The sequence below is a fragment of the Alosa pseudoharengus genome, unplaced genomic scaffold, assembly GCF_046254945.1.
Source record: "Alosa pseudoharengus isolate Yale_2024_CS ecotype anadromous, Long Island Sound unplaced genomic scaffold, YU_APseudo_1.1 YU_APseudo_1.1_scf_15, whole genome shotgun sequence".
Taxonomy (NCBI): Eukaryota; Metazoa; Chordata; class Actinopteri; order Clupeiformes; family Clupeidae; genus Alosa; species Alosa pseudoharengus.
Window position 1 is genome coordinate 11,274,494 of NW_027468620.1, and position 129,785 is coordinate 11,404,278.

Here is a 129,785-nt window from a genome sequence, read left to right on the forward strand (position 1 = left end):
CCTAAATGTTGACACAGGCTTAACTCTGGTCAAATGCCTTTACTTTGTCAAATGCTTTTAATTGCTGACTGCTGAGCTCTTGACACATTTCTCGCTCATAAAATGTGGACACAAACACTGTATTTGTGACAGTCTCTCTTTCTCTCTGTCTTTGTGTGTGCATGTGTGTGTGTTTGTTTTGTGTGCGTGTGTGTGTTTGTTTTGTGTGTGTGTGTCTGTGTGTGTGTGTGTGTGTGTGTGTGTGTGTGTGCACCAGGATGTTTTTTTTCCGACTGGTTGCATCATTACTCACGTTTGGAGATCTGTAACCTGACTCCTGATGCCCTCTCTGATGATGAGGTGGAGAAATGGTCCCTGTCCAAATTTGAAGGAAGTTGGAGGAAAGGCTCAACTGCTGGAGGCTGCAGGAATTTTCCAAGTACTGATTATAAATATTATATAATAGTATTGTATATGTCTGTTGAGTTATTGCTGTTAATATCCTGATGAGATAATAAATGTTACTGCGTGGCATTTCGATTCATTTTTATTATTTTCTTTCAGATAAGTGCTTCACTTGTTGAAAGTCAAAATCAAGTTATGTTTAAGTTCTTTTGTCACATTAAAATGGTATATGTGTTCCTGAAAATAGCTGTAATAGAACAGATTTATTTTCAGAAGATGCATTTGAGCTCTGTTTAAAACATAGACGTTTGCATGATTAAATTCATCTACTGGCTACAAGGTTATCTTTCAGATTTTCACACTAATTTCCAGTAAGAAGTGATGTGTTATGTTATGTTTCCCTCCAGACTCCTTTTGGCAGAATCCTCAGTTTGTGATCAAGTTGGACGAGGAGGATGATGACCCTGATGATAACGAGGTTGGCTGCACCTTCATCGTGGGTCTGATCCAGAAGAACCGTAGGAGGATGAGGAAGATGGGCCAGGACATGCACACCATCGGCTTCGCCATCTACGAGGTAGGTCTTACGGATCCACCGTATCCACCGATACAATGTTTGAATTTGATTGGTCACGTACAATTTAATGCAGGCAATGAAAAACACTTCCTTAACATGTCTTTCTTAGAAAGATGGGTCTGGCAAATTGGGCCTGGTAGAATTCAAGATCCTGTGGACAAAAATCCAGAAGTATCTGGTAGGTGTCTTATCTTATGACTTAACAAACATGTGGTCTGGTTGTTGTACTACCTACTACCACCACCAGCTTAATAGAGGCCCCATTATATTATAACTTACTGAAATATTGACATATTTTGCAGTCTCTTAGGACCTCAGGGTGTGAAACAAGAATGATTTACTGTATGTGTGTGGTGTGTCATCATGATGTTTTCAAATGATGATTAATTGTGTGATGTGAATTAAATGTTCTGGCTCAAAGGACTACTACCATGAGCGAGATGCAGACAAAACTGGTTGCATGAGTTCAGCTGAAATGAGGATGGCTGTCGAGGATGCACGTACATAGTATGTAACAAGTATTTAGATATAACCATAATCAGACACCTGGATCTAATACAGCAGAGCTTGATTATCTAACAGGGACGTGTTAGATAATCAAGCTCCCCCAACCAATACACACGTAACATCTCTGTCTCTTTCTTTCTCTCTCTCTTACTCTCCCCTCCTCTCTAATTCAGTCTTTAGCTGTACTAATAGTAATACTTTTTCTGTATTCATGATTTATTTTGCTTTTATTACACAGCTCTTCACAAGGCAAGTAGAACGTGATAGCAATAAATTTATGGTTAAAATGGATAATAATTTAACTTCAAGACTACTTTTAGTTAGCCATGTAACCATTCATGGTTTTAAACAAAGACCCCATCCCCTCCCCCAATGGAATGCTAATGTGCTGGTTTAAGGCCTATCACTTACACAAGACAAAGGATGCTACCTTGATATAATGTATCCATGTATCATGAAATGTAAATGTATTCATGTCTGGTATCATTTTGATAGTCTCATTACAAGGATTGTAATGATGTGATTGTGAGAATGTTTGGAACATTCTATAAGTGATATTTCTGATATATAAGATATCTCTCCTCATGCTATTCATATAGGTGTGAAGTGGGTGTGAGTAGGTGTGTCTGATGCCAACTGGAGAACCAATCAAGTGGGCTTGTTCTTGGCGCCATTTTGTTCTTTGTTTAAAACATTTAAAAGTAACTAAACTGAAATGAGATCAGATTTTCAAGATTAGAGCATGGAGAACTGAGAGAGAGAGGGTGATCCTACAGAGGCCATGGGCTAGGCCTACATAGACCTTTTTTTTGTACTCTCTCTGCTTGTAACAGAATAAACCTGATTCCTGAGTTTTTCCTGAAGTTCGCCAGTCTAAGATTAATATTAAGTAATTATTCACCACAATTACTTTCATGGAGGTTCCAACCGCAGAGATAATATACTTTTGTCGCTGATTCTAAGATGCCGCAGTTTTTTTTTTTTCTTTTTTCTTTTTCTCATCGCTCTGGTGACAGCTCCCAAGTAAGGACGCTTTTTATCTGCATTTCTTCTTTGGTGATGAACGAAGGTGGATCTGTAAACCCGGGCGGTTCCTGCTAACCACAGTTTGGGACGGCGTTAAGATATCGGAAAAGGCATTCTGAGTGAGTAGACATTTTGGCAAAACCGTAACTTAATAGTGGACACAAAATTGTGCTTCCCCGATTTTGGCAATATTTTGGCAAAACCGTAATTTAATAGTGGACATAAATTTGTGATTCCCCGATTTTGGCAAAATGTCGCACAAGACGAATTAATCCATATTTTGTAAATGGCCCTATTTGTGCTGGATTACAATAGCTTCTATGAAGCCCAATCCAGAAGAGAGCCTCTTTATTGGATATAAAGAGTAAATAGATTAGAGAGTTTGCTAGGCAGCTCAGTATTAAACACGGTGGTTCGTGGGCTATCTTTTTTTCGCGGTTTTAGGGTCGACAGGTCCTAAGAAGTTACGTAGCTTATGCCCCTCTTTGTTTACAGAACATTGTTATTCCTTCACTACCAAAACAGAATATTAGACAGAACTTGGCGCTGCTGTTTTTTTGTTTTTGTTTTTATCACCAAGAGCGTATGAGCGGCTAGAATCCAAAGTGTTAAGCTAACACTAGTCTTGTTTTGTTTTTGAATAGATGTGGTGTTTTGTTTTACATCTGAATCCAGGATTTTTGTCGTAATCTTTTTCAAGTGTGCAAACAGCATAAGCTCAAACAGCATAAGCTCAAGAGAGCATGGTTAGGCCTCTTTTAAGTACGCCTGAGCTAACTAGCTGCAGCTAGGGGCGTCTAGATGTCTTTGTGAGCTAATATGAGCTAACTGAAAAGGCTTGACTAAACTTCTTTTGTTCTTTTAAGCAGGAAATTCTTCCTGCAGCCCGTTTAAAGTTGTCCTCCAGCTCCATGGAGCTGTGTGTGTCTGTGTGTCCAGTATGAATGAATGCGCGTGTGGACCAGGCCATGCCACTGGACGAGATTGATGGACCAGACAACTCTGCCCTGGGCTCAGGTACAGCCAGCAGCAGCGGTGGGGGCCAGGCCAGTCATGAGACGAGACTGGACGAGACTCAGGAACCACAGGTCCAACGGAACCTGTGGCAGAAGCAACTGCCATGACTCTGGAAGCAACAAAACTGGACTGACTGAAAGCAACAAAAGGGGGTGCCGAAAGCAGCCTTTCACTCCCGCATCATCAAAGACACTCATGGCACATTGTTCACTGCCCGCAATACATGTGGACATATTTGGACTGACACAAGGGTGCACGCCGAACGCGGCCTGCATGCACACCCTTTGCACTCGCATACACTTACACTGAAACAATGCAGACACATTCAAGTTTCATAAGAGGACCCTTCTTCAACGGAAGAGAAACGCAAGAAGGGATGTATGCTGAACGCTGCTTTCCTTGCTCACGCACACACTTACATTGATTATGGACTGATTATGGACTTTATAAAAAAAAAAAAAACAACAAAAAAAATTTGTAAAATTGTTCAAGAAGGCTCATGTTATGGAATCTTATTTTAAAATTCAAGTCATTCAGACTTGAAAAGGGGGAATTGATAGCAATAAATGTATGGTTAAAATGGATAATAATTTAACTTCAAGACTACTTTTAGTTAGCCATGTAACCCTTCATGGTTTTAAACAAAGACCCCATCCCCTCCCCCAATGGAATGCTAATGTGCTGGTTTAAGGCCTATCACTTACACAAGACAAAGGATGCTACCTTGATATAATGTATCCATGTATCATGAAATGTAAATGTATTCATGTCTGGTATCATTTTGATAGTCTCATTACAAGGATTGTAATGATGTGATTGTGAGAATGTTTGGAACATTCTATAAGTGATATTTCTGATATATAAGATATCTCTCCTCATGCTATTCATATAGGTGTGAAGTGGGTGTGAGTAGGTGTGTCTGATGCCAACTGGAGAACCAATCAAGTGGGCTTGTTCTTGGCGCCATTTTGTTCTTTGTTTAAAACATTTAAAAGTAACTAAACTGAAATGAGATCAGATTTTCAAGATTAGAGCATGGAGAACTGAGAGAGAGAGGGTGATCCTACAGAGGCCCTGGGCTAGGCCTACATAGACCTTTTTTTTGTACTCTCTCTGCTTGTAACAGAATAAACCTGATTCCTGAGTTTTTCCTGAAGTTCGCCAGTCTAAGATTAATATTAAGTAATTATTCACCACAATTACTTTCAAACGCTCCATTGGCTTGAATGGGATTTCCCAAAGTTCTACGGTAAAATATTTTCATGTAATTACCGCTGCAAACATATAATTACCGATGTCAATTGCAATGGGTTTTGTGCTTCTGATACGTCTTTCATATCACTACGCAAGGACTGGAACTTCATAGGGAGGGAAAGTGAAAACCAGCGCCCCAAGTGGTTGCGTTCCTATGAAGAGCAGCTCCAATGTTAAGTCCCATAGACCTATTTTAAAAAAAATACTGTGAAGCCAAATCAGCGATCTTATCCACTAAAAATATTGTTCAGTGTCTATACAGTCTTAATCTTCTAACTGTGAAAATGTCAGACCCCTATTTTGCCTTATTTAAAAAAAATCGAAATTGCTCCTTTTGTTTCATAAACGAACTACAAAAAAGCCACGTGACTTTACCCTTCGACGTTACTCACGGTAGCATGGTTTGTTTATTAGCCTGGTTAGCATTGCCACATAACACTTACTGCCAGCTCTTCATGTGAGTAGAAGCACAACACCAGTTATCCAGACATAAAGGTTATCACCACACGGTTTACATCACCTTCCGTTATTACAAAAATATGTAAGCCAGTTAAGCAAATTGCCGTATTGATCAGTTAGAGATTAAGCGCCCAAACCTGTGACGTCACATGCAACTGTAGTTTGTTATCACCATGTTACGACAAAAACTCAAAACAATTCAACTGATCCTAAAAATAAGGTATAACCACTTGAAGCAATAGAGGTGACCCCAGTGCCTAACATATGGAAGGCATTAAATTAAGATCCCAATGTGCACCAAGATATATTTTTTCTAAAAAAAAATCCCATCCCCTCCGCTAAACTCTAGGAACGCAACCACTAGATGGCGATGAGATTACTTTCCCTCCCTATTCAAAAGTGAAAGCAGACGGTTGATAAGCTGTGTTCTAAAGAATGTTTGATTTAAGTTCAGAGTGTGTTCAGCGAACTATTTGTTTCTCAGCAAATGCCATGATGAACGGTAACAAATAGGCTAGGCTATGTAGGCTAAAGTCATATCGTGGGGAGTTTATTATTTCGTTTTGGCAAGTAGCCGTGTAATAAGCGGGATACTGTATAGAACGCCGGTCATTATTGGGAAAATAAGTCCCTTCAGGGCGAAACAAGACCCGGTTCCCGGTTTCAAGTCCGGTTCGCCCTGTCGGCGTTCTATACATTATCCCTTACTTGTCACCACATGGTTTCGTCTCGTCTGTGTCTTTCCCAGGATTCTCCCTCAATAACTCTATGCATCAGGTTCATGTGGCACGCTACAGTGATACCGATCTCTCCATTGACTTTGACAACTTTGTCTGCTGCTTAGTTCGCCTGGACAGGGGCACCTGCAGGAATTAATGCTATGGTACGCACACCCATCCCCCCGCAAAAACAAATCACTTGTGAACAATATTTGTCCGTTTTAGGTCCGTGCATTGGTCAGCAAAAAGGTAGCCTACATAGCATAACAACATCCACATGCAATATTACAACGACAATGTCTACAATGACCTATTAATTTGGACAACTTGATACAGCCCTATACAGGCTAAAGTTTTGTTCTAGCGTAACGTGACGTCTGGCTTTAGCGCAGTCTAACGTTCTGACAAGCACACCAATTGCCTACCTTGCCGATCTGGAATAACTCCTAGCTTTGCTGCCTCCATCCTTTCTGTTTTCGTTGTTTAAACATGTGATATCCATGATGAGTACTGAGTTAGTGAATTAGCTCAACATTGTGTGCTGATAACCATATATAGATAGCCGAGTAAAAGAAAACAACAAGTAGCCTATTGCGTGCGTATTCTCTCTCCTGCTCAAACAAAATGCGTGCAAGTTAATTTTGATAACGTGTTCACTAACTTTAGTAATAGATGGTAAATAGCCCAATGGCATGCAGCTAAAGCGATACTGTGCATATTTGGGAAGGTATGGTAGGCCAATTTGGTGTGAATACACACACACAAGGGAAATGTTCTGTTGTTGAGTAGCTTGATGGTACGCACAGTGCGTACGGACGTACACCTGCAGGCGCGCAATGTTATTTTGATTTCAACATTTCTCTGGGTTGATTTAATAGTGGGCCAGTTGTTTGCTAATAGGATTCTCATAGATTGTGTGTATGGGTGTGAAATGTACATTTTAATGTGTGTAATTAATGTAATTAATGTATACACTCTTGATTGTTGTGGTGTCATCACGATTGTGTGCTGTGTTTACCTGGTCATGGACGTATCAATCAAAGGCACCTGCTCCTAATGGCCTCATTCCCTAACCCAATGACATTTGCGATCCTATTCGTCCATCATGGACCAGTCTCCCAATAAATAGGACTCTCATGAGCTTGTCAGGGTGAACCCTGGAACGACTGAAGGCTACCGCGGCGCTGATCTCCTCACGGCTGTTGTCCCCGTCTCCTGGCTCGGACCAAAGTGACCGCTCGTCTGGCACTGGATGACTCAACGCTCGCCATTTCTCTACACAAAGGGAAGTGCTTTCTCTTTTACTTGTTGCGTGACCTTACTCCTTGTTTCCGTGGTACGTGATCAGCTGGCCTGAGGTCCGTTGCTTGTGTGTTTCCAGGTCCTTCCCCATCCAGAAAGATGGACCGAGCATAAATGAGTGTGGATGCATCGTTTGTGAGCTGCGTCCAGATATCCAACTAAAGGGAAGTAGCCATACTGTAGCTGTTGTTTGGATTTGCCGGCGCTGGGCAGGTCGCGCACTGATTGTTGTTTACCTCATCAGCTGATCACTCCGTCGCTGGTTTCCCGGAAGTGACTCGCGCTAGATGAACTCTCTCCCCCTGCTGGCGTGGCGGATGTAACGGTAGACTGACTGACAAGTGGATTATTGAAGTGGACGTTCTCTCTGCTATTGGACACTGACGCTCTGCTATGGGACACTGATGTATGGATTGAAGGTGTTTGGATTTTGTAAATATTATCTGTGCAAAATAGCCATTTTAAGACATGAATATTTTTATTGAAAGAACATTAGTAATAAAGACAACCATTAATACATCTGCCTCCGAAATTCTCATTGTGCTGGTGTAAAGGGGAATACAAATCAAATCTAGACTGTAAGTCTGGTTCCACACGCACACGCACACGCACACACATACACACACACACACGTACGCAAACACGCATGCATGCACACGCACACACACATACACACACACACACACACTCATACACATGCACACACACACACTCACACACACATATGCAAACATGCATGCATGCATACCAGTGTTGTAGTCAAGTCACTAGTCAAGTCACTATGCCCCGAGTCCAGGTTCGAGTCCTCAGTGTTCAAGTCCGAGTCAAGTCCAAGTCATTAAAAAAAAATTCCAAGCCAAGTCCGAGTCGAGTCCACTACTCATCCGAGTCAAGTCCGAGTCGAGTCACTATTGATCCACGTCAATATGTCACTGTGATCAGCAGCGCCGGATTGCCACAGGGAACTGTGCTCTCTCCAGTCCTGTTCACCCTGTACACATTCTGCTACAACACCGAGTCATGCCACATGCAGAAGTTTTCTGATGATACTGCAATTGTGGGGAACGGGCAGGAGGAGGAGTACAGGAGCCAGGTGGAGGACTTTGTGCAATGGTGTTAACTCAATCATCTTCAACACAACACTTCAAAGACCAAGGAGATGGTGGTGGATTTCCGCAGGTCTAAGCCCATTCTGCTACCAGTCCACATTGATGGGGTCAATGTGGAGGTGGTTAGCACCTACAAGTATCTGGGTCTCCACCTGGACAATAAACTGGACTGGTCAGCCAACATTGATGCACTCTACAAGAAAGGGCAGAGCAGGCTGTACTTCCTGAGGAGGCTGCGGTCCTTCAATGTGTGCAGCAAGCTCCTCAGGATGTTCTACCAGTCTGTTGTTGCCAGCGTCCTATTCTATGCAGTAGTATGTTGGGGAGGAAGCACAAGAAAGAAGGATGCGGGGCGACTTGACAGGCTGGTAAGGAAAGCTGGCTCTGTAGTGGGAGCTGAACTGGAGTGCATCACTTCACTATCTGACAAAAGGACCCTGAACAAACTGATCAACATCTTGGACAATGAGTGTCACCCACTCCACAGCACTATTGTTAAGCAGAAGAGCCTGATCAGCTGGAGACTTCGCTCACTGCCTTGCACAACAGACAGACTGAGGAAGTCATTTGTCCCCAGGGCCATTGAACTGTTCAATGCTTCACTTAAGGGAAGAGATAGACTTCTCTGCATAGTCTGTCTGCCTCTTCACCCCCTCCATGTTTGGATACTGTCTGTCCACTAGCCACTTTTACCACTGTCTTTCTGCCTCACTTTGCACATTAGCACATATGCATAACCCCTCCCTCCATGCCACAGCTGAACTGTGGCCACACTTATACCTTTCTTAAAATAGTTAAATATATAGATATATAGACTTTATTTCTGCATTGTTGCACTGTTGGACTTACTCATTTGCACTATCACCATGACCACTATCACCATGACACTCATTCACACAGAGCACCTTACCTTACCTTAGAGAATCACAGGCTCAGTCCCTGCCTCAGTCATTGCAAGCGCCTCTGATTGATTAATCACCACTATGTGGATACTGTTTTTAGAATTGATTTAGATTAAGTGTTAGTTAGTATAATTTGTATTTTAGTATATTTAGTATATACTTTATCTTCTACTGTCCTTATTGCTTAGTTGTGTTTTTATATTATATAGGCCTACTTTAATTACTTGTTCTGCTGTTAAATAATGTGTTGTCTGTATGCTGCTGAGACCTTGAATTTCCCCTGGGGATCAATAAAGTATCTATCTATCTATCTATCTAGCAATGACAAACCAGCTGGAACCTGCAGCTCTCTCTCCCTCTCGTAAGTGCAGACGCGTTCCCAATCAGAGCCATATAAAGGTATTTATTTGGCTCTGTTCCCAATTAAATGGATCGCATAATGTTCACGTTAGATCTGCTGCAAAGGAGATAACTAAGAGTTAACTTAGTTTAACATGATGTTATCTCTATTTAACATGATGTTTTGACATTGACATTGCAACCGTTCTCTAAGGACAGTGAAAAGCGGTTTGCAGTAAGGCTAACCAACGTCGTCTCTATCGCAGGAAAAAAATAGTGAGCAGCCTGATAACCAAATGAAATGCTCGGCGGGCCGGATGAAAATGCTCAGCGGGCCACAGTTTGCCCACCCCTGGTCTATGACCTGTGCACAGCTAAACAAACTGTGGATGTGTTAACTAGCCAACCAATTCACTATATTATTTGATTCAAATAAAATGAAATGCATAAAAATGGTATAGGCCTAGTAGCCTACAGCTAAGTAGGCATATTTAGCTTAATCAGGCTTACAAGAGAACTTACTAAAAATGAATCTATTGCACCATATCGTGTCCAATGTTTAGGTCCCTTCATATTTCAAGAAATGTAAAATATGTCACGTTATCATTTGAAAAATGTACTAGCGCTACTTTCAAATAGGGCCTAGACTAAAATAATCATTACGCAGGAATGGACGGCTTGTAGGCAGAATGAATAGATCTCTACAGGAGCCAATGGGCTACATGGATTTCTAGTATCCGGAAGTTAATTTCTCCCGCTGGAACGTCATAGGAGAGTTAAAGCCAAGTACAGCTCGCTGCAGCCTGCGGGAAGGCGAGGCTTGACATCAAGCCCCGCCCACATCCAATTCAGCCATGTTTTCTTTGCCTACGTCACTCCCCATACGCTTTGGCTTTAGGCCTACTGCCGACAGCCCGGTAGCGAATTATATAGTATTGTAATGATCTGAGCCTAGCTGTTATCACTGTACTCCCATAATGCTGTGCGTGTGTGTGTGTGTGTGTAATGTTGATGTTGGTTTTAGTATGAGTAATGGCGTTTACCTTGTCATGTATGTGTTAGCTGGTATAGTCTTTCTTTATGTTGTACCTCATGTGTTTACCCCGTGTATTGTATGTGACTACCCTGTTTGTGTATCGTGCTTGTTTAATTGACCTCCCTTGTGTTGCTTGTTTAATGACATTCGTGTGTTTTGGTGCATAACCAATAAAACCTTTCCTTTCTGAGACAACTTCGCAGTTTGTTACATTGGTGTCACAAGTTGCTCAGCTCACGCCCACTAGAGAGGAGCCAGGAGCGCGGGTTGAGCAATCACCACTCTCCGCTCAGAGAGCGCGGCCCTCTGTAGAGACAAGGCAGGCCGTAAATGAACTCTACACTCGTAGCTGTGAGGGGCTGAGTGAAGCACAGGGTAGCCAGGTGCGGAGGCTACTAGCAGCCTACACCGACATCTTCGCAGCAAGAGATGAGGACTGCACCCGAACGAGCCTGGTCCAACACGATATCGACACCGGAAATGCCCGGCCCATCCGACTTCAACCTCACCGCTTACCGTTCGCCAAACGACAAGCAGCTGAAGAAAAGATCAAGGAAATGGCCGCGGCAGGAGTAATAGAGCCAAGCAGTAGTCCATGGGCTGCGCCGGCTGTACTCGTCCGGAAGAAGGACGGCTCGTGGCGGTTCTGTGTTGACTACAGGCGCCTCAACCAGGTAACCCGGAAAGACTCCTACCTGCTCCCCCGCATTGACGATGCGCTGGACAGCATTGCCGGCTCCTGTTGGTTTAGCTCGCTGGACTTGCGTAGTGGCTACTGGCAGATTGAGCTAGCCCCGGAAGCTCGCCCGAAGACGGCGTTCACCATCGGGCAAGGGCTGTGGCAGTTCCGGGTACTTCCGTTCGGCCCATGCAACGGGCCAGCGAACTTCGAGCGACTGATGGAGCGTGTCCTGGCAGGCATTCCACGAACATGCTGCGTAGTTTACCTGGACGACATCCTGTGTCATGCAACGGACTTCACCGGTGCCATAGGACATCTGGAAAAGGTGTTCGACGCAATACGAGGTGCTGGGCTCAAACTGCAGCTGAAAAAGTGCCACCTGTTCCGGAGGCAAACCGGGTTCTTGGGCCATGTCGTGGGGGCCGCCGGAGTGGCCACCGACCCAGCTAAGGTGGAGACGGTGAGGCGTTGGCCTGTTCCACGCGACGGTGCTGAGCTGCGGAGCTTCCTGGGCCTGGCGTCATATTACCGGCGTTTCATTCGGGACTTTGCTACAGTCGCCAGCCCGCTGCATCGATTGACGCACAAAGGCCAGCTCTTCGAGTGGACACGAGAGTGCGACGCGGCATTCCGGCGGCTGCGGAGGGCGCTATGCGAGGCCCCAGTGCTCGCCTTCTCTGACCCTCGACTGCCGTTTATCCTGGACACCGACGCCAGCGACGTGGGCGTCGGCGCCGTCCTCTCACAAGCAGGCGAGCAGGGCGAGCAAGTGGTCGCATACTTCAGCCGCTCACTGGACCGAGCGGAGAAGAATTACTGCGTGACACGCAGAGAACTGTTGGCTGTGGTGGTGGCAGTGTGCCATTTCCAAACCTACCTCTACGGCAAACGGTTCCTGCTGAGAACGGACCACGCGTCACTCACCTGGCTGCTGAACTTCAAAGAACCGGAGGGCCAGCTGGCTCGCTGGCTGGAGGCGCTCCAGGACTACGACATGGAGATTCGACACCGGGCGGGTCGCCTTCACGGCGTCCGTATGCAGCAGACCAGTGCCAACACTGCCACCGGAGGGAGGAGAGGAGAGGAGCCTGGCCGCGGCTCAATCGGAGCCCGCTCGTCGGCTACAGGCTGCATCACCGCTGGCAGAGAGAGAGAGAGTCGCTGTTTTCAACGCTCACCAGCGTCGCGCCAATGAGAGGGTCAACGCTCGCCAACAGCACGCCAGCGAGAGACTTAACGCTCGCCAGCGCCGCGCCATCAAGAGAGCCACCGCTCGCCGGCTTCACGCCAGCGAGAGAGACAACGCACCGCAGCCCAACGCCACAACACAGCACTGCAGAGCGGCAGCTGAGGCCATGGACGCGCAGTCGCCGGTGGACGTGATGTCGAGGGAGGAGATCCGGAAGGCGCAATCGGAGGACGCCACGCTTGGCCGAGTGTGGTCATGGATCGAAGCCGGTCAGCGACCGCCATGGACTGACGTATCAGCACTCGATCCAGAGACCAAAGCGATTTATTCACAGTGGCCGGGAATAGTAGCAGGTCAAGGACTGTTGTATAGACACTGGCGAGCCCCCGATCGACAATCTGACATTTTCCAGTTGCTGGTTCCTGCTGGATTACGAGCCCGTGTATGGACGTATGCAGTGCCAGATCAGAGCGCCCACACGACAGCGGACAGACTGGTCACTGAGATGTTCTGCCGGTTCGGGGCACCGGAAGAGCTCCACAGCGACCAAGGGCGGAATTTCGAGGCGGAGGTGTTTGCTGAGGTTTGCCAGCGCATGGGCATCCGGAAAACGAGAACGACACCTCTGCATCCACAAAGCGACGGGCTGGTCGAACGGTTTAACCGGACGCTAGCAGTGCAGCTGGCCATATTGGCCGACCGCCGACAAAAGGACTGGGACTTACACTTGCCCCTGGTGCTCTGGGCATATCGCACAGCGGTGCAAGAGTCAACGAAATGCACACCGGCAGCTCTGATGTTCGGGCGAGAGCTACGCACGCCGGTGGACTTGGTGTTCGGTTCGCCTCCGGAAGCGGAGATTGGAGGTAAGCCAGGGCTGGAATACTACAAGCAGCTACGCGAGAGACTGAAGGGAGTACACGAGTTGGCCCGGCAGGCTGAGTGAAGCTGGAATACGTCAAAAGCGAGCTTACGATACGCGCTGTCGCGGCCAGGAGTTCCAGAATGGCGATAAAGTGTGGGTGTACTGCCCGGAGAGAAAGAAAGGCATTTCCCCGAAACTCACTAGCCAGTGGGTCGGGCCGTGCGATGTCTTAGAGAAGCTGTCTGATGTGGTCTATCGTGTGAGACTGATTAAGCGTCGGAGAGTTGTGGCTCTCCACCGTGATTGACTGGCCCCGTATCGACCCCTGGCCTCAGCTGAGGGTCGTGGAGACTTTGACACTGACTCTGTGGAACTTGGTGACAATGGAGCTGTGGCTCTAACACCGATCACCGTGCAGCCTTCACCGGAAGTCACCGCCGCGACAGCGGGGCGCCCACAACGCCAGCGTCGCGTCCCAGCCAGGCTCATGGACTGACGTAGGGTAAGACTTGAGTCAAGGGGACATGGACTAAGTCTCGGGGGGCTGTGTAATGATCTGAGCCTAGCTGTTATCACTGTACTCCCATAATGCTGTGCATGTGTGTGTGTGTGTGTAATGTTGATGTTGGTTTTAGTATGAGTAATGGCGTTTACCTTGTCATGTATGTGTTAGCTGGTATAGTCTTTCTTTATGTTGTACCTCATGTGTTTACCCCGTGTATTGTATGTGACTACCCTGTTTGTGTATCGTGCTTGTTTAATTGACCTCCCTTGTGTTGCTTGTTTAATGACGTTCGTGTGTTTTGGTGCATAACCAATATAAAACCTTTCTGAGACAACTTCGCAGTTTGTTACAGTATATTGTTTCATATTAGATGATAGAAACTAAAGGCTAAACACAAATTACATTTCATGGAACAACAGTGAATTTTTCATGTAGGCGTAGGCTAGTTACTGTAATTGGGTTCGTGTAGGCCTACTTTTTCGTTCATTTGATTTCCGGTTTTGAAACAATAACCATGCACATTCACAAAAATTGGTCATTTTAAATATTGATGACAATGTGTTCAAACGGAAAACGAGCCATATTTCATTTAATTTAGCCCTCAAAAGTAGAATGGTGTGTTGTTTCATTATCATGGACTATCAGTTTAACAGCAAGAATTCTCAATTACAACCAAATAGCCTAGCCTACAAAGGGGCGATTTTGCTTTATTAACAACAGGTGAACCAGAAACATGCATTGTGTAACGTTAACCGGTTAGATCAAGCTCGACATCCTCATCTGAAATATAGGCTACTGCCCAGATAGCAAGCAGCTATCGGTAGATAGGCTAGCAGCTACTTGTCAGCAAACCGCGATGGTAACGTTAGGCCACCGGCAGTCCGCCGTATGAATGAATAAAGAAAAGGTTGTCAAATCTGAGGCTCGTTAGCCCAGCGGACCGCGGTAGAACCGATGTGCAAAAACTCAGCGGTCTGCCGGCGACAGTGAAACCGGTGGGCCGCCGCCAGCCTCTTGCCATCTGGGTGGTTAACTTTGCTGGCTAGCTAGTTCCTATCTGACGAACGAGTAGTAGCCTAGTCCAGGCATTCTGTGAGAAAAAAACACCCAACCCAAAACTAATTGCAACAGAATTTTTTGTTGTTGTATTCAGTTCTTGAAACCTTGCCATATCACATAGTAAAAGTCCATGAAAATCCAAGTGGTGGAACATTGTCAAAAACGGCATACTCTGTGCATAGGTCAAATGCCAAAAACTGTACTTTTGGCAGTTTTCATGAACTTTCATAGTACAGGTGATATGTGATAATTAAGTCCACGTTTTTCATAAAAGCATGAAACTTAGTACAATTGTACAGTTTGAAGCCCTGAACATTTTCAGATTAAAACTGGTATAAAAAAAAACCTAATAGTTGCCATGGCAACCATTACACATTTCACTACAAATGAATTAGACCTATATTTTCATCATATTTCCTGAACCAAACATGGTATATCAGAACAAGTGATGTATTGATGGTCCAGGATTTTCATGACACCACATACGACATCACACCGTATGGCATTTATAACAATATTTGAAAAATTAAACATTTTGTCTATCATATGAATCGTAACATTTCCTGTCAGATTTCCGCCATAGAACAGGAGTTGTATCCACAGCTCATCAGCTGTCAGAAAACTGTCATCAGCTGTCTGGTGCTTTATGCCTTAGAGATTTCCTAAAAGTAGTAAGTGAAAGTAGGCCTATGGCAATGACAAAGATTCTAGAGCATTACACTCTTTGGCCTAATGGTAGTTGGTAAATTTGTATTTATAAGGTTCTAACTTAGAATTCCAATTCGGTTGAAATTTGTTCATCCAAATCACATTTGGACATTTGGTGAAATCTTGTAAGATTTTGTGCAATTTTGGTGAAAAGTTGGCCAACTTAAGCAGGTACGTTTGTCATCCAGTGTGTTACACATAGAGTTATCTAGAAATGTAAACTACTTTAGTATTTTGTATGCAGTGGATTAAACAAAGAGGTAGGCTTACCTAAGTTTAAAAACACATTCATTTTAGCTTTACAGAGCCTATCTCACTCGATAATTAAATGGTGGTGGCATATCTGTCTTCATTTCAGGGCAACAGCATGGAAACATGTGTATTCTGTGATCACCCTGTGTCAGACGATGATCAAGCTACGTCTGCCCTTGGGGAAAAGGGGTGTGAAGGTATTTTCAAAGCGGCAGAGGCTCGTGGAGATACGATACTTGTTCAAAGTGGACAGAGGGTTCATAAGAAATGCAGAAAAGACTACTGCAACCCAATCAGAATTTCAGGCCATAAAAGGCATTCTGGAGCTATTGAGTCTTTACATCCTGCCCAACCTGTACTACGTTCCATGGAACAAAAATTCTCATTTGATGTAAACTGTCTATTTTGTGGACAGCCGGCAAACGGAAAGAAAAGAGGATATGAGATGTTCCCTGTGAGAACAAAAGATTTTCAGGATTCTGTGCGTGAGCTATGCTTTGAGCGCAATGATAGCTGGGCTTTAAAAGTTCTGGCAAGAATAGAATTTGTTCAAGATCTTCACGCTGCAGTTGCAGTCTACCACCAACAGTGCAGTGTGAATTTTCGAACAAAAAAACAAATACCTCACCCTTATGATGAGACTCTGTATTGTCCAAAGAAAAAGGGCAGGCCTCATGATCTTGCCAGAACAGAAGCATTCCTGAAGGTAGTCAAATATTTAGAGCAGAATGATGATGAACAGATCACACTAGGAGAACTTGAAAATGAAGTACCATCTGAAGGAGGACAGTGATGACATCTGTGAGCCATACACAGCAATGCACTTGAAAAACAAATTACTAGAAACATTTGGTGATCAAATAATAATAACAAATATAAATGGAAAACCTAACGTGGTTACATTCAAGCCTAAGGCATCAAATGTATTGAGTGCATATTTGCATGAATTCAGGAAGGACAAGAGTGATATGGATGAAGAAAAGGTGCGTCTAATAAAAACTGCTGCCAGACTCTTCAAGGCTGACATAAAAGATGTAAAGATTTCAAGAGACACATTTCCATCATGTGAAGATATATCATCAGACAAAGCAAACCTGGAATTCCTTCCAGAGATCCTTCAGCTATTCCTGCAAGAACTATTTGCTGGGAAAAACTGTGAATTAAAGATAGCTGCAATAGGACAGGCCATAATGCAGGCAACAAGGCCAAGAGTTCTTCTAACACCTTTGCAGATAGGACTTGGCATACAAATGCATCACCAGTTTGGATCCAGGTTTTTGGTGGAAACTCTTAATAACCTTGGATTCTGTTCATCTTACCAGGAGGTGAAAAGGTTTGAGTCATGTGCAGCTGTTTGTCAAGGAACAGACATCCCTGGGAATATTGAAGGCTGTTTCATCCAATATATTGCTGACAATGTTGACCATAACATCAGAACAATTGATGGCCACAACACATTCCATGGTATGGGCATCATAGCAGGAGTTACACCACAGACCAAAGGGCCCAAACCAATACCTCTGATAACCGTGACATCACATGATATAGCAGCAGTTGGATGTGTCAATATCCACATTTGGAAGTCAAAGACCCCTAGCCTCTCATCCATGTCTTATGGAAAGATTGAGAATGCCACATACGTGGATAATGACTCTAACCTGCAGCTACTCTGTAAAGTCTCTCGGGCCCTAAAACCTAAACTGCCTGGGTGGTCAGGACTAATGCAACAAATCCACAAAGGAAATCACCCTGGGAAGTCATCAGTTGTTTTCATGCCTATGATAGACATGAGTCCTACAGATATGCCTTGTGTGTATTCCACCCTGAAGTTTGTTTGTGAACAAGCAAAGAAATATAGTGTTACTCCCATCATCACCTTTGATCAGCCACTTTGGTGGAAAGCTATGACCATCATTGAGAGTGAACCACAAGACAGTGATCTTTGGCAGATAGTGCTCCGTCTTGGAGGTTTCCATACAATGATGAGTTTCCTGGGATGTACTGGCCACCTGATGGCAGCATCAGGCCTACAGGAGCTACTAGAGACTATTTATGCAAAGAATGCTGTTGTGCATATGCTGTCTGGAAAGGCAACATCTCGTGCTATCAGAGGACACTTCTTGGTGGATGCAGCATTGAATACACTAATTTTGTCAGAGGTATACAACCATGTCCTCCCCCAAACCACCCAATAGCATGCAGGTGTTGCTGAAATATGTGGAAACTCTGCAATCCAGTCAAATGAACATCTGGAACAGCCACCCCAGACAACACAGAGATGCACTGTGGATAATGATGATCTGCTTCTGGCCACTAAGTTACTAGAGAGAATGATGAAAAATGACATCAGCTTCATGGAGATTGAAGATTCATCAGTCTTGAAAAGAATGGAGGGAAAGATGGATGAAGCAAAAGAGAAAATGAAAAACTCACGGACTGCTACCCTATGGCTTCAATATATGGACATGATAGACATACTGAGGCAGTTCATTTTGGCAGAGCGTCTGGGAAACTGGAAACTTCACATCAACACACTTTCTGACATGCTGCCATACCTAGCTGCATCTGGACATAATTTCTATCTCAAGTCAGCTAATCTGTACCTGCAAAAAATGTCCAAACTTGAACATGAACAACCTGCCACTTTTCAACACTTTGAGGGTGGTCTCCATGTCATCAGGAGAAGTGATCGCCTTTGGGCTGGCCTCACCACAGACTTAGTCATTGAGCAGGTACTGATGAGAAGCATGAAGACGAATGGTGGTCTGACAAGAGGTAGAGGCATGACAGAGTTGCAGCGGGTGACCTGGTTGCTGTCAATGCCTGCATGTGCTGAGGTCAACAATGCCATGCAAGAAGTCACCCGAACAGCATTCACAACAAGTGAACAGCATAAGGACAGCATGCAAGCAAGAATTGAAAAGGATCAAAAAGACATCCAAGAGCTTGAGAATTTCCTACAACATCGGAACCCTTTCACATCAGACCCTTCCCTCCGCAACATCACTAGTGGAGTCACAGCTGACAGCTCTGCTAATGTAGATAAGGCCAAAGATGTTGGTCTGCATATCTTACATAAAATGGAGGGAAAGAATGTTGCAGAGTATACTTTTAGGAAAAATGATAGAGCAGTGACACTAGCAGCCAAACATGCCATCAAAGCTGATGGTGAATTTGTGCAGGTTGCTCCTGAGCTTTTGTTCCAGCGCTACATTGCTGCATCAGAATACATGGAGAATCCTGATGAAATCTTCCGGTATGAATTATGCGGACATCCTCCTGCATTGTTTGATAACATGGGGATGATGAGGAAGGCTAACAAACCAGCACTCACAGATGCTGTATTAGTTCTACATACGCCTGATGAACATGACCCCTCATGTAATGTCCATTTTGTACTTGATGGAGGCTCTCTCTTGCAAAAGTTACCTTGGCCACGTGGGCTTACCTATGGTGCCATTGCAGATTTATACATAAACCACGTAAGGAAGAAATACGGCCAATCAACTGTGATTGTATTTGATGGATATGACAGTGGACTATCTACCAAGGACAGCACACATCAGCGTCGCAGAAAAGGATATATGGAGCCAACAATTACCTTCACAGAAGATATGGTCTGTAACTCCCAAAAAGAGAATTTCCTGTCAAACAAGCAAATAAACAACAGATGTTAAATCTCATGGTAAGAAAGTTTCAAGATGAGAGTTTCAGAGTCTTCCATAGTGATGGAGACGCTGACCTGCTGATTGTGCAGACAGCAGTACAGGAGGCTATAACTGAAAAAACGGTCGTTGTCGAAGAAGACACAGACTTGCTGGCTTTGCTGTGTCATCATGTAAACCTGGACAGTCACACAGTCTTCCTTACACAGGATGGAAAGAGAACACGAATTTGGAACATTACCAACCAGTGTTGGGAACGTTACTTTAAAAAAGTAATTAGTTATAGTTACTCACTACTTGTTCCAAAAAGTAACTGAGTTAGTAACTGAATTACTCTATGATAAGAGTAACTCGTTACCAGGGAAAGTAACTATTTGCATTACTGTTAAAAAAAAAGTTGCTATATGTCAAAGAATTTGGATTTTTTGAGCAGTTTTGAAAAGCCAGTTGAAATTAGTAGAACAGACAGGTGTTTGTAGGCTACATAACTTTCGATATTTATTAGATAGATAGATAGATAGATACTTTATTGATCCCCAAGGGGAAATTGTACATCGACAGACCTACGGTTGACTTCAGCCTGTGTCATAGGTTTTTGTTGTGAGGCAGAAAGATCTAGCTTTTGCTGCTTGGAGGACATTGCTCCGAGTCCTTCTTTGCTAGTGGATGGCGAGCTATCATCTCTGGTGGAGGGGGGCTATCGGTGTTTTTGGCCACTAGCGTGCGAGATGCCTCATTAAATTAGAGTTGCTTACAACGGATGTCGACAAAGTCTTCGCTCCTGGACATAATGTACACATTACATGTGATAGCAATAAAATGTATGGTTAAAATGGATAATAATTTAACTTCAAGACTACTTTTAGTTAGCCATGTAACCCATCTTGGTTTTAAACAAAGACACTATCCCCTCCCCCAATGGAATGCTAATGTGCTGGTTTAAGGCCTATCACTTACACAAGACAAAGGATGCTTCCTTGATATAATGTATCCATGTATCATGAAATGTAAATGTATTCATGTCTGGTATCATTTTGATAGTCTCATTACAAGGATTGTAATGATGTGATTGTGAGAATGTTTGGAACATTCTATAAGTGATATTTCTGATATATAAGATATCTCTCCTCATGCTATTCTGACAAGAATTCATAGGTGTGAAGTGGGTGTGAGTAGGTGTGTCTGATACCAACTGTAGAACCAATCAAGTGGGCTTGTTCTTGGCGCCATTTTGTTCTTTGTTTAAACCATTTAAAAGTAACTAAACTGCAATGTTTGTGAGATTCGGATTTTGGATTGTCAGACTAAGGATGTAGAGCGGAAGAGAGTAGTTGGCTCTAGGCCAACCTAGGCCTTTTAGGCCTGGGCTAGGCCTACATAGACCTTTTTTTGTACCCTCTTTGCCTGTAATAGAATAAACTTGATTCCTGAGTTTTTCCTGAAGTTCGCCAGTCTAAGATTAATTTTAAGTAATTATTCACCTACAATTACTTTCACATGCACGTTCTTGCCTTTGACCACAATGAATTTGAAGTAGTGCTAATATCTCCACCTTGAAAATGCCAACTTTTCATCGGATTGCTCCTGACCTCTGCTGTTTCATCGAATCTCTACTTCAAAGTCAAAGTCAAAGTCAAAGTCAGCTTTATTGTCAATTTCTTCACATGTTCCAGACATACAAAGAGATCGAAATTACGTTTCTCACTATCCCACGGTGGAGACAAGACATATTTTACCAATTTTAAGTCCACAGACAAACATAACATTCAAGTAAACAAAAAGTAAGTAAATAAGTAAATAAGAGGGCACATATAATGAAAAAATAAGAGCAGCAAAAAATGGTTGAAATTGTGCATAGACAGTCAATAAAATAAAATACTAGTGCAAAGTCAGGCCAATAAGAGGCTGAGGTAGTTCTGTTTGACCTAAGTAAGAAATAAAGTGGCATAGTGGTGCAAGTTATGTAAGAGCAGCAGAAGTGTTGTGTTTTCAGGACAACAACAAGTTGCAAAGTGTACAAGTGTGCAAGTGGAGTGGTGCAGGCGGCCATTGTGGGTCCAATGTCCAGGATGTTATGTAGCTGAGGGTGGAGGGGGGAGAGGAGGGAGAGAGTTCAGCATCCTAACAGCTTGGTGTATGAAGCTGTTGGTGAGTCTGGTAGTGCGGGAGCGCAGGCTTCTGTACCTCTTCCCAGAGGGCAGTAGATCAAACAGATTGTGAGCGGGGTTTGATCTACTGCCCTCTGGGAAGAGGTACAGAAGCCTGCGCTCCCGCACTACCAGACTCACCAACAGCTTCATACATTCATACATTCTACTTTAGCTGTTGCGTGTGTGTGGCGCGTGTGCTGGCAAGTGTGTAAAAACACTGATTGGCTATCATGAAACATGACTCTGCCTTAGCCAATCCTAATCGCTTACGTCGTTATTAACCCACCTCCTCACTAGCTGTGAGCCAGGGGTGCGTTCGGATTACACAGTTTATTCAATCAATGCAAAGTAAGTAACGCACCGCATTTAACGTCCAGTAACGTTAACGGCGTTGTAACGTTGTAAAAAGTAATTAATTAGATTACTCCGTTATTGACAAATGAACGCCGTTAGTAACGCCGTTATACTTAAACGCCGTTACTCCCAACACTGTTACCAACTTTAAAAAAGACTTGGGTGAAGTTTGTAAATATATCCTCTTTGGGCATGCAGCATTAGGCTGTGATACAACATCAAGCCTCTTTAGGGTTGGAAAAGGCACCGCCTTAAAACTGATAGTAAAAAATGAACACTTTAGGAAACAAGCAGCTGTGTTCTATAATCAACCAAAAAAGAAATTGAACAGGCCGGACAAGCACTGCTTCTGATTGTTTATGGTGCAAAACATGTGAATATTGACAGACTTTGACATGAAATATTCAGTAAAAAAGTTGCGACGAGTTCGACCTTTGTCCATCCACAAGTGCTGCCTCAGCCACAAAATACCACAGTTTCCGTGTGTATTTGCAAGTACAAGAATGGTTAGGTAGAGCAGACCTGAATCCAACTGATTGGGGCTGGCATCTGGTAGATGGAAAACTCATCCCTAAAGAAACAGACCTTCCCCCAGCACCACCAGCTCTCCTGAAAGTAATTAGGTGCAACTGCAAAACAGATTGTACTAGAGCAACCTGCAGTTGCAGAAAGCATGGGCTCCAGTGCTCTCCAGCCTGTGGGGATTGTAGGGGTGTAAATTGCACAAATGCTCCTCATCCAGAAATTTTAGGCCCCTTTGATGAAGACGACATGTAAATAAATTTGTTTGTGTAAGTGAAGCAGTGTGTCTGATCAATTCGATTTACTGAGAGAAAAATCATATTCATTAATTATGTACAGCTTTAACATTGTAGAACAATTTAGCAACAAATCTGTTTGAAGTAAATTGAACAACTGTTTGAAAATATAAAAGAATTTTACTCAACAATGCAAGATTCTAAAATTCCATGTTAGTTTAAATGGGGTCCAATATTCTTTAGAATGCTTATTCTAAAACATTCTAATCACTGTTTTGTCAGAATTTCCTGAAGGATAATGTATAAAAACAACCCTCATTTTAACATATTTCCACCAACTGGATTTTCATGGACTTTTACTATGGTGTTTAGATCACCAATTGAAATATAAAAATGGAAAAATAAATTCTGTTGCAATTAGTTTTGGGTCAGACCTTACTTTGCCTGGACTATAGTGTGACAACAGCGTTCTTATGGAAACGTTGGTGCTGTTGCGAGTTGCTGCACTGGTTTGAATCCACAGTTTATGTGTTGAATTACACAATAAAACGTGTTTTGCAGTAAGTTGCTGGTTTGTAGAATGTAGCACTAGCAGCTCGCCCAGTCTCGTTGCGAGTCCTGGCTCTCTCTGCCGACTGCCTCCCTCCCTCTCGCCGCCAAACTGCGTGACGTAATACAAAAAAACATGGCTGACTTGGATGTGGGCTGGGCTTGATGTCAAGCCCCGCCTTCCCGCAGGCTGCAGCGAGAGGCTCCTCAGTTAAAGCGGGGAGGGCCTGCGCATAAACCTACTCTCATCTTTCCAGTGGCTCAGCCGACCTCTCTGAGAACGTACAGTCAACATGGTAAGTCAGTTTCATTCTTAATGTCCATGTTATATACATTTTCCGGCGCAGACTGAAATAACTTACGGGGATTATTGTCCATTCATGTGGATTCATTTTTGGTGTATTGGAAAGGTGTAGTGATGGCGAACTGAAGCTTTCTGAACCAGTGAAGCTTTTAATCCAATTGTATCGAAAAAAGGTTCAGTACTCGAAGCTTCAGAACTCTATGAGGACCTCTGCTGGTGAAAGTTAAGGATAGCATTGTGTCACGAAGTGTTTCAGACATTAGCCATGAATGTCTTTGAGTCCAAGATGAATAAATGTTGAGCATGAATTAATGTATAAATAAATAATGTCATAAATAGGCCTAACTAAGCCTATTTTGTACCCTGTATAAATACAAATGTAATTGTCTAATCTACAAACACAATAAAGGTAGTATTTTGGCTGTGAACATTTATTGTATTTGTAAACAAATACATCAATTTAGGAGGGAGATGAATAAAGAATGGGCATGCACATTTCTGTGATTATATTGAGTACGTAGCCTAGACCCTAGACCAATTGTAATGTGGGTTGTGTTGTAACTGCGATTCAGTCCTGCACACGCCTGGACTCGAACCCGCGAAACAGACGCACCCTAGAACGGGAGTCGAGCGTGCTAACAATGGAGCTATAAGCCCGGGCTATAAGCTTTCGTGTCAGCAGCACTATTGACCCTGTTGGCTCTCCTTTTTCAACAACCCACAACGGCGCGCCCCGTGTCGCGCAACTTTAATGCTTTGAATTAAATTTCGAAGCAGTCACGTGGGTGTGTGGGAAACGAAGCTTCGGACGTATGGTATAAAATTCTCGCCAAAAGTTTTCTGTACCTGTACCAACGTTTTGTGCTTGTAAGAATATTTTGTGCTCGTAAAAAATATTTGTGTACATGTAAAAATACTTTGTATCCGTAAAAATATTTTGTGCATGTAAAAATGGTTTGTACATCTTCAAATCCGTTTTGTCACTGTGTCGAAAAAAGTTTTGTGAATTTGCGAACGATTTTTGCACGCACGGATTTTCCATTTGCAAGTGCGCATCTGTTTTCTACAGACATGAAACAGATCTACGGGTACGAAACGAATTTACAAGTACAAAACTTTTTTACAAATTTTCCCAAAAAAGCCAATCACAGCACTGCTTACTGAACGGCCAGTCAGCCGATCAGCTCTCTTCTTTAATTCTGAAACGCTGGACATACCGCTCTGGGTACATCCATGTAAACACCACAGTCAGAAGAGGTGAAACAAAGATTGTTAACAATCTTTGGGTGAAACACTTAAAAAAGAAGAGCTAACTTAGCTAACAAGCAAACAGCTCAACTTAACTCTATTCCTTCCCTACTATGAATCTAATACTATTAACTAGAACTAATAAAAATGTGATCATTAGTATTATTATTAATGATAATTGTTGTGTTTTCCGACTAGTCATTCCTCCCTTTGTATTTCCCACGTTATATGTGCAGTGCATTCACGTAACGTTAGCAGAGACGGTTAGCTGCCCAGTTAGCTGCCATTACCTATTGTTACCTACTAATTACCTATCCAGTGCTCGCGTTTTAAACTATACTGTTTATTAGTTCTAGTTAATGATATTAGATTCATAGTAGGGAAGGAATAGAGTTAAGTTGAGCTGTTTGCTTGTTAGCTTGTTACCTAAGCTAGCTAGAACATAACAGTTACATGACCAAAAAAGTTCAGGTTGGCTTAGGCTGACTAAAGACCCATTCATTCTGGACATAAAAGACGGACTTCATACGCCCTATTGTACTTTTACACGAAATTGGGTAGATTACCATTATGGAAGAAAATGAAGCGTGTCTCATTAAGTTATTGTTCCCACAGGGTTAGTATTATTATTAATGATAATTGTTCTGTATAATTGTGTTATAATGTTTCCGACTAGTCATTCCTCCCTTTGTATTTCCCACGTTATATGTGCGTGCTTTCACGTAACGTTAGCAGAGACGGTTGATAAAAGCAGTATCTTTGAAGTTAGCTTAGCCCAGCCAATACTTGTTTCACCTCTTCTTCTTTTTTAAGTGTTTCACCTCTTCTGACTGTGGTGTTGGTATGGATGTACCCAGAGCGGTATGTCCAGCGTTTCAGAATTAAAGAAGCGAGCTGATCGGCTGACTGGCCGTTCAGTAAGCAGTGCTGTGATTGGCTGTTTTGGGAAAATTTGTAAAAAAGTTTTGTACTTGTAAATTCGTTTCGTACCCGTAGATCTGTTTCATGTCTGTAGAAAACAGATGCGCACTTGCAAATGGAAAATCCGTGCGTGCAAAAATCGTTCGCAAATTCACAAAACTTTTTTCGACACAGTGACAAAACGGATTTGAAGATGTACAAACCATTTTTACATGCACAAAATATTTTTACGGATACAAAGTATTTTTACATGTACACAAATATTTTTTACGAGCACAAAATATTCTTACAAGCACAAAACTTTGGTACAGGTACAGAAAACTTTTGGCGAGAATTTTATACCATACGGACGTCACTGATCACGTGATTATCACAAAACGAATCAAGCTCCGATACAAAGCTTCACTCCAAATTGGTTCCTTTGATACACACTTCGAAGTAGGCCTGTTAAACTCGATTCCTTTTAAGGATCCGGGTTATTCTGAGTCACTCACTAAACTGATCCGGGTTGAACGAGTCACTTGAGTCACTTGAGTCAGTATTGCTAAATCGCAAAGAAATTCAGTCCTACGTTCAAGCAGTGCAGTGGGGTGCTTCATTTCGTTAAGTGCCTTCTCATGTTGGATGTGGATCCTCCATGATTTGAAACCAGGTTTTTGCAGTACTTGCATTTAGCCTAAGAGTTTTGGTCTCCTGGTCAAAGTGCATCCACACATTGTTCATCTTTTTGGTGCTCATGTTCAGAAACTTTGATCTTATTGACAGGGAGGGTAGCCTATATTATAATAATTAATTATTTGTTGTTGTTTTGTTAACAATAGAACATTTGCCTAGGTCTAATGCTACTCTGCTACAATGTTTATTACCACTACTATATACTAATAGTAGGCTACTATGAATCTATTCTAATAGGTATTATAAAAGCAGCTAATACTAGGCAACTAATATTATTAGCCTATTAATCATAGCTATATATATATATATATATATCATGTTAGGTAGACTAATATAATATCATATATAATATAATATAATAAAACATAATATAATATAATATAAAATAGCCTAATATAATAGCATCAAAACCTCCACCCACTCATGGGAAAGAAAGCAGTTTGAGCCAGACTGTTTATTTATTGTCTTAGCCTAAGCAATTGACTTTCAATGTAGACATAGAAACAGGAACATAGAAATGCCCTGCAGTGACTAAATTATTATTATTATTATTATTATTATTATTACTACTACTACTACTACTACTACTACTATTCTCATTAGGCCTATTATTATTATCACCTTGACACGAGTAGAAACTAGGCTACTTGCTCGTCTACAGATCCACTCATGACAACTAGCCGGCTGATTCGGCTGACTCGCACTCATAACAACAACGTAACCGGCCCGCTTGGCTGATCCGACTGGCTAGCCTACTCTCCATACAGAGCTTGCAATGTTTCAGACTGTCTTCGCGACCTAATTGCATTTTAAAGTAGGCTATGCGTGCAGAATATATGTTATTTCAGAAGTGAACGCATGGCTTTTGTTGTGGATTTTCTTTTAACCTTGACGAGGAGTTACTCGCTCCTCTAAAGATCCACTCATGACAACGTAGCCGGCTGATTCGGCTGACTCGCACTCATAACAACGTAACCGGCCCGCCCTGCAGATCCAACTGACCCGGCTAGCCTGAGCAGCTCCATACAGAGCTTGCAATGTTTCGGACTGTCTTCGCGACCTAATTGCATTTAAAAGTAGGCTATGCCTACGTGTAGAACACTGTATGCTATTTCAGAAGTGAAAGAATGGCTTTTGTTGTGGATTTGCTTTTCACCTTGACGAGGAGTTACTCGCTCGTCTACAGATCCACTCATGACAACGTAGCCGGCTGATTCGGCTGACTCGCACTCATAACAATGTAACCGGCCCGCCCTGCAGATCCAACTGACCCGGCTAGCCTGAGCAGCTCCATACAGAGCTTGCAATGTTTCGTACTGTCTTCGCGACCTAATTGCATTTAAAAGTAGGCTATGCCTACGTTTAGAACATTGTATGTTATTTCAGAAGTGAAAGAATGGCTTTTGTTGTGGATTTGCTTTTCACCTTGACGAGGAGTTACTCGCTCGTCTACTGATCCACTCATGACAACGCCGGCTGATTCGGCTGACTCGCACTCATAACGTAACCGCCCGGCCCAGCGATCCGACTAACCCGGGTATACAAAGCAGCTCCATTAAGAGCGTGCAATGTTTCGGACTGTCTGCGCGACCTAATTGCATTTTAATATGCTACACATCTATACACCAAATCTAAAGTATGCCTAGGCTACATGCAGAACATTGAATGTTATTTTAGAGGTGAAGAATGGCTTTTGTTGTGGAATTGCTTTTCACTTTGAGGAGGAGCTACTCGCTCGTCTACAGCCACTCATGACAACGTAGCCGTAGCCGACTCGTACTCATGTAGCCTAACCGGCCGGCTGATCCGACTAACCCGGCTCTGCGGGAAGTTAACCAGTTATCTCAGACTGCCTGCTCACTCAGTCGCTTGAGTTGATTTGTGGAGTTGTGGTTATCCTACTTACGAAATGGTTACATTTTTGGCAGATATGATGGCTAGTAGGCTAGCTAATGTTGCAAGAGGTTTGTGTGTGGCGCTGTTTATCGTTTTAGATTGAATTGTAGTAGGACTCAACTGATCCGAGTTAATGATACTAGAGACTCGCGACTCGTGGGTTAATTTAAAGATACGGGTGAAAGATCCGAGTGAATCACGACTCAAACAGGCGTACTTCGAAGCAGGGGGTTCACAGGTAACATCACTAGAAAGGTGTGTGCCTCATGTTAAAAAAAACGCCACCATTAGCCTAGCGATAGTAACCTCAGATCTAACACTAACGTTACTATTTTCGAAAGCACGTTTTATTCGAAAGCTATGTAATGTGAGCATCGTGACAAGCCATAGATTTGCACATAATGTTGCTAATTACGTGGATTGAGGGTTTGTCGTTACATCATGATCTGGTTTCAGGGCGCTGACTTGCAACAGATTTAGTCGAGTTTTCTCGTTAAAATCTCCCCAATACATCTGCGCAGCAATCATTATAACATTGGAATTCAGATTGTGTTGAGACGCACAGATACAGCGTCGCATGAATGGGGAAAAACCATAAAACCCGACACATCTTTTGCGTGTCTTCAGGTGTGCTTACAAGTGTGGACTTGTTCTGCTAGCGCAGGAATGTGGAAGGCCTGGAAAAAAGTGAAATCTGCAGTAGCCTATCATTATCAGAAGAATAACAACTTGTCATATTGCCTTTTCCATTCACTTTAATATTGCATTTAAACAAGTGAATGTGCGAATAAGTCATTGTAAGGATTGTATTGTAGGCCTATTATTTGATGACTGCATCGACAGACATCACCTCGAAAGTTGAATCGAGCAAAGCTGTCTTCCCTGACACTCCCTACCTGAAGACGAGCTGGAAAAGAAGTCATATTGTTGACTTAATGCCTAAAATGGCGGTGTGTCTATCACTTATTGACTGCTGAGCGTAAGCTAGCAACTTTCAGGCATGTACACCAGCAAATCTTAGTCGAATTCTGCTCGTGAAAGTGTTTGTTTTAAAGGTTACCTCAAAAGTTTTAAGAAATTTAAGGTCAGTGTCAGTACAATGAGTGTAGAGGGAGGAGCTGCAATTTAAAGCTTGTATAACTAGTTCTGAAGTTATGTGCTGTGTGTGTTGAGTTGCCAACTCAATTAATGGTATCAGTAACTGCATGGGTTCAGCCCATGACTTAGTGATCATTGATGGTGCAGATGGTCCCTGAAGTTAGCAGTTTGTCTGCCACTGCCTCTTATGTGGGAATCCCAGTCCCCTATAGTCTTCTGTAATGTCTGACCGTTTGGGTAATAAACCATGACAACAGTGACCCTTTTCAAGGTTTCAGATGAGTAATTTGGAGTGAGGGCCTGCTTGGAGTTCAGCCAGGTGTTTTTTACAGGATTGTCATTACATAGGAATGTGACATTACGTTTCGCTCTAGGAACAAAAGCCATACTTTAACCATAAAACTATTAAAATCCTGATCATGCTGGTGTCTAATAATTTTTTTTTGTGTGCGTCTCCTCTCTTGTGTGTTGGTTGTCAGGCCTCTGGAGTAGTGGTTGATTATGGCGTGGTTAAGGCGTACATGGATATCAGGCTGGACCACGGGGGTGAGGTGCAGTGTGATCGGCACAAGCTACTCATGTTGCGCCTGAGTAACAAGAGCATCATAGTGGATGAGGAGAACTCCCTCAAGATGAAAGATGTTGCGGATGTGGATGACGTCTTCTCAAAGCTTGTCAGCATGTTCCCAAGAAACGACTGTCGCTACGCACTGTATGACTGCTGCTACAGAACCGATCAGACTGAAAGAGAGGACCTGGTCTTCATTATATGGTCAGTATAAATGTGATTTCTTTTAAAGAGAATGGAGGATGGGCATACTTGCACCTGGTTGTCAGCGCTCGAGCAAATGTATCTCTTGTGATCATCACTGTTACGGGGAAGAGGTTACCAGGGTGTGGGCTGAAAACGTTCACTTCTAACGTGACAAGCTAATCCACCATCACCTACATGTTTGAACTCCATGTTGAATTGTATTTGGACTAACAGTACAAAATGGTTGCCTGGCCTGGCCTGTCCCGTCCCATCTGTGAAGGGTCTAACATTATAGCCGCAGCTATTCAGCAGTCAGGCAGTGACTCCACTAATTCAATCACCTGATCACGGCCTCCACTCCATTGATTAGCTGCATCAGGCAACATAGCCCAAGCAGTACGTAGACCCTGAGCAGCAACAACAGCCCCTTTATAGCGAAGGCCGTCCACCCCTACCCGAACAATTCATTTCCATGGTTATACGCCAAACCAAAATACAGAACTGTATTGTGTTTTCAGGCATGTTGATTGGTCAGACCGTGTGTGTCTGTCTGTCTCTGTCTGTGTCATGTTGTAGTTCCTCTGTGCTTGGTAGATGTGGTGTGCCACCCTGAACTCTTGCTGTGTTTTGTGAAGGCTCCCTTACGAGGCCCCAATGAGGAAGAAGATGCTGTACGCAGGCTCAAAGAGTGTCCTGAGGGACACACTGACAGGTGGGTCCTTTTCCCCTCTTTATTCAGAACGGTAAAATGAGGTACTGAAGTTGTTGAACAGTCAGCAACATCTACAATGAAACAGGATTAAGGCCATATGGTGCCCATCACATGAGCAAATCTGACTCAGTCCGTCTCCAAGAGAAGTAATTTATCGAAGGGAACTGCGGAGTGTAATGTCTCCTGTTGGCATGTCCCTATCCAGTAACCATTCGTTCTCCTCGTGATCAGGCTGGTTCATAATCTGCAGAGACCCCTGCTGGGCATTATTATTACAGCTGCTACTGTATGTTCCTCTGCCAGGCTGTCAGAATAACTGGCTCTACTTGTAGAACCTATTTTGTGTTTCTCTTAACAATACTGTCAGTGACCAGGTAAACAATAACATAACATGTAAACAATAACATGTAAGATGACGGTCACTGAAACTTATACCAGGGTTCCTCCCTTAGGCCTCAGTGGAGAGCAATTGCATAACAGTATCAAAGACGTTTTATTATTTTGTGAGTGACCGTGCAGATTGAGTAGCCTGAGAACGGGGCCAGTTAAACCTGTCAAACCTTGTTGATGTAGGCCCCAGCCGTGGCGCGGCTGGCTGGGGCACCTGCACCGTACGCCGGCGACCCGGGTTCGATTCCCGCCCCGTGGTCCTTTCCGGATCCCATCCCGACTCCCACTCGCTTCCTGTCATTCTCTACTGTCCTGTAAATCAGCGGTCCCCAACCACCGGGCCGGGCCACGGGACATTCCTAACCGGGCCGTAGCCTACGACAAGAGTTTAACAATAAAAATGCATGCAAAATAAATAAACTCGCAATAATGTCACTAAATTCGCAAAAATGTCACTAAATTCGCAATAATGTCACATTCGCAATAATACCCACTGACGATGGTGAGCCAGATACCTCAAAGAAAAAGAAGGGGTCATTCAATATGAAATATGATGAGTCATATTTCAAATAAGGTTTCGCAGAGACCGGTGACTCGCATGCACCAAGTCCTTTATGTGTATTTTGGCGATAAGTTGTCAAACGAAGCAATGAAACCATCAAAGCTAATTCGACATCTAGAGTCCAAGCATCCTACACTTAAAGACAAACCCCTTGAGTTCTTTGAGCGTAAGAAACGCAAGCAAGAAGGACAAAAAACTAGTGCGTAAGCAACCACATCGGTGAACGTGGCTGCGCTTAAAGCCATAGTGGCTAGTCGGATTGCTAAATCTAAGAAGCCCTTTACTATTGGGGAAGAGTTAATTCTGCCTGCTGGTAAAGGCATGTGCAATGAACTCCTTGGGGAGGCTGCAGCTAATAAAAATAGCTCAGGTACCGCTTTCTGCAAGCACTGTCCATAGGCGAATTGATGATATGTCAGAGGATATTGAGGCACAGTTGTTAGAGAGGGTGAATGGGTCACCGTGGTACGCTATCCAAGTTGGTTGGTTGCAGGTCACTGGACAGAGTATTTGAGTTGCAAGAGCTGCTGCAGAGATTTCTTACAGAAAAAAAAGTCACCGTTAGCTGCATATTTTAGTGATGAGGGCTGGGTGTCAAAACTCGCTTACCTGTGTGACGTATTCGGGTTGCTTAATGACCTCAACCTGTCACTGCAGGGGAGAATGACGACTGTCTTTAAACTGGCAGATAAAGTCGCTGCATTTAAAACCAAGCTTGATTTGTGGGTACGACGAGTGGATCGGGGTGTATTTGATATGTTCCAAACAGTAGTGGGTGTTTTGGGAGAGACTGAGGCAGGGCCCTTTCTCTCGCAACTGGTGCGCGATCACCTTGTTGCGCTTTCAAATGAGTTTGAGCGTTACTTCCCATCCTCCAAAGATCCACGGCAAACCAATGAGTGGGTCCGCAACCCATTTGTCAATATCCCGAATAGTCCTAACTTGTCAGCGCAGGAGGAAGAGCAGTTGATCGAAATTGCACGGTGGTCTTAAGAGTGTGTAGGCTATGAGGAAACCTCTCTGGTGGGTTTTTGGATGAAAACCAAAGCAGAATATCCCAAAATAGCCGTAAAAGCACTGAAAACGTTGCTACCATTTCCCACCACGTATCTATGCGAGGCCAGGTTTTCGGCAATGACTGCAACTAAGACCAAATTGCGCAATCGACTGGACATTTCAAACACACTGAGGGTGTCACTGTCTTCCATCACCCCCAGATGGAACCTTCTTGTTGCAGGGAAACAAGCACAGGGCTCCCACTGATTATATTCGTAATGCACGTTTAGTTCCCATGTTTTGTTACCATATTTTGTTATGTTCACACATGATAGATGTAGCTTCAAGTTGTTCAATTTTCATAGTTCATATTGTTCAATTTTCACTTCTTCAAGTTCCGTGTCCGTGAAAAAAAATTGGGAATCAAACCGGTCCATGGTACAAGGTTGGGGACCCCTGCTGTAAATTAAAGGCATAAAAGGCCAAAAAAATATACTTAATTTTTTTTAAAAAAATGTGTGTTTTGTTTTCCCATGACAGGGCTTACGATTGAGTGGCAGGTGGACGATCCTATAGATGCCAATGACTCCTCAGTGCTAATAGAGAAGCTGGGAAACAGGGGAATAATCAAGGAGCTGGAGGGCAAGCAATTGTAAATGCCACATTCTCACGTGCACCATCAGAATGGTCCCAACAACAGTGCAGACGAATTGCCTAAGTGTTTTGTTTTTTATTTTTAGTTTATTTTTTGTTAACCTCATGTCTGCCTTGGAGAGAGACTTCAAGGGAGAAGTCATTCCAAACTGATGAATTCCCAAAAAGGAACAAACCTCCTGATCATTCCTTAAGACGGATCAGTTTTGTGGGTTTTTTTTTATTTTTTATTTTTTTTATTTTTAAATAGTTTTGTTTTATTTTGAAATATGTTCATTGTTCCTTATGCTTTGCTCTTTAGTGCCCCCTTTCTGGTTCATTCCATTTGAATGGGGCTTTTTATTATTCTCCAGAAGTGCATATCAAAGCTGCTGGTCCCCCCAGTGGAAGCCCTGTCTGAAAGACTAGGCTCTAGGCTACATTAACAGACCTGATTCTCCCCATTAGGTCCAAGTCAGGACCGATTTGCTGAATCAGTCAGGTCTGTTTTTGTCAGGTGGTGGGGGAGCAGGCAGTATCTCTGTTACTCCAGTATTCACATGGGCGTTCAGCCCTCGAATCAGGCTCTTTGCTGTACTCTTCTGTTCTACCAGCTGTGATTGTTACATTCCATTAAGCTAACTAACATACTCTGTATAAGCGTTGTTCATTCTTTGCCACAATAGGAAGAGATATAAATAATAAAAAAAGATTATCTGAACCATACTGTGTGTTAAATTATTGTTAAGCATTTGTTGAATCCTTCTGCCCTTGACTTCATGAACAACAGCAAACAAAACAGGCCTTTAAAGCTACATTGTAGTTTATTCTTTATCAAATTCATACATTTTTGTTACCAGCCAGCTACAGAAAGTAGCAGGCAAACAATGTAATACATCATTGTACCTTAACATGTTCTGACTTGTCTCAACCTTTGACAATACAAACGATAAAGTCATTGCACTAGTTGATGTACATTTAACGTACATGCGGTTTCCCTTAACACTATTTTCTGACATGGTCAGAAGTTCATTAATGGAATGTTTGTGTCAACATAAAAAAAAAAAAAAAGGTTTGTATCACATTTGTCTACATTTAACAATGAGAAGTTTGTCTTTTTACTATTTTCCTTGAGTATTAATTAAACTACAGTACAACAAAAATCAACTTGCAGGAATGCATAACTCTGCTCATCTTAAGGCATTTTGGCAACTTGTATAATGTTTGTCTAACTCAGACAGACGTCCCTTCTTTCACCTCCCCACTCTCTACCTGAAAGACATTTATTTTTTAATTGTTACATCATATGTGGAGTACATCAGTTTGAACAAAAGCAGCAAATATCTAAAATGTATTTTAAATATATATATATATATATATATATATATATATGCCTTAAAATAAAGACAAGTCTGAGGAAGTATTTTTTATATTAATGTTTTATTTATTTTATATACATTTTATTTTAAGTGTGTTACCTTCGCTAGAAGTTGGTCACTGAGGGCCTTGACTGTGTCCTTCTCTTTGGCGAGTTGCTCATGACTGACTTTGAGGAGCTGCTGGAGTTTGGTGGCTGCCTGGCCCAGGTCCTTGGACAACTTATTTTCCTTCTCCAGACGATCCTGTAGGAGTTCGAACCGGCAACCCTCAGGTTACAAGTCCGAAGCACTAACCAGTAGGCCACGGCTCCGACTGGCTGTGGTGTGGAGTTCAGAGGGGACCAGCATCAGGGAATAAGAAGCTCTGGTACGCCTGCCAGATGGGAGGAAAGTAAAGTCTTTCAGTAAAGGTCAGTAAAAAGTCTTTCTTAACAATATTAAGGTGAAAGAAAGAAACCCATTGGTGAATGCATGACTGTCAGGACTCAACATTACATCTTATCAAAATGAGAGGATATAAAGGGTAGGAAAGCAGTCTGTATTTTAGAAAAGGATGGATGTTTATTAACAGCGTTAGGCATTGAACTGACTGTGTTTGTGACACGAGACATACAAAACACAGAGACGTCGTTTAGTCACTTCAGGAGAAACAGCAGGAGCTCAATCACCCAGAGTCCCACACACTCCTTGGAACCTTGGCATTTCAACCTTGGCACATTTTTGATGCACGTGTTTAACAAACAACCCAGAGTCCTGTCCAGGAATCAGCAGCCCTTTACTAAACAACAAGGAAACATGGACAATATAACTCACATACAGTACACGCCTTCATTTATGAGTGTAAGACTATGGCATTTAATCTTGTGATCCTTTGATCTTCGTAAAACTATGATTGTGTTTGTTTTCTTAATATCTGCATGTCCCAAGGAAACCACTTGGTAATATGAAACCAGGTATACAGTACAGCACAGTATATATGTTTGAGAGGAAGAGCAATCAGAATCAGTACACAAGAAGCAGAAAGCAGAATTGTCTAGTTTCATCATGAAGACTTGTGAAGCTCTACTGATGCTGCTGTGCTGCTGTTTGACTGAGACGCAGCTTAGAGGAGAAACCATCAATGATAATGACATCACTCACCAGGGCCACCATGGTGAAGTGGAGGACCTGAGGAGGGAGATAGAGGAGAGGAGGGTATCTTTCTCTGCATCATTGCTAGCATCTGGTAGTGGACATACAGGACCATTTTCAACTGAAATGCCCCTGACATTCAGACACATCTTTGTCAACATTGGAAACTGCTCAACACAGGTACTGGAGAGTGCCTGCTTGGTTTCTCTTTTTATGTATGTTCACCATATTTCCTGCAGATATATCAAACATATAGATTAATTAATTAATTATCACTGAAAATAAATAATGACTTTTTCTCGAAGGCACACATGACATTAGATCAGATTAGTGAACATTACAAAATTACAGTATTGAAATATAAAAAGTCTTTCTTTCTTTCTCTGTGTGTCTCTCTCTTACACTTTGTGTCTGCCAAAGGGGTTATCACAGCTCCAGTCAGAGGGGTCTACCACTTTGTTGTATTTATTTATGGTGATGGTCATGCATCTACAACTACTGCAATCAATCTTTGCAAAAATGGAGAGCATGTTGTCAGTGCATAGCCATCAGCCAATTGGAGGGGTAAAAGCCTCAAATGGAGCTTCTCTGCTACTGGAGGTGGGAGATGTGGTCTATGTGAAATTGAGAGCTAGTGCGTGGGAGTTCGATAGTCAGTACCATCACACCACCTTCTCTGGCCACCTGCTTTTCCCCATGTGATGAGTCAGTCCGGACGCGTATCACATCAGGAATATTCCATTGTTCTTGACAGGACCAGGAGAGTTATTGCCAGATCTGTGCACAATTGTGTGCTACCCTATAGGCCGCTTATGATCATCCCCTTGAACATGTCAGAAAGTTTAAAATTGTTTTTAAAAGTAACTTTAGGAGCTTAAAGGGGAAAATCCGGTGTAAAATGGATTTTGGATATGCTTAGCAAGATAACAAGTTTGACGTCGTTGGGGAGCAAAAAAACGCCAATCCAATGCATTGGAACTAGCCTGTTTTTAGCCGATGCTTTCAAAATGCTAACACTAGGGCATTTCTCATGGTAAAAAGATCACTAATTTTAAACCATTTACAAGGCTCAAAGTATAGCCTTTGGGTTTCCGGTTCCGGCGCCGACGAGAGAGGCAGCCTGTCGAGGTAGCTCTGTGTCTTTGTGTATTTTTTACCGTCTTTTCTTGAATTTCCCCTTGGGGATCAATAAAGTATCTATCTACAGTATCTATCTCTATCTATCTAGCCCGACACTTCTTTGGTAGTATTATGAGGGTCCTAACAAAAAAAAGAGGCTTTAACAACTTTGTAAATGTACAGATAGTTTAATAAAAAGGACTGTACAGACAATACCTTGAGTCGTTTGCCGGTCGGCCCCATCTAGAAACAACACAGATCTCGCATGTTTTTGATGGAAGTGCTTTAAAGTAAGTATTTCTGTCAAAAACACGCAAGATCTGTGTTGTAGTGACTTAATGTCAAGATGGCGCCAGTATTGGTCAAGGCATTGTCTGTATACAGTCCTTTTTAATAAACTATCTGTACATTTATAAAGTTGTCAATGCCTTGTTTTGTCATTTGTTGCAACTGAGATGCAATTCTGCTCCATATCAGCTGTGATAGACAGCCTTGATGTGTGGCATAGGCGACGCTTTACCCTTGAGTGTCAAAGTTGTATCTTCTCTGAGAATATTCTAATCCTTTCTGTAAGAAATTTTATTGGTGGACTCAAATAAAGAATTAAAAAATGTGTGTGTGTATGTTTCTTTAAGTGTGAGATAATAAGTCCCTCCCAGAAATGTATATACCTCAAGCATACATGTTGCTATTATTCAACTGACCTCACTGCTTGACAGCATACACAGCTGTGAGCACACACACTTCCTTACACACAGAGCACAGTAGCACACATACCTTAATATGCCTGCTAATCTGGAAATAAGTGGTTAAGACTGAACACAAAGCCTTGTGTTAGTGTGGGTGAGGGAGAGAGAGAGAGAGACAGAGAGAGAGAGAGTTTCTGGTAAACACAAGGCGTGAGTTGTGTGGGTTTCAGGTGACTTACATTTTCTGACTGCGGAGTCAACATTTCAGCGTTTCTCAAATTATGAGCCCACCTCAACTCTAAATAACAACGTCAACAGTTCAGATTAATTTGTGTGTGTGCAAGTGTTCGACTTTGTGTGTGTGTGTGTGTGTGTAAATGGACTGCCTTTATAGTGCTTTTTCACTCCTCCAAGCACTCAAAGTGCTTCACAATGTCATGCCTTACATTCACACACACTCACACACCAATGGCGTAGGCTGCCATCAGGAGGAGTTGGGTTTGAACCGGCAACCTTTCAGGTGCTGGCTGACTCCTCTACCTGCCGCATCACAGCCACTGCTGCACTACGTTGTTTTAGTGAGTCTACACAGTTCTCGACGAGGACAAGAATGGCCAGTGGTCCGCAATAGCTCCCTTTCCTCAGTCAGTCTCCACTACAGTACACACCAGACTCCGATATTGCACCCATCACTACGACACACTCATACAACATGTGCACAAACAAAAGAGAAGGCCGGCAGTATCTGCACCGTAGTATGTCACAGCAAACAAAGAACAGCAAACATGCAGGAATGATTAAAATACAAAAAATAAAATAAACCAAGATATGGCTTAAAGGGTAGATGCCTAAGTAACCTATCACCTGAGGTCTATCTGTGCACACACCTGTGTTTATGTGTGTGTGTTTACGTATATGTGTGAGTGTGTGTGTACCTGTGTATGTGTTTGTGTGTGTGACTGAATGAGTGTGTGTGTGTGTGTGTGTGTCATGCTTATGCTAGGCAGATTAAGCTGGTATAGCCAGCATGCGCCTCCCTTTCCCCCTTAGCCATACTTCTCCTCCACCCTCGCGGTTCTCCTTCCTCTCCTCTATTTCTCTATTTATTCTCTATCCATTTCTCTCTCTCTCTGTCTTTCTCCTCACTTTTCCTACCCTTTTACTTCAATGCTCGGAACCTTCCACTATAGTCTCTATGGACCTTAATCTATCGGATCTTAACCTGGTTGGTTCTCTACAGATGTCGGAATCTTAACCTGGCTGGTTTTCTACGGATATCAGAACCTTAACCTACAGATATCTGTAGAGTGGTGAAGACTCTGAAGACTCTGAACTTCCATTGTCACCACTGTTGCCATGGAGATGGAAGGGTTGTGGGTTGTAGTGGAGTGTGCCTGTCGGATCATGGGCATCTCTACAGCTGCAGGTAGACACACACACACACACAGAAATAGAGAGAGACAGATAGAGAGAGAGAAAGAGGGAGAGAGAGAGATAATGCTACTGGTATTTTTCACACATGCAAACACATTCAATACACAACAGATACATAAGCACACACACTCACATAAACAAACATTTAGTCACAGTCTGATTCTCCTTTATTGCAGTGGCCCTGGGTAGGTATTTCTGCTAACTCCTTAATTTGTAGATATCTTAATACTAACTTCCATGTGTGTGTATATCTCCATGCTAACTCCGCCAATAGATATCTTTATGATAACTCCTGTGTGTGTTAATATTCCCATGCCAATTCATCTGTGTGTTGATATTTCTATGCTAGCTCCTCAATGCGTCTATGCAAACTCCTCTGTGTGTAAGATATTCCAATGCTAATTGTGTGTGTGTGTGTGTGTGTGTGTCTGTCTTTGCAGTAAGTGTTTATGTGTGTGTCCAGGCCTTGTCTGTGTGTCAGAAGGGTCAAATGAAATACATTAAATAGAATAATGGCTGCTATTGAACTGGGCCAGATCTGATTTCAGTCTTACCCTGAATCAGCTGCTGTCTCTCTCTCATTCTTTGTGTGTGTGTGAGTGTGTGTGTGTGTGTGTGTGTGTGTGTGTGTGTGTGTGTATGAGTGTTTCCTCTCTAATTCCCTAGAAAATGTGTAAAACCGACCTAATTCCCTCGGCCTCAAATTCTTTCCTCACTCATGAACCTGCCTATAAAACTCCTTGCGTGCGCACACACACATACAGTAAACACACACACACAAACACACTCTATCAATGTCCAGACTCACACACACACACACACACACACACACACACACATACAGACACAGACCAGCTGAGTTATTTCATTTTTCCCTAAAACTAACTCCCCCAGTCCCCCTGGTGCTGATGTGTACTCTGACTTTATGGAATCAAAACAACAGCATAAATATTTTGTACCCATGAAAAGATATTCACATGTGTAATAGAGTTTTGCAGCTGTATAAAACAATCTGTACTTGTGCACGGAAACTTTGTACTTCTTTAAATATTTTATGAAATATTTTGTGCATGTGCGAAAACAAATTATCTTCGAGGATATGATTTGCACATGTGTAGAACGGTGACTTATCCATTAACAGATTCCTTAGGGTTGCTCCCTCTATGGCTGTGTGTGTGTGTGTGTTGTGCCTGATTTGATGTCAAGGTGTGTGGCTGTGTGTGTGTGTGTCATGTGGTGTGTGAGTGTTCCTAAGTTCCTATATGCCATAGGTTTTCATTGTGTAACTGCCTATGGGTTAACGTCTGTGTGTGTGTGTGTGTGTGTGTTTGTGTGTGAGTGATTTTAGTGCTCTGTGGAGTTGGTGTAGAGACCCTCAGACAGGGAGAGTACCACAGCCTAGCCGTTTACCTGCTGTAAGTACCCTGCAGACACACCCTCACACACACACACACACACACAAACACACACACACAAACACACACCCTCACACACACACACACACACACACACACACACACACACACACACACACACACACACTGTTATCCCTGTTATCATCTCTTTGTCCTCTGGAGGGCCTGAGGAGTGGACAGTAAGAGACACATGTGGAATGGGGAATCGGTTGATGAGAGAGTGAGACAGGGAGGGGAGATGGAAGGAGTAGGGACATAGTGAGAAAGAGAGAAGGAGGAACTGGAGATCAGTGAGAGAGATTTCTACCATTGTGTTCAGAAACAACCCAATCTGAATTTAAAATGAAGGTATAAAGTGTAACTGCTAGCGAGTTCGCCCATTGACTCCCATTGTGTGATGTTAGCATGCTTTCTACGTTCTGTTTATGTTTATGTAGCCTATAGGACATTTTCAATTATTGGAAGAGGGGAATTAATTTGGCGGACCCCCTGCAGTACCTCCGCAGACCGACCCCCTAGGGACCGAAGACCCCCGTTTGAATATCACTGCTCTATCGTAATGCTTGTTTTTACCAAACTTTTAAACAACCAGATATCCAAATAATAACAAAGAATCTTTCCATCTTTGAACTTGCAATTTTAAAACAGAGCGATAGAGGGAGACAGAGAGAGATAGCATAGAGTGACAGAGAGAGGAGAAAGAGAGAGTAGAGGGAGAGCAAGAGAGAGAGAGAGAGAGAGAAAAGGAATCTGGGAGGGAAGCTGTTTAGTTCTGAGACTAGGCTTGGCTGAGAGGCAGTTGCTGTGAAACAGAACAGTACATGTGTGTGTTAATGCAGGGCTGCCAACTTTTCAAAAAACCTTGGAGTGAGATTTGGTGGGGCCAACCAAAATATTGCTGCGGAAATTTTTGGCTCATTCAGCATTATACCGTACAGTAAAAAGTACAGTAAACAAAGTAAACAAAACGTACATCAGTGGTTCTCAGGTGTAGGGACCAGGCATGGCCCCTGGCCCACATGTATTAAGGGCTCCCCACTAATTGTCGCATATGTGGAAGGGGGGTTTGGGGGTCCTCCCCCAGAATTTTTTTTTATTTGTTTGATGTGATTTCCTGTATTCTAGTGCATTTTGGTAGCTTAAAAATCTAGACACACCCTAGCGGCAGCAAATTACATTTGCTTCCAGGGCTAGTCTAGCAACTCTCCATTGGCTTGTGAGCTCGAAAAATTAAACTTCTATCAGGCCAATCAAATCGTCTATAGAGTCGTTAGGGGGGCATAACATAATGATTGATGGCATAGTTGCAACGGTTTGGCTTGAATTCCCTGCTACTTGAAAACAAAGAAGATGGATTTTGCTGTTAGCCAGCAGTGTGACACGAGTTAAGCTTGTTTTGAGATATATACTAAATTCAATCAGATTCATATAGCCTACATCCTGATGTGTTGATATTGAGGCAATGATTCCATGCAAAGGCTTGGGCTTCAGGGCCCCCTGACACCTTGGGCCCCTGGGTCTGGGCCCGGAAGGCCCGTGCAGTAATCCATCCCTGGGACCAGGGTCCCAGAGTTAAATGAACATTGGTATCAAAGGGATCTAGCCTACTACTAGGACCATGGGCGTCGGAGGCATTGTGAAAGTGGGTGGGACATTTCAGAGAGGGGGGGGGGTATGTGGGTCCTCCCCCAGAAAATATTTTTTTGGACTAGATGCAATTTCCTGAATTCTGGTACATTTTAACAGGTTATTTAGATACTTCTATATAACAAAATAAAGCCAGCCTACGAAATTAATAAAAAGTAAATCATGCATAATTTAAAAATAACTCAATAGGCTACTTGGCTACGCAATAAGGTTTCCATTACAGCACCGCAGACGTTCAATGAACGCATGAAAGCGGATGGTTTGTTTGAAATCCCGACACTCTTTCAACTACATGAAACGTAATAGTGATCATCAAATACCTCCCCAGATTTCAGTGCCCATCAGTCCCAACATTTAACAATATAATCAAACAGTCCAAAAGTAAATTAAATATCAAACTAAACCGAAAATGTCATGCTTTTGAAGGCCTACCAGTATGCCGCTCCAAGAAATGTCTCAAAATAAAAGAAATAAAGGGCTGTCTCGAATACAATCCTGCCCCTATAGGGCTGTACTTTGTCTTAAGACCCCGGCAATAATTTGAGGATTTACTGTATCTAAGTAGACAAACTGGCTTCAGATATCCAACAGAGTGAATAGAGATTGTGCAGTCTTAGCTGTGGTTAGTGACGTGATGCTGTTAATGGGGAGTTTTACATAGCCTAGCGTAAACCTATAGGTTATTATTTATTTGGCATACCTATAAGGCTTTTTACCTTATCAAAAGTGAGGGGGATGACTGATCTCTTCAACACTGCAGGGAATTTGGCGCTTGTAACTGTGTGTGTGAAAGAAGAGGAATGGGAGAATGCGTGTAACAAAAAAAAAAAAGTTTATGAGCAATTTTACGCGCAAATGGGAGAATCCAATGAAAATGACAATGAAGCACTAGATGCTGAAAACAGCACCGGTATTTCGCACGGCAAAAGTGGGGGGGGGGGGGGGTCAAAACTAACAATTTTAAAAAGTGGGTGTGTGTTTTGTAAGAATTTAAGAAATGTTTGTATATTTTAACTTTTAAATACATCAATCAGGTGCACTTTCAAAATAAATTCAGAGGTCAGACTTGCTTATTTTTATGGAAATATTTGTGCTGTAGCCATGCACACACAGGTGGAATAGTTATGGTGATATTGCAATAAGTTCACAACCAGAAAAACATATGCTACATTTCACAGTTCAGAAATGTTCAAAAATGTGTGTACATTTCAGCACTCCATGAAATTATGCAGAAGTGGTCACCTGTGTTATTCAGCTAGTTTATTTAAGATAATATATTGGTCATTGTAATGGCCATAGCCTATAGCCTACATGCTATTCCTTTTTCAGGATGTAGCCTACCCATATCTGCATGATTTGAATGTTTGCATATGGCTTATGTCAGGCTTTATATCAATATTTGTGTCTCGTTATTTGATTTTCTTCATATTTTTGCATTAATGTCACTAGGAAGCATGCCAATATAAATATATTCATTTATCTGTAATGGGATTGGCTGGAACCTGACAATATAAGAACCATGATAGTGGGATAATCTATGGCTGAGCAATTTACAAAAATGTATGTAGGCCTACTGACAAATAGTTTACATTAGAATACATTATAATTTCGCTCCAATGAGGCTATGTAGAAATGTGTTGCAATTTCAAAACCGGACCACTTATTGCACAGAGGCATGCTTTATATCGTATTCGGTACGGTTTGCTGTTTATTGTGATATTGGGTTTGCCACGTGTTGTGTGAAGGGTTAGTGAAATATTAAACCGAAAGTAATGGGTGTGCACTGTGTGCAAAATGCAAATATGATTAGCCTAAATTGCACGTCGGTTCAATGTTAATTTTCTCGCGAACCATTTATCACAGCAACTTGGCGCTAATATCATTGGAAAGCTTAGATTCCGCACGTTCGTGATGTGTGATATGTGTATAGGTTTAGTTTAGTTGAACCTCATCTGCCAGGTATTTGACCTACCAGGTTGACACTTCAGCGTGAAAAATACTCAATAATACTCAAAGCATACCTGAAGCCGGGGAAATGCGGGGGGAATGCGCCTCGGACGGCTTCTGAAGTAGCATCGCAAATGAGAGAAAATTTTGAAAATTCCACAGACAGAGGGTGCTCTTGAACCCTCTCACCCAGGGGCGGAGCCAGACATTGTAAACATTCGGGGCTTAGCCCATTTAACTTTTTTTTTTTAATTAACCCCTTAAATAATGACTTTTAGTGAATTTTGTGTAAACTAATGGACACATTGAGACTTAAAAAATGTGAAACTAACATTCAACAGATTCAAGGTATCTGACTGGCACACTGTGTAAAATTATAGTTTTGGGTCTTTCAAGAGGCAATATCTGTTCATATCTGTTTAGCATGTACTTAGTTAATTAAGTGTTTCTTATGGTTTGTATATTATAGTATTTGTTTATTTTCATTAGGCTATTGTTTGATATGACATTATTGTTTATTATTGCTATTCTCCTTCTTCCTCTTCCCTGATCTCATCTGTGTGACAAATATATAGAATATCTTGTACTATAATATACATAATATTATGATATAATTACAGTATGGCCAGTCATCATGATACAAGGGTATTTTAGAAGGATTGCATTATCATCTTGACATAGGCGTTTCTAAATTATATTAATTTTGTAATTTAGCAAGATTATTTATAGGTTTCATCAGGTCCCTTTACACAGGTGCATACAATCAAGCACCTAGATTATGAATGCAGACTGCATGGTGCTTGATTAACACACTTATGGAAAGGGCCCTTTCCTCTCAATATATCATTGTAATGTTTTTTTGTTTTTTTTTTAGTTAATAATTAGTTAGGCAGCCAAAACAACATAACATTACTTTTATATTTATGTGGACTCTTGGATTATAAGATCTGTGGTGGTGGATAGCATATCAACAAGGTTTTAAGGTAGACAGTTAACATTCTTTTGTGCAACATATGACACTGAAAAGTTGACATGGGCAGATAACTGTTAATGGGTTTTTCTGACATTTCAAAACAGTGTAGCCTAATTTATTACAAGACGAGGATCACTTTGTTTTGGGAGCTGGAATTTCTTATTCTGCAGTAGGCTTAGCTAGCCTATGAGAGTACTGAATTTGCCTTTTCCGCCGACGAACGAGGACATTAACGTTAACGTTAAGCATTTAGGGAGCTAGCCGAGTAGCCTAACGTTAGCCTGCCTAACTGACTGAAAGCTCTTAACGTGAAATCACCAACCTGAAACAACACCATCCATCCGTCATCCGGGCGATGCTGTTGCTTGAACGGAGCTGGGTGGTCTTTTGAAAAACTTTCTAATATCCATAACGTTTCAACAACATATACACAAAGTGTTTTATCACAGACTGTAAAAGTGAACACCGAAGCCATGACGTAGCGTTGTCAAGGCAGCATTTTCACTGGATCTAAACAAATCAATCTAACCATTGAAATCAACATAGCGGTTAGCCCAGAGACCTGGCATAGATCGTGTAGCAAGTCAAATTATTTTTCAATATTGGGCTTTGAAAATAAGGGATATATTTCCTCAGTAATAGAGCATTTTGTGACATTTATAGAGAAACCGAGGGGAAGTTATATTGGAAATAAGAGTTGCCGGGAATTTAAACCACTAAAAAAAGATTTGAGGCTTTTGAAAAAAGATTCGGGGCTTAAGCCCCCTAAGCCACCCCCTAGCTCCGCCACTGCTCTCACCGTCTCTGAAAGCATAAGCGTGGCTCAACAGGTAGATCTATAGATAGGCTAAACTCATTTTTCAGGCATCTGACCGACCGGGTTGACACATCAGCGTGAGAAATCGGGGGTGTGGCGTGTGAGTGTGTGAAACTAATCAAATGCGTGTGTCTCACGGCCAATGCGTGAGAGTTGGCAACTATGTTAATGGTGAGTTATCCTTTCCCTCAGCATGTGTATAAACACACACACACACACACACTCATACAGTACACACACACACACACACACATACAGTACACACACACACACACACTCACATGCACACATACTCACACACACTCACTCTCACACACACATAGGCACACACTCACACACACATTCACACATAGTACACGCAAACAGACACATAGTACACACACCCCACCCACACACATTTTAGAGGTTGATAGCAGCTCTGATGTGTGTCCTGCCCAGTGTGTGCTCTGGGGGAATGATGGCGTTTGAGATGGCCTTCTTCATCGACGCCCTACTGGAAGCATGTCTCCCGTAAGAGCACTCAGCCACTCATCTCTCACCTGAACACAATATTTCACCAGCTGGACACTCACCTCTCACCTGAGCACACCTCGCACTTGAACGCTGTCTAACCACAAGCAGGTCCCATACCACACAGCACTTGTCTCTCACCTGAACACACACCTATCTGACCATAAACACATATTACTGTCACACCTTTCTTATATAAGCATAAGCAGGCATTAAGAAACACATTCATAAGAGTTTATATGCTCTCTGTACTGCCTTGAAATATGAAATATTCAATCTTCCTGCTCCTCCTCATGACTTTGTATACCTCTCTTCTCTTTTCTCTGCTGTTCTACCCTCTTTCCTCTATCCTGCCCTCCTCTTCCTAATCCCCTCCTCTCCTCCTCTCATATCTCCCTTCCCTCCACCCCTCTCTCATCTCCTCTGTGTTTGTCTCCTGTCTTCTCCTCTCTCGTCTCCTTTCCTACATTCTCTCTTTTCTCCCATCTGCTCTCCTCTCATCACCTCTCCTCTCCTCCCCTACTGTACCTTCTATCCTATATCCTGTTTTCTCTTCTCCTCTCTCCCACCTTCTGTCCTTACCTCTATCTTATTATCCTCTCTGCCTCCTTTGCACCATCACTTTATTCTCTCCTGTCTTCTCCTCTCTCCTCTCCTCTCTCTCCCTCCTCTCCTCAGATGTCCTCCAGGCTGGAAGGTGTTTGTGTTGTGGAAGAAGATGGCCCGAGTTGGAGGTTTTCAGAAGTTTCTCTTCTACACCATGATGTCTGTGGTGTGTTTCCTGCACCCTGTGCTACTCTGGCACGTCATCATACCAGGTCTGGGTTCTCCAGCATGTTCTGGATCTGGGTTCTCCAGCATGTTCCAAATTTCAAATTCAAAGTTGCATTGCAGTGTTAGCATGACTGAATGGGAACAGTGTTGCCAAAGCTATTGTTGATAGTAACATACAAGAACACATAATAAGACCATTAAAGTTCCTTTGTCTGTTCTCCAGCATGTTCCTCTGTCTGGGTTCTCCAGCATGTTTGTTCCTCTGTCTGAGTTATCCAGTGTTCCTCTAGCTGGGTTGTCCAGAATGTTCATCTGGCTGAGTTCTTGAGTCTGTTCCTCTAGCTGGGTTCTTGAGTGTATTCCTCTAGCTAGATTCTCCAGCACTGGGTTCTTGAGTGTGCTTCTCTGTTTATGTTCTTAAAGGTGTGTTCCCCTGTCAGTAAGATGACGGTACACAGCGGTACACGTTCTGGAGGCCAATGTGGTATCTAGGTTTCTACATCCATGCTTAACCCTAAATGACATACTTTCTTTTCACTCACAGCACATATCTATGCCATCTTTAAGAATACTACTTATATAACAATATGGTTATACATGTATTTTCTTTCAGTAAGTAAATAAGATACAACGTTTGCTGTTAATGTTAGGCTAAATTCGCCTTTCATGTTTTGAAAAAATGTGTGTGTGTGTTTTCATGTCCTCCTCACTGGCAGGCACCATGCTGTTGGTCACTGGCTTCCTAAACTTCATCCTGAGCAAACGAAAGAAGACAGAGCCTCCGAAATTGGAGTCACGCGATGCCTACCGTGACCCATCCCTTGCGGACGTGCAAGTGACTGAAGGAGGTGCCACTGAACACACCTTCTCCTTCTTCCATGTCATCACTGGGGGGCACCCCTCCTCCCTTGCTTTCCTACCCAGCAATAGTCGTCTCCAGTCACCCCATGGTATCAGCGCAGGTCTCCAGGGATGTGCACAACCCCCAAGACAGAAAAGGCGTTCGGAGAAGGGGCAGGGCTGTTTTGGGGGACCCCCTGAGAACAGCTCTCAGGAAACTGAGATGGAGGAGTACCCCTACATGGACTCAGAGGAGACCACCTCTGACAAAGCGCCCATGATTCCCCCATAGACTCTGGACTAGTTTGTATTGCCCCTCCACATACCCCAACGCTAGATTCTACTGCCCCTCCGCATACCCTGTCAGTAGATTCTACAGCCCTTCCACATACCTCACCTCTAGATTCTACTGCATACTTAGAGCAGGGAGAATAGCACTCTTATCCATAGAACAGGGAGAGTAGCATACTCATCCATAGAGCAGGCAAAATGGGAAGGTGTAGATGAACCATACCCAGATACACTATATTGACAAAAGTATTGGGTCACCTTCCTCCCATTCTTAATCCATATGGTTTAATATGACGTCGGTCCACCCTTTGCAGCTATAGCAGCTTCAACTTTTCTGGGGAGTGTGTTTATGGGAATTTTTGACCATTCTTTCAGAAGCGCATTTGTGAGGTCACACACTGATGTTGGACGAGAAGGCTTGGCTCTTGGTCTCCGTTCTAATTCATCCCAAAGGTGTTCTATAGGGTTGAGGTCAGGATTCTGTGCAGGCCAGTCAAGTTCATCCACACCAAACTCTGCCATCCATGTTTTTATGGACATTGCTTTGTGCACTGGTGCACAGTCTTGTTGGAACAGGAAGGGGCCATCCCCAAACTGTTCCCAAAAAGTTGGGAGCATGGAATTGTCCAAGATCTCTTGGTATGCTGAAGCATTCAGAGTTCCTTTCACTGAAACTAACGGCCCAAGCCCAGCTCCTGAAAAACAACTCCACACCAAACTTTAAACTTGGCTCAGTGCAGTCAGACAAGTACGACAGAGTTTGGTGTATATGAACTTGAGTCAAGGCAGGTGACCCAATACTTTTGGCAATATAGTGTACATACTGTACTCACTTACAGACATCAGGAGGGGTGTGTGTGTGGGGGGGGGGGGGCGGGGGTGTACATGCATGCAGTATAGTCATGTGCTCACAACATAAAGGCAGAAGGTAGGCTATTCCAAGGCCATAGTCATGATGTCAACATTGGGGGGGGACCAAATCTGTGGTGGGGTCTGAGGGACCCCCAAACAGAATTTCAATACATTTCATGCAAAAATATTATTAAAAATCACAAACAAGTCGTTAGTTAGGTCAGTCAATTAGGTTATTCCAAACTTTTGACGGACACAGATGCCGACCCCCCGCCCCCCCCCCCCCCCCCCCCCCCGTGAGTTTTGTGAAAAGAGAAGGGTGGAGAAGAAGCAACTTCACTGGTCCGTCCCTGACCCATTTGTGTTCAAAATGTATACTTTAAAAGAAATTACAAACTACAGTATCTTATGATAACCTCTATATTACACAGAATGTGGTTCTTTGATTACTTACACCTGAAGATTTTTTTAAACTAAGGCTTAGACTCATAGGTTTGGAGCCTAATAAGATTTTATTTTTTAATTTAGATTTTATTATGCTGGCGGCTAATCACACAATTTTAACGTAGTTTGAAAGGGACAGGATTCAGGAATAGGCTACTAAGACAGGCCCCTCTTCTGTCTGACTCACCTCATGTTACCCCTGTATGCATTATAGACTGGCTTCTGACAGAAATGATGTTTTGTGCCAACATGTAGAAACATTAGGCCTACTACAGCCTTTAATTGGCGAATGGAGGTGCAAATTCCTTTCTTTGGTTATTGTCCACGATTCACATTAACTAGGCTATCACGTATTGTAAACGTCGCCAGATCACGTTTTGCCTGCATGGATGAGTGCGCATCTAAATAATATGCAAGATGCAACAATCTTTTCTAAGAGGCCTACATGGTAATTTCTGGCATTACTACTAGCATATGAATGCATTATTTATGTTGAAAGACGTGAAAGAAATGACACAGGCTTGCACAAATTCATCATTTAAAATAAAACGTTTCACTATCGCTATCATTGCGAGAATAGGCTACAATATGGAAAATGTTCCCTTTCAGTCTGATCGGCTCCAAACATGTACATGTATGGGATTTCCTTAGCCTGTGCTACACCTTTCCAAGAAGTAGTGTGAAAATTGTACCGGTAGCTTTTACGATATTGTTGACAGCCCTACCTCACCGCAGTAGGGTGCAGTAAATGGAAGCTTTTGATAGCGCACGCCACTAACGAAAAACGGAAAATCACCAGGACAAACCACTCAGGGGTGTAGGCTACTCTGGAACCATAGGTCACTAATTTGTGCGTTATTTACGTTTGATTACATTTCAGATACGTGTTGGTTTCCTGTAGGCCTAGTATAGCGCTTTCTATGTCCGAATATTGGGGGGGACATTTTGGTCATATTTGAAAATTGGGGGGGGGACACGTCCCCCTCAATGTCTATGGTGACTACGGCCCTGGGCTATTCTATACTATTTTAAGCTCTGGAATTCCCTTCCCCATCACATCCAGCACAGTGAATACATTCCTGAACTCAAACCTGCTAAATATACCCTTCTCTTCAGACTGGCATACTCATTGTGACATGGTTACTTATCGAATTAATTAGTTGATACAATGAGTATTTTGTAATTTAGTGTTTCATGAATTGTATTTGTATTCCTATTGGATTTGTATGTTTGTGACAAAGTCACCTAGGATGTCATGAAAGGCACTTTTAAATAAAATGTAATTATTATTAATGTTATTAGTATTATTATTATTATTGAATAATCTAATCTCAGTCAGTATACTCATAGGGATGTGGTACACAAGAGGTATACAGCATTGTGTGTAGATCAGCAAGTACATTAGTGACAGGCACTCTTTTACAAATATTACTGTAAATGCGGTGTTCCAGTTGTCTCATAAAACGACTAGTCTTTTGGAATGATGTCACATCTACAGTATGTGAAAACGCGAGCTGGTTGAATTCGGCTTGTTAACAAGTCGTGAGAACAAAAGTGTCTGCTAAATTACATAAACATAAAATGCTACCGCAATTGATATAGTAATACCAGTTTGTTACAAAGAATTAGTATGTTATACAAACAAATGTGGTACAACATAGCATTTGTACAATTGATTTAATGGCACACAAATGGGACAAAACTGCTAATAAACAGTGCATGTCTACAGCACTCATTTATTGTTAATGGGTCATCTTGGATTTAATTCAAACTCGGGGATTCAAACGAGCTGACGAGTCGGGATATGACTTCCGGGGGTGATCCATTTGCAACTTCCTGTTAGTAACATGGGGAAACAATCCGTCTCGGGAGAACAAATGAAATGCAGCACTACCCTCTTGGGAGTAAATATGTTAAACTGTTGCTCTGATTTACCTTGACCCATTCTGGAGTCAACAGCTGGGCCTGAATATAGTCCAAACAGTAAAGCTAAACTGGTGTTTGTGTGTGTGTGTGTGTGTGTGTGTGTGTGTGTGTGTGTGTGTGTGTGTGTCTGACCCTTATATCTAAACCAGGAAATCTCATGAAGTCTCACAAATCTGATTCAGTTACAGGTTCTTGAACCATTCACTAATAAAGATGGAGACAAAAGGACAACCAAACCTTACTTTTCCAGCAACGATAGCATGTGTCTGAGGAGGCTGGGACAGGTTGGACACCACGGCAACAGTTTCTCTGGAGATCCTCAGGAAAATTCTCCTGGTAGCATCACTCCAGAGACTAGTACCACAGTGGAAAGTCCTTCCAATAAAAATAACAACTTATGTACTCAAGTACACACTCACAAACATGAAAAACTCACACACATGATACACATGTATCTTTTTCCCTGTCAGTGCTTGTGTGTATGTGTGTGCTTGTGTGCACACACAGCTTTTGACAGTGTATTTTCAGTGCGTTTGTTTGTGAACATTTTTCAGTGAGCATGTATACTGCTGACCCAGATGGGCTGGACATGAGGGCCTCAGGGGTCTGATTACAGACCTTCCAAGTCAGATATGCTCTTTGTATTCTGTTACTGGTCCATTTGTGTGTGAGTGTATGTGTGTGAGTGTGTTTGTGTGTGTGTGCGTGTATTATGCTGGAGAGTACAAGGTTGTTAGCAACAGACTCTCTGTATTGGTGAACTGGGGTGTAAAAACTCTCCGATCTCTGCCAACACGCTCAACTGGCCGGCTACACACACACACACACACACACACATACTCACACACACAATGTGCAGGTCACCACTAGACCGGCAAACATGAGATGATTCCATCATGAGTGGCTGTAGGAACTTTTCTGGAGGGCGACTGACCAGTCCCCATCAGGAAGTCTCGGATGTATGTGTCGGATTTATATTCCACAGGGGAAGTGCCCTGGACACCACTTCGCTCCAGTCAGACCAACTTCCTCTGCTAGCTGATCAGGTTCCCCATATCCCTCCCTCACATTTTCCTAAAGCACATTCTCAGTCTCAGGCAGCAAAACAGGAAGCAACTACCCAGTAGAAGCAGACATTGTGAATCATGTCTCATTCATTTGTCACCATGGATGAATAGCCTCTTGAGATTTAAAATAACCGGCAGCGCCGAGTGGTTGTTTTGCTCTCGCGCTACAGCTAGGTGTTAATTGGTGGACGGTCCGATGCATAGGCCTACCCTTTTCTGCATGGCATATAGCCTCTTCCTAAACGTCTGATGAAGCGGTCCTCCTGTCCGTTTCCCAGGGCAACCACTGACAGAAATCGCCCCGCCTTCATTTTCATGTGTTCCCCCTATTATCAGTCGGTGTAGGGATTGGTTACCAAAGACGTCGGTCCATGCGCCTCTCCATCCACGGCGGCGTCTCAGATAACAAGTAGGGTCATGCGTTAGGGGTGTGGAGATCGATAACGCCCCGGAGCGATAGCAGAACAAGGGGACATGCTCCCTTTACTGGACTAAAATCTGTCAGCTGCACTAACATGGTGCAGAATCTATAAGTGCTCTTGTAAATATCAGAGAAAACATCCTTCCAAAGACTTCTGCAAACCAACCGCTCTGCTGGTAAGCCTCATTTAAAAGCCGACACATTGGATGCTTGGGTTGTTTTGAGGTATTCAGGTGGGTTGTGTGTGACTGCATGTGAAGGTCCATATGGAAGGCACGCAGATCCTTAACTGTAGCCGGCAAGGTTAGCCGTTTAACAGTTTTGCTTATTTATCTGAAACAAAAGAGTTTAGCTGTGTCCTCTTCAAATTCATAGATCCCGAAGATAACGTGACAACTTTTCTTTAAAGAAACTAGCTCGATTAAAAGTCATTCGTTTGGATTTGTGAAGAGGGAGAAGTGTCTTGCCTTATTTCTTCCGTTTTACCGTGGGTCGTAAATCACGCCGCTGCCTCTATAATGAAGTGCATTTACTGGTATTATATACTCACCGTCGACACTCGACAGCACTGTTATTTCCCGGGATAAAGGTGCAGACAGCGCAATTAAGGGAAAGAACGGACGAAGCTCTCTCATCGAAACGTAGTGTGTTGCTTTAGGTGGACGACTTAAATAATTTATAACAAAGCAGAAGACAAGGATGGTGTCAGACCATTCAATATTAACATTCTTTCATTATTCATGAGACCAAGGCATATTGTTATGGGTATTTGTTTTTTTTAATTATTATTCCAAAGCAATAAGAGTATATGAATATGAGAGAATATGAGTAGGCACTATGCAACAGAGTGTTACGGATTACAGTATTATAAAAGTTAAAACGGTTGCTGAAGTGAACGGTTGATGGTTGATATTGTAGGCAGTCAGTTGAAGGACGACTGCGGTCTTGTTTGTGTAGCGCTGACGGGAAGTTAGAGTGCCTTGTTTTTTTTTGGCTTGGCTGGTCTCAAACATGCCCTCTTCCTGTCTCTGTTCTTCTTGAACCTTGAGAGGAGAGGAGGAGAGCATGGAAGAGAAAGATAGGAGAGGAAGCATTGCAGATTTGTTGTTCATCATAAGGAACATTACAGTTGGGTGGACATGGTCAACTCTTATGCATGAATTACAGATTTAGGGGAACAGTAATACACTGTCAGTCCATCATGTAACAGGTGGTGCATGTAGTGTGTGTGTGTGTGTGTGGATACATACTGCATGTGTTGCCTGAGCAGAGGCGATTCTAGGGTCTGTGGGGGCCCCAAGCAAAAATTCCAAGGGGGCCCTACTGACAAGTGTTATCACCATTATGTTATATCACCATTAGGTTATTATGTTAAATGATAAAAATACAAAAAGCGTATTATAAAAATTCTTATATTTTGACATGTATCTCACAAAATATAATTTTGAGTTCATGGTGTATGTATGAACATGCTTTGCCATAGAGAAACACAGGATAGCGTTGGATTATAAACATGCTTTGCCACAAAAACAGACAAAAATTCGTAAACGTGGGGTAAGTCCAGCTATATGAAGTTATTATTTTGCTGTCACTTCGTCTGTTTTATAACCCAGAAGTATGTACTTGATATCAAATGATAGCTCTGTGTCTCCTCTTTCATCTGACGTGCGTGGCATATCTATCCGATCACGGGTCCGCGAGTAATTCAAACAAGAGTAATGGGTGTGTGCAGCGTTGGTTTGTGTACATGACGTTATTATTTTGCAGTTACTTCGTCTGTTTTTATAAGTCAAAAGGATCGATATTCATGGTACCAATGGATAGCCCTGTGTCTCCTCTTTCATCTGATATGCTTGCCATATATATGCGATCACGGGTTTGCGAGTAATTCAAACGATAGTGGGTGAGCAGGTGAACGCAGAGAAGTATAGACTGTAAATATGATGCAAATTGATTTAATTTCATGATTTTCTTTTAATTTCATAGCCTACTTGATCGTACAGACACGTGCGTAGTCTCGTTGGAAAGCCCCACTTCTGCTCTGTCACGCAATAAAAGTTTTATCTCGCTGCAATGAACAGTTCCGGAGCAATGTAACAAAGAAGAAAGGGTGTGTTTTTTGACGCACTTTGCGTCAATCGGGCAATCTAACAAATTAACGTATGAAAGTATGCTTGGTCCTTACTGCATCGCGATTAACATGTTATGGCTGACAGCCCTAATACAAACATAACGTTAACCATCTCTTTGCTTAACTAGTTGTAACTGCCGCTAGCTAGCTGAAGTTTACTGTCGTATTCATGGGTTTCACCAGGTCCCTTTCTACAGGTGTATAAAATTACGCACCATGATTATGAATGCAGGCTGCATGGTGCTTGATTAATACACCTGTGGAAAGGGACCTGATGAAACCCATGAATAGATGTAGCAAACCATGTTCAATCTTTCTGCCAATTAACATTAGCCTACTATAGCTTCATTGAGTAGGCTAAATGCCAAAATCCGATGTTGATCCGTCATCACTGCACCCTCGATTGACGTTTACCACAGTTGCCTAAAAATGTGCGGATTCTTTGAACTTTTTTGAACACAGATCCGCTGTTCATAAGGCCATAGCATAGGGCCTACATATGCACGTACTGTTTGTACAACAGGGCAGGAGCACGCAAAATACATCATTCAATCTCTATGGACGAAATTCTCGCTTGACCCACCGGCAAACGCGCTGAGACCAGGTCGGGGGCCCCCTAGCGGCTCGGGGCTCCAAGCAGTTGCTTGGTTTGCCTGTTGACAAGGTGCGCCTCTGTGCCTGAGTACAGTTATGTGATTATTTGCCTTATCGTAAGCTCCTCTAGATGGCACTATCTGTACCATCTGTACCTCAATCAGCAGCTCATCTGACTATGAGGAATGGCCACTTTGAATTTCAGCTACACACAGGAAAAGATGTTCAGTTCCCATGGTGAGGACTTCACACAGTGTCCGATGAACAATCAAGCATATCTTACATAACTATGAGGCAGGATACAGCAGCAATGCACAATTGGCTCGAGACACCCAGACTAGAGCATGTACTGCACCTAGCCCAGTAGGGCTTTGGATACGACCATATAAACAGCTGATGGCAGGCACTACCTGCACCGGTTGTACCCGGGACCTGTCATTCCCTCCTTCATGGTACAACATGCGCTGCCAATAGCCAACAGCCATTACACACAACAACCTGATAGCTCAACCAAAGAACCCAAGCAGCAAGAGCAAGGCATAAAAAAAAAAAAGGTTTGGTTCCTGTTGGTTGTCAGTTGAGGCCATGGGTCGGTAGGGAATTTTTTTCTTTTTTTTTTTTTTTTTCTTCCCCCAGTGGCAGTAAGGGATAGGTAGAAAGTCAGTCCCTCCAGGATTTCACGAGGTTTTTTGAGACTGTTTCGACCTAAAATGCCTGGATGGAAGTTGCGGTGTTTTTAGCTGTTTCTTGTGGAGAAATTGCGGGAGGAAGTGAAATTGCAAAAATAGTTGCGATTTTTTTTTTTTTTTAATTTAGGGCAATTAGGGTTAGTAAGACCAAAATCACACTGATAATCTTGATGCTTATTAAAAAAGGATAATCAAAGGTAAACAGTAAGGATTACAAAAAAATCAAAGTAGGCCTACTTTATTTGTGAAAATGCTTTGACTGAGGTAATTCACAAAGCAGTATAACCTTTTGTAGACGTGTCCAAAAAAGACAGTCACCTAAAGAGATGGCATCATTGCGGTTTGTTGGGCAGCCGTGGCCAACAACCAGAGTGGTTAGCACTCTGGACTTGTAACCGTCGGGTTGCCGGTTCGAGCCCCGACCAGTGGGCCGCGGCTGAAGTGCCCTTGAGCAAGGCACCTAACCCCTCATTGCTCCCCGAGCGCCGCCGATGTAGCAGGCAGCTCACTACGCCGGGATTAGTGTGTGCTTCACCTCACTGTGTGTTCACTGTGTGCTGTTTGTGTTTCCCTAATTCACCGATTGGGTTAACTGTAGAAACCAAATTTCCCTCACGGGATCAAAAAAAGTACTTATACTTATGTCATATGTTTCAATACATTCATATATTTTGTAATTCATATTAATTTCATATCTTTTTAATAGGCTAATTCATAGTCTGTGGCCTGCATAATTACTAATAACCAAGTAAGTATCTAGTAATTTCATATTGATGTAAACTATTTGACTACACTTCTGTTTAATGTCATTACATTGGTGGTGTACGTCTAATTGACTGCCTGCCCCTTTAAGGACGTGATAGCCTAATTACATTTCTGAGTGGATTGGAAGGCTTGCATCTCACTGTGTTCGGCTACTTTTTGCATAGTGCATTACGATATGTGGATGTAATTGGGAATGTCTTCTATGTCATTAGTTAAAATAAATGTAAAAAAACCAACTCGAATGAAATCATTCTTGGATCATAGAAGAGGTACTGTAAATGTCTTGCAATTTTATTAATTTCTATGATTTTGGTAGCAAACTAAGCCCACAAGCTAGCAAACATGACATAAGCTAAAAGGACATATCCAGGTAAACGTTTGCCAATGGGTTGCATAGCCTACTCAAATGTCAGTAAACCAAGTAGGCCTTAATTAACTTACTTTCATAGCCTAGGTAGGTTAGCAACACCAGGTTGAGAGATGCAAGTAAGCAGATCATTAACGTTAGCCTTCTATTTATTGTCATCAAAACTGCAGAGGAACGAACACGTTAGGGCAGTCTTTGGTGTCATATGCAGAAGGTGCAGAAGTAAGTGTGCCATCTGGCTCAATATTCTGCGCGAGGGACTGTTGTGGTAGGTGAAATAGTTGCGGTGTTTGGACACAATTGCAAGTGCCTTGATAAGTGACGAAAGCAATCGTCTTCGTGAACAGCTGTGCATAGGCTACTTTGTAAAAGAGAGAATACGCTCATCCCTATACATAACGCAAGGGGTAATTATGACCGCCGCGCAGCGAAGCGGCGGTCATATAGGTTTAGTCAGATTTTTTTTTTTTTTTTTTCTTTTCTTTTTCGCATGTCCAAATTTCTGTCAATGATTCCCGGGACACTGAAAGACCGGGGTAGACGAAACTTGGTGGGCATGTAACCCCATATGGATAGCATGGAACCATCGTTTTTCGTTTTGATCTGTAGCCCCCCCGCTGGACTGCACCCCCCGAAAGGAGGGTAGGGCAGACACAGTTTTCTGTGAATATCTCGAGAACCGTAAGGTTTAGGAGGACCATTTTTTTTGGTAAGTTGATCTCAAGTGGCCATGTCAACCCATTCCATAACCACTCATTTCATGTATAGCGCCACCTAGTTAAACACAAAAAAGTAAAAATGAGGTGTTGTAATCGCAGGTATCTGTGACCTAACATAGTCAAAACTGCACGAAATTGGAAGTGTAGGATCATTATGACACCCTCTGAATGCACGCCAAGTTTCGTGGAATTCCGTTCATGGGGGGCCACACAATAAATTAATTTATGTTACTATACACCAACTGGCCTGTAGGTGGCCGGAGACAGTTTTCTGTGAATATCTCGAGAACCGTAGGGCCTAGGAGGTCCACCTTTTTTTGTATGTTGATCTCAAGGGGCCATGTCAACCCATCCCATTACCACTTATTTCATGTATAGCGCCACCTAGTTAAAAATTAAAAAGCAAAAATGTAGGTGTTTTCATCACAATATCTCTGGCTGACATGGTCAAAACTGCACGAAATTGAAAGTGTAGGATCATTATGACACCCTCCGAATGCATGCCAAGTTTTGTGTACTTTCGTTCATGGGGGGCCTTACAATAAAAGAATTTATGTGTACATTTAGTGACGTACACCAACAAGGATTCCCGGGACACTGAAAGACCGGGGTACACAAAACTTGGTGGGCATGTACCCCCACATGGATAGCATGGAACCGTCATTTTTCGTTTTGATCTGTAGCCCCCCCGCTGGACTGGACCCCCCGAAAGGAGGGTAGGCCAGACACAGTTCTCTGTGAATATCTTGAGAACTGTAGGGCCTAGGATGACCATTTTTTTTCCGTATATTTGCCTCCAGGGGTCATGTTAACCCATTTCATGTGCACACATGTGCACAAACAGATACACACGCACACACACACATTCACAGTAATCATACGTATGACATATACTCACACAGTAGACATATGTACGCTTCCATGCACAGGCACATACGCAGGCACACACACAAGCACGCACACACACACACACACACACTCACACACACACACACCCACACACATAACATAAACATAACACAAACAATCAAGAATTTCTCAGAATTATGAACAGGCAAGATGGAGGTGGGGTTGTATAAAATGAATTTTACATGTGAAATCTATGAACTAATCATGTTTTGGGACTTGTTGTCTAGCAGATACCAGTGAGAATTGAGTGTGGATAATGCAATTTAGTGAGACAGTTAGAATCATATAGGCCTTTCAGCGTGATTTCTTTTTGTGGAAAAAATGTGCTGGACTGGGCGGCGGTCATATTTTGTACCGCTCTGCGGTACATCTAGTTAATGTAATTATAGTTCGCCTTTTATTTGTGGATTTATTTAATGTAGCCTAGACTATTTAGTGTTATTTCTTCCCCAAGCTCATAAAATAAATTTGGGTCGCACATAAATTGACAGGGTCGGTCGGAAACCGGAACCCAAGAAAAAATTTTTTTATGCCCAAGTAACCTTTACCAACACAACAGCACTTTGTGAGCATCACTTCATTTCACTGGGGTTTTCAAGCAGGCCTCTTTCTTCACTGGTGTTTCATTGAATTAGGCCCATGACACCTCCAGAAGGTTCACAGTGGTGTCTGGCATCCCGGACCCATTCCCTCCCCACACTTATAATAGGTTAAAAACACATCACAACCACAGACACCAATACACCTTGACCCTTGACAAGATTTCATGTATCCATTCAGATTCAAATCAAAGAACTTTATTTTTCAGTTTTTCTGTCACATCTAAAAAGCATCAGTGCATGTCCAGTTAATCTAGTACACACATTCTGTGTGAAATCAGATAAGGTTGTTGCTGCACCGTCTCAGATTTTGTTCAGACCTTGTCTATATGAATAATGAGTTCTAATACCAAGGCCTGTCAAATATTTCTGTTCAAATCCTGTCTTCATATTATTTTCAGCCCCTGAAATTACCTCAGTTTTACAGCCTGAAAATCACATTGTCTGGTAAGCAATTTTTGGCCATCAATATAATGAAAAGTATTTCATTCATAAGCAGTCCAAACTTTGTAGGGTGGAAAGCAAACATGTTCTCAGTATGACTGAACCATTAAAGGTTTATATGGCATTTTCAATGACTTTCTACAAGGCCCTAGATTTGGAAAAAAGTGCAAGAAGTGTGACAGTAATGTTTTTTTCTCTATATACTATATTTCATTCATGTTGTACCAATATTTGAGCTCTCCACATATAATAGGCTTGAAGATTTTAAAGATTAAACAAGGGGAGGTTGTGTTTTTCTGTCATTTTCATAGGATTAAAATGGTATGTGGGGTGGCTAGTAGGCACTTCCATGTGAAAGTAGCTCAGTGTATGGCAGGGGCGTAGCCAGAAATTATAATTAAGGTGTGCCTGTAAGATTTTAGGTGGCCTCAACCTAGTAAAAGTGAGGGGCGCAGAGATAATGCAGGTGGAACGCAAATGGAAATGTAAACACTATACTGTATAGCCTATCAGTGCCCTCATAAAGTAAGATATTAATGCGTGGGAAAATATCCTTTGTATCCCGTAAGGGAATCTCTGCATTTATCCCAATCCGTGAATTAGTGAAACACACTCAGCACACAGTGAACACACAGAGAGGTGTAGCACACACTAATCCCGGCGCAGTGAGCTGCCTGCTATAACAGCGAGTTGCCAGCACTTACTTTACTCTTAATTTGCTGAGCTCCCCAGTCGTGGGCATTCCTTAAAAAACAAAATTCAACAGTGGTGATGGGGTTGATCTAGCAACAAAGCCTCTGACACCTATTTTCACTGGTCTTATGTGTGTTTGCTAGCCTCGTTCGCTTGCTTCTTCTTTTCAAAGGCTTCCTCCATTGCATCTTCAAAGGTAATTGTTAACCCCATTAAACATACAATGCACTCCGACTCAGAATACAAAACTATGGAGTTAGATAGCTGCCTTAATTATGCAAGCGCATAAAGAATGAAATCAAGTGCAGATTTAAGAATCGAGAGCGTAAATACAGAAAGGGAGCGGTGAAAAATAATCTCGTGGTGAATAAAACTGTTATCACAACCGTAACAATTATGATTGAGAGCACAGAAATGACGTTCACATCGGGCCGCTCACCGGCTCTGTCTTCTGCTCGCTCTTGCTTTCAAAACTTTTACGCTGTGGTTGTAATTATTCCAACCGGAAACATGTCATGGATTAAGGCTGCATCAGACTAAGCGGAACTACCCAGGAACGACACAAGTGCGATTGCTCAGGGGCAGTAGTTCCAACCACCAATCTTTTTGCGATTGAGAGTTCGAACTACTTTTTCTAGAAACACCAAATCCAAGAACCACGGTTCTAACTACAAAGGTTGCAACACACTTTTGGGGTTAAGTGTTTTGTCAGGAGGATTTGGGCTTGAACTTGCAAACTTCAGGGTGGACCACTCCTCGACCTCATGAGCCATTGTTGGCCACTACTGATTTATTTTTGTAGCGTAATTTTTCATGTTCATGATAGTAGTATATACTATATACATATAAACTTATATATAAGTTTACCGGTAATATTAGAATCTGTGGATAAAAGTCAATAAAATGAAATTAAATGAGAATCTGTAATGCAGTCTCTCAAAGATCAGTCTCTGGCTACAAGTACAAGTAAATATACTTAGACTTTTCTATCAGTATAAGTATATTAAGTATATTTAAGTTTCTAGTATAGGCTAGATGTACTTAAACCTTTATGTATACTTATCAGTATAAGCCAAGTATAATTCAATTTAGTGTATCTTTGATCTGTACACAAAAAGTAAGCTATACTGTATGCTTAGCTCAAAATAAGTAGACAAACAGTACACTTCCACATATTACAGTAACTTATATTTTTTGTTAAGGGCACTGTTCAATCATTAGTGAAGTGATCAGACTTTACCAGTTATCAAATGGCTAATGCTGTTGAGACCTGATTGTATCAGTGTGTGTGTGTGTGTGTGTTTATGGAGACATTGTTGTAGTTGGAGTGGTGATGTATCTCATCTTTAGATCCACAAGAGAGCAGTGTACCCCACTCAACAGCTTATTTGCTGTACTGGTGACATCACTATGAAAAACAGATTAACTTGAAAAAAGCCTTGAAAGACTGGTATTACAGTAGGTGTGTGTCTGATGAGCAGACTGATGGTATTGTGTATACAACCTTAGCATCAGTTTGACCTAAATTGTGATAAAACCCTCATCTACAAGTTAAAATGTACAAAGTTTTACATTTATTCACCCAAAAAAATCATACTGCCATTATTCCCTTTATTGACCAAATCTGACTAATAACTAATCTGACACAATAACCAGTGAATCTCTAATGATAATGATAAACAGTTGATAAACAGTTCTGGTGCCTGTTGATCAATCCCACAGTTGGAGGCCATTTTCTCTTATTCTTTAAGTCATAATTATTTCAATATACAGTGCCTATAAAAAGTGTTCACCTCCTTGGATATTTCCACTTTTATTGCCTTTAATAAATTGAATCTTTGTCTATTTAATTTGGCCTTTTTTACAATCATTTACAAAAATCCCCTGTTTAACGTTAAAGTGAAAGCTACTTTTTACAAAGTAATATTAAATAATCAAAAATATATCATGCAAAATAAGCGAATACATACATTTTCACCCCCCTTGAAGTGCCGACCTAAATCAACAGCGGTCCAGACAATTGGTGCTAATACAGTGGGCATTACTTCAAATTGGCCAGCTTCCCTCGAGGTCCGCGCGTGACATCACGCGGGATCACACGACTTTAATTTGTATTTCTCCAGTGACGCTGCAATGACGCTGCAACAACCCAAACAACCGGCAGATGGCTCTTGTGAGCAGGGTGTCTCGTAAAAAGAAATGGAGCCTGGAAAACCCGTATATATATATATATGTATATGTGCGTGTATACTGCTGACCCAGGGCTGGACATGAGGGCCTGTGTGTGTGTGTGGGTGTGTGTGTGTGTGTGTGTGGTGGGGGGTGTACATGTAGTGTTTGTTGAGGGTGTGTGTGTGTGTTACTCACTTTTTCCAGCATTTCTGAAGTCTTTTGCCCTGGTCAGAATCAGGGCTCAGACAAACCTTCTGCTTCCCCTTCAGTGTGATTCTGTCAACAGGAACACAGTTCATGACACACACATTCACACACACACTCTCTCTCTCTCTCTCTCTATCTATCTCTCTCTCTATGTCTCTCTTTCTCTTCCCATTTGTTATGGACACATACAGGACACATTATTTGCAAACTGATAAACACACACACACACATACACACACCATACCTGTCAACACGTATTCAAGGTCATCTCCCAGCACCCTCCCGTTTTGTTATTTCTCCCGGAAAACTCCCGTAATTTGCATGGCCATCAAACTTCATTTTAAAATCATTGATCCATTCAGGTTGCCAGATTGTGTATGAAATACACCCTACACATACACAATCACTTAGTTTCAATTTCAACCGTTTTGTCATAGGCTAAAACCTGGCAACCCAAAACCCAAATAAGGAAGCGGGTGCCGACTGCGCAGCCTGAGTCTCGTGGTAAGCAAGCGGTCTAGTTGAATGGCCTACTCCAAAACTAGCTGTTGTGAAATTGTTGGGAATTTAATTGATTAACACATCACATAAACTGTTATTGAGTATTGTTGATACACTGAACTTGTGCCCTCGGAACCAAATCTGACAGCAAGCAGCTTTGGAGTTCTGGAAGTAGGCTGCAGGCAGGCAGCTGGTGGATAGGCCTACATAACTGCATGCGTAAGGTAATGGTAAGGTAAAAGCAACGACCGAAATGCAGTATTGAAACACGTGTATGAAACGTATTAAATATGCAAACACAGATCCGGTATAAACACTGACACCCCCCCCCCCCCCAAAAAAAAAAATCTCCCGTTTTTGGAAAGCTAAATGTTGACAGGTATGACACACACACACACACACACACACAGTGTTTCCTCTACGTTTATTTCAGCATGGCGGCCCGCCACGGTTTAATTAATACCGCCATGGTATCAGAATCAGGGCAGATGCACAATGTAGTTGCTGTTGCTTTTTAAATAATCCTGCCACCACTGTAAAAAAAAATGTAGCGGAAACACTGCACACACACACACACACACACACACACACACACACACACACAAACACACACGCACACACTAGCTCATACACACTGTGCAGAGAGATAAACAAGTGGATGTGATTGGTAGGGTCATCATGGAATTTGTAGTGTTTGTGATGATTGTCTTGCATGCAGCCAGCCAACTTTTCTTCGTTCCTCACTATGTGTTTGGTAAACATGTCAGCTTAGAATGTACAGCCTGCGGAAACAACCAAGCAGAGCCTCCAGGATTCTCAGCCTTTCAAATACCTTCTTTCCTCAACCCCCATGCACAACCCTATCATTCTCATGTTCAGAAAATGGGATCGATCCTATACAGGCTTGTACCGTAGCTTTTCAACATTTTGCTCTACACGTGGCCTTGCTGTTGCCGTGATAATGTGTATATCTGTGATATCTAATGTTGTTTGTGTTGAAGCATGAGTGTACACAGGGCTGTGTATGTGTGTGTGTGTGTGTGTGTGTGTATGTGTCTGTATGTGTGTGTGTGTGTGTGTGTGTGTATGTGTCTGTATGTGTGTGTGTGTGTTATATTAAATATCTGATTGTTTTTCTGTGTGTACTGGGTAATTTCACACCGCTGTGTGTGTTTATGTGTTTGTGTGTGTGTGTGTGTGTGTGTGTGTGTATATATGTGTGTGTGTGTGTGTGTGTGTGTGTGTGTGGTGAATTGTGGGTGCACTCACTTGTGGAGTGGTTTCCCATGACAGCCTTACATTCCTGACAACAATCAACTCACAGTGTGTGTGTGTATGTGTGTGCCGTTATCCTTTAATCACGATTTTATCTGCACAATGCAGATAGAATGCTTCATATAGCTGGAATGCACACATAAAATGGGCAAATATGAGATATTTAGATCCCTACTTGGTAATCTCCAAATATTTTTCTATTTTTTGGATTTGATAACATATGAGCCTATGGTAAGATGTACATGTCCAAACATTCAGAACAGCTACAAACACACACGTACACACACACACACACACACACACACACACACACACACACACAGAATAATGACAGGACTCACATAATGTGTATTCTGCAGAGAGGGTTGTCAGACACGATGCTCAGGTCAGAGATGTTTCTCCAGGGTAACAACATGACTTCCCGCACACACACACACCCATCCGGCACCGCTGTGGCCTGTACGCCTTGCTCTACACAGGAAAACAAACCAGTTTGCAGCAACACAGATAGATAGCATACACATCTGACTGTATGATGTGGATTTGTGTGTGTTTGTATGTGTGTGTGTTTGTGTGTGTCTGTGTGTGGATTAGTGTGTGTGTGTGTCTGTGTGTGACTGTGTGTGTGTGTGTGGCTGTGTGTGTGTGTGGGTTTATTGTTTACCTGTCCATTGAGTCCAGTGACCTTGTAGAAGCAGCAGCAGCAGCACTGGCAGCACACTCTTGCGAGCCATGTCTGTCTGCAGTCAGAGTGTAAGAGAGTTCGTACATGTATGTGTGTATGTGTGTGTGTGTGTTTGAGTGTGTCTAAGTGTATGTGTGTGCGTGTAGAGGGGTGTGTGTTCAACCTGAAAGTTCCCGCCTCTCACAGATTTCCTATTGGACCGTTTCCAGAAGTCTACCTCATGGTTTAAGAGGAAGTCCATCGTTTGCGGCTGTGTGCAGGCATGTGACACATAGGGGGCTTGATCCCCTGAACTTTTTCTTCAAGAAGAAACAGTACCCATTTTTCTCGAGTGCTTAAATACACTGCGTTCCATATTATTATGCAAATTACATTTTTCTCAGATTTTCCTAAATAGTTGATGCAAATGACAGTCAGTATAAGTCATCAACCGTTAAGAGTATAATTTAAATTTTATTGAACAAACCAAACAATGATAACAGTATTTTTTTCAAAAATAAAAAACTCAAAATGCACTGTTCCAAATTATTATGCACAACAGAGTTTCAAGTATAAGTAAATATACTCTTTTGATCCCGTGAGGGAAATTTGGTCTCTGCATTTATCCCAATCGCAGTGAGCTGCCTGCAACAACAGCGGCACTCGGGGAGCAGTGAGGGGTTAGGTGCCTTGCTCAAGGGCACTGCAGCCGTGCCTACTGGTCGGGGTTCGAACCGGCAACCCTCCGGTTATAAGTCCGAAGCGCTAACCAGTAGCCCACGGCTGCTCAGACATTTTATAGGTTGTAAAGAACTAAAAATGGCCATTTGTTGATTTTTGATCAAAAACATCTTAACAGACCAAGTTACATGTTAACATAGGAGCCCTTCATTGATATCACCTTCACAATTCTTGCATCCATTGAACTTGTGTTTCTTTTTTATGTTTGAGTTTCTGCTTTAATGTCTTTGCAGAATAGCCTCCCATAGCTGCCACAATGTCAGAATAGCCTCCCAGAGCTGCTGCTTGGATGTGAACTGCCTCCCACCCTCAAAGATCTTTTGCTTGATGATGCTCCAAAGGTTCTCAGTAGGGTTGAGGTCAGGGGTCACCATGAGTTTCCCTCCTTTTTTATGCCCATAGCAGAGGTATTCTTTGCAGCATGAGAGGGTGCATTGTCATGCATAAAGATGATTTTGCTATGGAAGGCACGGTTCTTCTTTTTGTACCACGGGAGAAAGTGGTCAGTCAGAAACTCTACATACTTTGCCGAGGTCATTTTCACACCGTCAGGGACCCTAAAGGGGCCTACCAGCTCTCTCCCCATGATTCCGCACTCCGCCACCTCCTTGCTGACGTCTCAGCCTTGTTGAGACAAGGTGGCCATTCACCAGCCGTCCATTACTCCATCCATCTGGACCATCTAGGGTGGCACGGCACTCATCCATAAACAAAACTGTTTGAAAATTAGTCTTCATGTATTCCTGAGCCCACTGCAACCATTTCTGCTTGTGAGTATTGTTTAGGGGTGGCCGAATAGGTTTATGCACACTTGCAAACTTATTGAGGATCCTACACCTTGAGGTTCGCAGGACTCCAGAGGCACCAGCGGCTTCAAATACCTGTTTGCTGCTTTGCAATGCCATTTTAGCAGCTGGGGCCCATTGCACAAAAGCAGAATTAAGACATCCAGGATAAGTTACTGAGCTGCGCTCAATGAATCCAAAACAAGAGCGCACAGGCTTAATTGGTTGCACAAAGACCAAGCCAGGATGAGCAGACACGGATTCATCAAGCCAGATGAAACATATCTATCTATCTATCTATCTTGGATAAGTGCACGCTCACGGCTCCCTCAAATAGACCCCGCTACCGATCACAGATTCACTGATTCACCATGGCAACTAGAGCGGCTTCATTGCTTCTTCTACGGTGTAAAGTAGGTAGCGATAGCCTTTTCACAACAGCATCAAACAGCAACACCTCTGTTTAGGAGAATATTGCAACTAGTGTCGCGACCACCGTGCGCAAAATGGTTACGGCACTCCTGTGACGTCACATTGTCGCATGACGGGTCGGGAATGGCGAGTATGTAAAAGTTAATTAATGATCACAAACGTTTAAATAATGACAGTGGGTCTAGTTATATGTGATAACAATGTGTAGTGGGCTGTGGAAAAGTATTAGTTTCCGTTTGTGGTGACTGCTGACTGAGATAAGGGATGAGATTAAATAGATCCTGAAATTTAGCCTGACTAGGCTATCTCGACAGAATAAATCGCCATGGTGACTTATTCCATAACATATCCTGCTGCCCCCTATCCCGCTTTTGTGCAACTGGATCACGGATAAATTGAGCCAGGATAACCAAGAGATCCCGGCTTAATCCCTTATCCTAGTTTTGTGCAATGGGCCCCAGCTCTCTTAATCCTATGATTTTTTTGGCAGAAACCTTCCTTATTATGCCTTTGTCTGCATGAACCCGCTTGTGCTCTGAATCAGCGACAAATTTCTTCACGCATAAGTTTTCGGTAAATATCCAATGTTTTCATACAAGGTAATGCACAATTTCATGCTTTTCAGCAGCAGAGAGATCCCTTTTCTTTCCCATATTGCTTGAAACCTGTGGCATGCTTAATAATGTGGAACATCCTTCTTAAGTAGTTTTCCTTTGATTGGGATTACCTGGCAAACTAATTATCACAGGTGTCTGAGATTGATTTCAATGACCCAAAGAGTTCTGAGACACAATACCATCCATGAGTTTAATTGAAAAATAAATAAATAAATGTGGGTCATTCCGTGTGAAATCACCCAATTTCAGCACAATTTGGCAGGTGACCCTCTCCGAAAAAATCAGAAAAAAATCACAGGTGTTTGTAGACCAAATCCATGCATAGATCTTAAATAGTATATCTGGATAACTAATCGTTGCAAAACTACAGCCCTTTGAAACTTCAAGTCATTTTAAGCATTGTGGTGAACAATCCTTTTTGTTCAACTTCCAGCATTATTGGCTCTTTTGGTATTTCACACACATTAGTGAAACTATGTGAATAGAAGTACATTTTCCTGTTGAATTAAAAAATCCAATCGGATCAGACGTATCTTGTGTACTTCCCCCTCTGCAAAGCTCTGAAAATGGCTATAAATTCATAATGTGAAAAGACATCATCACTTTTGAGGGCTTCTCATTCAGAAAGTATGTGACACAAATTCATCAGATTTTTTCCCTACACATATATGTATTATAAGGTCCTGTCCATGCATTAACTTTGGTTGTTATCATTTTCATATTTTCAGAGCATTTTTTTAAAATTGGGCCTGATTTTCAAAAAGGCTGTTTTCATCTTCTCATTTCACCACGTGGACAGTTAACAGGATTTTTTTTAAATTTACCATATATCATTCTGTATGTGAGGATCATCTGCCAAAAATGTGGGCTTGTTGATGAGTTTCTTCATTGAGATAAGATTTTTTTTAAATATTGTCTATAAATCCACTGAATTTGTACTGGATCTGCAGTACCACTTTGCACCACATGTGGTGCTCTTTTAATACAATGGAAGTCAATGGAAGAGTAAGAGAGTCACTTGTTTGCTGCACATATCCAATCTAAACACACAGTTTATGGTTCATAGTTGAATTGGTCCAAATAATTATTGCAACATGAACAACATACTGCTCATACATAAATCTTATTTAAAGAAAATAAACTGATCAAGTAAATTATACACACATAAGACTGACTGGTCATCATACATGCAGCAAGAGGATTTAGCATAATTACCATCTTTGTAATGAGTTTTCTACACCAGCTTTAACCTATCAGTGCCTATGTGAGTACTTTAATAATTACTAGCCAACTGGTTAGGCAAAGTCTATATCCATCGTCATATGCATGGGATGCAGTCCTCTGTGATACATAGACAAAGAGCATCAAGATGGAGATCAGTGCTTTGTCTCCATGTGATCTGGGAAAGAAGTTGGAAAATGAATGTCATAAAGGAACATATTCAAGAAACAATGGGTTTCTAAAATTCAGTTCATCAAGGTATTTCACTTGATGAAGATGACCATGTGTGTTTTCATTACAAGTATTCATAACAAGGTTTGAGGACTCGTGGGCATTTCTAAAAAGATGATAAATCGTTAGTATTGATTTTTATGCATCTGACAATGCATTGAATTTTAGAAACCCCTTTTTACTTGAACCATATGAACCATAAACTGTGTGTTTAGATTGGATATGTACAGCAAACAAGTGACTCTCTTACTCTTCCATTGACTTCCATTGTATTAAAAGAGCACCACATGTGGTGCAAAGTGGTACTGCAGATAAAGTACAAATTCAGTGGATTTATAGACAATATTTGTAAAAAATCTTATCTCAATGAAGAAACTCAGCAACAAGCCCAAATTTTGGGCAGATGATCCTCACATACAGAATGATATATGGTAAAATTTAAAAAAATCCTGTTAACTGTCCACGTGGTGAAATGAGAAGATGAAAATGGACTTTTTGAAAATCAAGCCCAATTTAATAAAAATGCTCTGACAATGTGATAATGTTAACAACCAAAGTTAAGGCATGGACATGACCTTATAATCCATACATGAGTGGGAAAAAAATCTGATGAATTTGTGTCACATACTTTTTGAATGAGAAGCCCTCAAAGGTGGTGATGTTTTTTCACATTATGAATTTATAGCCATTTTCAGAGCTTTGCAGAGGGGGAATTACACAAGATACACCTGATTTGATTGGATTGTTAAATTCAACAGGGAAATGTACTTCTATTCACATAGTTTCACTAATGTGTGTGAAATACCAAAAGAGCCAATAATGTTGGAAGTTGAACAAAAAGGATTGTTCACCACGATGCTTAAAATGACTTGATACTTCAAAGAGCTGTAGTTTTTGAACCATTAGTGATACAGATATACTATTTAAGATTTATGCATAGGTTTGGTCTACAAACACCTGTGAGTTTTTTCAGATTTTTTGGAAGAGGGTGACCTGCCAGCCACTGGGTGATTTGACACGGAATGACCCATGTTTAGGACACTTAATCAGTGTCCTGTCAGCGGGACGATTACCCCCCTCCCCCACCTCCCCTAACATTCTAAATCAATTGTATGCACCATATTGCTCTGTAGCAAAGTAATGTTATACACCATTTGACAAAAAATGACAACTTTTTTTCATGTACTGTATACATTCTCAGATTAGAACTTCTAGCTGCAGTGTGTATCCTTAGCAATAAGTAGATGCAGCATATTGGGTATTGAAATATTCACAGGAATACATAGAAATTGAATCTTCATGTTGTATTATCCAATATTAGTTGTGCAGATGTGCTATCTTATACACTCATTGAAACAACAAAGTAAATGCAAAAATAGAGACTTTTGTGTATTCCATATTTTGTGTTAGTCAGTCTATATCAGAACACCTGACATATGTCTAAATAGTCCACAAGAAACCTCAAAGTATTACCTTTCATTTGAGTCCAGGGTTATGCTTCTACACAAAGGGGTTCATGTGCAGTAAGCATTTGATTGTCAGTATGCATTTTGGATAACCAAAAGTCCCACTGTATGGGGAGTTTCCATAGGCATTTTACAAAACGCATGAGCATACCTTGGCAAATAATGGTCTAAAGCCCTTATTTATTCCATTTTCATTCTATATTGATCTACTTTTGCACACAGCTTCACAAGACCTGTTGCTAGGGCTCAGTTGTGTTTCTACTGTAAGTGATATCAAGTGACCTAGAGGACTGAAATGTGGTCAGTTCAGAGATGCTTGTAATCCGGCAGAAAGAAAAAACTATATTCTAGCCTCTGTAACTCTGTGTCAGTACATCACAGTTATTTTGACCTGTTTCCTACGAAAACTACAGGTTCTCAGCTTTCTATAGAGGTTAAACATTTGATGGTAGGCCCCAAAAGAGGTGGAAACAATGCCCTCGTAAGTAGGCACAGTACAATTTCAGGCAAAAACTTGAAATTTGTATTGGAATTGACGTGGTTAAATCCAATTTGCATACTAATTTGGAACACGGTGTATGAGGTCGGGAGATTAGACTTTTGTTGCCCCTCTCTGTATACATGCAGTTTAGTGTCCCAAATCCCACACGCAACCCCGACCCAGTCAAGAATGGCTACCCTGCTACTTAGCTACTCCACACCAAACAGAGCACTCAAAGCCCTCTTTACACTGAAAGACTTTGCAAAGATTTGGAAACGATTTTTGAAAGACTACAGTCTCAGACCCTCAGACCCACAGTTAATTACTTTCAATATTGACTGACAATGGGTTACCAGCAAAAACATAGCCTGAAAAAGCAAAACTTCCCCCTATAATGTTCGAATGATTGAATAAATAACCTAAGGACGTTTATTCTGCAGAGGAATTGCTGCTTACATCTCGTGACAGTGCGTCTTCAGCAGTGTTTCATATGCACCTTTTGCTATAGACCAGGCTTTTCTTGGTCAGTAGCATAATATTTTTTTTTAGACGGTATAAGATAGCGATTTTTTAGATCATGTGCCAGACCACACCTTATGTCGGTAATTGCCACACCCCTGGGCGCATTATTTAATAAAAGTGAAGTGTAAGATATGAAAAAACTTTGCGTCAGAATAATAATGCGCTTTGCGCCAGGTTTTGCATCGCGAAAATAGGTCCCTTTATCTCACTCTCTTTGAAAATAATGGGTATAGACTGAAATTGTATGAGAACTGAATTGAAATCAAATAGAACACAAGTTTCTTCATTAATGTTATGAAATGATATTTGATATGGAATATGATGAATGACATGAATACATATCAAAATATCCAATTCAGTTTACCTTGATGCCTATTTTCTGTGTCAATTTCTTGTCCTATTGCTATAAACGTTTTATGGTCAATTGGTGTAACCGATTTATGTCAATTGGTGTAACCAGTATTTTGTCTTAAATACTAATAATGTACAAAAAAATTTATATGGATAATGATTTAATACTCTACTTTACTGTAATAATGGTTGTTTAAACCATTTTTACTCAAATGGTCAAAGAATAGACAGAAAACAAGATGTTTACAGCATATGGTCTTGCTCAGTACAATGAAAAACCCATATAATTTAAATTTAGAAGTAAATATAATAAAACATATTACAAAATAAACTAATAATTTCATGAGAGCAATTGCATGAACTCTAGGAGGTGTGAAATATTAGATATTTGTCATTTTTGTGGTTACACCATTTGACAATTTAACAGGCTGTTAGTTCTATCTTTTGTTAAAAAATAGCATACACGTCATATTAAATAATATGAATACAACAGAAATACAAAGTATACACTTTAGCAAACCTCAGGCATGTTTTGTTTTAAAGGTTTAAACATATTTTTAATTTTCTCATCTTACCAACCCAATTTGTCACTGACCCAAAATATGTTGCATGATTTTATGAAAGTACGATGTATGGCGACATCAGATGCAAGTGAAATTTGTAGTTTCTTATGTCTCATTCCATCGAACTACAGATCCCCTACCCGATCTGGCAAACTTACATACTGTAGTGCGGTTATAGCTGGTAGAGGGTGGCAAAGTGAATGCAGAAGTGCAGTTCACCCTGTTAGGAGTTGATGAACCACTGAAATGATTTTGGAAACATTTTTTTAAGGTACAAAAAACTCTTTGGTGTTGCTTTAATGTAAATTGCTTCTAATGCAAATAGGTCTGGCAACTATTTGTTGTATGATAATTAAGTCTCTCTCTCCCCCTTGCCTGGATGGTTCTCTGTGGCCTACCCCATGTCCATTTGAGAAAATGTTTTTTGTTATTCACACTTCAGTTTGCTTCTCAGCAAGGACCATTTGCTTCTTGATAAGATCACCATTTCAGAGATTATTATCTGGATTCTGACATCAACAATATGCCAACCGACACTGGGATGCAGTGTGTGTTTGAAACAACATACAAAATAATAATAATGCATTCGTAAACTGCCACTTCGAGCATGCCGATCATACTTTGAATATTTTGGACTGTCTTTAGACTTTGAATTAACAAGTGACCATTCCCACTACACAGTCTTAAATAAGGGCGGTTTCAGAGTGCCGCACTCATAAAGGCCATTTAGAGATGGGCTAGCCTACTCTGGTCATTTCAGCCAAAGACACAGTACAGAGCATGACATCCCTTATGCCAGAGACTGTTTTGGGAAAGATTGGCAGTTGCCAATTTAATATAACAATGAGTCAGTCAGTACACAAAATGTGTATGTTCAGCATCTTCTATCATTGTGAGGACTCTCTGCGCCCCATACTGTCTTTGTAGAGGCCTATGCATTAACTCTGGGGAGACTGCGGGATTGTTAATTGGGATTGGGTGTGGGCTATATTGGCCTGAAGATCAGCTTCACTTCGGTCTTTGACTCTCTTGCACACTCTCTGACTCTTGCACTCAGTTACAGAGACTTGCACTCACCCCTACACCCACATACACCAAGGCCACATTTACACATAGCCGGGTATTTAGAGAAACAAATATTTCCCCCCTCTCCGTTTTCAATAATAACATTGTGCACACAACATTGTTTTCAAAAAACTTGTCATTTACATCAACCCGCATAAATACGCTGTCGAGCGCCATAATAACTATGCCAAACCTATGGGTGGCAGTGCAGGGAAAGGAATAAAGCCATGCTGGCCTATCAAAATCCTCAGAATCGACACCAACGACTAACACGAGCAGTGAAAATGCTGACCTCCGTGCGATCCTTCGCCTCTGCTCCTCCATGTAGAGCAGTTGTTGCAAATGCAAACAGGCCAGAAGCGTTTGCACAAAAGTAAAAATTAGTAGCACCTTAACAGCATCCATGATAATCCTAATCAGTAGCCAAAGAAACTGTAAACATCAGGCGCTCACATGACGTTAAGGATTTTCTGGCGCATAATGTGACGTTTAAGAAACGCCGTTTATCCCTGTTGACACGGCAGCACATAACCGGCGTTATCAGAAATCTCCACTTTGGCCGGAGGTTTTAGAAATAATCGTTTTCTGTGATAAAAACGGGGTTTTGGTGTAAACGAGAGGCCAAACCGCAGGGGAATATCTGCGTTTTCCCTTCGTGTAAACGGGGTCCAAGACAGCAACATCCACTCACTTGGACACACAGACTCTCCTTCCATGCACCTTGCATCCATTTATATCAGTCAGTAGATGTATGTATTGAAGTTTCATCTGGTGTTGGTGTCCCTTTCATGTTTGCTGCCCATGCAAGCCTGGGCCGTAACAATCAAGCTCTTGAATTAAACATAGACTTAAAGGTAACTTGGCAGGATTTCCCCCTCTGCTGGAGAAATTGTGCATTATGCTATTTCAAACTGTGGGAAAAGATAACGATAAAGCACAGGGATTTGTTTACAAGCTAGCGAACGGTTAGCATAAGTTTGGCAGAACTATGTGGATGTTACAAGGTAAGAAACACGATTTAAAACGCCTGGGGACGCTAGGCGCAGCGAGGAAAGTCACCATTTTCACCGGAACAGGTAATTTAACCATCCAAATGATTTCTAAACGGGTTTATTACGTTGAAATAGTTGCCAAGTTCCCCTTTAACATAGCCATAGTCAAAACAGCTTTTAGTGTTAGGGCTATATCATTTTGATCTGTAAAAAAGGTAAAATGCAATGATCCTTAAATTGTTTCCTGAATGATTATTCTAAACATCATTGAATGCTTAATTGGCATAATGTTTTTTTCAACTTTCAATCATGCCATTTTAAAAGAAGGCCTACCTGTGGGTATGTAATTGGACTACGGGTATTCTACAAGAATGGCAATGGTTTGTATGCACATTGCACTATATAGAACAAAATGAAAACAGTGGAACAGGGCATTATTGTTTGTATCTTTATTAACTTTTTTTTAGAAAAAGATGTACAAAAAAATGATAAATAAATACAGTCTGCAGGCATACAATCTCCCAAAGCTATGTGTGTCGCCTGCTGTTTTGTGTTGTGTGTGTGTGTGTGTGTGCTGCTCATCTTCTGAATGGTATGGAGCAATGTGTGTGTGTGTGTGTGTGTGTGCTATGCTCGTCCTCTGAATAGCAGTGGCACTGAGGGTGGGTTCTTGCTGTAACAAGTTGTATGTTTCAGTGACAACAGTTTGGAATGTGCTTTAAAAGGCCAGGCAATGGCCTATTTCACAATTAAACACACGCACACACACACACACACACACACAAGCAAGTGTGTGTGAGAGTGTGTGTAAGAGTGTGTGTGAGAGGAGGGTCCTGAGCTGCTGTCGTCCTCTTTCCATTTTTCAAGCAGGTTTGTGTTTGTGTATTAGTGTGACACACACACTCACACCATGCAGTTGGTGAGTTGCTGTTGCTGTTGCTGTTGCGGCGTCTGCCTCCTCCAGTGCTCCAGTCGGTTCCGTCGGCTCCTGGGGTTCTTTGAGGTTCTCAGGGACTGCTTTCTGTCCTGTGGTTCCATCGGCTCCTGCGGTTTTTTGAGGTTCTCAGGGACTGCTTTCTGTCCTCTTCCCAGGGTGGAGTGGGACACTAAGTATTACTGAGTGGTTTCTAGCTCCATTGGCCCCATCCTGACGGGGGGCAGGGGTGTTGATGGGAGTGTGACCCAACTTCCTATTTTAGGGGGGAAATCCGGGGCTTCTTAAAACATGTCACGCCACTCATCTAAAATCTTCAGTAGTATGTACCCAACTCATACCGGCATGTCAGGTCATCATAGTTGTTACCACGTCACTACCGGGGCTGTGGGGAGGGGCAGCGTGGAGTGAGAGTCAGGGACTGCAATTGTTCAGTCTAGAGTTCCCTCGGCTCTAGCAGTTATTTGGGGTTCTAAGATGTGGCCTTTTTTGTCTTCCTCTGGTTCTTGCGGTTCTGGCGGTTCCTTCGGTTCTTACGGGTTCTCAGGCACTGCTTTTTGTCCTTGCCTTGGCTGTTCACCCTGCAGGAGGAGACAGACAGACAGGCTTCAGTCACATGTATATCTTGCATTACACACACACACACACACACACACACACACACACACACACATATATACACAAACACACACACTCACACACACACCCTGCTCACCTCCTCCAGCATCTCAGCAGGCGTTTGCCCTGCCTGCCAGTCGGGCTCAGACATAACAGCTTGTCATTGCCTCGGACCTTCACCCTGAAACCAGAAGGACACATTAGCTTGAAGCATTTGTGTTTGTGTGTGAGTGGATTGTGTCTATTTTTTTTACTTTTGTGTGTTTATGTGGCATGTATGTGTGTGGGAAAGGGATTGTGTGTGTGTGTGTGCGTGTGTGTGTGCATGCGTGCGCTCGCAAGTATGAGTGTTGCCAACTCACAGGATCTCGTCCGTGTGGCAGTGGCCATTTTTCTCGCTGACACTGAAGTCCAGTGGGGGCCCTCGCGTCTGCTTCATGAGATTCATGCACTTGCACCTCACGGGCACATATGTGCTGCTCGCTACTGGAGCTGTCGGGACAGGAGCAGGATAGCCGTCACAATCAAGCCCACACGCACACACCTGTATACACACATACACCTCGCAGGCACACACACATACACACACACACACACACACACTTACACCAGCCACTGGCTTACCGAATACAGAATTACGCACTAATTGAGTGAAAAGACTAGTAGCAGAAACACACACACACACACCAGCCACTGATGATGCCGCCAGCAGCACTTATCCCTGGTACTTATTTGTCTTGTTTTCCTTAAACTTGACCTACTTCTCCTGGGCCTTCAAGGTAAAGAAGACCATGTGATGTCTCACTCAAGCTTATTAAGCTCCAGTCTATCCACTACTAAAAACACACACTCATACATGCGTCACTACAGCATGCTAAACACACACACACACACACACACACACGACAGTCACCATGCTACGCACACTCTCTCCCACAGACAATGCCACAGCAGGAGATTCGTACATGCTTAGACACACATATTGGCACAACAGGATAATCACACTGCTAAACACACTCACACACATCAATACCACAGGATAGTTACACTGCTAAACACACTTTCTAATGCACACACACAGGCGCACACACACACAAACACACACACACACACATACACACTCACCTTTGTCCAGGAGCAGGATGAGTGAAAGGGGAAGCAGGACACCCACGGATCCAAGTATCAGATGCATGCTGCGAGTATAATCTGTTGAAGAGATCCTTGTGTGAGTGTGTCTGTGTGAGAGATGGAGAGTGTGTGTCCCCTTTATAATCTTCCTTCTGGACTTTCCCAGATCTCACGTGTTCTCTGGATTCCCCTCCCCCCTAGAGTGTGTGTGTCTGTGTGTGTGTTTGTGTTTCCGATTGAGAGCTTTTTACTTTCGATTCCAACTTTACCAGATTCCAGCCTTAGGAGAGGAAAGGGGGGGGGGGGGGCTTGAAAACAACCACACAATAGACGCACTACAAACACACGCAAACACACACACATACGCACTACTGAAACACATAGTTAAGACACATTATTGTATTGATCATTCAAATCCAGCACATCACATACAACATTACATACCCAGCCATTCAGGTTTTTTTACACATTTTCAACTACATGTCATTTTTTAAAAACTCTACATACAGGAAACTGCACACACAAAATGCAAAAACTTCACAAAATTCAAAACCTTTAAAAAGCATACTATTAATGTTCATATTTTAATTGCACTTCAGTATGTGCTAAGTTCACTATTTTGGAACAACTTAATTGAACTTCAGTGTATTTCAATCACATTTAAATTGTAATACAATTGTAACATGTTTTGAATACTTTACTGTAATATATTATTTTGGAACACTTTAGATGTCAGAAATGTAAAATAAATGGAGTTGTGGTATTCTTATACATTTTGAATGTGTTTATGAATAGATAAATATATTGAAATGCAACTTAATTGTAAAGAAAAAGTACATTTCATGAAACACTTTTGGCAATATTACATAGAAAGCTGACATGCTAAAACACAATAATCAGACCTTCAACAGTTGAGTGTTTTTTAAGCTGCGCTGCCTTTTAAAATGCATGATTGGAAAAGTCTGACCATGTATACAGTATGTTTCCAACTGGGAAAAAAAGAGTATGATACAGTAAAACGGAATTTAAAGTTGAGAATTAGCTTAGTGCTATTGCAGATCATGGTGTCGGACTTTGCTGTATGTAATGATTTTTGGGATTTTATCCAAATATGTGAAGATTTTTGTGTGAAAGCAGTTTAAAGACCACTGTAGCTGTAAACTGTTTACACACAACATCTTTCCATGTCAGTAGCAGTTCTCTATTGGTGTCAGGTTGCTGGGTGTTGAAATTACAGTAATACAGAGGAGTTGTTGAAGCATGTGTGCAAACACTGACTATGTGGGTGTATTTCTTTGTCTGAATATGTGTCCGGTGTGTGTGTGTGTTTGTGTGTGTAATGTAAACCTGTACTAGTACCTGACCATGCAGGAAAGACCAGTTATTTGAGTCCAAATGCATCAAGTTTACCGAAAGATTCAATGTCTCTCTCTCGCTCTCTCTCTCTTTTGCTCTCTCTCTCTCTCTCTCACACACATACGCACCCACACTCACACCCACACCCCCCCCCACACTCACACAAACCGCACACCTACCCACACACACACGCACGCACACCTACCCCCCCCCACCACCACCCCCACACACACACACATATTTTTATTTTTATAGCTATCTGCATGTTTGTCATTTATATTTATTCCTACATGTATTCATATCTTCATTCTTCTTTCTTCCTGTCTGCTCCTGTAGCTGAAGTCTTAACATGGATCACCACACAGACAGCCCTTATGTGAAGATCAGTGAGGAGAAAGTCATTCCAAAGTAAGTCCAATGTGCATGCATATGTGTGTGTATGTTTGTGTGTGTGTTTGTGTGTGTGTGTGTGTGTGTGTGTGTGTGTGTGTGTGTGTGTGTGTGTGTGTGTGTGTGTGTGTGTGTGCTTGTGTGTGTGTGTTTCTGCTTGTGTTTGTGTTTGTTGCTTGTGCTTGTGTGTTTCTGGCCCTACTGCTGGTGATAGTTCTGGTTCTATGCTGCTGGTTCCGTCCGTGTACCTCAGCCTGCCTCTGCACTGCCGGACCCTCTGACCTGACCCCTCACCTGCCCACAGGTCGGACATTCTGTCACTTCTTAGGACCTACAACTGCTACCATGAGGGCAAGAGCTTCCAGCTGCGCTGGAGAGAGGTGAGAGGGTGAAACATTAGACAATAAGTGTGTGTGTGTGTGTGTGTGTGTGTGTGTGTGTGTGTGTGTGTGTGTGTGTGTGTGTGTGTGTGTGGGTGTGTGTGTGTGTGTGTGTGTGTGTGTGTGTGTGTGTGTGTGGGTGTGGGTGTGTGCGCATGTGTGGGAGGGTGGGTGTGTGCGCACCCTACTTACATAACACAGTAATATTGAGCAACAGTGATACTTCAGTGGGAATTTTATTGAGAATGATCACTTCAGCCAACGTGGTGGTGGTGGTGGTGGTGTGTGTGTGTGAGTGTGTGTGTGTGTGTGTGTGTGTGTGTGTGTGTGTGTGTGTGTGTGTGTGTGTGTGAACTGCTGAACTGCTTTAATTTATTAGATTATTCAGAAGATTTGATTCCTAATGTAACTTGACTTGTAAAGTGGAATCAAATAAAGTATATAAAATGTGTGTCCACTTAGAATGCTATGGTTATATACAGTTTTTCTCGATTGCTGAACACTGTCTTTGCACAGCAGAAGTCATCTCTTGCGAATGTGTTCACACAGTTCTCACACCCTTTTGCAAAACAGTTAATACAGATGTCATTCAAACTCCCCAAACTCTATTGGTTTCCCCGTGCTAAACAAAAGGAAAACATCTTTACACAGGTGGTAGAGATTTCTTGCACAAGTCTGAATCTCTGATACACCTGTGTGAAACTCCTTTGCACAATTCTTCAATCAGGAATCATTCATTATCCATAAGAGATGCCATGTCTGTTCTGTGTTGCTATTTGCAAGTAGGCTATGGATCTAAGGCAAATTTAAAGAAATTATTGTATAGCCTATTTAGTGAAGAAAACAGTACAAAAGGTGTTTACTATAGGTCTATTTTGATGAAAAATGACAAGTTGTAGTTCAATGAAATTTGTCTTGTCTAGTTGCTTACTGTAAGTCTTACATGTCAATGACAGTTACATCTTGGGAGGAATGAATACAATTATTTTTTATTCAGTACATTTAGTCTTTTTAGTTTTTTTTCTGATACCAGAAAAATGAGAAAGAAATGGAACAGATTTTGATTTTGAAAACTATATTTTGCATTGTGTGTAATGATTGAAATCACACAGTGATTTTACGACAAGATGTTTTGTTTGAAGATTTGCTAGATTTGCTTTTGCTGCATGTTTTAAGTGGTTTGCCTTTTGCAAGCAAAATGTGTCATTTTGGCCAGAGTGCTTTTGTTCAGACACGGGTGTTAACTGTTTTGAGAATGTGATGTCAAGAGTTGACACAAGCATCAAAACGATCGAGGAAAAACTGTAAATATCATTAGATAGATATCATTACAGTTTTTCTTGATTGCTTTGATGCAGCATTCAACACAAACTCCACATTTTCAAAACAGTTAACGCACATGCTGAAACGGTGGCACTAAAATGCAAAACACTGTTCTCAAAATGAGGAGTTTCAGCCTTCATTTTTGCTATGTCTGTGCCATTTCTTTTCATTTTTCTTGTATCAGAAAAACTATGGAAAGACGAAATGTATTGAATAAAAATGAATTGTATTAATTCCTCCCAAGATGTAACTACCATTGACATGTAGGACCTACAGTAAGCACCTGGACAAGACACATTTCATACACTGAACTACAACGTGTCATTTTTCATTGAAATAGACCTACAGTAAACACCTAGACTTTTGTACTGTTTTCTTCACCAAATAGGTAATATAGTGCCTTATATTCATACTTGTAAATAGCAACACAGAACAGACATGGTATCTCTTATGATACCATGAATGATTGCTGATCGAAGAATTGTGCAAAGGAGATTCACACATTGACATACAACTATATAAGTTTGCAAGCAATATCTATTAGCTGTGGATAAATGTTTTCCATTTGTTACACACAGTTAATCCAATGGAGTTTGGAGTCTTTGTATGAGAACTGTGTTAAATGTTTTGAAAAAGGATGTGAAATATGAGTTAAACCAATAAAAATGTGTTAAATAATTTGCAAGAGATACTTCTCTGCTGTGCTAAGAAGGTGAAGCTCAAGATCAAGTGGATCCCAGTTTCATTAAGTGCATCAAAGCAATCGAGAAAAACTGTAATAGATGAAGACACAATGTTTGTGTGTTCTTGAGAATGTGTGTGTGTGTGTGTGTTTGTGTGTGTGTGTGTGTGGATGTGTGTTTGTATGTATATGTGAAAGAAAGAGAGAGATAGTGTTTTGTTTAGATTTGCCTGCCTCTACTTGCCCTTGTCTAAAACAAATTTACTTTCACTTTTCACCCTTACACTGGTGTAACAGAGGGTCATATGAAGGAATGTTTTCGGATTTTCCCAAAATGTCCATGTAAAAGGCTGGAGAGGAAAGAGGGAGACCTTTGGGTTTTCCCAGCACAGGACACACACACACACACACACACACACACACACACACACACACACACACACACACACACACAGGGCACATTCACACACACATACTCACACACATTCACACACACACACACACACACTCACTCACACACATACACATGCATGCACACACACACACGTACCCTACCCTAACCCCCTCACCCCCCACCCCTTCACATGCACACACAACACATGGATAGACACACACAGAGACAAACCCAGCTGCCTTCTGTTTTCCTTAATAGGGTCAGTGCACAGGGTCATCTGCTCTCATGTGTGTGTGTGTGTGTGTGTGTGTGTGTGTGTGTGTGTGTGTGTGTGTGTGTGTGTGTGTGTGTGTGTGTGTGTGTGTGTGTGTGTGTGTGTGTGCTGTGGGGGCTTTCAGGGGGTCAGAATCCAGGGTGAATGACCATCTCTGGCGGGACACATTGACCAAAACAGAGAGGAGGTGGGCAGAGGAGGAAGGAAGAGAAGGAGGGAGTGGAGAGGAGAGGAGAGGAGAGAGGAAGAGTCCAGAGAGCTAAGAGGAGAGATAAAGGTGAGAAAGAGAAAGAGAGGGAAGGGAGAGAGTGAAAAGAAGGGGAGAGGAAGTGGGAGAGACAGAGAGAAAGATAGGGAGAGAGAGGGAGATAAGACTAAAGGAAGATGGACAAAAGCAAGGGAGAGAGAAGAGGGAAGCATAGTCAGCAACGGAGTGTGTGTGTGTGCGTGTGTGTGTGTGCATGCGTGCGCACTGTGAGAGCATTGAGGGGGGCAGAGTTCAGGGTAAAAGACCATCTCTAGTCAGGACACATTGACCAAACCAAAGAGGAGGAAGGAAAAGGAGGAGGGGGAGAACGGACTGTGTGTGTGTGTGTGTGTGTGTGTGTGTGTGTGTGTGTGTGTGTGTGTGTGTGTGTGTGTGTGTGTGTGTGTGGGTGTGTGCATGTGGGTGTGTGTCTGAGGGGGTTGCGTGAAGGGGAGCATGCATGGGAACATGATTTGACAAGTTAATAATTGACACATTTATATATTTATAGGTCAGTCTTTACAAAGAAAGTGTGTGTGATTTATAGGTCAGTCTTCACAAAGAAAGTGTGTGTGTGTCTGTGTGTGGCTGTCTGATGCGGTATGAGTGCAGTGAGTCACAATGTTTGCAAGAATGTTGCACATTTCTTCTAAATGAGGGAGTGTGTGTAGTGTGTAAGACGGGGGGGGGGGGGGTATTTGTGACCTACTTTAGTCATGCTTCCATCATGCTTCAGTTTTTTGTTTTTCTGCATAGATTATAGTGGTTCCGTTTTGTAGGTCTGTCTCTTAATGCTACAGGTATACAGGTATACAGGTATACAGGAAACTGTGTACAGTACAGCCCATATACAATGTACAGTATTGCAGTACAAATGTATTTGCTTTACTTGTAATTCTTGGCATCTGATTCCCCTTCATTACCTTGATATGTTTTGCCAATAAGGGCGTTAATTCGTAATGGTCTGAAAAAGGTCTAAAGATTTAACTTGTTGGAACCTGCAGAGGCCCCGAATGGGAGTGATGCGATCATGGGAGAGGTCTGAGACAGTCATTGTCTGCCTGTCTGTCTGAATGTCCATCAATAGAGATACTGTCGTAATACATGTAGTGGAATGGCATTTCACAACATCCATTTCAGTCCATCTGTCTGGCCCTTTGAGGTGTCTCACACCTGCACATATGCGTGCAATCTTCAAAACCCCACCCGTTGCACAGCTCATAACCTCAACTGTCTTACAGCTTACAGTGTGTGTGTGTGTGTGTGTGTGTGTGTGTGTGTGTGTGTGTGTGTGTGTGCATGTATGAATGAGGTGATGGATCACATGAGAAAGGCAGAGTTCCCACTCTAAGTCAAATGTAACACTTTTTACTTTTTTAGAGTGGGAGATGAATAAATGGGCATTGAATAAACAAAGTTGGGCTACTCAAGCAAGCAGTAAAGCTAATAATCAGATATACACCAATTCTGCATGGAAATATTTGTATTAATGTATTTTGGCAAGTGCATTTTAAACTGCTACAACAAAATGTCCTGATATTTCATGAGTTTGCCCCAAAAATTCCCTTACTTTCCATGTCTGGAATAGACTTTCCAAAATTCCATGACCCATGGGAACCCTGGAAAGTGTGAGAAGTGTTTTGTGTGACTTAATCTGATTTCTCCCTTCCCTTGGGGTAGAGGTGACTCACTGTCAGTGTGTGTGTGTATGTGAGTGTGTGTGTGTGTGTGTGTGTGGCAGGTGGAACAGAGACAGGATCACTTACAATAAACAGGAATACAGTCATATTGCAGCATAGTGAGTTGGACACTGTGGTCCATTACAGTTTTTTACAATTGTTTACACACGTTTTCAAAACTCTGTGTCTATTTTTCAAAACTCTTCACACAAAACCCACAACTGCTCACACAAAATGCAAAATGCCTCAAATCTCCAGCAAAATGACACACAACATTCAAAATGTCAAAAACACATGTTTACAGTTTTTTTCAACTGCTTACACACTAAATCTTTGCTTGTCACACAATTTTCTAAACATGTCCTCTAAACATCATAACCCGACACCAAATCTGCAAAACCATACACTAATTCTCAGTGTTTGACTCAGTTTTCAATTGACTAAAACACATTTTGCAAAACACCACACACAATTTTCTACTTAACACACAAAAATCTAACAGGAAGTAACTTGATTTCGTTTTTCAAACACAACCCATCAAAATGCCACACTTAATCACCAGTGCTTCACTCTCTCTCTCTTCACATGTGTAAACACTCTTTACTTTACTGAACACCATCCAATCATTGCCTTAGTATAGGTCTATGAATAGATGAAGTCTCTATATAGGTATGGACCCTTTCAATCTGCTCCTAGAGGATTTCCGGTTGAAATATTCAGAACCAATGCAGATACTTTGAAAATTACAGTAATCGGACTTTAGCTTTATTTTTGTTTGTCCCTATGTTACAGTACCATTAGCTCAATACATTTTTCTGTGCCTCCAGAAATGCCTTAGGAACGCTTACTGTAGAATTGTTTGTTTCTGCAGTTGAAAGGGTCTATAGGCCTATGAATACAAACTGTACACGACACCCCCCCCCCACACACACACACACACACAATGTATTCATAGGCCTATAGACCCTTTCAACTGCAGAAACAAACAATTCTACAGTAAGTGTTTCTAAGGCATTTCTGGAGGCACAGAAAAATGCATTGAGCTACTGGTACTGTAACATAGGGACAAACAAAAATAGAGTAAAAAGACAAATTTTACATAAAGTCAACTTTTTGTAGAACATTACTGTAAGCTAAAGTCCGATTACTGTAATTTTCAAAGTATCTGCATTGGTTCTGAATATTTCAACCGGAAATCCTCTAGGAGCAGATTGAAAGGGTCTATACCTATATAGAGAGTATATCTATTCATAGACCTATATTAAGGCAATGATTGGATGGTGTTCAGTAAAGTAAAGAGTGTTTACACATGTGAAGAGAGAGAGAGTGAAGCACTGGTGATTAAGTGTGGCATTTTGATGGGTTGTGTTTGAAAAACGAAATCAAGTTACTTCCTGTTAGATTTTTGTGTGTTAAGTAGAAAATTGTATGTGGTGTTTTGCAAAATGTGTTTTAGTCAATTGAAAACTGAGTCAAACACTGAGAATTAGTGTATGGTTTTGCAGATTTGGTGTCGGGTTATGATGTTTGGAGGACATGTTTAGAAAATTGTGTGACAAGCAAAGATTTAGTGTGTAAGCAGTTGAAAAAAACTGTAATAAAACTAAAGCCATATTTTGTTATTCCCATGGTGTGCCAGGTGCTTGGATAAGGAATTCTTATATGCCCTAGGGCCCAGTGGAATAGCGTTTGTCCTCAGGTGACCTTTAGTCAGAAAGCAGGCTCTGTTCCCGGGCACTTCCAAGACGTCTGATGACTGAGCAAACAGTCACACTGCCACAAAGAACACAGCGGACATGAACACAAACATTTCCCATATCATCCTTTACCAATAACATTTACATGAATTAAGAACCACATAACAAAAATGTAACAAAGCCCTTCGAGAAAAATAACTGCAGTTATAGCCTACTGCATTTTTTTCAAAGTACAGTGCAGCTATATCGTAGTGTTTTGAGGGTACAGTGCAGCACAATATTAATTAATTAATTATATTTCTGCAGTAAAGCACAGTAATATGTAGTGCAATGCAGTTGTTTCATGTCCAAAATATTGCATTTCCTGCATAACAACTGCAATTCCTCCAAATCTGCAGTTTTGATCAGAACTGCACTTGAAGTGCAGTTATTTTCTGTAAGGGAGGACATCGAGTAATCAACATTCACACTTGTTGATGGACTTGATTCCTCAGCCACTACACTATGATATTTGTTTTGTTGTCTTGTGTAGTAAAATGAGCCACATTTCTCAAGTTGTGGCGTGGAGAAAGAGCGGTCGCAGATAAGCATTAAAAAAATAATAATATTTAAGCACAAATTCTCTATAAACCATCTCTATAAACCTATATGTAGGCTAATTATAAGGCCCAGCCATAATTGATTTTCCCATCCGAATCTGAAATCCTGGCACCATGACCATTCCCTAATTGGCCAAACCAGAGACGTTCTAATGAGGAGACACAGCACTCAAAAAATCCTCCAGAGAAATGCATGGGGTTAGTTTGTAACGCCAATATGGCAGTTGTCTACACATATCCCATCCCTTCCGTGGCAAAAAAGTGAATACATTGTGCCATTCATGTGGTGTGTTATGAATACATTGTGCCAATCATGTGTTGTGATCTCGCCGCTGGAGCAAGGTTGGTGTCGTAAAGCCTTGCACAGCCATAAATAGATAGATGCCCGATAAGTGCCCAAAAAGCGTTGCAATATGGCCCCTGAGTGAAGGGACTTGCCTCAAGACTTTGGCCAAACTCTCTCTATATATACGGCTCTGGTCAACATGAGTGAACAACTCCCTCTGCTGTCTGCTTAAGTGCACAGCGGCATTGAGTATACTGAGCACACAGAGCACTCTCACTCTATCTGAGCACAGAAGACAGGGGTCTGTTGGTGATGCAGTCAGAACTAAAGATGCTGAAGCAGTTGCTATCACCTTTGGTTCAGGTAGCCACTATCAAATCTAGACTTTTCAAGCTATTCTTGGATGCTTTTTAATCTTTTTAATTTTATTTTTGGTTAGTGTTACAGCTGTATATGTTCTCTTTGTCTACCTCTGCTTAGGTGCACTGTTTGTGATGGCCTTGAATAGGAGCAACTGGCCAGGTGATTGATCAGGAGTTAAAAGTCCTTTTAGGCAAGTCCCCCCACTCAGTGGCCATCTCACAATGCACTTTGGGCAGTTTTCGGACAGCTATTTTCCTATTCAAGTGAATGGGGAGGCATTCAGGAAGGGGTGGGATATGTGTAGAGACTACTGGCATATTGGCGTTACACACTAACCCCATGCATTTCTATGGAGGATTCTTGTGCTGTGTCTTGTTAGAAAGTCTCTGGTGTTAAGTCACCTGCTAGGGACAGGGAACTATAACAAAACTAACTTAAGCAAGGGCAAAACACGGCAGACAACGGTGGATGAATTTGAAAATCAATAATTTATTATAATTAAACTAGAACATATAGACCCTGAGAGGGACTGGAGACCTGGAAGTAACGTGGGCGAGAGCGGAACACGAAGCATGGCATGGCAGCGGTAGCGTTCAACAAGGAACCAAAAACAAGGCAGCCTCAGGAGTGACGTCAACCAGCACCTTTTATAGGGCTGGCCCAGCAATTAAGCCCCCTGCTGGATTGTCTGAAAAGCACAGAAAAACAGCAGGAACACAGAAACAGCTAGAGACGTAACACTGGTTAAAGGCTCCAGGATCCTGTTGCAGCAAGAAACTTATGGTTTGGGGACTGCTGGCTGGTCTTGCTGCTTCTCAACCTGGGAATTTGTCTTTTTGTCATTTTGAGTAAAGACATTTACATTCTAAAGGTGTTATTAAAGGAGAATTCCGGTGTGATATTGACCTAAAGTATGTTGAAACATGATACAGAGTGTGAACGTCATAGCTTATCTCGGCTTGTCCCCTGCACTCCGAAATCTGGCGCTAGTTAGCCGAAGCAACTGGAATCCAGTCTCTGAATTTTGATGGAGCCTAGTTAGTGTCTGACTTGTAATGGAGCCTAGTTAGTGCCTGATTTGTGATGAAGCCTGGTTAGTGCATGTGTTCGTTCAAAACATCCTATTCATCAAAGTCTATGCTTACTTTAATGTGTGGGCATATTCTAAAAATGTCACAATGTATTGTAAAAAAACAAATACCTGTTATTGTATCCTTGAATTTAAAAATAATTATATTATTTTATTACATGACTCCTGCTGTTTTCAAATATCAGCGAAAGTAGGCTGTTGAACGGCGAAAATAATGTATTAGCCTACGTATATTGTCGTTTAGTTTAAAGTTTTGCTACAAAAAAGTTCTTTTCCCCCATTTATGGGTTGGATCAGAGACATAATTCTATGGCTCCTTGGGGCAACATTGCTGCTTAAATGCAATACACCAAACTTCAAGATCTATTTAGAATAGCCATGTGTCTCAGTACGCTACATGGTAAGAGTCCAGAACTCATTAGATCCGGTACTGTAGGGGAGACATAAGTAACACTACCATCCTTACACACATCGTACACAGAGGATGTTGTTTATGATTTGTTTATCATTTTGTTTTTGATCTCATACAAGATCAAAACGTATAAAAGCTCACTATGTATGCTGTAAACAGGACTAATGACCCTAGAGCTGGGGTTAGGGGTTGGGTGTAGCAGGAAGCACTCAGAGTGAAGGCTGGACAATGACATCTCTTTTTATTATAAACATTTAGCAACAAGGGATCCCAGTCCACAATAAATAGTGCAGAAAGAAAGTCTATTGTGTGTGTGTGTGTGTGTGTGTGTGTGTGTGTGTGTGTGTGTGTGTGTGTGTGCGTACGCATGTGTTTTAAAGCATCCAGAGTGTAGGCATGAAATTGTCTGTGTGACCTGCACGTTGTCCTTGAGTCCGAGGCCGTACATCTGTTTGCGAGTGCCGGTGTGTGAGTGTGTGTGTTTGCACTGCCCTGTGTGTGTTTGCTGGTGTGTGTGCAAACGACCAGTCCAGCGGGTCTCTGCTGCTGTTGTCGTTGTTATTGCTGGGGGCAACCGGAGCATGGCGTGGCCGCACTATCCGGCAACCGTGGGGAGCGCAACTCTGATGTCTAGCCCTGGCGTGGGGGTGTGGCCTCTGGCCACGGGGTGACCTGATTGGACCAGGCAGGGCAGAGGTGGGGCGGGCCAGGGCTCTGATGGACGCAGCGTACTCATCCAGGGATGGAGGGAGGCAGGGGGTGGACACGTCCTCCAGACACTCGGAGATGGTGGGCAGGAGGGGGGCATGCAGTAGAAGCCTCCGCGGTTTCATCCTGTAGCACACACAACACACAGATGAGTTTAGTCAGTGCTGAATCCTCACACATATACATAAACAGATGCAGTACAGGTAACCTACGCTCACAGCTAGTGCACACATGTGGACACACAGAGTACAGTTGACTTAGTGTCAGTTGAAGTCAAATGTCAAGTGAAGTAGTGATGTTTGTGTGTTTGTGTACGTGTCAAGTGAAGTAATGTATGTGTGTGTGAGTGACTATACATGTTAAGTAGTGATGCATGTGTGTGTTTGTGTGTATGTGTGAGTGCAGAAGAGAGGGATGAACTCACCTATGGTGGACCAGCGATTGTGTGTTTGTTGGTTCCGCACAGCTACTGGTTCAGGTCCAGACGTGTTTGTGTGTGTGTCTGTGTGTTTCTTCAGCTGAGGTTCAGTGGCAGTCCAGCTGTGTCAAGCTGACCAGTGTCCAGGAGCTTCCTGTTTAAAGGTGTGTTGTAAGGAGTCAAGCGCTGTCCGAGAGTGTATTCTCTCTCTGCTCCGCGACTGCTGTAGGTCCAATAATGACCGTGTTTGTCCTCTGAGAGATCTGTGTGTGTGTGTGCGTGAGGTCGCTGTCCGAGCTTGAGCGTCGAGTGGGAGTTTGCATGTGTCGCACCGTAGCTCTGCTCTGAGAGGTGAGTGTGGAGCCCTGGAGCCAGTCAGGCTTATATAGAGGAGCGGATGCCTGGAGAAAGCCTTAGCCATAGGCAGAGCCAGTGAGTGTGTGTGTTTGTGTGTGTCTGTGTGCATGCATGTGTGTGTGCGCGCGCGCGTGTGTGTGTGTGTTTGTGTGTGTGTGTGTGTGTGTGTGTGTGTGTGTGTGTGTGTGTGTGTGTGTGTGTGTGTGTGTGTGTGTGTGTCAAAGCGAGCTAATTATAGATGGGAGCTGACCTTGCCTCTCGCTGCAGGAAATGTGTTTGTGCTGGTCTGAGGGTGTACAGGAAGTGTGCTTGTGTGTGTGTGCAGGCATGGAAGGGCGGAGGTGTGTGTGAGTGTGGGGTGGAGGGGCTTCCCTCATTGTTGCAGCTGTGCTGCTATGTTTACAATTCACCAACAATAAGGGCCTGGGATCATTGGTCCCACCTATCTACACACACACACACACTCACAGAAATATGTGCGAGCGTGCGCGCAGACACACACCACTGGAAAATGTTTGTGTCCGCAGCAATAGAGCAATATAGAAACATTGTGTATGCTGGGTTGCTGTGTTTGCTTTTCTGGTACCTGCTGAGTGTACTCTCCAGGACTTTCAGAGAGTTTTTCCAAAGCCGCTCATGCTGTCTTTGGTGATATGCTTTGGGTTTTTGTCTTGTTGAAATGTAAGCTGTCAAGGACTTTTCACACAAGATCGCACTCACACACACCTGTCTGGCCATCCTACCACAAAGGCCTGACTGGTGGAGTGCTGCACTGATGGTTATCCTTCTGGAAGGCTCTCCCATCTCCAAAAAGGCTTGATGGAGCGCTCAACTGATTAGTGTCCTTATGGAAGGTTCTCCCATCTCCTCAAAGGCCCGAACTGGTGGAGCACTTCTTCTGGAAGGTTCTCGCATCTCCTGAAAGGCCTGATGGAGCGATGGCTATCCTTCTAGAAGGTTTTCCCATCACCACAAAGGCCTAACTGGTGGATTGCTCTTTCTGGAAGGTTTTCTCATCTCCTGAAAGGCCTTACTGATGGAACGCTTCACTGATGGCTATCCTTCTGGAAGGCTCTCCCATCTCCTCAAAGGGGCTCTCTGGAGCTCTGGATAGTGACCATTGGGTCTGGTTACCTGCCTGACTAAGGCCCTACTCGTTGTCCCAATCATATAAATAGGGGTGTGCCCTTCCTAATTGTGTCCAATGAATTCAGTAAGACACAGGTCAATGTCAAGTAGTAAACATCTCAAGGGTCATTGATAAGTAAATGTTCAGTGATCCCTAATAAAAAATAACTATTATAGAAAGCTTACGGTATTTCTATAAATGTTTTTTTAACCCTCCTGTTGTGTTTGTTTCATGTTACTAGTTTTGTGTCCTCGGTCAAAAACTTGTTAGAAATAGTATCACATATATTATCATCTAATGTTTTGATAGACCATTGTATCAACTTAAGTTCTATTGGATGTTACTAGTTTTGAACTGCCATTTGCTATCTATGGCCTGCAGGTCTCATTGCCCCGAGCTCAGGCAGGTCAGAAAGGAGAAGATACTATTGGGATTCCAGTGGGGGCTGGCATAGAAGCAAAGAGGGGTGTTCTAAAGTTAAATAAAACACCCAAATTGTTATAAAAATTATCAAAATTTGTTTTGTGCTCAGATGCCCTGTGTTGACAAAGTCATGGAGCCTTGTGAGCTACTCTTGGTCAGAGTTTACCAGAGTGTCATAATTTAGGGTTTGAACACGTTCAGTCTTTTATTTTAACAAAAATGAACAAAACACTCCACTGCTTTGTCATTGTGGGTGGATTGATGAAAAAAGAATACATTTTTATATCAGTAATATAACAATCAATATCTATTACTTGTATAATATTGAGAGCAGACAGTGTACGTGTGTGTGTGTGTCTTGTCTCAACTCCTAGTGCCAGTGTATACATACGTCCTGCTATGGTACCTTGCTCAGCATTTTCTAGTGGTGACCTCACAAACACCCATACTGTTAGGTCACCGTCATATAGGGCCTCACACCCACACCCACACATATGTTCAAATCCCCCACACCCCACACACATACACTGATTAAGGTATGACCCTACAAACACACACACACACACACACACACACACACACACGCTGAACCATGACTTAGCTTTGGATGGCGTTAGGTCAGCAGGAGCAGGCCGCACCCACAGCCAGTGTTCCGGAGATTTCCGGATTCCTGGGCTGCACTGGTAGAGAGACACTGAGAACGCTGCCTCTCAGCACGTACTCATGGAACAGAAAGAGAGTATGTGTGTGTGTGTGTGTATGTGTGTCTGTGTGGTTGTATGTGTACGCGCACGTCTGTATGTGTGTACTGTATATATGTGTGTGTGTGTGGGGGGGGTGGGTTGCGGGTGTACTTGGCAGGTGAATGTGAGAATATTGAGAATATTTTAGCATGTCTGCATATATGATGGTATGTGTGTGTGTTTATGGGTGGGGGTGTGGGTGTGTAAGTGTATTTAGCATAACTCTATGTGTGTGTGTGTGTGTGTGTGTGTGTGTGTGTGCATGTACGTGAGTGTGTGTGTGTGTATGTATGTGCGTGTGTGCTGCAGGCACGCACGTAGTCATTGGACACAAAGCAGGACAGATGCCAGAAGGAAATGCTCCCCCTGATAAAGATCATTAGTCACGGCCGTGATCATTATTGCATTTTATTAGCTTAATCCCACTGTGATTATTACTACAATTAATTTGGCTAATCTTATTTGATCTCCGACTGTGTTTATTACATTTCTTTATCCACAATGAGTATTATTATGGTTTATTAGGTTAATTTTAATGTATTATCTATGCTGTTAATTATTATAGTTAATAAAGTTAATCTCTTTAGTCTTTACATTAACTATGGTTTTAGGAAGACCCTTACAGTACCCTCCAGAATTATTGGCACCTCTGGTAAAATTGACTAAAACCATCTTTTTGTGATTTATTGTAATCTCACAAGGAAAACTGAGAAAAAGGAAAATCTCATCAAGAAATAAATATTTTTAACAGAAACACGTTGCCCACAAGGCACCCCTACAAAATCTTATATACAAAATGTAAAAGAGACATTTTCATGCGAGAGACATCTTGTCCAGTATGTTGCTATGATGATATGTTCTGATTGCGTTTCATTCGTGGTCCGTGTTCTCTTTGAGGATTCTAATGCCTGATTCTTCTTTCAAAGATCCTTGATTACTAGCTCCGCTTGAACCCTCTCTGCTTCTTTGTCTGCCTGGACAAGAGGAGAACCAGCTGATTGTGTGTGTGTGTTCTGTGTTCTCCATGAGAGTTCTAAATGCCTGATTCTTGTTTGTCCTACTGGGACAGGAAGAGCACCAGCTGATTGTGGAGGGTCTACTCAATATCTGTTGGGGTCTAAAGCGTCCTATCAGGCTACAGATGTATGATGACAACCAGCGATTCCACTACAACCACTCTACAATATGGCCATCTCACCTCTCCAATAGGTGTGTGTGTAGTGAGTGTGTGTGTGTGTGTTTGAAAGAGAAAGAGAGTGTGTGTGCATGTGTGGGTGTTTATGTGTGCACCTGTAGTTTACCTGTAGGCCTCTAAGCAGTGGATCTTGTCTGTTCTTTTGTAGGAATGAACATCTGCAGCTCTGCTCCACTACCATACCCTCTCTGGAGTCCAACAACAACATCCCTGACCCCACCACATCAGAGCTTAGTGCGTATTTTTGACTGCCTCATGGGTCTACTTTTGGGCCACTGGCAATTATATCTGTGTGTCAGAGTGTGTGTGTGTGTGTATGGGGCGGGGGTCTGCCTGCCTGTTTCTGTGTGTTTTCACTTTCCAAATCACTGCAGCAACAGGCTTAAAGTGTGTGAAATGTTGCTCAGACATGGCTCTTGTGGGAAAGCTGACTGTACCCACCCGTTGTATTGTTCCCTCAGGAAGCAGCAGACAAAGCCTTTCCAAGCCCATCATGTCTACTGGCAGCCAGTGTCCCACTTGCGTTCAAGTTCGGCACTTAATGTCTATAATGTTCTAGTGAGATACTTCAATAATGTTCCAGTTAGACAATGTTATGCACCTGTGGACATCTATAATGGCCAACATAATCGTCAACAGAGGTCACCAAACCGAATGAGATAGAGCCAAAGGGTTTTCATCCACAAAGTCGATACTTTCATATAACAAGACACCTCCAAGCCTTGACTAGACACCAACAAAACACCTCCTTGTCACCACACATTGATCTTAAATGTAAAAGTTTAGTCCAGTTTAGTCTAAAGGTTTAGTCCCAAAACCGTTATGTGCTAGCTGTGTCAGATTTTGTGAGTAAGCTACTTAGTCCATAAAGAATAACGGAAGTGCATGCATAGCTAACTGAAGTGAGTACATTCTGTAGCTGATGAGGGATAGCTGAAGGGAGCATGTAGCTGATGTTGGAACCTGTGTCCTCTGTAGCCTCTTTAGATACGTAAATAGATAGATAGACAGATAGATATACTTTATTGCCAAACAACATGTTGGTGGTAATTGAAGTGAGAACAAGTAGTGGTTTTGGATGAGGGGTCTTTGATTATTCTTCTGATTATTTAGAGGAGCATAGATAGCTCATGCTCTGTCCTCTCTAGCCTCTTTAGATGGGGCGGCTCCAGAGGAAGAGGAGATCCCTCAGCTCCTTAGGACGCAGAGTGACGCCAGCTTCATGTCCATCCAGCGGCGAACACAGCTACGCAGCGCCGGTGACCTGCAACGCATACGCAGACACCGCTTCTCAATCAACGGACACTTCTACAATCACAAGGTCAGCCAGTGGCATGGTAGCAGTGTTAGCCTACAGTTAACTCACTCTGATGGTGGTTTCAGCTAGCAACCCACTGTAGTGCTACCGGCTGACATGAACCATACTGTAAGTCCAGAATGCTAATGTTATTTGCCCACCAACAAGAACATTTAGTCTAACACAGGTTTGACCTTATGATTCTATAGGCTAAGTGATTCTATAGGGTTTTTCAATTGGTCTATGCATTAACTTTCTGGTTTTCACCCTGTAGACCTCAGTGTTCACGCCAGCCTATGGCTCCATCACCAACGTACGCATCAATAGCACCATGACAACACAGCAGGTGCTTAATCTACTTCTCAACAAGTTCCGCGTGAGTTCCCATTTCCCACCCACAGTAGTGATTCTGAGATGCAGCGGCGTGTGAGTGTTAGACTGCATGACATTGGTGAAGTGTGTTACAATGATGTTTGATAAATACCACGTAAACTGAATATTTACTGCGTGCGCTTTCTGCGGGTTGGCCATGGCGCTGATAACGCTACGTTCGCAAATGTATACATCTGGCCCTGAGTGTGTTGGGCTGCCGTTTGAGTTTCTGAACTGCCGTGACTGTTCTTCTTGGCAGGTGGAGAACAAGGCAGAGGAATTCGCTCTGTATGTGGTGCACGAGTCAGGTGGTACGTATGGCTGTGTGTGTGTGTGTGTGCATGAGTCAGGTAGTATGTATGGCTGTGTGGCTTCACCCTACTTCGCTGTGCCCAACCACATGCAACCACTTATCTGTATAATTCATTCTATAGTACCTTGTGGTAAAAACCTGTTTCTGTGGTACCTGGTGTCAGGTGGTATGTGTCTCTCCACTGTACCTGAAGTCAGGTGATATGTGTCTCTGTGCTACCTGGTGTCAGGTGGTGTGTGTCTTTGACCTCATCCGATAGTCCTACCTGCTCCACTGTCACACCAAACACATCTGTTCATAGCGGTTTGTAGTCTACACATGAGATTGTATGTGTGTAGAACTATATTTGTGTGTGTGTGTATGTGTGTGCATTCATGTGTGTGTGTGTGTGAGCATTCTCAGAGAGGACAAAGTTAAAGGACTCAGAGTTTCCTCTGGTGTTTCGAGTACTCCACGGCCCTTGTGAGAAAATCGCCAAGATATTCATCATGGAAACAGATCTGGGAGAGGAAGTAACGTATGATGTAAGTTTTCCAACCACACACACCTTAGGGAAAGATTGACACACCAGGACCAACCACACACTCCAGGAATCCCCCATTTGTATGTGTGTGTGTTTTTTTTATATTTAGGTGTTTGAATCTTAGATGTGTGTAAGTGTGCCTGTGTGAATGTAATGTGCACCCATCTGAGTTTGTGTGTGTATGTGTGAGTTCATGTGCGTGTGAATTTGCAGGAATGTTTGAATCCCAGGTGTGTATTTGTGTGCATGTGTGTCTGTGTAAATGTGCACTGATTTGAGTGTGTGTGTGTGTGTGTGGTTTATGATTATCTCCCCAAACAGAGATAAATTATAAATTGGTGTGTTGTGTTGTCTAATTTTAGCCTTTAGTGGCTAGTTGGCTTTCCTGTGGCCGTGACATAACAATAGAGCCAGTAGTACAGCTGGCTTATTCCTATCTCAGGCAATTCTGTGTGTGTGTTTGTGTGTGTGTGCTTATTCCTAGCTAAGGCTATTTTCGCACCAACAATTAATTATGCTGGGGGTCACAGTATTTGTCTTTTGCCTATTACTGCACTGCACTGAGCCTGCATGCTGTTTCTCCTAGGTTGCTCAGTATATCAACTTTGAGCTGCCACTCCTAGACAGCTTTGTCAAAAAACTTAAGGAAGAGGAGGAGAGGGAAATCTCAAAACTCACTAAGAAGTAGGTGTGTGTGTGTGTGCAGGTAACATAGTGAAAGTGAAAGTTTAAAATGTCCTTTACATCACTTAAAATACAAGCTAAGCAAAGCACAAATCAGTTGACATTTTTAAAATCAGTCAACATATGTGGCTAGAGAGTAAGATTTTCTTAAACAACAATTTTTAGTTGTTAGTCACATGGGTTAGGGGTTTGTTTGAATTTCCATTAGAATAACTCTAGAATATGGGTCAGGAATGTCAAATCAATATAGTATTTAATGCACACATAGGCCTGGCTCTAATACATGGTCAAAAGAAAAATCATGATTGGATGCTCATCTTGGTCTAGTATTGCCATTGTGTAGAATGTAGAACTACATTTCATGACATTTTTACTATGGGATTTTCGATAGGAATAATACATCTGTTTTAAGTCTTCACCCAAACTCAATCTCTGATACTTTCATCCTCCCTTTGACATACACACATACAAACACAAATCCACAAAAGCCATTTTGAAATATACAGTAATAAAGTGCTATTCTGTGTAGATCCATTTTATATGTATACAGGGTTTTCAAATCTCACATTTACACCAAAACTGTGCATCTCTGACATTTTGTGACCCCCTCTCTTACTCAGACCCCCCCCCCCGCCCCCCCCCCACACACACACACACACAAACAAATATACACCAACTTAAACATACTCTCACACACATATAAACACACACACACACACTAAAAACCCACCATTGAATTCACATTATATTGCATTACATCATGAAACCTGTACAATAGATATCTTACAAGTGACTCAATTTCAACAAATATGTCTCTTAACTTTTGGGTGTTGTTGTGTGAAAGGGATGATGATACAAAGTTTCAGAAATGTTGATCTGTGATGAACCTATAAAATCCCCAAAAACTAGAAAATACAAATGTGTTAAAACGCAATCAATTCTCATCAAATTTCCCCAAAACCATGTAGGAAAATCTTTTTTTTAATCACTTGATACTTGAGAGCCTGTGTCATCCGTAAGTGCATGTGATCATAGGAATCTGCATTTCCACTTGTGTTTTTAGGAATAGTGAAAAATAAGTAACCCCATGTAACTAACAACTAAATATAGCATGGTAACATAAATGCTTATATCTCAGAAACTACAAGGAATTACATCAAATGCCTGGTACAATTGGACTCAAGAGAAGTTGAGGTTTTAATATGTGTGGTACTTTAATATGAATCTGATATGTATCATGTCAAATTATTGTTATTGTAATGAATCTTTTAGTTTTTTCCAAAAACACAACTTTGACTTCCAATTATGGCATGATAAATATGTGCAACCACATTTTTTTTAGTTGTGTCATGTGTAACCACTTGTCCTAAGAGGTATCACAACAAATATCAAGTTGCTGCCTCTTATAGAACTTAATATGTGGGCCTTTTCCTTAAACAACTATTTTTAGTTATTAGTCATTAATGGATTAAAGTGTTAATGTGTACGTCACCATCACAACCATACCTCCTATCTTCAACAACTAAGCATGTAATGGTAGACAGGAGCAGCATCTGCAGCCTAAACCCAGATGTTTACCCCACACAGGACATCATTATAAATATAATTTACCTTATATCAGATAAGTGTGTGTTATCATTAGTCAGTTTCATTTACTTCTGTTTTCTCACTTGAAATTATCAACATTATTCCAGTTGCAGATCATTTTACACAGTACCTTTTTACCCTAGGAGATTCCTTGAATTCTTACATGTAATGAATGTCTGTCTTTCCCTCCCCCCCCCCCCCAACACACACACACACACACACACACACACACACAATTACACACACAGATACAGCGCTCTGAAGGCCACGATCCAGAGACAACTTGAAGATGCTGTTGAGACAGCAGACAACATGTGACACAGAACACACACACTGTCAAGTGTGTGTGTGAAAGTATGAAGAATATTTACCAGGAGATGAGAGAGAAAGAAAGAAAGACAGAAAGAAAGTAAGAAAGAAGGAAAGAAAGAAAGAGAGAAAGAAAGAAAAATGAAAGAAAAAATGAAAGAAAGAAAGGCCAAAGCCAAGCTCACTATAAGAAACTCAGGACTAAATAATACACACACACACACACAAACACAGAGAGAGAGAGAGAGAGAGAGAGAGAGAGAGACTTAAACATATCATTCACTTATGTACTGCTGATGTGAACAGATACATATCATGTAAGCTAGCAATTTCAGTCTAGAAGCTCCAGCTTAGTACCACCCATTTATAAAGAATGTTACATAAATTCCACTTTTTCAGTCCTTTCTATATGGTATTTCTTGAAATAAATATATTGATTTATTACATTGACTGGTTCAGATCTTGCTTTACAAATGAAATGTCGGATCCCGAGGCAAGAGCATTTCTAGATTGGTCTGGAATGTTTAGCTGAGCATTGTGGTAGAAGGAGAATACTCCAATGTACCATTGAATGTTCAGTACATTCAATATACATACAGTATAAATTTTATTGTTACAATGTCACAGCCCACCACTACAAACAGCAATGTAGCCAAACGTCAAAATAACAGAGGTCCAATGCAAAGAGGATACAAGCTAGTGTGGTCTTGTGATATGGGCTCTTAAAATAGCCCTGTTGAGTTGATGTCTCCCCTGCGTCGAGTACAGAAAGTGTTGACCGGGCTTTTCTGTGCCTCGATGGCGGATAGCAGGTCATGTGACAAGCTGAGTGAGGCGCTCTTTTCTTGTGGTCCCACGCTACTTTGCTGCAGCGTATTGTTGCCTTTGTTTGCACGTAGAGACACAATCATGGGCCACTTCCTGCGACTGCTGGACGAGGGTCAGATGAGCTTGTGCTGTTGTACTGGTGACCAGCCGCTGAATCCCTTTCCCACGGATACGACCAGGAGCCCGCAGACGAAACTGCCCACTCTCTCTTTTAATGTCTTTTAATTATTCTACTTTATATACTATTTTAACTATTGTTCTTTATGCTTTTATTTACTACCTCAACACATTCACTCTCCTACAGACATCAACCCCCAGGCTACAGGCTACATGAACACACACACGTTCCAATACCTCAATACACACCCTCACATACAACAACAACAATAATAATAATAAATATAACCGCAAGCGGTGATTTACGGGGTCCGAGCAAAACGAACATGATGGCATAGCTTTTTAGTTTTACATATGCTTTGATTGTTTGGGCACAATTGTTCAAAAGAAACGTGATCGGATTTCGGTTATCGGATTTCAGTTACCGGATTTCAGCTATCGGATTGGATCAAATCTTGAAAATGGGTTGTTCAAAGGGAAACAAGGATCCTGAAATTGGATTAGATCACATAATCTATTCTTGGTTTTGATCTGGATAAAACCTTCACTTTGTGTCGTTCAAAACTTTTGAGTTGGATTGGAATAAATTTGATGCATAAAATTAGGATTACCCTGTGCTGTAACATTATAGTGTGCTAACCTCCACAACCCAACAGAATTCTAACAATACTTGATTCTACAGGACTATTTATTTGTTGTGGATAAGATGAAGGGTTTGATAATGGAAGGCAGTGTTTCCCACAGAATTGAATTGTATTTGTGGTGGTGGGTTCTGTGTCGGAGTCAATAAGATAAACAGCGTATAATTATACAGTTATACTTGCCTTGCACTACAAGTCCATATTGACAAGTAGCTGTAATGCTGTAATGTTATAGTGTGCTAACCTCCACAACCCAACAGCATTCTATTCTAGTATGCTAACCTCCACAACCCAACAGTATTTTAACACTAATGCTTCAGGTGGGATTTGAACACTCAACATAAGGATGACCAGTACAAGGCATTATCCCACTAAGCCACTGTCAATCCTACATCTTTGCCAGTCACATTCACATGGTGAAAATGTGTATTGGTAAACACACAAGAAAAACTCCAAGTATACATTTGACAATAAAATGAAGGGCTTTCCTGAAAGAGAACACCTGAAAACGTTTGGAAATTCTGGGACAATTAGACATTTGTAGAGAAGAACAGTAATGGATGAAATATAAATATGATAGACTTAATGATGAAGGAAAAATAGTAAACAAAGAAGTTCCCCTATATGTCTTCGAGTGTGTCGGCATTCTGATTCTTGGCAACTAATGAGTGTGAATGTTGATAAGATTTTGCAATGACTAGGGATCTTGCAGGGTCACTATTTACAAGACTGCAACATGATTCCTTTAAATTATTACCCATTGTGCAATAGATAAACAGGAACTGAAAATTATAGCCTACTAAACTCAAAGTCGTATTTTCATGTTTCTGCAGCATTGTTTCATGCGTGACATCCTTAACCGATATAGAGTTGTTCTGTCAAGTGGAAGAGCCGACTAAATATGTATAAGAAATGACAAATATTATAAGAATAACAAATAATTATAGGCTACAGCTTATAATTATACAGTAATACTTGCCTTGCACTACAAGTCCATATTGACAAGTAGCTGTAATGTTATAGTGTGTTATCCTCCACAACCCAACAGCATTCTATTGTAGTATGCTAACATCCACAATTCACTAATGCTTCAAGTGGGATTTGAACTCTCAATCTAAGGATCACCAGTACAAGGCATTATCCCACTGAGCCACTGTCAATCCTACATGTTGGCCAGTCACATTCACATGGTGAAAATGTGTATTGGTAAACACACAAGAAAAACTCCAAGCATGGAGGGGCGATTAGACATTTGTAGAGATGAACACTAATAGATTAAATATAAATATGATAGACTTAATGATGAAGGAAAAATAGTAAACAAAGAAGTTCCCCTGAATGTCATAGAGTGTCTCTGCATTCTGATTCTTGGCAACTGATGAGTGTGAATGTTGATTGCCTGATGTCATTCAGGTGCTGTTCAATGGTGTGAATCTTCAATAACCAATAGTATTCGAGCTAGAGCACTACCGGGGATTCGAACCCTCAACCTAACAAACACCAGCACTAGGCATTACATTATCCCACTGAGCCACTGACAATCCTACATATTGGGTAGTCACATTCACATGGTGAAAATGTGTGTTGGTAAACACACAAGAAAAACTCCAAGTATATATTTGACAATAAAATGAAGGGCTTTCCTGAAAAAATACACCTGAAAACTTTTGGATATTCTGGGGCAATTAGACATTTATAGAGAAGAACAGTAATGGATGAAATATAAATATGATAGACTTAATGATGAGGGAAAAATAGTAAACAAAGAAGTTCCCCTATATGTCATAGAGTGTGTCGGCATTCTGATTCTTGGCAACTAATGAGTGTGAATGTTAATTGTCTGATGTCATTCAGGTGCTGTTCAATAGTGTGAATCTTCAATAACCAATAGCATGTGCATCTTGAGCCTAAAGCTCTAGCAGGATTCGAACTCTCAACCTAACAAACACCAGCACTAGACATTATCCCACTCTGCCACTGACAATCATACACATTCAGCAGTCACATTCAAATGGTGAAAATGTGTGTTGGTAAACACACAAGAAAAACTCCAAGTATACATTTGACAATAAAATGAAGGGCTTTCCTGAAAGAGTACACCTGAAAACTTTTGGATATTCTGGGGCAATTAGACATTTATAGAGAAGAACAGTAATGGATGAAATATAAATATGATAGACTTAATGATGAAGGAAAAATAGTAAACAAAGAAGTTCCCCTATATGTCATAGAGTGTGTCGGCATTCTGATTCTTGGCAACTAATGAGTGTGAATGTTAATTGTCTGATGTCATTCAGGTGCTGTTCAATAGTGTGAATCTTCAATAACCAATAGCATGTGCATCTTGAGCCTAAAGCTCTAGCAGGATTTGAACTCTCAACCCAACAAACACCAGCACTAGGCATTATCCCACTCAGCCACTGACAATCATACACATTGAGCAGTCACATTCAAATGGTGAAAATGTGTGTTGGCAAACACACAACATCAAGAAAATTCCTAGCATACATTTGACAATAGAATTAAGGGCTTTATAAAAAAGAGTACATATCTGAAAATGTGCACTGTTAATGGTATCCACCTAATGATGGTTGTATGGTTGTTATCCAAGAAAAAAAAATTACTCATATAGGAATATAGGTGATATAGGAGAAATGGGCTGAGTGGTCGAACTTTATTGGCCTATATCTCTGAAATGGAACAATGTATCCAAATTCTTTTGATAACTTTTGTGAGGCTTTGTCTAAACATTGTCTGTGAGAATTTTGGTGAAGATTTGATAATTTTTGAAGCCTGTGAAACTTTTTATGATGTTTGGCTTTTCTCTGAAATTGTGGCAAAAGTAAACATTTTTAGAGCATAAGACCAGGGTGAAAAAGATGCATCTGAATGTAGAGATTAATATGATGAAAGAATTTTGAGTCTAGGTGAATCTGGTAAGGAGAAATACGCGTTTTTGACAAGAGCGCCACCTTTGGGTGCAGTACCCCAAATTTGGGTTATGGGTAGTGGGGGGTACTGGTAACAATACTTGAAAATGTCAAGTTTCTAGGACTTACGGTTTATAGGAATATAGGTGATCTAGGAAAAAAGGCCTAAGTGGTCTAACTTTATTGGCCTATATCTCTGAAATGGAACAAAATATCAAAATTCTGAGCGATAACTTTTGTGAGGCTTGGTCTAAACATTGTCTGTGAGAATTTTGGTGAAGATTCGATTATTTTTGAAGAGTGTGAAACTTTTTATAATGTTTGGCTTTTCCATGAAATTGTGGAAAAAGTAAACATTTGTAGACCATAAGACCAGGGCCAAAAAGATGCATCTGAGTTTAGAGATTAATATTCTGAAAGAATTTTGAGTCTAGGTGAATCTGGTAAGGAGAAATAAGCATAATTAACTTTTTTTTTCAATAGCGCCACCTTTGGGTGCAGTACCCCAAATTTTGGGTTATGGGTAGAGGGGGGTACTGGTAACCATACCTGAAAATTTCAAGAGTTTTGGAGTTACGGTTTAGGCTGCAGTATGACTTTTACAGAATTTTGGCCAAAAAATGAACGGTACAGAAACAATAGGGTTCCTGCAGCTACGCTGCTCGGACCCCTAATAATAATAAGCCTTATTTGTATAGCACCTTTCATACACAGAATGCAGCTCAAAGTGCTTTACATTTGGAGCATTTAACACAAGAATATAGAAAATAATAATAATAATACATTTTGAGGCAACGCAGCAAGTTGTTGCAGTAGTATACAGATGACTGGTAAACTGGCAGCCATAACCCTTAACCCCCTACAAGCACGCCATATGGCAACAGTGGCCAGGGGAAACTCCCATATTCCTGGAAGAAACCTAAGCCTAGGGTACCCCACAAACACATCTCCCTGCCGGCATGTTAATTCTTTGTTCATTGCATGCACGCTGTCCCTTATGACTGCTTTGGCAATGCAAGTGTCCTAAACAATTGGTTCTCAAAGTGGGGTCTGGGGACCCATAGCCAAGGGGGTCCGCAAAATAATTTACTTTAAATTACGAAGTTGTGGTTTATCATTTTAAAAATATACATATTCACAGGTGATTTCAACAATAAAACAAGTCAATTGTGTCTATTTGCTCCCACCCACATTATTCTTGAATCAGTTAACAAACGACTTGTCAGAAACATAGTGAACCAGGCCACAACTTCAGTGAATACAAATGGCATATGCTTACTTTTTATTAGTATGAGGGGGTCTTTGAAATGTTTTCTCCCCCACAGGGGATCCTTGTAACCAAAAAAATTGAGAAGTCAGTCCTGCCCTAAACAACTCTAGAATTGAACGAGAGGTAGGCCTACTACTGATTCGAGTTGTAAGATAGACAGTGCCCTCTGCTGGTAGGCTACTCTACTCTGTTAAAAGACCAAGCATAATATTTTTTTCTTAACTCACGCAGTGCTTCAGCTTTAGTAGGCTAACTGTTACTCACTTCACAGCAACATGTGTCACGTGAAGATTCAGGACAAAGCAACAGCAAAGAGTCTTTGACAACAGTATGGTAAAGGTAAATATTTTCATCTAAGCAGAGTGCGAATTACCCCACCATAATGGGTACTGCTCCTTCACTTTTTCTATGACCAATGACCATCATGGTCCACTACCATATCAATCCCCATCGTGATCGCCAAGTGCAACATGTGTTGTGCAACACACACAAGGTCTAAACATGCGACAAACTGATAATCAGTAGGCTACAGAATACCTCATTGTTATTATATACACTGTTTGCAAAATTATTAGGCAAGTTGTATTTCTGAAGATTAATTGTATAGTTGAACAAATACAATGATGTCAGTCAATCAAACATTTTATTAAACCTCAAACCTGAATATTTAACAAAGGGAAAGTGAGTTTTGGCTTTCTCAGGAGAAAATCTATGTGTGCAGAATTATTAGGCAACTATTGGTGTGCAGAATTATTATGCAACTAAATAAAAAACTAAAATGTTCCCATCCCACTTGTTTATTTTCATTTCTAAGAGTAAGAATAAACAAAATAAACAACTCAAAATGTACAAATAAACACTTCTGACATTTCATGAAATATTCAGTGACCAATATAGCCACCCTTCTTTTCAATAACTGTCATGAGCCTTCCATCCATGGAGTCTGTTAATGTTTTGATCTGTTGATGATGAACATTTTGTCCAGCAGCAACCACAGCCTCCCAAATGCTGTTCAAAGGGGTGTACTGTCTTCCCGCACTGTAAATCTCACATTTAAGAAGGGTCCACAAGTTCTCAATGGGTTTAGGTCAGGTGAAGAAGGGGGCCATGTCATTATTCTGACATCTTTACAGTCTTTGCTGGCTAGCCACTCAATGGAGTACTTGGATGCATGTGATGAAGCATTGTCCTGCATAAAAAACATGGCCTTCTTGAAGGATGTAGTTTTTTCTGTACCACTGCTTGAAGAAAGTATCTTCTGAAAACTGGCAGTAGTTTTGGGAGTTGATTTTAAGTCCATTTTCAACCCTAAAAGGTCCAACTAGCTCATCCTTAATAATAGCAGCCCATACCAGTACCCCACCTCCACCTTGCTGGCGTCTGACTAAGTGGAGCTCTGTGCCCATTAGTGATCCAGCCACGGGCCCATCCGTCTGGTCCGTCAAGAATCACTCTTATCTCATCTGTCTATAAAACCGTTGAAAAATCTGTCTTCAGATATTTCTTGGCCCAGTCTTGACGTTAAACTTATGAGTCTTAAGTGGTGGTCGTGTTTCAGCCTTCCTTACCTGGGCCATGTCTCTGAGCACTGAACACCTTGTACTTCTGGACACTCCAGGTAGGTTGCATTTCTGGAATAAGGCCGCACTGGAGGTCAATGGGTTCCTTCATGTTTAATTATTCTCACGTCTCTAGCAGTTATTCTGCGCCTTTTTTTCTCCACACGTTTCTTGCAACCCTTTTGACTATTTGCAACAAAACGTTTGATTATTCGGTGATCACGCCTCAATATCTTTGCTTCATCAAGAGTGCTGCATCCCTGTGAAAGGCATTTTACATTTTTTTTCTTTTCAGAGTCTGTTAAATCTCTTTTTTGGCCCATTTTGTCTGAGGTAAAGAAGCTGCCTAATAATTATGCACACCTTGATTGTAGGGTGTTGATCACTTTAGGCCACACCCTCCCTCATTACACAAATACACATCAACTGATGATGCATAAATCCAATTTGCAGTCAGGTTTATATAGGTTGGAGTTGGAAATATGCATAAAAATGATGATAAGGTAAAAATACTCACTTGCCTAATAATTGTGCACACGGTGTAGGCTATATCAAAAGAGAACTGTTTTGATCAACTCTCAAAAGTTAAAAGTTGAAATAGGATACCATTCTGTATAGTAAAAGTAATACCTTTACAAAAAGCCACCTTTACAAGAGCTATGAAAGAACCAAACACGTTAATACATGAAGGTTGTAAAATAGCACATTTTCAACAAGCTAGACGTCTGCTAGCAACTTACATGCACGTCAGCAGAATTTAGCCTACTGGAGGAATTTACCTAGCGTTTTGTCATTCAACGTTGACACTTGCTTGAGAAGTTGAAGTCGTTCTCTATTTCCGTTGTTTCGCGCGCCACGGTGGTTAAAAATGGTACGGTCCATAATAGGGGTGTCACTTTCATAGACTGTAAAAAATAGGTCACTTTACATTAAAATGTTCCTACAGTGAAAATAGGAGTTGACTTGTATTGTAGCCAACTGTAATGACATTTTTCATAATAGGCCTATCAGAAAAAATATCTGACCCCCCCAAAACTGATATTTGCTGTCCCTGTAATTCGAACTATGCATCCAAGCAAATTACTAACTTCGATCACGTGATCACACCCGGAACACCGTGTCAACTTTCAATTCCACAAAGTGTCAACGCTGTCGGTAGCCTGTAAAATAATTCAGGTCTAAGAGGATAGGCTCAAAGTAGGCCTACATGCATGTGGCTAACGTTTCGAGTATAGGTTTAACTAAACTGAACTATCACTTTGTCACCCGTCTGCTACGAAAACCGAAGCGGTTTGCGACTTGCAATGGCTCCTCTTCCAAGTCTCGACGCTAAAATTGTTATAGTTGGCTGCGGGATCTCCGGGATTGGTGCTGCGCTGAAACTCACAAAGTATGGATTTCGGAATGTCCGTATTGTCGAGGCCACGGGAAGGAGCGGTGGAAGAGTACGAACGGGCAGACTTGGTGAGTTTTGGAGAGAGTTGGTGTCCTATCAGTTACGGTTAACCTGAAGCGGAAGTGGTGGATACAATTTGTGTCCTACTGTTATTTTGACATGTGAATGCACGACTCTTAATAAGCTTGTAAAGTGCACTGATGTTAGGGTTAGCATATGGTCAACTAACAGGCATCCAGTAGGCTGCCAATGAAATAGCAGCTTGCCAAAACTATCAGACTTAGTGTAATTTAAGGACAAGTTACGTTAAGGGCGACCTTTAGACAGCAGTGTTGCATCTTTATCTGTATTGGATCATTTTGTCGTTTTACAATGTATACTCTGGACTCTTTTACGCATCTAGTAGCAGATAGTAGCATCCATCAGGCAAGTCTTATTTAAATGAACTCCTGGTGTATTTACAAACTTTTCAATGCCTCGTTTTATTAATGGCCATTATTAGTGGGGTAATTTACGACATACAAGTTGGTACCATCGCGACTGCAGAGACTCACTAGTTTCTGACAGCGCTACTCGACCAGGGTTCGACCAAGGGAAAACAGGTTCTGGGAGGGTGTTTGGCTCGGGGTCATGGTGCAAAGGACCCTAGGGTGAAATTACTCCGAACCATCGCTTTAACTTAGAAACAGACGCTTTATTTATTTGAATAGACAATAGAAATACATCATAGGAGTGATAACATCAAAAAATCTAGACTGGAGTAACTCACTCTGCAACTGGATTATGGACTTACTTAACAGACCCCAGACTGTCAAATTAGGAAGTCTCTCCTCCTCCACTATCACCCTGAAAACTGGCGCACACAGGGCTGTGTGTTGAGCCCTCTGTCTACTCCCTTTTCACCCAAGACTGCTCCCCTGTTCAAGTTTGCAGATGACACTGCAGTGGTGGGCCTGATCAGAGAGGAGGACGAAACAGCATATAGGGATGAGGTGCACCTAGCTATGTGGTGTTGAACAACACTCAACACCCAAAAGACCAAGGAGATCATTGTGGACCAGGAGAACCAGGAGCAAGGCACACACCCTCCTCCACATCAGTGGTGCTGGTGGAATGTGTGTCTAGCTTTAAGTTCCTTGGGGTCCACATCACAGAAAATCTTTCTTGGTTTCCCAACTCCTCCAGTCTGGTTAAGACGGCACACATCCATGCCTTCACTTTCTACGGACCCTTAAGAAAGCACACCTATGTCCTAGAAATCTATTAGACTTCTACCGTTGTACCATTGAGAGTATACTCGCAAACTGAATCTCTGTATGTTACGGTAACTGCAACGCTGCATATTACAATGGCACTACAAAGAGTTGTGAAATCTGCCCAAAGGACTATTGACTCCCAACTCCCCTCCATCCACACATATCATAAACGCTGTACAAACAAAGCCAAATCTATTGTCAAGGATGCCACTCACCCAAACTATGGTCTTTTCAGTCTACTCCCATCTGGCAGGCCATACAGGAGCCTGCGCTCCCGCACCAGCAGGCTCAGGTACAGCTTCTTTCCAGAGGCTGTAACACTGCTGAACAAAACTACACCTCCTGTCTAGCACTTTAGCTGTTCACTGTTTATCTGTTTACTTTTTACTTCTGCACTGTTTACCTGTTTACATTGACTGCATTGCACTGTTTACCTGTTTACTTTTACTCCTGCACTGTTTCATCAATGCCCTTGCACTGCTAACACCCAAAACTACACAGTATACAGGTGCTGGTCATATAATTAGAATATCATCAAAAAGTTGATTTATGTCAGTAATTCCATTCAAAAAGTGAAACTTGTATATTATATTCATTCATTACACACTGACTGATATATTTCAAATGTTTATTTCTTTTAATTTTGATGATTATAACTGACAACTAATGAAAATCCCAAATTGAATATGTCAGAAAATTAGATTACCAATACAAAAAAAGTTTTTTTAGAAATGTTGGCCAACTGAAAAGTATGAACATGAAAAGTATGAGCATGTACAGCACTCAATACTTAGTTGGGGCTCCTTTTGCCTGAATTACTGCAGCAATGCGGCGTGGCATGGAGTGGCATCAGTCTGTGGCACTGCTCAGGTGTTATGAGAGCCCAGGATGCTCTGATAGTGACCTTCAGCTCTTCTGCATTGTTGGGTCTGGCTTATCGCACCTTCCTCTTCACAATACCCCATATGGGGTTATGGGGTTAAGGTCAGGCGAGTTTGCTGGCCAATTAAGAACATAAACCAGGTACTGGTAGCTTTGGCACTGTGTGCAGGTGCCAAGTCCTGTTGGAAAATGAAATCTGCATCTCCATAAAGTTGGTCGGCAGCAGGAAGCATGAAGTGCTCTAAAACTAGACGGCTGACAGCTGCGTTGACCCTGGACCTCAGAAAACACAGTGGACCAACACCAGCAGATGACATGGCACCCCAAACCATCACTGACTGTGGAAACTTCCTCCAGACTCTGGGACCTTGATTTCCTTGTTCAAGAATGCGACAGCTGAAACCCATGTCTTTCATGTCTGTGCGTGGTGGTTCTTGAAGCACTGACTCCTGCTGCAGTCCACTCTTTGTGAATCTCCCCCACATTTTTGAATAGGTTTTGTTTCATAAACCTCTCCAGGGTGCGGTTATCCCTATTGCTTGTACACTTTTTTCTACGACATCTTTTCCTTCCTTTTGCCTCTCTATTAATGTGATTGGTCACAGAGCTCTGTGAACAGCCAGCCTCTTTAGCAATGACCTTTTGTGTCTTTCCCTCCTTTGTAGGGCAGCCGTGGTCTACTGGTTAGCGCTTCGGACTTGTAACCGGAGGGTTGCCGGTTCGAACCCCGACCAGTAGGCACGGCTGAAGTGCCCTTGAGCAAGGCACCTAACCCCTCACTGCTCCCCGAGCGCCGCTGTTGTTGCAGGCAGCTCACTGCGCCGGGATTAGTGTGTGCTTCACCTCACTGTGTGTTCACTGTGTGCCGAGTGTGTTTCACTAATTCACAGATTGGGATAAATGCAGAGACCAAATTTCCCTCACGGGATCAAAAGAGTATATATACTTATACTTGTGCAAGGTGTCAATGGTCGTCTTTTGAACAACTGTCAAGTCAGCAGTCTTCCCCATGATTGTGTAGCCTACAGAACTAGACTGAGAGATCATTTAAAGGCCTTTAGAAGTGTTTTGTGTTAATTAGCTGATTAGAGTGTGGCACCAGGTGTCTTCAATATTGAACTGTTTCACATTCTAATTCACTGATATACTGAATTTGGGGTTTTCATTAGTTGTCAGTTATAATCATCAAAATGAAAGGGACACCAGGCAAGCCTGATGCTTTTTCTCTACGAAACTCCCCCTCGCTCGGTCTGAAGCTCTTTTCCTTTTCTTTGCGTCTTCCGTCAAGGGTTTTCGCTGCTTCTTCGCCGGCTCTGCCATTATACACACGTTTGCAACAATCTCTAGCGTTTCGTTAGCCTGCCTCTGTGCTGTAAACTGATCCTGCTTCGGTCGGCGGGTACGATACACTGAACTTGCAAGCGGGATATTCTTCCTACAGGCAGTAGGGGCGGGCGAGAGAGCCTTCATTCGCCCTGTAATGAGTCATTTAACCATATACCGACTTACGAAGATGATTAATTAACACGAAAACGTTGCCTGGTGTCCCTTTAATAGCCTAACACAGACTGTCCAAATAGCATTTAGGGATCATTATTTGTGTAGCTTAAAGTGAATCCTTACTCACATTGGTGATTCACATTGTTTATTATCACATATGAACATCACCTTATAGCCTAGGACTTCGAGACACGGGGCAAACTTCTACCACCATCCCAATCAATGAAATACATTCTAAGTTAAAACATACAGCACATGTTTTAACTTACAGCACATGTTTTAACTTAGAATTGTCACATACAGCAAACATCACCTCACCATCCGCTAGTTGCCTGCTGATTAAACAACATGTTACAATGCAAAAATGCTGTTTTCCCTTGATGAAAGTGAAACCGGAGTTTTCTCACAAACCAGATCGCATGGAAATATGTGCATTTTTCCTATGTGTAAACGGGGTCTTAGAAGCCATCTGTCGAGCTTCTAGCCACAGTACAGCATGTTTGTTGCAAACAAAATCAACGGATGCGTGCTCAGATGACGTGATAGACAAGGCACTGTTGCTCATCTGTCCATCATTGTACAAAACCCAATTTGATTGGTCCAAACAGCTCTGGTTTGGGCATAGTTGCTACACAACAGAATAAGTCCAAACCGAACTTCCCCACCTCAAATGTTGTGGACAGGGCTAAGTTCAGCTGGCACCTAGGCTAGGCGTTTGACGGAGTTCTGCCATAGCTTGACCCCAAGCAAAATTATATAACAATAGCATCCCAGTATTGTGTCATGTCTGTAATGATAACTGGTGTTCCAGTGTTGTGTTGTGGGTGTATTGGTACGGGTGGTCCTGTATCATGCTATCAGGCTTTGTCTGTGTCTAGGTAGTAACATTGTGGAGATCGGCGCCAACTGGATCCACGGCCCATCTCAGGAGAACCCTGTGTTCCGGCTGGCCTGCCACTACAACCTGCTTGACCCAGAGTCCATGACGGAGGAGAACCAGGCGATGGACGTGGGCGGCCATCCTCCCTTCGTGCCCAGCTTCCTGCGCAGCTCAGGGGGGACTGTGTCGGCGGAGCGTTTGGTGCCTGCCTTGGAGCTTTTCTCCCGGGTGCTGGAGCAAAGCCAGGGCTTCAGCCAGGGAGGGGAGCCCGTGGCCAGTGTGGGGGGGTACGTGAGGGCAGAGCTGCCGCGCCTGGCAGAGGAAGAGTGGCGTGGGGAGGAAGCGGGCACGCGAGACCTGAGGATGGCGCTGGCCACCACCCTGCTGAAGGTGGAGTGCTGTGTGAGTGGAACACACAGCATGGACGAGGTGGGGCTGGGGGCGTTTGGACTCTACCAGACACTGCCTGGACTAGACTGCACCTTCCCCAGGTGAGCATACACACACACACACAAAGTGCATCACAAGATCAACTATCTGAACAGGGTTTTCTCTTAGTCATCTTCACATCAACATCATGTATTGTGTATTGTATCCGTGTGTGTGTGTGTGTCCTCAGGGGCTTTGATGGGCTGATCGACTGCCTCATGAGTGAGCTCCCGAAGGGTGTGGTCTCCTACAACACACCGGTTCGCTGCATCCACTGGTCCGACGGCAGCGGAGCAAGCGACACACACTCAGATACACACCCTGTGCGGGTGGAGTGTGCCAATGGAGAGGTCTTTCCTGCTGACCATGTTATTGTCACTGTTCCACTGGGTATGTACTTGATACACACACACACACACATACACACACACTTGTATTCACTGTAACAACAACATTACATTCTTCCCCTCTATTCCTATAATCCTCTTCTTCGTCTTTGTATTTATTGTAGTAGTAGTATTATTTATGTTACTTGAAGAAGCACTATGCTACTCTCCTGGTTCCCTGTCTACCCCCTCACCTGCTGCACTCAGTCTGAAGGACGGCCTTCTTAAAATCATGATGATGGCAAAACAATAACATAATAATAAACATTAACATACTTATTATTATACTTATTACCTTAGTTATTCTTTTCCCCCTGTGTAGGTTACTTGAAGAAGCACCATGGCACTCTGCTGAGGCCCCCGTTACCACTGCACAAGCTGCACTCAGTCCAGAAGATGGGCTTCGGCACCAACAACAAGATCTTCCTGGAGTTCCAAGAGCCCTTCTGGGAGCCGCAGACCGAGGCCATCTACCTGCTGTGGGAGGACGAGATGCACCTGGCGGACACGGTGCCCAACGTACACACACACTGGGTCCGCAAGCTCTTCGGCTTCACCGTGCTGAAGCCTACCGAGAGGTGTACACACACACACACACACACACACAGACACACGGTGCCGCCTAACATACACCTGCACTGAGTCTGCAAGCTCTTTAGCTTTATCGTCCTCAAGCCAGCAATGAGGTACACACACACACACACACACACACACACACACACACACACACACACACACACACACACACACACACACACATATACACAGACTGTGTCCAATGTACGCACACATTGGGTTTGCGAGCTCTACAGCTTTCCCAAGCCTATAGAGAGGTCCACATGCACAGACCCCACTGTATATGTGTAACTTAAGGATTCCTAAAGTGTTTTTGTCTATATGTGTGTTTGTGTGTTTCTTACAGGTATGGACATGTTCTTTGTGGCTGGATCGCTGGTCATGAATCTGAACATATGGAATCACTCTCTGAGACAGAAGTTCTGAACACGGTCACACAAGTCCTGCGCAGGTTTACAGGTAACACACACTCTCATTTGCACACACTGACTGTTTGACTGTATGACTAAGTCTTCAGTTGGTACATTGGTATCTTCAGTGTGGCCATTTGGCGCCAAGCGGATACTCAGGGGATACTTTGTCTAAAACCTACGAAACGTGTGCACCTGCATGTGTGTGTGTCTTCATCTGGAAGTGCAGGTGCCCCATTTACCCCATATTTTGCACATTATGGATTAATATTTCTGCTACTGTTGAACACTCCATTTAAGCTAAATTTGGATCTTGTCATGTACTTATCCTACTTGTCAATCCAAACAAAGAATTCAAATGTGTGTATTAGGTATCCCTACGTTGAGTCCCAGTAGGATGCTGCGCTCTCAGTGGTTCCATGATGAATTCACCTGTGGCTCCTACTCTTACCTGGCTACCGGCTGCTCCGCTCGTGACACTCAACACCTGGCAGAACCACTACCTACAGAACACACACACTCCAGGGTAAGGACACACACACACACACACACACACAAACACACACACACAGCCAGGTAAGACTCGTACTCTTACCTGGCTACCGGCTGCTTTGTCCGAGACATACAACACCTGGCAGGACCACTGCCAATAAAACACACTCAAGGCTAAGAAGACACTGAAACACATACACACACACTGGGTCCGTAAGCTCTTTTTGCATTAACGTTACTCAAGCTCGTTTTACAGCACACAAGCCTACTGCGAGGCACACACTCCAGGATAAGGAGACACAGAACACACACACTCCAGGGTAAGGAGACACAGAACACACACACACACCAGGGTAAGGAGACACAGAACACACACACTCCAGGATAAGGAGACACAGAACACACACACACCAGGATAAGGAGACACAGAACACACACACTCCAGGGTAAGGAGAGACAGAACACACACACTCCAGGGTAAGGAGAGACACAAACACATACACACACATTGGATCTGTAAGTTATTTTTTTACCATACTCAAGCCTATTGCCACACAGATGCACACATGCTCACACACACAGACACAGACACTTCACCTGTGGCTTCCACTCTTACCTGGCCTCTGGCTGCTCCGCTCGAGACATACAACACCTGGCAGACACCTTCTAGGGCAGAGGTTCTCAAACTTTCTGGGACAAAGGTACACCAAAAGCACACACACATTATTATTATAGGCTATTACCAGGGGTATTCATTCTCACATGCCCATATTTGTTTTATACATACAGGTTTTTTGTTGCTAGAGCAGGCAGTTGAAAATGTTGCTTAATCTGACAATTGCAACATATCATACACCTTTGAACACCGTTTGAGAACCACTGCTCTAGGGTAAGGAGACACACATTCATTCACTCACTCTTCAGTCGTGTGTGTGTGTGTGTGTGTCTGTGTGTGTGTGTCTGTGTGTGTGTGTCTGTGTGTGTGTGCGTGTGTGTGTGCGTGTGTGTGTGTGTGTGTGTGTGTGTGTGTGTGTGTAGCCCCTGCAGGTGTTGTTTGCTGGTGAGGCCACTCACGGCTCTTTCTTCTCCACCGTCCACGGAGCTCTGCAGACTGGCTGGAGAGAGGCGGAGAGACTCATCACACACTACTCACACTCCTCCTCTTCATCCCCCTCTCCTCTCTCCTCCAAACTCTAATCCCTCTTCCCTCTGTCACACTCTCCCAGTCTTCTTCTCACCAGCTCTCTCCACTTCTCCAACCACTCCCTTATCCTCTTTTCTTCACCTTTTGCAATCATCTCCCATCTCCGTTTCTCTCTCTCTCTCTCCTTTTACTTTTTCATTCTCTTTCGCTGCTCTTGCTGTCTCCAACCAGTAGGTGGCAGACTCTCCCTCTGCTGTGCCTCTCTGCTCCTGAGCTCCAAGATCAGAACAGAGCCTTAGCCCTTAGCCATGATGCTCGCTGACCCTGTGTTTTGCCAAAGTCTGTTCGCAAAAGTCTGTTTGTGTAGAATCTCCAGTTATGTTTCAGCTGTTGTCCTAAAAGTCTGGAAGATATATTTTTGTTATCATTGATACACCATATCTAATGATCCATTTCAAAGCAATTGCACTAAAAAGAAATTCACTATCCTCTGCTTTGTATAAATATTTGATATAATAATATGTTATGAAAGTATACATGTCTGATTTTATATAAAACATTAATGAATGTAAGTGTGTGCATCATGTGTGATTCCTGTAAGGCATTCATTACAGTTTTTTCTGATTGCTTAAGCACATTTTTTGTAACTATGGCTTTTTTTGCAAAACTCTACACACAAATAGGAAAACCTTTAACCCAATCAGCAAAACATTGTAGTTATCTTGCAAAAGCTAACACACCTTGCTTAATTCTTCTTAAACCTGAATGAACCAAAACAAATGTCCAGATCAAAACAAATATTGTTTGCTGAACACAAAATCAAGCTTCAGACATTGCCATCTAAGGATACAAGGAAGTTTATTGTCACATGCATATAGTTACTGGAAGTAAGAAATGCAGTGAAATATGTCTGGTGTCAGCCTATTTGTGCATTTATGGGGGGGGGGGGGTAAAAGTGCAGTAGAAGAGGGGTTTAGTAGAGTAAGTGGCAAGGGCTGCATAAGAAAGGTGGGGGAGGATTGGGATTGGGGGGGCACCAACAAGGAGCACCCAAGAGCAACAGGGGCATGGAAAAACTCCCTTACCAAGGAAGAAACCTTGGGCAGATCCACGGCTCAAGGGGCTAACCCAACTGCCAGGGGTCTTGGTGTGTGTGTTGGGGGGATGACAAGGGAGATGGGATAGTGTGCTGTGTATGTGGGGAGAGGGCAGTGTGCAATATGTGTGTTGGAGAAGCTTCCTCATGAGACAATGTGCTGTGTATTGGGGGGGGGGGGGTGTACTGCAAGTATGGTGAAGGGACTTACTATTGCAAGCAGAGTACTGTATGTATGATGTATGTGAGTGATGACAGTGAAGATGTGTGTGTGGGCGGGAGGGGAGTGGAGCATTGACTGTGTGTGTGGGTAGGTGGGGGCAGTGTGCTGTAAGTATGTAGAGGATGTGTGTTGGAGAAGATCCTGAAGACAATGTGCTGTGTATGTAGTGAGGGGGGGGGGGGCAGTGTGCAGCAAGTATGTAGAGGAGGCTTACTGTAGCAAGCAGTGTGCTGTATGTATGTGTGGTGATGATGTAAGTGTGTGTGTTTTTGTGTGTGTGTGTGTGTGATGGGGGGGGGGGGGGGGGGGCAGAAAGGCTAGGCAATCAAGGACATGGGTAGATAGATGGAGGAGAAATCAAAAATAATAAATAAAAAGTTCTATGGAGATGTGCAAAAGTTGGAGAAAGTCAGATGTGTGTGTGTGTGTTTTGACGTGTGATGAAATAAGAAAATAAATAAAAGGTCTGTAGCATAGGGAGAGGGATGTAAAAGTGCTAAAAGTCATGTAGGTGTGTGTGTGTGTGTGTGGGGGGGGGGGGTCATGAGTGCTGAGGAGTGAATGAGTGCAAAGTCAGTATAGTGTGAGTTCAGAGTTGGGAAATGTTTGAGAGTGCTGAGGAGTGAATGTGTGCAAAGTCAGTATTGTGTGAGTTCAGACTTTGGATGGCCTGGGGATAAAAACTTCTCCTGAGTCTCTCAGTTCTGGCTTTGTGACTACATAGGCGTCTTCTTGATTTCAGTGGTAGGAATAATCCATTGTTAGGATGAGAAGAGTCCTTCAGGATCTTTTGGGCTCTTAGGAGTACTCTTCTGGAATAGATATCTTGTAGAGCAGGGAGTTGAGTTCTTATAGTACGTTCAGCTGAGCGCACTATACTCTCTGCAGAGTACTACAATCTCTAACTGTGGAGTTCCCATACCAGGTGATGATGCTACCAGTTAGAACACTCTCAACCGCTGAAGTGTAGAAGGCCTTCATGATGGATGTAGAAACTTTGAATTTCCTTAGCTGACGAAGGAAGTAAGAGTTGTTGTCTGGACTTCTTCAGAACATATTGAGTGTTAACAGTCTATGTTAAGTCTTCAGTAATGTGGACACCAAGGTATTTAAAACTTGTGACTCTCTCTACAGGTTGCCCGCTGATCATTAGTGGGGTGTAACTAGTTCTGCTGCTGCCTTCTGTAATCCACTACCATTTCCTTGGTTTTATTGACATTCAGTGTCAAGCTGTTAGATTGACACCACTATGCCACCTCATCAAACTGATCCAAGTAGAGCTGTTCATTGTTGTTACTAATCAGGCCCAAGATCACTGTGTCATCTGCAAACTTGATGATGGAGGTATGACTACTGTTGGCTTTGCAGTCATGTGTGTAGATGTTGTACAGCAGTGGACTCAAAACACAGCCTTGGGGAGCACCAGTGCTGATGTGTCAGATGTCAGACCCCCCACTCTAACCACTTGTAAATGGTTGGTGAGAAAGTCAAATATCCAGTGGCACAGGGTGGTGTTCAGTCCTAAGGCCTTCATCTTTGTGACCAAGGTGAGAGGTACTATCGTGTTGAATGCTGAACTAAAGTCAATGAACAGCATCCTCACATAATTCCCATTCCCCTCCTCCAGGTGAGTTAAGGTGGTGTGCATGAGGTTTGAGATGGCATACTCTGTAGACCTGTTGGCTCTGTAAGCAAATTGGAGGGGGTCGAAGGAGGCAGGGAGGGATGAGCAGATGTATTTCACAAGCTTCTCAAAACACTTCATCACTGTAGACGTCAGGGCTACTGGGCGGTAGTCATTCAGACATGATGGACTTTTTCGGTACTGGAACAGTAACGGACTGCTTGAGTAGGAACTCTCTTGAGCCAATGATGTGTTAAAGATATAAGTGAACACAGGAGCTAACTGAGCAGCGCAGGATTTCAAAACCCTGTTAGAAATGCCATCCGGTCCAGCAGCTTTTCTACAATTAACCCTCCTAAAGGCATTGCTCACATCGACCTCAGAGACACAGAAAGGTGCATCCTCATTTGCTTCACATGCTGCAGCTAGTGCAAGATAGTCTGTGTTTTTCATGTCAAAGCGAGCATAAAAAGCATTAAGTTCATCAGGGAGGGCTTTACTCACATTCATCATAGGAGGGGACTTTCTTTCAAAGCCAGTGATGGTTCGGAGTCCTTTCCACACTCGTGCTGGATCACCCTCCAAGAAATCAGCTTGTTGTCTATTTAACACTTCTTGCAATTCTGAAACCGCAGCATCTGTGTTGGCTTGTGGAGGAATGTAGACAGCGTTGAATATTACCGAAGTAAACTCACGTTAAACTCATCTTAGTCCCCTGATCTAAACTCTATAGGAAAACAGTGGGGTGAGTTAAAGAGGAGAATGCATAAGTGTGGATCTAGGAATCTGGACGATCTGGGGAGATTTTGTAAAGACAAACGGTCTTAAATCCCTTGCTTTGTATTCTCCTACTTTATGGGCTGTCATAGTAGAATATTACAAGCTGTTTTATTGGCAAAGGGAGGCTTAAAAAGGTATTACAAGCAGGGTGCCAATCAGGCTTGGAATTTCACCATTCTGGGGGCAAGGCCACTTGGCCTTCAGTTGGGCATATTTGGTGGGGGGCACAAAGGCCACATGTCAGGGCACCAAGGCCAAAGTTAACTATACAGTAGTAGGCTATAAAAATGATCAAAGTTGTATTTAGCCTATTCACTGCAGTAGACCTGCATCACTGTATGAAACATTACAAAAACATGAAACATGACATAACATAGAACTGTAAATCATCTGATCATCTAATATTTACAGATATCTAGGCTATATATAACATTTATTTTATATTTGGCCTGTTATGAAATCATGTATTGAACAATTTAAGCACAGCTCAGCTTTAAGAAACTCAAATAGCCTAGATGCATGCCATTTTGTGATCATTAAGGCTACTTTCACAAACTCTTAGTCAGCTGTCCTCTGATTTACCAATATCTAGGCGATATTTGTAACATTTATTTTGTATTTGGCCCGTTTTGAAATCATGTGGAACAATTTAAACACATTGTAAAACTTAAAGCCCAAATTTGGAGACATCCATGTATGTCGAACTTTACTGCAAATTCAAAACTGGATTACTCTGGAACGGCTAACTGTACAGGGGACTGCTTTACCTTTGTGTTCCGTAAGGTCTCCTGTTTATTCTGATATATGGTTTGTCATGTGTTAAAAGAAGGGTTCGTAAAGTATTCCACCGAGATGAATGGGTAGGGAGATCATGGGACGCAACCTTCAGTAGAATGTATGATTAAATTGAATTATATTATTTAGGCTACTTTTCTCGCGAACCGTTCAACACAGCAATTATCGGCTAACATAGTTTAAAAGCTGAAAAAAGCTCTTTCGTGTGATACTTGTGATGTCTGTGTGATGAATAGGCTACTTCGCCAGTAGTTCAACTGAGAATGGGTGATTTTGGACGCACTTTCTTTCTTGCGCTGTCACTTTCTCCACTGCGTAAAAGACTAAATTAATTTTATTTAGCACAGGCTAAATAAAATCGCTATTAGGACGTAAAGCAGAATATTGAAAGAAGGGGGCACCAAGGCCACCGTGGCCTGTAAACCTCTGATTTTCAAAGGGGCCTCACGGCCAACGCAAGGGGCTACGTCGTGGTCGCCGTGAAATTCCTACCCTGGTGCCAATAATTGTGAGCGACGTGTTTTTGTTAAAAATATTTCTTTTTTTTTATTAGATTTTCCTTTTTCTCAAAATAAATTTGCTTCCCTTCAATGTTGGATTTTTCCTTTTTTTTCATTGTGAGATTACAATAAACAGATTATTTTTTATACCAGTTTTTAGTCAACTTTAGCAGAGGTGCCAATAATTCTGGAGGGTACTGTAGGGTTGACATGATTTGTAAATCAGCATTCTTTTTTAATTCACATTTTACAAAGTGTCCCAACCATTTAAGAATTCGGGTTGTACAATGTTTTTTTTTTCTTTCATTCCACTTTAGTTTAGGGGACAAATGTTAATGGTAATATTGTGGGTACCGAAGGTGAGGCTGTATGTTTAGGGACAGGGGCCCGTTGCACAAAAGTTTGGCGCCAAGCAGATACTCGGGATACTTTGTCTAAACCTACAAAACGTGTGCCCCATTTACCCCATATTTTGCACATTATGGATTAATATTTCTGCTACTGTTGGACACTCCATTTAAGCTAAATTTGGATCTTGTCATGTACTTATCCTACTTGTCAATCCAAACAAAGAATTCAAATGTGTGTATTAGGTATCCCTACGTTGAGTCCCAGTAGGATGCTGCGCTCTCAGTGGTTCCATGATGAATTCACCTGTGGCTCCTACTCTTACCTGGCTACCGGCTGCTCCGCTCGTGACACTCAACACCTGGCAGAACCACTGCCTACAGAACACACACACTCCAGGGTAAGGACACACACACACACACACGTGACTCATACTCTTATCTGGCTAAGAATTCAGGTTGTACAATGTTTTTTTCTTTTCTTTCATTCCACTTTAGTTTAGGGGACAAATGTTAATGGTAATATTGTGGGTACCGAAGGTGAGGCTGTATGTTTAGGGTCAGGGGCCCGTTGCACAAAAGTAAGATTAAGACATCCAGGATAAGTGACTTAGCTGAGCTCAATGAATCCCAAACAAGAGTGTCCAGGCTTAATTGGTTGCACAAAGACCAAGCCAGGATGAGCAGACACGGATTCATCAAGCCAGGCAAAATCAATCCTGGATAAGTGCGTGCTCATGGCTCCCTCAAATAGACCCCGCCACCAATCACAGATTCACTGATTCACCATGGCATGATGAGGCTTACTTTTCCACGCCAGAGGCACAAATCCCCATGAATACGAGGAGTTAAAACACATAATTAAAAAGAAAGGGCGACATCGCCACAGTGATAAAGCAAAGAGAAAAAGCGTGGCAAAGTATTGCTGACCGCCTGAATGCGTAAGTGCACAATTACATACCGCTCAGCTGAAACATCACAATTACAATCCAAATAGTTCATTCACATCTCCAAAAACGCAGTTGTAGGCCTACTATGAATCAGTTGAATTTTTAATTGAAATGGACTGCAGATATGAGTAAAATTGTGTAAATGTAACTCCATCAGACTGTATAACTCTTTGATAAATAGATGAGCTAATAATAATAATAATAGTAATAATAATAATGACAACTTTAATTTATATAGTGCCTTTCAAAGGACCCAAGTTTTTTTTTATTGAATTTAAATTTGGCCTCTTATGATGTTTGTGCTGTATACTGTGTGTATACAAGCTTGCAGGGAGGCTACTGCATCATTCATCTGTTAATTTGATGTGTATGGATTTGTTCTGCATTTATTTGTGCAGACATGCAGGATATATTATATACAGACCTTTGAATGTGTATCTATCCTTGTGTTGTATACTATGCTTTGTGCTTTCCATCTTGTAGAGTCACTGTGTGACTTCAGTTTTGAAAGGAGCTGATGGTTTACCTGTATTGTTTTATCCTTATTCAATAAAGGAACATAATGTTACACTTTGATGTATTTATATTTATGGGATGTGTATTTTATACGACAGAGTATTAGGGCCACACTGAGGAAGAAAGAAAAAGTCATACATTTATGAGTGGTTCTTTCTGCAGAAAAGATGCATTTTCTTGCATATAAGTATAAGTATATATACTCTTTTGATCCCGTGAGGGAAATTTGGTCTCTGCATTTATCCCAATCCGTGAATTAGTGAAACACACTCAGCACACAGTTAACAGAAGCACACACTAATCCCAGCACAGTGAGCTGCCTGCAACAGCGGCGCTCGGGGAGCAGTGAGGGGTTAGGTGCTTTGCTCAAGGGCACTTCAGCCGTGCCTACTGGTCGGGGTTCGAACTGGCAACCCTCCGTTAACAAGTCCGAAGCGCTAACCAGTAGGCCACGGCTGCCCCCAATATTCTTTTTACAGTCCTGAGACTTATGACAATGTGATGCTGATGTGCCAAAAGATTAATTATGTCCTTGTTTGTGAAACCTATACTGAAGTACAATTCCACTAAATGCTCCACAGCCCTCATTTTAATAACTGTCTTCCTCTAAAACAATGGGTTACAATATTATGACTTTATTCTCGAAGTCTGTGAATTTTCTTTTTCTCTGTGGCCCTAATATTCCGTCATTTTATTTATAGCCTTATAGTCTATGGGAAACTGTAAATTATCTAATGATTGCAACATTATCTAAAATCATCATTTATCCAAAATGATTGAAATTAATGATCACAAACGTTTAAATAATGACAGTGGGTCATAACAACAATGTGTTGTGGGCAGTGGAATAACTATTGGTTCCCGTTTTTGGTGACTGCTGACTGAGATAAGGGATGAGATTAAATTGATCCTGGAATTTAGCCTGGTCTGGAGCAGGCTAGCACCACAGAATAAATCTCCATTGTAACTTATACCATAACATATTCTACTGCCCCCTATCCCGCTTTTGTGCAACCGGATCACGGATAAATTGAGCCAGGATAACCAAGATATCCCGGCTCAATCCCTTATCCTAGTTTTGAGCAACGGGCCCCAGGGGCCTGTTGCACAAAAGCTGAATTAAGACATCCGGGATAAGTTACTGAGCTGCGCTCAATGAATCCAAAACAAGAGCGTACAGGCTTAATTGGTTGCACAACGAGCAAGCCAGGATGAGCAGACACGGATTCATCAAGCCAGGTGAAACCTATCCTGGATAAGTGCGCGCTCACGGCTCCCTCCATGGAGGTATTATATATAACTGGAGAGAGTGACTAAGTCCCGCCCTCCATACAAATGAATGGTGGAGGCTAGGCTAGTAAATCCGGCCAATTCATAGTCAACGCCATATTGAACACTGGGGCTCAGATCCAGCGCCAGTCGGCTCTGAGCATGCGCCAAGTTCTAAAGCTGGAAATGACGCATGAACCACGTCGATTTTTATTGGATATTCTGTAAAAAGAGAGTTGTCCTCCAGTAAGAGGGTGGCGATAATGCACATACTTTGCTTGCCACGTAACAAGAAGAAGAAAAAGTTGCTCGGGAACGCGCATGGAGTCCGAGTGGAGTCGCCCTGAAGCGCAACTTAATTTCATTGGATAACACAGCGGCTCTAACTAAGAGCGGTCTGCTTGCTGTCCTGCTGCAAATATGCATTCGAACTTGATGTGAAATATCCGTAGTCGAACTATAAATAAACTATTCGGTTTTTAGTGCCAAGTGTAGCGCATTTTTACAGTTTGTAAAAAGTTTGTTTTTTATTTTATTGTTTGCCATCTCATAGCGGGTGCTCTAAACGTATTCTAGCGTTGGCCCATGACCAAATCAAGCCAATAATAGCTAGTAGCCACAATAATGACTGAAGCCAGAGCCCTCAATAGCCACCCTGTTTTGAAAATTATATTGAAGATATTCAATATTATTGAAGATAGTATTGAAGATAACGCACAGAACGGTCAGCCTGAGCGGACAATTACGTCCCCAACTCATCTAAAATGTGGTGTCTTTACTTTGAGTTGTACACCGCAGATGGTAAAGTAACGGTTAAAGAGAATGTTGTCTGCGGACTCAGCAAAGAACAGTTTACTTACGCATCCACGACGTCCAATCTTCGCGCTCACCTGTGGAGTTACCATCCAAATGAGGCAGCGGTGTCAGAGGCACAGTAGACGGCCAGAGCATCGCCAGGCGTCCAACATCGTATGATTGCATTTCCGTAAATCCTAAATTATGTCCAGGGTCTGCTATTTACTTAGGCTGCAAAGCACAGGTATTTATTTGAGGTATGCTTATTCGAGGCAGACCTTTATTTCTTACATTGTACGTTATTGTGAGACATGCGTTTTGTTTGGAGCGGCATACCAGCTATCAAACGCAGACGATTTTCGGTTTTGGTATGGGATTTAATTTACTTTTTGACTTGTATTATATAGTTAAATGTTGAGGCTGATGGGCATTTAAATCTAGAGGGTATTTGATGATCACTGTAAAGTTTCGTGTAGTTGAAAAAGTGTGAGACAAGGCCTTTTTCATTCATTGAACGTGCACTGTGCTCTAATGGAATCCTTATTGCATAGCGAAGTAGCCTAAATTGAGTTTTTTTTAATTATGCATGGTTTACTTTTTATTAAATTCGTAGGCTGGAATGCCTCGCGGCAATATTGTGTTTAAATGTAGTAGCCTAGTGCTTCAGCCTCTGGCAAGCTCCAAAGGGGGCGGCTATAGGTTGAGAGCAACGTGTTGGAGACCCATGGTGTAACGAGACAAGGTCTTTATGCCGCTGTTGTGTAATTTATTGTCTTTAATCATGTTTAGGCTACGTTTGTTCGGGACAAACAACAACGAAACAAGATCAATACAATTTTCTTTATTTGTTTATTTGTCATATGATGGATAAACAACCATAATATGCACGTCTTCTCATAGGATCCTCAAGAAATACGCACTGAATAACGTTTGGCTGTAGCCGCCGGATAGGTACCCGCCCACCAACATGTACGCGCATGAGAGCTCGTGCCCAACATGGATTTTCGTGCATGGAGCTGGTTCCAAATGCTCCATGCAGCGCCATATTTGAAAATGGCGTATGCTAACATGCCGAAGCTAATCTGCACGCTCTTGACCCCCTGGCTCCCTCAAATAGACCCCGCCACCAATCACAGATTCACTGATTCACCATGGCAACTAGAGTGGCTTCATTGCTTCTTCTACGGTGTGAAGTAGGTAGCGATAGCCTTTTCACAACAGCAACAAACAGCAACACCTCTGTTTAGGAGAATATTGCAACTAGTTACGCGACCACCACGTGCGAAATGGTTAGGCACTCCTGTGACGTCACATTGTCGCATTACAGGTCGGGAATGCCGAGTATGTAAAAGTTAATTATTGATCAAAAAAGTTTAAATAATGACAGTGGGTCTAGGTATATGTGATAACAATGTGTAGTGGGCAGTGGAATAACTATTGGTTTCCGTTTGTGGTGACTGCTGACTGAGATAAGGGATGAGATTAAATAGATCCTGGAACTTAGCCTGGTCTGGAGCAGGCTAGCTCCACAGAATAAATCGCCATGGTAACTTATACCATAACATATCCTGCTGCCCCCTATCCCGCTTTTGTGCAACTGGATCACAGATAAATTGAGCCAGGATAACCAATATATCCCGGCTTAATCCCTTATCCTAGTTTTGTGCAATAGGCCTCTGGTCTCCCTGTCTATACAGTGATGTCCACTTTTGTGCTGTGATTTTGTGTTATATGTGATATGTTGTAAATTTGTGAACTTTTTGTGAATTTGTGGGGGAAAAAAACTTTTTAAAACAGAAATGGTCTCGTTTCTCCGCCTGTCCCTATACACAATTGATGGGGAGGTGCTGGATAAGCTAGTAAAGTGGGCAGTAGAGCCCATCCTCCCGCTGAGGTGGCGGTTCAACCCGCCGGGCACGGCAATTTCTGATGGCACTATCTTCATAAACGTGAAGTTTCCTAAGGAAGTGGCCTCTTTGTCTTTTCTCTTTGTTTAAAATTTGACACGGCATCACCGAGGTGCAGAGTTAGTGTTTAATAGGGTGACAGCCGCAGGGAGGAAGCTTCCTCTCAACCTGCTGGTCCGGGAGAGGAGAGACCTGTAACACCTCCCAGAGGGGAGTAGGGTGAATAGTCTGTGGTTGGGGTGAGAACAGTCTTCGATGATGCTGTGCGCCTGTAGGGAGTGAGGAACCGGTGATGCGTTGGGTAGTTTTCACCACCCTCTACAGTGCTTTCCGGTCAGAGGCAGAGCAGTTGCCGTACCATACTGTAACAGTTGGTGAGGATGCTCGCGATGGTGCAGTGGTAGGAGTTCACCAGGATCTGATGGTGCATTCAGGGCACTTCGGAATGACAAGTACCGCCCCCATGGCTACTTTGTTTTTCCGACAGCAAGTGTTCATGTGCTTTGCCGTTGGAATGTGTGACAAACACGGATGCCACAACAAAGGTTAAAACATACACTCACTAATCCTAAACAAACAACAGTATTTGCTTAAAATATAGTGTAAGACCCTCGTGAAAGAAAGATATGCAGCTTTCAAGTGACGGAAACGGCAAATTCCCAAGTTCACATTAAAACTGTTGGACATGAAACTGGGCATCTCTGTTAGCAAAATCTAGCCCCAGTTTCCGACCTCTGACTCACACATTACGTGACGTGAATGACGCGGAATGATGATGTTTTCACTCGGAGAAAGGTTTTTCCGAAGCCCATGAACGCTAGGCAAGAAAACAGGTGGACCTTCTTTAGTCACTACTGTCACCACTATTTATTACAGTGCATGAAAATGCACTGTTCTGTTATCCGAAGTCTTCTTCTTCTTCTTCTTCCCACCAAATTTCTGTGTCTAATTCAGCTTTAACCGTTTAACGTAGAAACTTCGTTCAAACTTTGTAACGTAGGCCTTGAAAAGGACACATGGGGAATGTATTTTTCACTTTTGTAAACTTTATACTTTTTGAGATATTAATAAAAAACAAGCTTATTTTTCCCCATAGACTTTGCATTAGCACTATGACATCACAATGGACTAACTTGATTTGCACCTGTATCAACTTCCAGCTGCTCACTACTACCCATCAAAGGGCCAGTTAAACTGATTGCACCTGTATCAACTGCTTTCTGCTTAACTAGGCCAACTCTCTCTGTGTCTCTCCATTCTACAAGGATATAAGGCACAATCCATCCAACTTTCTATCCATTCATCCTCTTCAAACCATTCACTCATCCACCCATTAAACTATATATTAACATCCATTAAACAATCTGCCTATCAACATCCATTCATCGTTCTGTCTATCAACATCCATTACACTATCTACATTCAACTTTTAAACTATATACTCTGTCTCAGGCTTTAAGCATACAATCTGGCTCTCTTAAGACTACTATTTCCTCTGCCCACAACTGTTTCAAAATACATGTCCTCACTACAATAATTCACTATTAAATAATTGAACTATTTAAACTACTCATTTAACTGTTCAGCCATTTCAACTGTCAGTTGTTATCAACTATGACTCCTGCCAACTGTTTCCAAATAAAAGTTTGTTTGGCATTTTATGTTAATATACAGTATGTTTATATTTTCATGCACTGGTAATTTCATTGAAATTACATTTTCTAGTTATATTATTGTATTACATGGTAAATTACACTATTCATTGTAATATGTATTTGTGGATTTAGATTTTTTTTTTATTACATTGAAATATATTGTGACTATTTAAATTGTGCAAAAACACGATATGAAATATTGAAAGAAATGTGAATGTAAACAAGTGGAAAACTTGGCAAATGTGTTGTACATTTCAGAAATATTGATTAATAAAAAAGACAAATAAAACAAAAACTTCTCGTCTGATCTTGGAAGCTAAACAGCATTGGGCCTGCTTAGTGGATGGGAGATCACTTGGTGCTGTAAGCATTTTTTCTACAAATCCATTTGGTCTACATTCAACTGATTGCACCAGCTGAGGTTGATGAAGAGGTCAGAATGTGGCAAACACATGGTGGTGGCAATAGACCTCTGAAGTTCGCCTACAAAAAAGCTGCCATCTTTGACATCCGGTATCTGGCGATTTTTCCTATGGGAAAATAACATGGGGATTTTGAATAATCGCACCTGTTAAAGTCTCGTGGGGATGAAAAAGTCTGAAATGCAGACGTTTTCCTGAACACACTTTTGTCCTCTGCCTTCGAGTGGATACTGTGATCTCCGATAAGTGAAGGCGGCACACTTAGATTTTTGCTACCCCAGAGCTAACTTGCAATGCAATTTGCCATAGGTAGTTAGCTTCAATTAACAACCGGATCTCCTTATATGGGCAAAGATGGCCGTTTTGGATCTTTTTTGTAGGCGAACTTCAGAGGTCTATGCGCTCCGTTTGCAAACTGCCAAAAAAAGCTCACCGAAAAGAAGGGTTCACTGGCCTGTTCTTCTTCTTCAGTTAAGTTTTTTTTGACAGTTTGCAAACGGAGTGCATTACCACCACCATCTGCTGGACTTAGGTGTAATGGCAAGTGTACCCTTTAGCCTTGTTCTGGTCGCCAGGTGAATAAGGCGAATTGGCAGCGACTGTCAAGACTTGATCATGGCCTCATGGAAACACTACTTTTAAAATATACAGTATCTGTGTGCCCCAGTAAAAATTGTATTTTTCACCACAGCACTAAGACCATGTGTTTGTCTTTGCTATGCTACACCCGAATGTAAATAAACACTATTACTCTCAGGTACAGGTTTTTTGGTGTTAATAGCATCTACGTTTTATGCCAAGCCAATGCTGAGCTTGATTTTTGTTTTAGCATCAAAGAAAAGAAATACATTTTAAATACAAACCATCTTAAA

General features: G+C 42.1%; 7 protein-coding genes and 1 long non-coding RNA gene across 12 annotated transcripts in view; 5 read left to right on the forward strand and 3 right to left on the reverse strand.

The window, feature by feature from the left end:
* The window catches only part of LOC143124859 (calpain-2 catalytic subunit-like), a 2,376-nt gene extending 559 nt beyond the window's left edge, over positions 1-1,817 (forward strand). The window contains exons 2-5 of one of the 2 annotated variants that reach the window (XM_076286550.1): positions 257-418; positions 792-961; positions 1,071-1,139; positions 1,383-1,817. In XM_076286550.1, the coding sequence (XP_076142665.1) occupies positions 257-418; positions 792-961; positions 1,071-1,139; positions 1,383-1,469 (488 nt within the window). In that variant the 3' untranslated portion in view covers positions 1,470-1,817. Of the gene's footprint in view, positions 1-256; positions 419-791; positions 962-1,070; positions 1,251-1,382 lie in introns of those variants that run through there. The other variant, XM_076286549.1, reaches the window with a different exon arrangement.
* Positions 1,818-23,585: 21,768 nt separating this feature from the next.
* LOC143124177 (cofilin-1-B-like) lies at positions 23,586-34,277 on the forward strand. Its single transcript, XM_076285529.1, has 4 exons — positions 23,586-23,663; positions 29,989-30,281; positions 30,899-30,975; positions 33,464-34,277. Exons 1-4 carry the CDS (start codon positions 23,661-23,663, stop codon positions 33,577-33,579), a joined length of 489 nt encoding a protein of 162 aa, XP_076141644.1. The 5' UTR covers positions 23,586-23,660; the 3' UTR covers positions 33,580-34,277.
* An 80-nt stretch (positions 34,278-34,357) lies between these two features.
* On the reverse strand, positions 34,358-66,103 carry cxcl18a.1 (chemokine (C-X-C motif) ligand 18a, duplicate 1). Of its 2 annotated transcripts, XR_012986999.1 has the most exons (5): positions 65,962-66,103; positions 65,639-65,768; positions 63,510-63,590; positions 35,035-35,308; positions 34,358-34,828 (listed from the first exon to the last, which is right to left on the reverse strand). XR_012986999.1 is itself a non-coding variant. In XM_076285531.1 (4 exons), exons 1-4 carry the CDS (start codon positions 66,029-66,031, stop codon positions 54,203-54,205), a joined length of 354 nt encoding a protein of 117 aa, XP_076141646.1. In that variant the 5' UTR covers positions 66,032-66,096; the 3' UTR covers positions 53,989-54,202. The 2 variants fall into 2 exon arrangements, 1 of the variants encoding a protein (XP_076141646.1); XM_076285531.1 differs by lacking the exons at positions 34,358-34,828; positions 35,035-35,308 and adding an exon at positions 53,989-54,275 and having other exon boundaries at positions 65,962-66,096.
* On the forward strand, positions 39,149-48,635 carry tmem72 (transmembrane protein 72). The gene is made up of 5 exons (XM_076285528.1): positions 39,149-39,300; positions 40,657-40,723; positions 46,546-46,617; positions 47,296-47,435; positions 48,108-48,635. The coding sequence occupies exons 1-5, from the start codon at positions 39,231-39,233 to the stop codon at positions 48,521-48,523; spliced, it is 765 nt and encodes a 254-aa protein (XP_076141643.1). The 5' UTR covers positions 39,149-39,230; the 3' UTR covers positions 48,524-48,635.
* rassf4a (Ras association domain family member 4a) lies at positions 51,865-99,784 on the forward strand. 3 transcript variants are annotated; one of them, XM_076285527.1, is made up of 11 exons: positions 51,865-53,408; positions 79,801-79,872; positions 80,159-80,234; positions 94,128-94,267; positions 94,402-94,487; positions 95,402-95,574; positions 95,825-95,896; positions 96,182-96,233; positions 96,638-96,759; positions 97,345-97,442; positions 99,278-99,784. In XM_076285527.1, the coding sequence occupies exons 2-11, from the start codon at positions 79,814-79,816 to the stop codon at positions 99,345-99,347; spliced, it is 948 nt and encodes a 315-aa protein (XP_076141642.1). In that variant the 5' UTR covers positions 51,865-53,408; positions 79,801-79,813; the 3' UTR covers positions 99,348-99,784. The 3 variants fall into 3 exon arrangements, with proteins under 3 accessions (XP_076141642.1, XP_076141640.1, XP_076141641.1); XM_076285525.1 differs by having other exon boundaries at positions 51,866-53,408; positions 95,825-95,926; XM_076285526.1 differs by lacking the exon at positions 51,865-53,408 and having other exon boundaries at positions 79,725-79,872; positions 95,825-95,926.
* On the reverse strand, positions 75,863-78,276 carry cxcl-c13b (CXC chemokine 13b). The gene is made up of 4 exons (XM_076285524.1): positions 78,106-78,276; positions 77,343-77,472; positions 77,078-77,161; positions 75,863-76,943 (listed from the first exon to the last, which is right to left on the reverse strand). The coding sequence occupies exons 1-4, from the start codon at positions 78,170-78,172 to the stop codon at positions 76,835-76,837; spliced, it is 390 nt and encodes a 129-aa protein (XP_076141639.1). The 5' UTR covers positions 78,173-78,276; the 3' UTR covers positions 75,863-76,834.
* On the reverse strand, positions 89,498-90,744 carry LOC143124179 (uncharacterized). The gene is made up of 2 exons (XR_012987000.1): positions 90,413-90,744; positions 89,498-90,114 (listed from the first exon to the last, which is right to left on the reverse strand). It is a non-coding gene; the product is annotated as an uncharacterized LOC143124179 (long non-coding RNA).
* Positions 99,785-107,796: 8,012 nt separating the features above from the next.
* On the forward strand, positions 107,797-116,606 carry paox (polyamine oxidase). The gene is made up of 7 exons (XM_076285532.1): positions 107,797-108,147; positions 112,596-113,088; positions 113,217-113,416; positions 113,735-113,990; positions 114,335-114,447; positions 114,770-114,924; positions 115,929-116,606. Exons 1-7 carry the CDS (start codon positions 107,988-107,990, stop codon positions 116,085-116,087), a joined length of 1,536 nt encoding a protein of 511 aa, XP_076141647.1. The 5' UTR covers positions 107,797-107,987; the 3' UTR covers positions 116,088-116,606.
* The last annotated feature ends 13,179 nt before the right edge of the window (positions 116,607-129,785 follow it).

Coding starts and splice junctions, on each gene's coding strand:
- cxcl-c13b (XM_076285524.1), bottom strand. CDS start 78,172: ATGCATCTGATACTTGGATCCGTGGGTGTCCTGCTTCCCCTTTCACTC. Junction 77,473..78,105: donor CATCCTGCTCCTGGACAAAG/GTGAGTGTGTAT, acceptor CTGTCCCGACAG/CTCCAGTAGCGAGCAGCACA. Junction 76,944..77,077: donor CTGCTGAGATGCTGGAGGAG/GTGAGCAGGGTG, acceptor CTCCTCCTGCAG/GGTGAACAGCCAAGGCAAGG.
- cxcl18a.1 (XM_076285531.1), bottom strand. CDS start 66,031: ATGGCTCGCAAGAGTGTGCTGCCAGTGCTGCTGCTGCTGCTTCTACAA. Junction 65,769..65,961: donor TCACTGGACTCAATGGACAG/GTAAACAATAAA, acceptor TTTCCTGTGTAG/AGCAAGGCGTACAGGCCACA. Junction 63,591..65,638: donor CTCTGCAGAATACACATTAT/GTGAGTCCTGTC, acceptor TCCTGTTGACAG/AATCACACTGAAGGGGAAGC.
- tmem72 (XM_076285528.1), top strand. CDS start 39,231: ATGGAGATGGAAGGGTTGTGGGTTGTAGTGGAGTGTGCCTGTCGGATC. Junction 40,724..46,545: donor AGCCTAGCCGTTTACCTGCT/GTAAGTACCCTG, acceptor TGTCCTGCCCAG/TGTGTGCTCTGGGGGAATGA. Junction 46,618..47,295: donor CTACTGGAAGCATGTCTCCC/GTAAGAGCACTC, acceptor TCCTCTCCTCAG/ATGTCCTCCAGGCTGGAAGG.
- LOC143124177 (XM_076285529.1), top strand. Junction 30,282..30,898: donor GACCTGGTCTTCATTATATG/GTCAGTATAAAT, acceptor TGTTTTGTGAAG/GCTCCCTTACGAGGCCCCAA. Junction 30,976..33,463: donor CCTGAGGGACACACTGACAG/GTGGGTCCTTTT, acceptor TTCCCATGACAG/GGCTTACGATTGAGTGGCAG.
- paox (XM_076285532.1), top strand. CDS start 107,988: ATGGCTCCTCTTCCAAGTCTCGACGCTAAAATTGTTATAGTTGGCTGC. Junction 113,991..114,334: donor GTGCTGAAGCCTACCGAGAG/GTGTACACACAC, acceptor TGTTTCTTACAG/GTATGGACATGTTCTTTGTG. Junction 114,925..115,928: donor CAGAACACACACACTCCAGG/GTAAGGACACAC, acceptor GTGTGTGTGTAG/CCCCTGCAGGTGTTGTTTGC.
- rassf4a (XM_076285525.1), top strand. CDS start 79,814: ATGGATCACCACACAGACAGCCCTTATGTGAAGATCAGTGAGGAGAAA. Junction 79,873..80,158: donor GAGGAGAAAGTCATTCCAAA/GTAAGTCCAATG, acceptor ACCTGCCCACAG/GTCGGACATTCTGTCACTTC. Junction 95,927..96,181: donor TACTTCTCAACAAGTTCCGC/GTGAGTTCCCAT, acceptor TCTTCTTGGCAG/GTGGAGAACAAGGCAGAGGA.